General features: G+C 42.8%; 4 protein-coding genes across 8 annotated transcripts; 3 read left to right on the top strand and 1 right to left on the bottom strand.

Annotated features, from left to right (window-relative positions):
• The first annotated feature begins 16,908 nt into the window (after positions 1 to 16,908).
• DCAF4 (DDB1 and CUL4 associated factor 4) lies at positions 16,909 to 30,499 on the top strand. The gene is given in 13 exon segments (XM_054161552.1): positions 16,909 to 17,045; positions 18,617 to 18,714; positions 20,459 to 20,616; positions 22,073 to 22,155; positions 22,798 to 22,900; positions 23,785 to 23,928; positions 24,572 to 24,621; positions 25,850 to 25,929; positions 27,498 to 27,593; positions 27,698 to 27,795; positions 28,476 to 28,652; positions 28,809 to 28,923; positions 29,904 to 30,499. Coding segments are annotated over 13 exon segments (1,533 nt in total). The 3' UTR covers positions 30,098 to 30,499.
• An 8,166-nt stretch (positions 30,500 to 38,665) lies between these two features.
• On the bottom strand, positions 38,666 to 70,663 carry ZFYVE1 (zinc finger FYVE-type containing 1). 2 transcript variants are annotated; one of them, XM_054161551.1, is made up of 12 exons: positions 70,570 to 70,663; positions 68,497 to 69,033; positions 52,513 to 53,017; positions 49,360 to 49,574; positions 46,154 to 46,260; positions 45,122 to 45,230; positions 44,493 to 44,590; positions 44,277 to 44,394; positions 43,728 to 43,898; positions 42,831 to 43,011; positions 42,218 to 42,331; positions 38,666 to 40,355 (listed from the first exon to the last, which is right to left on the bottom strand). In XM_054161551.1, exons 2-12 carry the CDS (start codon positions 68,992 to 68,994, stop codon positions 40,123 to 40,125), a joined length of 2,349 nt encoding a protein of 782 aa, XP_054017526.1. In that variant the 5' UTR covers positions 68,995 to 69,033; positions 70,570 to 70,663; the 3' UTR covers positions 38,666 to 40,122. The 2 variants fall into 2 exon arrangements, with proteins under 2 accessions (XP_054017526.1, XP_054017524.1); XM_054161549.1 differs by lacking the exon at positions 70,570 to 70,663 and adding an exon at positions 70,116 to 70,551.
• A 5,419-nt stretch (positions 70,664 to 76,082) lies between these two features.
• RBM25 (RNA binding motif protein 25) lies at positions 76,083 to 112,608 on the top strand. The gene is made up of 19 exons (XM_054161548.1): positions 76,083 to 76,264; positions 88,602 to 88,722; positions 91,352 to 91,401; positions 93,427 to 93,597; positions 93,846 to 93,903; positions 95,026 to 95,186; positions 97,822 to 98,004; positions 100,210 to 100,263; positions 100,521 to 100,604; positions 104,214 to 104,494; positions 105,366 to 105,588; positions 105,906 to 105,995; positions 106,774 to 106,847; positions 107,495 to 107,645; positions 108,083 to 108,407; positions 109,185 to 109,459; positions 109,983 to 110,081; positions 111,154 to 111,201; positions 112,110 to 112,608. Exons 2-19 carry the CDS (start codon positions 88,617 to 88,619, stop codon positions 112,200 to 112,202), a joined length of 2,526 nt encoding a protein of 841 aa, XP_054017523.1. The 5' UTR covers positions 76,083 to 76,264; positions 88,602 to 88,616; the 3' UTR covers positions 112,203 to 112,608.
• A 6,384-nt stretch (positions 112,609 to 118,992) lies between these two features.
• Positions 118,993 to 142,877, top strand: PSEN1 (presenilin 1). 4 transcript variants are annotated; one of them, XM_009900595.2, is made up of 12 exons: positions 118,993 to 119,045; positions 120,239 to 120,382; positions 122,114 to 122,152; positions 124,971 to 125,224; positions 126,401 to 126,542; positions 130,725 to 130,792; positions 131,360 to 131,580; positions 133,435 to 133,533; positions 134,767 to 134,853; positions 136,036 to 136,209; positions 139,132 to 139,250; positions 139,551 to 142,877. In XM_009900595.2, exons 2-12 carry the CDS (start codon positions 120,299 to 120,301, stop codon positions 139,704 to 139,706), a joined length of 1,443 nt encoding a protein of 480 aa, XP_009898897.1. In that variant the 5' UTR covers positions 118,993 to 119,045; positions 120,239 to 120,298; the 3' UTR covers positions 139,707 to 142,877. The 4 variants fall into 4 exon arrangements, with proteins under 4 accessions (XP_009898897.1, XP_009898898.1, XP_054017520.1 ...); XM_009900596.2 differs by lacking the exon at positions 122,114 to 122,152 and having other exon boundaries at positions 118,995 to 119,045; XM_054161545.1 differs by lacking the exons at positions 118,993 to 119,045; positions 122,114 to 122,152 and adding an exon at positions 119,342 to 119,383.
• Positions 142,878 to 143,130: the final 253 nt, after the last annotated feature.

Below are 143,130 nucleotides of genomic sequence, written 5' to 3'. Positions count from 1 at the left end.
GGTGTAAACTAAAACAGAACATCACCTCTGTTTACGCACAAGTTTTAAAACATATGCATGCTGAAACCTTGTGTGCAAATGTTCATAGAGTGCTTTCATAAAGTATATCCAGTACAGAAACTGGTACTACCCAATGTCAGGGTTGAGAGTTAAAAGTCCAGAAAAGAATTAGCACTGATTTATATCCATAGGGTAATTTTTGTTTGTTTGAACAATAAGGTAGTAGTTAAGAGTTTCAGCATCTGAACAATTTAATAATTTCTAACAGTGAGAGCAAATATGGTGCATTAAATTTAACAATAAGGGTGAGTGGCTGTGTGTTTTCACAGCTTTGAAATTCAGATGAGACTGAATTTGGTGTTAAGTGTATGACTTCACTTATTTTCTGTGGAAAAACAAACAGACAAAAACCCCAAAACAACCCCCACCACAATAGTCTAAGCCATGAGAAATGCCATTATAAATCTGTTGGGATCTGGTAACTAAATTCAGTCACAGAACCACAGAGGTTGGAGGGGAACTCTGAAGATCATCTAGTCCAACCCCCACCTGCTAGAGTAGGATCACCCAGCATTCTATCTGTATTGCTGTAGTATTTGTTCTTCAACCAGAGGTTGCTGTCACAGCAGAAGAGAAGAGCAGTGCTCTTCTGGGCTCTGTATTTCCCTGCCAATGCACAAGGCTGGTGGGGCAGAGGACAGCAGAAAGGATTCAGCACTGCAACCAAGAACCATATTATAATGCAGTCTACACAGAGAAGCTTCATTAAAACCCTGAAGAAAACCTTTGTCCTGGCATCTCCCTAAAGCTTTGGAGGGAAACCTTGATACTACTATTATTTAATACAACATATATGGAATGGTATCTGTATACCTATTTCCCCAGCACATTGAACACAGACCAGGCACTAGGACAGAGATCACACCTCAAAAGTTTTATTCTGACCATTCTTTGTGCATACACGCAGACAGATGCTCTCCAGCATTTGGGCATGCACACACACATGAACAGAGATCTATCAGTGAACATTTGAAGCCAGGCTGGAAGCTTGGGGACAACCTCCAAACTACATCTGGTAACTTTTAAAACCATAAAATTCATGCCACATACACATCATTATTAGTTTTCCCTCTTCACTTTACTAGTATAGAGATGTTCCTTGAAAGCAAGTTTAAGTGTTTTATCTGCTTTTGCTCTGTTCACTTGAAATCATAGTTCTGGTTGTACCACTTTAATTATTCATACAGCAGCCAGCTCTGATTTTACAGAGGTGATGGATGATGCCGCTGCTTCAAGAAGAGCCCACGAAGATCAGAGGAACAACTACACAGAAAGTAGCATTTTCGTGCCAAACTTTTTATAGTCAGGAAAAAAAACAGGTAAGAGAAAGCATACAAGACATCTCTGTGAAGTTGTGTGGTTTGGTTTTGTTGTTGTGGTTTTTGCTTGTTTGTTTTCCACCATACAGTGATCTTTCTATAAAGATTAACAACCAGTAGTCAGGGTCACTCAGGCTTTACTATGTATGTCTATCAAATAACATAGAACTCGTTAGTCACAGCCTATAGAGCCAAAGAAGCATCCAAGACATTTATTTATTTGAAGCTTTATATCACAAATAAGCCAGTTGCATACTTAACTGATTTCTTCCACAAAATTACTCACCTTATGACTGCAAAAAAATGCCCAAACCAACAATATCAGCCAGTGGAAACCCCTGACAAATGCAGACTTATGATTTCAAGATCACATTTCTTATTTTAGGAGTCTATACATTATGACACTGTTTCCAGTCCTTAAAGTAGTTCCAAGCTTATTATTGACAGATCACAGTATCACCAAGGTTGGAAGAAACCTCAAAGATAATCGAGTCCAACCTGTCACCACAGACCTCATGACTAGACCATGGCACCAAGTGCCACATCCAATCCCCTCTTGAACACCTCCAGGGACGGTGACTCCACCACCTCCCTGGGCAGCACATTCCAGTGACAAATGACTCTCTCAGTGAAGAACTTTCTCCTCACCTCAAGCCTAAACTTTCCCTGGTGCAGCTTGAGACTGTGTCCTCTTTCCTTAAAGCAGAAAAAAAAAAGAATACCACCAATACTTTTTTTTTTCCCTCCCCACTCCAGACTAGAAAATTTCTTCTTCCAAGAACAAAAGGTAAACCAAACATTCAGCACAATCAATTTTCTCCAGGGGAAAAGAAAAAACAATTCTTTAGCAGTCTAAACACCTCCAGTCTTTCTACTGAGCCCAACTTCAACTGAAATGAATGCAGCTTGAAGACTACTATCCATGAAAAGGGATGTGCATGCACAAGGTCTCCTATGGACAAGCAGGTGGTGCAGTAGGATTAAACAAAATACAGTGGAAATGCCAAATAGATGAAGTCCTGTAATTTGTCCATTACCATCAGGAATATTAAAACCATAGTCAAGTTACTACACCCAAAACCAAGGAGACAGGGACTGATTCATCCCTAAGATTAATTTAGGTAGTCACATCATGAGTCTGACCCAGAATACTTATACAGTACCAAAACCTGTAACGTGCACATTACTCTGATACTTTAAGTCTCATTACTTTAAGGTTTGTTTCATATCAGCAAAATGAACTGAAGAGACTCACTTTGTGTTGCTTGAGAGATCCAAATGTTCTTAGATAAGAAACCTTTAAATGTCATTCCAGGATTTAGCACCCAGTCCACATTCCATAAAAATAATTCTAGAGAATTAAATAGGCTTTGCATCAGCTCTATCAGGGTGTGTCCTCCTACTCCGTGGCCAGTCTTGCCTACTCGCTAGTTATGCCATGACGCACAGCAAATCTGAAGCTGTCAACAGCTAGTCTGGTTGGCCGGCTGAGCAAGCTGGGCCAAGTTACCACAACAAACTATAGTAGCCAAGTGTCATGCTTACTGAAAGCTTTACAGGTGAAAAAAGCTGCATGTAACAGCACCAAAAGGAGCTGCTGGGCTACCAAACAGGATTTATTGTTTCAAGCACCATTTCATGCAGGTATAGCCGTGCTCGCTATGGAGTCAGAGGTTGATGCTAACTTAGCTACCCTTCCAACTGATGCCATCACCCCAAAACCACCATGCAAAAAACATAAGTGCTGGTCACATCCCTGACCTTAAAAAATGGAAAACAGTTGTTTTTACAAAGCATGTTTTAGGAAATACTACAGAGGTGACTTTAAATTGGACTATTTATGAGTTCACTCCTGATGGGTAGGATACTTCTAACATGCTAGGACTCATACAGTTTAGATAAAATATCATTTCGGCACTACTTACATCCTTAGATTAAATCTACTACAAGACAACTAATAGAATGCATTCATGGCACATATTCAGCAAGCAATTGGAAAGCTATCTAGTAGTTCTACTCCACACCTTGCATACTGCAGCTTACCACAGGCCAGCAGCATGACAGACCCCCACATTCTGCAGCATTCACTAAGCCTGAATAAATTATTATTAACTGCAAGCACTAAGCTCCTATCCTCTTCAGGGACTGCCACATTCTTTGTGGCTGTGCTGCATACAAAACTTTCAATAACACCTTTTCCAGTTCCTGGAGTATTGCTTGTCCCTACCATCAATAGTCAGAAAGAAACCAGAGTCACTTAGTAAACTCTGTCCAGTGAAACTTTGTCTTTCCATCAAACCAATTTGCACGAATTCAGAAAGTCCGTAACCATTTAAAATCAGCCATGTTACATCTCTAGAGCACTCTGAGTTATTTCATCAGCACTAGAACTGGGAACCTGAAAGCAACAGATTTTTTTTCTTCCTCAGCTCCCCCCTGAAGCAAGCTTGTCTCAGTCCACCTACTAAGTGTGCATTGCAAAGTGGTAGAAGCTCTCAGTGACAATTTTCAATTGACTTGTAGAGAAAACAATCTTGGGAACTGAACATTATTCTTCACACAAACCTGAAATCAGTAGGAGCCATCTTTCCCATTTTTTTGTTCTGGAAGTTGTCAGAGGATGAGGGCAGGGGTTGGGGAGAGAAATTGGCATGCAAGATATTAAATAGCAAGTAAAATGTGTGACAAAGTCACATGTTAAAATCCTAACTTTGCACATACAAATTCAGTCCCTGAGCTCCATATTGGTCATGAACAAGATCTTGAGGTATAACCAAGAATTATTTGGCAATAGCTCACTGTTGAGCCACAAGTCAAAGACAGCACACACTGAGCATTTTGACACAACCTAAGAATCTATAGTGTGCCTAGTTCCTCGGTACACTGTACAGTTTGTTAGAGCTACAATAGGCATAAAGAAGGGTGACAAGGATGGTCAAAGGCATAGAAAATTTTCTGCACAACACATTTATACAAATAAAAGGTTATGTTTCTGCCTGGTTTTGTTTGTTTGTTTTTAAAAAATGACTCTTTAGGCTGGAAGAAGTGTCTGAGGTAGGTTATGTTAGAAGTCAATGATGTCATGACTGCCAGAAGGGACATAGCATTTGCAACCTGTCCCAAACCAAGGATTCTCTCTGTCAAAGTGTCTAAAAGGTGAGTAAGAAAACAACACTGGAGGTGTTCCTTCACAGAAGTTAACAAGTTGTGGAACTCCTTCTCAGGTGCTGTGCCTGCAAAAACTGTGCATGCACTAAAAAAAAAAAAAAAGTGTCACACAGTAAAAACCACCCCAATGACTTTAAGTCATCCTGGATTAAAAATGTTTACATCTTTCCAGATGAGACCTTGAACCATTAGATGCATAAAACAGAAGATACCAGTTTAAATTCAGAACATCACTGTCTTCTCTTTTACTGGTGGCCTGTAGAAGCAACACACTGGCCTAGATGCAACTGTACATCCAAGTACAATTATGTTCTAGACTGTAAAGGCACAGAACATAACTTTGATACATTTTAAAACTAAATTTCATGTCTGAACCCTAAGTGGTTTTTGGAGACAAATGTATGCTTCGCAACCCACCACCCACTGATTAAATCAATCTCTGCAGTTTCAAATTGGAAGATTCCAAAACACACAGATTTGAGAGGTCATGGGTAATTGTTAGTGGAGGTTTTGGGGTGGGTGGGGAATGGGTGGATGTTGGTCTTGGGGTGGGTTTTTTGTTGCTGTTGGTAGTTAGGATTTTTCCTGGCTAGGTCATTGTGGTTTTGATTACTTTGAAAAGTTTCTAAGGTCCTCTGATGTAATGATGTAATGTAATGTTTATCTCTAATCTCTTGCTTTCAGTTATTTACTCAACATAAGTTTTAGCCTCCCCTGACAGTATACTCCTGCACAGTAAGCATTCCCCATATGCAACTAACAATGAACAGATTTTTCAGTACCTTGGTGTGTCTGCCCCACAGCATAATCTCAATGGATTGAGTTTTACACAGGTCAGAAAGATGACCCTCAACATGTTTCCCTAGTTTCTTTCATCTCCATTTAACCATTACAAAAAAAAAACCCAAAAACTAACACCACAACCAAACAAAACCAACAACAACCTGGGTCTTAGAATTTCTACCAGAAAGAATCCTTCCTCATTTCACAGGGCTCAGACTGATGACTTGCAGGAAGGGATGCAACTGCCTCTCAGAAAGGTTACTAAATGCTTGTCTTTCATTTAGAAGACATTTTTAGAGTACAATCTCCTCAAGTCAGAAGTACTTCCCTGTTGGAGACAGTACACATGCAGAGCTACATTGTATAAAGACATCCATCTGCTATTTTAATTTTGTCCAGAACCTGTGGAAGCAGTTTCACTTCACTGACTTAGCACCACACAAAGCTCACCCATTATGTTACTTCTCTCATTGAAGCTTTCCTAGACCTTGACCTTACACATACTTGGTGATCATCTGTATCTTCTTCCCCACTTAGCATTCTGAGCAGAGGTGATAAAATATGTTCAGTATTCAGAGTGAGGATGCTCTACCAGCTGACATAATTGCACTGTCTGTTGGCTTTAGGAAAGCAGGCATGTTTTATAAAGAAAACAAGTAAATGCTATTAGCCAACTTACACTGTTGTTACCCAGGTAAGGAAAACAGGAGGGGGAAAAAAAACACACCAAACCACACACCTAAAAATTCTACACACCACGCAGAATTACATCTTGCTGCCTAATTAATACAGCTCAAACCCTGTGGTCTGGTAGCCTCCTAAAGCTTCTAGAAGCTCTTAAACATTTCATAGAGAGTTCTGTCAATCTTTCCAATTTCACACAAGGTTCTAGTGCAGAATTTGTATTATGCTACAGCCAGTTACTTCAGCTGTTCTTCTTTCCCTGGGACCCACAGAGCTTTCCAGCTTCCAGTTAGAAAGCACTTTGCTCAGCAAAATGATAGCTCACCCAAGCCCATAAACCATAGCCTATATCCTCTCTCTTTCATTTTCCATACAATTAAGTTGAGAGCTAAAGGTTTGTTAGTTGGGCTTGGAGTTTTTTGGCTGGGTTTTGTTGTTGGGTTTTGTTTGGTTTTGGAAGTGCAAACTGATACATTAAATCTTGTATGTGAAACAATTACTGCTCAGTTCCACAAAGGACACAAGCAGCTTCATTTGTCTATAGACTTCTGAAGACCTGCTTAAAAAATACAGCTAAAAATAAGACCACCCTATTACCAGTTTTAATTCAGTGATTTTTCTAATATTTCTCTCCACAAGTAGTTCATTGCTTCCATGTAAGTATTGTGTGTCTTTGTCTAAAATACTTTTTCTTCTTTTTTTATCCCCACAGCTACACAAAAATGACAGATCATAAACTGTATGGGTTGTGGAAACAGGACAGATCCTGCAGTGCTATTCCCACAGGCAGACTTCTGCACTGAGCACCTGTACTGAACAACTGATATCTATACTGGTAATAACTGACCACAGATCACCTTTCCTGGCTTCTGTTTGGTGTCCAAAAGATAAACAGCCTAAAGACCAGGTCCTAGAAGGGCTCCATGCAGCAGAGCTTCTATGGAGCCATTCACGAGATGCGAAACTGGCATTCAACTGGACTGAACACAATGTCAAAGTTAATAATAAATATCAGTCTATACACACAATTAGAATGACCAAAGACAGTAGTCCAAAGATAAAATTTTAGACTGAAGCCACAAGGACACATCTGGAAGTATCCAGAGTATGTAACAGCATATAAATAGTAACCAAGATGATACACCATATCATTATGACCTAGGTATCTGTAGATTGGCATGTTCAGCTTCCCTTCAAACTCTTCCCCCACCACCTAATCACAGAACCCACACATACCCTCTGCAGAATGTACTGATATACAGAGACTGCTTCCCCATGGAAACCTTCCCTCCTCCCACCCTCAGTCCTTCAGGACGTGCTCCTGTAAGACCTCAAAACAACAACTTATTCTCCATACTTTACACCTCAATAGCAGGAAACCTCCCACGCTAGGCTGCATACAGTGGGCTGAGCTTCCTCCCCCTCCTGCTGTGCTCTCCCTGAGAGAGAATTCAGAAAGAAGAATTCTTGTCTCATAAAACTTTCATTTTCTTCTTTAAAAAAAAAGACAACAAACACCAACCCAAACTACAACACAGCAACACACCACCCCAAAACAAAACCCACTTGAAGCAAGAAATTCCACCACATCTTCAAAGACAGAGGGGGGAGACTAAGCAAGTCACTCCTGCATCAAACAGCCCCTTCACAGCACACAATACATAGAAGATGACTGAGGAAGCTCATGCTCCAAGACAGCACTGTGTTCATTTACTGTGCATTTCTGCACTGCTCACAGGATTAGAATGTTTCCTGCACACAAGTCTCACCAATTATTTTCCTTTGGAGGTGAGCAGGGTATAGACTTTGAGAAATGAGGTGTTAGTAGCCCTCTGACACCATGTCTCTAGTTAAGTTGCTATAAACTTCTAAGATAAAGTGTTGCTTTCTGAAAGTGAACACTGATTTCCAGACTGGCATTTCAGGAGAAGGGCTTTCTCCTGCATTATCATTGTCCTTTACATCTGCTCAAAGCCTTGTGTATTTAATATTAAAGTCTACTAAAAAGGTGATTTTTATGGTCAATGTCATCAATTTTTCTTCCAGTGGGAAACCACCTGTCAGAACACTGATGTCTGCTATTGATGTGTGAAAGCAAAACAGTTCATCTCTCCCTGTATAACAGTCCAACCTTACATTCAAAGCAGACAAGGGAGAATATGAAGCAGCACACAAGACTTTGACCCCAAAAGAAAATACTACTTCACAGAAGCTGACCATAGTATAGTAGAGTATCAGTCAGGGTTGGAAGGGACCACAAGGATCATCTAGTTCCAACCCCCCTACCATGGGCAGGGACACCCCACGCTAGATCAGGCTGGCCAGAGCCTCATCCAGCCTGGGCTTAAACACCTCCAGGGATGGGACCTCAACCACCTCCCTGGACAACCCATTCCAAGGCTTCACCACTCTCATGGTGAACAACTTCCTCCTCACATCCAGTCTGAATCTCCCCACCTCCAGCTTCATTCCATTCCCCCTACTCCTATCACTACCTGATACCCTGAGAAGTCCCTCCCCAACCTTCTTGTAGGCCCCCTTCAGATACTGGAAAGCCACAATTTGGTCACCTCAGAGCCTTCTCTTCCCCAGACTGAACAGCCCCAACTGTTTCAGTCTATCCTCATTGGAGAGGTGCTCCAGCCCTCTGATCATCTTTATGGTCCTTTTCACTGTGGCAATTAAATACAAGGCTGGAAACCAATCTTGTGACTGCAAGCACTTCATGTATTACAGACCCATAAGCTGAACAAATGAGTCTGGAGGAAAAATGAAAAAGCTGCCAATTCTCTAAAGACAGCATTATTTATACCATCAACTTAACCTTCCAATGCAGGTATCACATTTTACCCCGTGGAAGAAGCAGGACAGCATTATTCCACACAAGTTTCCTCAAAGACCACACCATCAGCATATTCTACTCTACTATGGCTCCATGAGAAATACTTGGTCCAGGTCCAGTTCTGTGTTCTGGCAGTATCAAGCCTCATTATCATCCTGTCCTCCTCGATAGATCATTTCCCCACCCACAGACATGCTTTTTTACCCTTAAATTTTTCACAAAAGCACTAAAATTATTACCAAAGGGCACAGGTTTTCAGTTGTGTTGTTTTGGGGTGGGGGGTGTTGTTTGGGATTTGCTTGGTTGGTTGGGGGGGGGTGTGATTTCTTTTGGGTTTTGAGTTTGTTTTGCTTTTGTTTTCCTGAAGTGACAGATGTCATACCTACAGCACCACAGGAAACATGGCAGAGCACAGACACCTGTGTGGCAAAATCATTTGCAAATCTCCTGCCTTCAAATTAGCATTCTCTCCCCCCATACACAGAAAAATGTGGTATGACATCCTGGGTTTGCAGACAGATATGTTCTATGTGTAAACACAGACACAAATTACATAGACCTACATTGCCAGCAGGGGAGGTGAATATTGCTATATTATTTAATTCTCAGATTGGGGCCACAAGCAATAATCACAGAAGTTAAAGGAAAACCAAACACACAACAAACCCAAACCACAACAACCACACCCACAAACAAAAATACCCCACAACAACAAAAAAAACATTTATGTCTTGGGTAACTGTTCATACTGCACAATCAATCACATTTAAGATATTTAGCTAACATTTCAAAAGTGTTCAGTACTTGACAGGTATCTAGCACTTTGCCACATAGATACCAACATGCTATTTTGAAAGACAAATGTATTTAAGTGCAGCTACTTCTGAAACAGACTTATAAAAACTAGCTGGAGCACAGAAGCCAGTGCTACATCACAGCAGCAGCAAGTCTGAACCAAAATGGCAAAGTAAACCCTTCCTTTGACAGCAAGAAACTAAAGGAGTTTTAATATCCCTTCAGAGTCAGTCAGCAGGGGCCATCTGAAGATATACAGAGTAATCTACATAACATTTACCACCACTTTGGATTTTGTCCTGTCTTTCTAGGGAGAGAAATTTCGAACACAAATTCACACATGTGCACTGGAAGTGAATTAGTGTCAGAGTAGAGAGACTTATCTTCTGAATTCCCAGTCTTAGGGTGTTTTTTTCAGTCAAGAATGCAGCTCAGTAGACTTAGAACTTCAGTCATTTGACTCCAACTATACACAACAGAGCAAATTTGCTGATATAAGCAAATACTTCTTTTCCATATATCTAAAACCATACCTGTCCTGTAGTAACAGGTCTTCTACACAGGTATAGCAGCCCAGTAGTAATATATATTGGAGTCTTGGGTTCTAATAGCCACAGATGCTACTCACACAATAAACACTTGCATTTCTCTAACAAATTGGCACCAGCAGCCACCAGACCTGCCACTCTCCACTAACTAGGGTGCTGCAAAATGGATTAGGAGTCTCCCTGCAAGTATTCCCTCAATGTCCAATAGAATTCAGGTTTGGAGTTTTATTGTTGTTTTGGGGATTTTTTTATTTGCTTCCTCCAGTCAGCTCCAAGTGGCAGCAGCAGTCACGGGAAGTGACATACAGTCACTGAGGTAGCAAACACAGCCTAGTCATGTGTGTCTTCCATAGCAGAGAGGGCTCTGCAGAGGAACCTTGACAGGCTGGACAGATAGGCAGAGTCCAACAGCATGAGGTTTAACACATCTAAGTGCTGGGTTCTGCACATAGGCCGCAACAACCCCATGCAGTGCTACAGGCTGGGGCCAGAGTGGCCCAGCAGAAAGGGACCTGGGGGTATTGGTTGACAGCAGGCTGAACAAGAGCCAGCAGTGTGCCCAGGTGGCCAAGAAGGCCAATGGCATGCTGGCCAGGATCAGGAATAGCATGGCCAGCAGGACAAGGGAAGTCATTCTGCCCCTGTGCTCAGCACTGGTTAGGCCACACCTTGAGTACTGTGTCCAGTTCTGGGCCCCTCAGTTTAAGAAAGATGTTGAGCTAATAGAACGTTTCCAGAGAAGGGCAACAAAACTGGTGAGGGGTTCCGAGCACAAACCCTGTGAGGAGAGGCTGAGGGACCTGTGGTTGCTTTGTCTGGAAAAGATGAGGCTCAGGGAAGACCTTACTGCTCTCTACAACTACCTGAAGAGAGGTTGTAGCCAGGTGGGGTTCGCTCTCTTCTCCCAGGCAACCAGCACTAGAACAAGAGGACACAGTCTCAAGCTGTAACAGGGAGGTTTAGGCTGGATGTTAGAAGAAGTTCTTCACAGAGTGATTGGCCATTGGAATGGACTGTCCAGGAAGGTGGTGGAGTCACCATCACTGGAAGCATTTAAAATAAGACAGGATGAGGCACTTGGTGCCATGGTTTAGTTGATTAGATAGTGTTGGGTGATAGGTTGGACTCTATGGTTTCGAAGATCTTCTCCAACCTGGTTAATTCTGTATGACGACAAGTAGAAGGTCTCAGACATGAGTTTTCACCCAGGCCTATCTTCTGTAACATGCCAGCCTGCCTAACAAGGGTTACACCACCAAAGCTCCATTTGTACCAGTATACAAACCACACAAATATTTGGTACCCACCTATGCCTATATAGTCTGCAGTCAGTCTTCTGATTATGATCAGAAGCTATGAAGTCCCTCCACAAGCACCAATAAAATTACAATCTAAGTGTCTTCATTACTATCTCTCAGCAAAACCTAAGCATCTAAACAATGTTAACATAAGACTTAATTCTAGTTTTATATACAAATTGTTGGGAGTTATAATTCCTTTTGACCCCACAGGAAAACACAGAATATTCAGAAAATTACACTTGAACACTTCCATTAAGAACAACAGTGCTAAAGAGCAGGCAAGGCTTGACCAGGATATTCCTCACTGCTAAGAATAGTCAAAAGGATAAGATTGGAGTCTCAGAGCACAATTCAAATTTATATCAACTGATTTAAGTTTTAAGTAATACCCCCAAACACAGAAATATATATAGAAAATATCACACAGAGAACCTAGGATTTCCAGGAGTCATTTGGTAGCATATAAGTACTCTGTGCTGTATTAACAGCCAGAAGCACTGGATTTAATAAAACCTAAGCTCTTCGCTGATGCAATAATATAAACTGTGAAAGCTCAGGGCTTTTTTGCCAGCTTTTCAGGGTTTTTTCCTGACCTGTGACCTGCAGGAGGAAAAACTGATACATCAGGAGAAAGAATCTTCACCTTCTTACTTGAAGTGAAGTCTGGTTAAAATATGTAACATCAGTGACCCTGGACCTCGGAGCAATAAATACAAATAAATACCACTTTAAGCAGTGTTGCAAAGGGACTCGTTGGTGTAGTTCTGCTTTTTTAATTGATTTTTATAGGAATTCGATACTCAGTGCAAAAGAGATCCAGAAGAAATACCCTACAGAGCCAAGAGACAGTGGGTTTGTGCAAGTGCACCACTGCCCTCTCCTGGGGTGGACCAGATCTGCTCCCGTATTTACACCATCTGGCAGACCTCGATGGGAGCTGCACCTCCAGGACCATCAGGACTGCTTTGGGAGCTCGAGATTTAAAAACAAAAAAAGCAAACCACACACATATATAGAATAAATGCATACATTCTTGATAATTATATTAACTGGGATAATTGATCACCTTTTATCTTCTAAAGGTTACAGAAGTGTGCTTCTTCCTCCATGACGCAGTACAGAAGAGGCCAAAAATGATATTCAGCACCAACTGCAGAGCCAGCCTGTGGGACAGCAGGATAGTCTGAGACTCAAGATTAAAAGTCCAACAGGAACTTCCACATTCAGAACCACCTAAGAGCTTTGACATTATTACCAAATGACTACTGCAATTCAGAATGCAAAGAGCAAGCATACAAAGTTATGTAGACTCTTCATGCAGTTGTTCCCCATTCAACCCTTAATAAGTCACCTTCCTTAAGCCAAGCTTGAACTGGCAGGATGCAGAGTTTTAGACCCCAACAAGCATGAGATAAAGTATATAGGTTAAACCTCAGCACACAGAGTTTAAGCAAACTAATTTTAGTTTTCAAATGTGACTTCTGTAGATTATAGCAAGGTGGAGGTCAGTCCCTTCTTCCAAGTAAGAAGGAACAGAACAACAGGAAACAGCCTCAAGCTGCGCCAGGGGACATTTACTTTGGATATTAGGAAGAACGTATTCACCAAGAGGCTTGTTGGACATTGCAACAGGCTGTCCAGCAAAGTGGTAAAATCAGCATCCCTGGGGATATTTAAAAGACATGTTGATATGGTGCTGAGGGGCTCTGGATTAACTGTTGGACTTGATGATCTTAAAGATCTTTTCCAACCAACACAATTCCATGATTCTGTGCTAATGAACACAGGTTCAGGTACTGCAGTACACCTGAAAGTCAGCTCAGTAAACTGCAATAATGCTAAGCCTCTGTTGAAACAAAATTCTAATACTAGCAACATTTGGTCTTTACAGAAAGTTTTCACTTGATTTTCAAATAAATTTTAAACTTAACTGATTAACTAAATAAATATAGCCTGGACACATCTACATAATGGACCATACAGGTCCATTATACAGGTCCCTCAAGTCAAATAAGTAGGAAAACAGACAAGAGTAAAAGTAGGACAGACCTTGAGAGCAGAGTGCATTCTACAGGCCAGAGTGGCCTTCATCAGTCCAAGAACCACCCTGAGAAGAGCAGTAGTCAGTTACAACCAGCCAAAGCACAGCCAGTTCCACAAACCAAGAGTGAAAAGAGCTGCTCACATAGGAGTTCTCAGACTGAACCTCCCATATCCCTTTTGATCACAACCTTCCAGCTAATAATGTTGGTGCAGCTGCAAAACACCACACAGCTCTCAAGGCGAGTACAGCCTGCAAAACACTCAGCACTAGGAAGGCCTCAGCCAAGGAGTGGTATATCCACCTTTTGGGAAGCACTTCAAGGATACGTCCTCCTCATGGAAAGGGTCCAAAAATGAAGCACAAATAATCAAAGCTTAAAGATGTCATCTGTAAAATCCAAGTGAACTGGCATTCTTTAGCCAGTCTTTAATCTGCAGAAAAAAGACTCAAGTGGGACAGCATTGCCAATTTTCAAATATGGAATATGGCTGCAGAGAGCAAGATAATAAATTGGTTTGGATATCCATAGAAGGCAGAAGGAAGAGCATCAATGGGTTTAAATTGCAGCTATAAGCATTTGGGTAACACATCAGAAAACATTCCAGTGAGACACAATAAAATAATCAGAAAAAAGCAAACCAAAAGGATTTAAGAGGTTAGGCAAACAATTGCTGAGGAACAGTGTAGGGGCAGCATGTGTATTTCATTTAAATATATACACAGAAAACCAGTTATCTCCAAAGTATCTTCCACTCTATTATTGACCATGAGTTTGCATAAGTAGTATATGCAATACAAGTGAGAAAAATCATTTAACACACTACTTTCACAGTGGTAATTCTATTTCAGTGGAGTCAGACCCACAGCTTACAAGCAGCAGCATAGTGGTCACAGAACCTGAAACATCACTCACTGGCATCAGAAATTAAAAAGGATGAAACAAACCCAGTGAAAGAAACAGATTATATAACACGGCTTGTAAAGCATCAGACATTCTGAATTACATGCCATAAGCCAGCAAACAGGAAAAACACATTCCCCAGAACCCTGTCCACACACGTATCAGCACCAAATCTACACACAGGTCATAATAAATCATCACTTTGAATCTAGTCTTCACCAGCGATGGCTATCAACAACTTCACAAACAAAAAGTTAACAGAAAGGGCTGCTGATGCAGCTTCCTAGGGGAACTTTTGCTCTTCTCCTGTTACTGTATTAAAAATCAAAATTATCTAGTGGAGGTTAAAGATCAGTATCACTAAAGCACTATGAAAAACAGGCCTAACCAACAAAAAAATGCCTTAGAGTTAAAACCATTTTGAGGTTTGCCTTGTAAAGACAACGATAAAGCTCACCCCCTATACAAGCTGCAGGTGAACTCTCCACCTGTTTGCATCTTTCAAGCATACTTTTCCAGCCTATTTTTAACTCTGCATTTTGAACTTAAACCACAGTCTGAGTGAAAGACAACAGAATCCTATTGACCCCACCCCACCCCTCCCCAAAACACTCTCCTGGCAAGTAACCATAGCAAACTTTTGCAAGGCCTAAACATTCAAAGGAACAACTATCAAGCCATTGCCAGCTTCCCCAGTACTGGTGTTTTCTTATCTAAAATTATTAAAATAACAAACCCCTGAACTTCTGGGAGGAAACTTTGGTTTCCCACAATTTTTCAGTGGGCTATGGCTCATGTTTTGCTGCAATCTTAACCATTCATTAGATGAAAAAAGGGCATTTTTACCGTATTGGTTTAAACTTTTAACTCCCAAGATGCTTTATAAGCAGGAAGGGGAAGGCCACTGCATAAAACCAGCTTAAGGACACCTTTCGTAAGAGGTTGAGAAGGACCTTCTTCCATCTGTAAGAAAAGGGTGGTTATCAGCAGACCCTTTCATTGTAGTTTTAGCTTTTGCTGACCGACTGAGGAGTTACTACTGACTGCCACAGCCCCGATTTTGTTTTCTCCCACCTTGTTTGCTTGCCGTGTCCCAAAGCTGCCCTAGTACTACTGCCTCCAGATCTGCCTGTTTGTTGCCCAGAAAGCTCAAAAACTGTTTTAGCATCAAGAACCCTCTGATAAGAGGTTCACCTTAAAGGCACCACTTTCTTTCCTAAATTCTTGATGAATTTACAGCGGTTGTAACAACTCGTAGCTCCTCAGAGCTAGAGGATGGCCTCTAATCAGCAAGGCTCAGAGAATGGAAGAGTGGCACCCTTTCACTCTCCCCGTCTCTCAGAAACGCATACCTCCATCTCCTTCCCCACCATGCCCTGCAAATCCGCAACCCCACCCGCGAGAGGAAACGGCTACTTCCCCTCACAGAGCCCAAATTCTGACTCCAACCCGCCCGCCCTCCCAGAGCCCAAATCCTGACTGACTGACTCCCGCCCGCCCTCACAGAGCTTCCCCAACTCAGGTTCTACTTGTACGACCCGCCCGAGGCGCACGCGCCAGCTTGGCCTTCTGCGGTTTGCTGAGCGAGCTGTCCGTCAGGCGGCGGGCGCGGGAGGAGGGCCAGTCAGGTGCTCCCAAGGGGCAGGGGCGGGGCTTCGGCGGCAGGGTGGAAGTGGTGAGGTCCGCCGGCGGAGACGGTGTGCGTGAGGGATGAGTGGTGTGGGGGAGGTGGTGGGGAATGTTTGGCTGAGGCTCTGCGTCCGTATGCGGGACTTCTACTTTCGGTGCGACGAGGCGAGCCGTGGAGTTGGTCCCGGCCTGGCTAGGAGGTCAGCAGGCTTTTAGTGTAGCTGGTCCCTGGGCCTGGTCGTTCATAAAGCCGTGTCTGGGGGTTCCGGCCCGTCCTGGCTGCCGTGCTGAGGAAAGGACTCTCGGGCAGGCCGCCCGCTCGTCCCACCGTGTTCTTACGGGAGCGGCGAAGGGCCTGGGCCCGTGGCCAAGGTGGGCAGGCCGGCGGGCCCGCAGTGGAAGCGGGCAGGCCGCCGCTGGCTGCTTCAGCTGGTCTCCATGATGAGGGAACCCCTCGGCTTGGAAGGGAGGTGGCTGTTGCTGACACCCGGGTTCGGCCTGGCTGTAGGATTTCTCCGCCCAGAGGAGGGGTGAACTTGGGCAAAGTTCACGTGTGTAGTAGTGCTGCAGGCAGCAGGGCTCCGCACTGTGCCGTTGCTCATGTCGGCCTCCTCTCAAACGGCCGGTGGTGGTGGTCTGCCTTTGTTTTCTCCACGATTTGATGTCTTTTGGACCTCAAGGTGTTTCTGTTTAAAAGTAAATAATTGCCTTCAGTGTGCTTTCTAGGTTTTGACCTCTAGGCCACCTGCGAAGCTATTTGAAACTGGTTGAAAACAGGCTGTATTAAGAGCCTGTCTTGTATATTAGGCAAGTTACATTGAAGTATGTGTGTATATGTTTGTTTCATAGGTAGAGATGAAGAGAAATTACTGGAGAGGCAAAGAAAAGCATGGATGGAATAATCACAAGCACAGCTACCGTCCCCGTCGGTACAGAAGACCAAATCGCAGTAACTGTACTGAAAGGCAAGTGTATGTAGCTTGTGCTTTGCATGGGTTAAGCCTTCAGATGTTGTGCCTACATTTGCAGAACAGTAGCTATCAAGAAGTGGACAGGTTGCTATCTAAAAATCTAGTGGACAGTAATTCTGGTAGCTCTCTGATTCCTAGTGGGAGTGGAATTGCATTGATTTCTGGAAATGTTTATGTTCATGACTGTATGTTGATTTTAAACTGATGTGTTCCATGAGATAGTTATTTTCTTTTGTGCCTGGTCCATAAACTCTTCATCAATATGTGAAGATAGTTCAGGGAAGGAAAATGTTTATAAGTACTTCATTTCACCTGCCTATTTACTTCATGTAAAAGTTGTCATTATAGGACCTTCCTGGAAGTTTGAAGGCATGTTAAGTAATGTGGTAATAATACTACGTGTAGCTGCTCAGGAAACTGAAACAAGATCTCAGGAATAATCCACTGCCTTGAAGACTGATTCTTTCACAAAAGTGTAGTTTGAGGTTTAGAACTTAAACTTGCCTGCTTTTGAGCTACTTCTATAGCTTTTTTTTCCCCGTTCTTCAGTATGTCTTGCAGTGTTAAAAGAGGCCAGTCCTTTGCTGCAATGCTTTAAGCAGTTGGGAAGGGTTTAAATATGTTTTGAGAGAAAGACACACACATGTATGAATTGCCCCATTAGTTGTATTTATGTAAGAAAAGTTAGAAATGCAAATGGGCCCTAATGGAGTGAATATAGAATTTAAAGGATTTTATTAGAAAGCTTTACACTTGAGTGCTTTGTTTTGGCATGGGGTGTTTTTCTCTCTGTAGATCACTTATGTCCTTTATTTTCAAGGTTGTATAATGAAAAGGCAGCAGAGCTGGTACGGTTTGCACTAAATCATGACTCTTCCAAAACATCTTGACCTAATGCTTTTAAAATGAGGGTGTGCAGTAAGACTTGTCTTAAAAAGTGGGAATTGTAAGAGTGATTCAGAAAACATCCCAGTGGAGTTTTGCTCATCAGAATTGAATGTGCCCATTTAAATTACTTCAAAAAGGAGAAAGCTGCAGTTACACTGTTAAACCATGATCTTTATTCCAAAAGAAGAGACTTTTCTCTCCTGGCATTTTCATTAAACCTTTTTTATTATTTATTTTGCATGTTTCTGAGCCTCATCAATGAAATTCTTATTACAAAGAGAACAGCAAAATATTTTTTACCTGGCACTGATGTTTAACTTGTACTGTCTCTGTGCTGTGGAGACTTGAATGTTTTCAAGGGTGGGCTTTTCTTTTAATCAGGGCATATGGTAAAATGCCCAGAATTAATGTTTTGCTGAAGGAGTTGAAGGCACTTGCAGGTCAGCCACCTCTGATGTTTTAGCAGGTAATTAAGGCATTGGTATCTCTGTTGGTTTTGAAATGTTTTTAAGCTGAATCTTTTCACTGCTTCATGGGTTAATGTATGATGGTATGCAGTGTGCTTATCACAGCTTCACAAAATTGTGCTTCATAATGTCAGTAACAAGCTGCTTTCTAGAACCTTTGTAGAGGGATGTGTAGAACATTTGTGAGCCTGTCTTGAAGCAGTCCTATTTTGTTAGGCTGGAACAGGAGGAACCACAGACCCCAGTGAATGCAGGCCCCAGCAGCAGTGAAGATCCTTCTTCATCCAGTTTAACACAGAACTCTGTGGTACCAGGTAAGAAACCATATTTATGGGTCAGAAATTGGTGTCTCTCTCCTGATAGCATGAAAAAAGTAGTAGTAGCTGTGTTAATAGTATGGTATGACAGGAGAAGTAGAGAAAACTAACATAACAAGGTGTAGAAAGGGAGGATCTAGAGGGCAGGGCTAAATGCACTTTGAGGCCCACAGACATGTCTCATGTTTGAAAACTTGCATGCTTAGCCAGGCTGATAGAAACTGAAAAGAGTAAAATTCAGCATCTCCCTCCAGAGATGTTGCTTTGGGAAGAAAACGGCCTCTGTTTCTTTTCTCATATGGACTGAAGATGTATTAAAATACATCTTTCAAGAGAAGCATTACACAAGCAAAGAAAATTAGCTTGTAAAAAAAATTGTAACAGTCTTCTAAAACACATGTAAGAGTCTTTTAAAATACACTGTTTTGAGGGGTGGAGGAAATATCTGTCTTTATGCCTTCAGTGCTTTTTGTGGTCTGCAAGAAATGCAGCCTGGGTAAATGTTTGCTCATTATCAGGGAGTTTACTGGTGAAACCAGATGATGCAGTGCTCTTGAGGAGAATGTCACATCTGCATTCTGGCTTCCTGACTTTTTAAACAACCCTAGCAAAAGCTGAGGCTGTGGGAACGTGGAGACAGGAGAAGTCCTGAAACAGGACAACACAACAGGAGAGTCCTGAAACATTGTGGACTCTAGCCTTTTAGCAAGAGACAAAGCCAGAGTTTAAAGAGACCTTTTTTGCACATCACCCTTTTGTGCTTAAGAGGTTGTGAGTATGTTAGGAGATGCATCTTGCCTAACAGTTGTTGATGTCCAATCAGGTTCTGTACACTAAATGCAGCGTGCTTTTTATGGACCTTATTGATTCATTTACTAACTTTATTTTTCTGATGACCTGAATACCTTTTGGTCACTTGCTGCTAAGCTGAAATCTAAAAGATGCTGACAAGGAGCTGAATTGTGAACAGCAGCAAGAAGAGATTACTTGAAATTCAATCTCTGGTAGTAGATAAAGGTTTAAACAAAAACTGCGTAAACAAAACGTTAACACTCGCCTCTTCTGAAAACAATCCTTTGTCTTGAGACAATGTACCATTATGAACCTGTCCAAGTATTTTACCTGTCTGCCTCCATCAATTTACCTGGGCAGTGAAGCACTAAACCAGAATGTCTCTCTCTTCCCAGTTTACCTTTGGAAGGAGCCTCTCTATATTGTCCAAATGTACTCTTGATTGTATCTCAATCTCTCCCATGTATTGAAGAAAAGTGGCTTGTTCTTGGAAGTGAATCACTTAATTCTAGTTAGGGCAATGCCTCATTGTCAGTTATTTGTCTGTTGTTTGGAGCTGCCCTACCTAGTCTTTTACCAAGAGTATTCCCTTGTGTCTGATTTATGAAGAAAGATCTTTTGTTTTTTCTGCAGCAAAACCTTTCCTCCCTGCTTCTCTGATCTGCCTGAATTTCATCTTGGTCAGTGGTGACATCCCTTCTGTACCTGTGTAAGGGCACTGCATTTGAAAGCTATAAATAATCTTTTGTTTCCTTAAGCGCCTGCCATGAGTTCGTACTCTCTGTACCATGCTTGCAACCTGGGAACAAGACCTTTGACTGTTGTGTCTGACATTCCCATGAAGATGCAAGGTGTCAAAGAGCAATAGACTAACTTGGTTATGCATCTGATTTTGTCTGGGTTTCCCCACCTTCCCACTTTTTTTTCCTCTTTTTTTTCCCCCCCTAAGAACTGCCAGGATTTTACTATGACTCAGAAAAGAACCGCTATTTTCGCCTGCTGCCTGGACATAATAACTACAACCCACTCACCAAGGAGAGCATTGAGTACAAGGCAATGGAATGCAAAAGACTGAGGCTCTTAGAAGAGGAAGAAAAACAAAAGAAGGTACATTCTGAAAAAGAATGCAATTAGGCTTTATTGTGTTCTAGCCCAGGACAAATTATAAACTAAAGCCTTTCAATTCTAACTGTGTACAGTTCCCTAAGCTGTCTGAAGTAATGAAAATTTCCTTTTGCTGAGAATTTATAGTCCTTGAAGCCTTTTATTTGGCTGTTCCACACAGGAATGAAAGCAAGTCATTACCTAAATAAATAAATAAATCTGTAAAGAGAGAGAAACTGCTTAGAAATGCAGATTGTCCAACAGTTGCAGTTGAGTTAGGACACTGGACTCCAGGTTACAAATCCCTGCCTTGACTTATCAAAGTAGGGTCATAATTTTAAGGTTTCCACATGTTTAATAATTGTGTTGCTTGTATTCCTGGACCCTGAAGATAAAATACTAGTGATATTTTGTGGAAATGGCTTTTTCACAAAGAGCTTTTTGGCCAGGTAAAACCAAAGCGAATCTTATCTTTGGCTGGAAAACCTCTATGCTTCTCATCACACAGTGCTACAGCAGGGTCAGTGCTGGTCATGCATATCTGTAATCTGGGCAAATTACCCAACAAAGATGTATTTTAATTACCTGAAGGCTGTCATGACTTTACATCTCAGAGCTCAGATTAAATACACTGTCATTTGGAACAAGTGAGCAGTATTTTTCTCCTCGGGTAACACAATTGTCAATCCCAGCTATTTAGCACTTCAGTCTTCACTGTGAAAGTGCTGCTGTTGGTTCTGTTGGTTTGGGTCTTTTTAGTGGTGGTGTTTTAGCTGTTTCCATGAGCAGTGTAGGTTTCATTAGATACCAAAAAGCTGCAGCCACATTGCTGTTAATGGGAACTAGCTATGCATCTCTTCTCAAAATCTGACTGTTGAATTGGACATCTGATTTAGGCTCCCAGGTATGAACATTTTGACTCTCAAATACTTGCTTTGTCTGAGCATCATCAAAAGGATTTCTTGTTCTGCAGCTCTGCAAAATACTCTCTCCTTTGATCTCCCCAGAAGGCAATGGTGTGAAAATTTTTTTGAAAGAATGGAAAAGTGGTTTGGTGCAGCAGTAGGACTGCATGGTTAATAGAAGTCTTGCTGTGATGAAAAGAGTTGCTGTATATTAAGAATGTGAGGTGTTCTAGTGCAACCAGAAGGTGACCTTACACCCCAAGGTGGTACTGCTGATTATGTCAAATGAAAACAATGGCTGCTCTTTTGGGGGACCTTTTTTTTCCTCCACCTTTTGTGTTCATAGAAGTACTTTGTTTCTCAGAGGAATATGTTCTTATTTGCTTCCTATAGTAGTCTGAGGAGATGGTGTTTTACAGGTGTTCTGGAAATTTTAATGTATGTAGGCCGGAGGAAAAAGTTGCCTAAATAGCCCAAACATCAAAGGCCCACAGCCATGTTTGAGTTGTGGACAAGCAAATAACTGAGTACGCTTTAATGTTGTTCTCCTCCAGAAAACAGCAAGGGCTGGACTGAACTCATCTGTGCTGCTACAGAAAAGGCAGCTGGGTTTGCTCAGCTCCAGAAGTTATTGCAGGTACAATGATTTGATTTTCTTCTGCTGTTAGTGCAACTGTTCCTGTCAGTTTTTTTGTATTTCTCGTTGTCCCACTTAGGACAAAGAGGGCCATATTACTTAGAATAAAAAAAAAAATTAGTTATATTCTTTCATAATCAGGTTACTAAAAAGATGAGGATTCAAACAAAGAATAGGTCTCCCCAATTCAGATAAATGGAGTTTAAAACTTCACTCTTTCTTCCGTGTCTGTGGTGTTTTGCCACATGATGCTTTATGCATACAGTGCAGCTTTTCTTTGGATGGCTGTTCATCAGTTGACATGACCATTCCTCCTGCCTCCCCCATTACAGCAGGCAGGAGAGCTCAGATGCAGTTACAGTGCAGGCAGCAAGTTAGTGACTTGCGGTGTTGTTTCTGCTACCGGAGGTGTGCTGGGGTTCAAAATAACCGGATGCAATTCCAGGCATGTGGAAGAGGCACATGCTCATGGGTAACACACAGGAAATTGCAGCACGCTAGTTTTTCAGGCATTTTCTCTTCTGTGATCGAGAAGCAGTTCTGGATAACCTATCCAGAATTCTTTTCCTTGGCATTAAACCTAGGCTTACCTGAACTCTTCTCTCTTACCCTCCCACCCCTCTCCCTGACCTGCTTTCACAGGATGGTACATGAGCTAAAAGTGAACTGCATGCAGAGGAAGAAGATTGAAATTCACAGTCCAGATTCCTCAGCTGCTGGAACCAACAATTTTAAAACAATTGTGGTATGTTATGAGAAGTGTTCAAACTTTGTGATAAAGAGAGCCCCCATCTTCAGTGATCTTGTCATCAGATCCCATAGATCTCTGTTGTGTTGATTCTGAAAATCTGTGCTTGGTAAATTTAAACAGATAGTAAGAGGCTGTTCCTTTCCTAGAAAGGAAAATGATAAAAAGGTTGGATATGAAAGTGATTTATTGTTGTTTGGTTTGGGTATTTTTTATAAGTTGATCAACATGTTCCCTTGGAAATAAACAGGAGTTGAGTGGATTGGGAGGGAGAGTGAAGAGGTTTAAGAGAAAGAAGAGGGAAATGGAAGAGGATTTTTAAGAGTAGTGAAGTCTGTGCTCCAGAGAATCTGTGTAAACATCTGTAAACCTTTTACATCTCATGAACCAGTTTCTACTGGTTTCAATGGTACTGCACATGGAAGAGAGGTCTCTGGAGTCAGTACCTTTCATAGTCTATGTAGGACACTTGTTGGGACCAGGTCCTGGTCTTGTAACGAGAGCATTGCAGAGGCGTGTGAAGCCAGAAGGAAGTCAGAAAGTTAGTGTCCTAAAAATTGAAAGGTGGCAACAGCCTTTTTTTCTCTGCTCCTTGCTGTGATCCAACAGCAGGAGAATTCCATGTTTAAGGTTTAGATTTTTGGTTTGAGTCCTCCACCGTAAACTGGTACGGCTGTGCAAATCCTTTTCTTACTCGTGTTTTTTCCTGTCTATACATAAAAAAGGAGTTGGCCAGTGTTTCTAGAGATGAATGGAAAGTGAATGGTGTTAAAGGGATCAGAATTAATGTGCTGTTTCATTTTAGACCTAATGCAGCTCCCTCCGGCTGCTTTTTCCTGTAAGCTTCCATTGAGTGTGACCAGTAAGCTTTTCTTTTGCAGGCAGATGTTGCTTGTGAACGGATATTCACTGTGAGTGATGTAGAGCATGGAGGATGCAAATACGGGATCATCAACCTCCGTGGTCTGGGGAAGGAGTCCCTCACTGTGGAGATGTATGACAACCTCTACTTCACAAACCGCAAAGTACTGTGTTCTGTTCCTGCTTCCTACAGCTGCTGCACTCACAATGCTGTGCTTGGGAGGTGCATTAGAGTTGGTGGAAGGGAGTAAGAAGAACCTAGGAATGTGAAGCTTGGATAAATACAAAATCAGAGTAAACTTGTCTCTGAAAGTCCTCAGTATCACTGTTAGTTGTTGGGAATGTTATGCTACAATGGGAACAGAAGATTATGTTCCAGCTTCCAAGGACAGTGCTTCCTTTAGAATTGCACTTGGCTGTAGCTGACAAATTTGATGCTGAGGGCCAGGAACTACTAAGATTTAAATGCTCCTTTCTTAAAAGTGACTGTGGGAAAATGTGGGTATTCTAGAGCATGAAGCATATTTAAAACAGGCTTTCATAATCTCTTCAAGCTCAGACTCTGTTAAGGATAATCTCTTAAATAATATGTGCTTGGTGCCTCAGTCCATTTGGACAGACCTCAGTGTGTCTCTGTCTCATGCATTTAAGAGAAATATGAGGCTGAAAGACTCCTGCCCTATTACTGGGCTACCTAGTGGGCTAAGGAAGTGTGCCCAGAGAGTTTTATGCCATTTTTGCATAGAAATACCCTTTCACAACTCGAGTAAGCGATAACAAAACTAGTATGTCTTCTTGTGTCTGAAGGTGAATTCTGTGTGCTGGGCGTCACTGACTCATCCAGATTCTCATGTTTTATATCCTTTTTATAAAAAGCAACATTTCAGTTTGGCTTTTACAAGTCTGCATCACACTGCACAGAACAACTAACTTCCAGGAAGCGCTCTCATGTAGTTGCTCTAGAAATGAAGTTTTCTGTGGAATGGAGAAAGTGATTAACTATTGAAAGATGTTTGAGCTAGTGAAACAGATGTATGGCTTCTGATGCAGATCTAAGCAGAATTGTTCCAGTGTAACAGTAACTGAAAGACTATGTTCCCTGCCCTGGAGACTTCTTAACAGTGTAGATGCCATTTCCAAAATGATCTGATGTTTAGGAACTGGCTGACGCAAAAGGACAAGAGAGAAAGTGGATCCGCTGGTTTCTGTTGCAAACCATCCCCATACTAATTGAGGCAAGAGGAGAATGGGAGCAATTCACTGGCAGCGCGCCCTGCAACTTTCAAAGCACGTTCTGCAGATCTGTCTCAGAAGAGAAGGAACGCTGATTCTCTAGTAGAGGAAGCAGTAATAGACAGTACAGAGCCCAGAAGAGAGGAAGAAAAGGGGATTTTAACGTTGGAGATGGCAGGCAGCAGATGTGATCTGAATTACATAGAAATGCGCATCATGTCTCCTGGGCAAAGCCAAGCAATTCAGGACGAATCCAGAAGGTGGCAGGAGCTCATCAGGCTTGCTCACAGCTGGTTAGGAATTGGGGATTGTTTCTATTTCACTGTTTCATGTTTTCCTCTAGTCATGGCACAAGATTTACCCCACTGAAATTGAAATGCATCTTTCAAATGCTATTTATACCTGGTATAATCTTTATAAAGCATTTTAATCTAAAATGAGTCTTCCTTGCTTCCCCAATGTGTGCTCCCCTTTTTCCAACTTGCTTCCATGAAAGACAGTTCTATATTAATGGAGTGTCATCTGTATGTACCAAAGGGGAGAAAGACGATCCATGTAAGCCATGGATTTTTTTTCTGTCACTAGAAAGATGTCTTGGCATTCCTCTTATCCTGTATTTCCAATGGTGAAAATGCAGAAGCAAGAATTTGAGTTCTTTCTGGCTCCTTCCTATGAAAGCTAAGGAAAGTCCAAAGACTTAATTGTAAATCATAAGGCACAGCAAAGGGCTCAAAGGGCAAGTATTGTGAGCTGTGGCTGTGTCAGAGCATCTTGCTTTTCCCAGCCAGAAATGTTAGGCAGCCTCTATCCATTCTAGGAAGAAATCTTGTTTTCCTTAACTCCCTTCAGCAAGCTGTGTCTCATGGGAATTGCAGAAACACCAGGCTGTGCCAGTCTGCTTCCAGCATCATTGTTCAGCAGCACTAACCCAGGTAGGGTGGCTTTGTTGTTGGGGGTTTTATCCCTCTATTTTTTGACAGCAGTTACAATGTGCTAACAGCACAAAAGGAAGATTATTTCCACACTTTTCTTCTGGAAAACAGCAGCTGGCAAGACTGTTGTATTCTTGTAAAATTCAGAAAGTCTGAAACAGTTGAAGTGAACAGATGAAAACGTGCCTTAAGAATTAATTAACCAAAAGTATCCAAAGCAGTAGTTTACTTGCAGCTGCTGATGGTTTAGTAGTTTGTCAGGAGAATTCCCTCACTCGTTAACCTTTGAAGTTGTTCATGAGTAGCCTGGCCTGTAACTAATACTAAGAAGTTGCACACAAATACTCAGTTTTCCATATAGGCTACCTAGAATCATTGCTAAGTCCCTTTTCTTGCAGCTACTCAAGTATGCTCAGTGGATTAATCAAAAGTGAAAAGCTGGTAAATGTCTTGGGCCATAGCTCTTTGTACAAGCTTCTGTGTCTTAAGTCTGATGGTTGTAGCTGTAACTTTATATTCTAGTTTGTTCAGTGGTTTTGGGGGGACAACTTTATTAATTGGACTTTCTTGATGTCAGAACATGCTTCTTCAAGTAACACAGTCCTCTAACCTGTTTTTCATTCAGACAGGGTCATTCTGAATATACAGAGGAAGGCTGTAATGGATAACAGTTACAGACCCATTTTGAATTTTGTATATCATACTATTCATGCAGCCACAAAAAAAACCCAAACAAGATGCATAGAGTTAGCATGAAGAGTCACTGAAGATGGATGGCTACTAGCCTATAAAACATTTTAAGCCTTTCACCATAATTAGGTGCTCAGAGTTCCGCTAGAGACCTCTTGTCAGGTATTTCTTATTGACCATCTCAGGTATTTCCAAGTTTCTTACTGACTTCATTTGCCTGAATTGGTTGTTTGAGGGAACCTTGCTAAATAGATGCTGATAGCAAAGTAGAATTTAACCTGTCTAAACACGTGTTTTAGACTTGTCACCCGTGCTGCCTGACTAATGTATGATCCTGGTGGATGTGCCATGAAGGAAGGGAAAACTGAGAACTTAAAATTTATGCCCACTGGTAGTCTTTGCACAGGAGCTACATAAGGGTCAAACCTAGAGTATTGCTACTCACTCAGACCTTTGGGTTGTTGGTTTTGGTGTTTCGGTTTTTTTCAAACAGGCAGGCCAAGAACATAGAGGTTAGGCTTTAGTTACTATATAGAGTAGATTTTCGTGCTTCTAGCCCACCTGTATTTAAAAAATAGCTTACTTAGTGTTGCAAGCAAGATTTTTCTCTTCCCTACCATGCTCAGCCCTCTGACTACTGAATAAATGTCACAATCTCTCACAACCATCTGTCTGTATAGACTAGAAGTCTTCATCTTACAGTCATGAAGTCCCACTTTTGCTTACTGTCTCTTGTGTAGTACAGGTACACTAACTGGGCAACATTTTCTCTGCTTCATATTGAAATTTTGAAAGAAGCATGGAAATACAGAGAAGCCTTCTAAGTTGTTATCCTGTTCTAACATTTTATGGACACTTACGCTTTGCTCCTCTCCTAGGAGATCGACCTGGAATGCTGTGCAGCTTCAAGATATCCACTGCCTGGTCCTGTGCCTGGTGCCTGAATCCCCAGGCAGACAACTGCTTCAGCACAGGTGACCTGCAAGGCTAGCAATTCCTTCTTTCTCAGTGGAAAAGACTTCTTGCATTAGTCTCCCACCTGCTACCCAAATAAACAAACATAATCTGTTGTCTTTAGGCCTGACACGACGAGTTCTTGTGACCAACGTAGTGACAGGCCATCGACAGACGTTTAACATCGTCAGTGATGTATTGGCACAACAGTTTGCCACCCAGGTAAGAACAAGCCAACACCCTTCCCTTGTTCAGAGCCCAGCCTCATGGGTGGGCTCTTTGTTCTCTTTGTGATGAGACACATCGTGCTGTACATAAATAAGGCTGTGATTACAGTTCCTGCTGAAGCTAATGTGGTCTGAGGCTTGCACACAACTGAAGAGCAACACAAAAGATTAATTGATTTCAGACTCTGTGGCAAGGGGTAATTTTCCTTAATTGTACAGAGATAGAAAGGAAATGAAGGAAGAACAAAGAGCATAGTAATAATGCCTTGTAAGCCTGTTTTGATTATGGCAAATGACCTCATTTTGTTAACACTCAGTGTATTGTCTCCATCAAGAGGGAGAAAACCCCTCTAAAATACTAATGGGCTTATTCACAAAGATTTAGTGAGAAGGGTGAAATCAGAATATGAGAATTTCAGTTCCTGTTTTGCCATCACATCAGACCCCTTCCTGTGTACCTGAACATGCACAGCTCAAGAGGGTTGAGTGGAACTAATGAGTTGGCTGAGAAATGTTGCAGTCTGTGATAAAAACTCTGGTTCTTAATACCTGTGTTAATGAGATCATTTGACAGCTGCAGAAGAGAGCTCCAAAGGCTGGCATAGATTCTGTCTGTAAGTCACAAGGTCCTTCCAGATGTCACATTACATGCTTCTTCCTCTTGGATCCTTCTAGACCCCGATGCTATACAACGGCTGCCGTTCAGGTGAGATTTTTGGCCTTGACGTGCGCCAGCGTAACCATAAGGGCCAGAGCTGGAAAGCAATTCGTCTGTTCCACGACTCAGCAGTTACATCTCTTCGCCTTCTTGAGGCCGAACGCTACCTGATGGCAGCAGATATGGCTGGACAGGTACTTATCCCTGTCCTGAGGGCAATTTGCTGTACTCTGAGGGGTGGTTTGGAATTCAGTAGCAGTTTCATATGTGGGTCCTCTTCCAAAACCACCTATTCATCAACCATTGCTCTCTGCTTACTTAACTCGTAGTCTGCTTGCTTCAACTTGCAGATAAAACTGTGGGACCTGAGAACAGCCAAGTGTGTGAAACAGTACAGAGGTCATCACAATGAGAGCACTGTTCTCCCGGTGCATGTAAATGAGGAGGAAGGACTTCTTACAGCAGGTTGGTGGTTGACTTTTCTCCCCTCTATTTGGAGAGTGTGTAAGAAAATCCACAGCAGTTTTCTTATGCCTGAGGAGCATTCATTAGCTACAGTTGTTAGAAACTGCAAAGGTGTTCATTCTTTAAAATTCAGAAATTTAGTCTTAGACTTACTGTAATAAACTATAATATATAATAAGAAATAGCGTTATGGCTGCACACCTACTGTGACCATTCCCACATAGCACTTAACTGGCCTTACCTGCTCTGTCCTGCAAAAGTCCCCTTGTCCCTGACAGTTTCTGTCTCAAGAGTAGAGCAGATAACTTTTGATTTTGAAATCCAGAGAAACAATTTGTAAGCAGAAGATTTGATGATAACTTTATATAGAGACTGAGAACTGCGTATGTGTGTGTTTGGTGCTTAAGTGGGTGTTGTGGTGATGGATTGAAGCATTGGCTGGTAAGTCTAATTCCTTGTAAGCTGCCTGGACCACTGATACTTGGCTGCAGTCTGAGATGTTGGGGGTTTTGTTGGTTTTGGTTTTATTAGGGGCTTTTTAGGGTTGGGGGAGGAAAGGTAACAGTAAATGAAGCAAACCCCCTCAATCCTCATAGTATAGCCCAGTTTCACAATGTCACTGTAAACATAGTGACCTCCTCTCTTTGGATTGGTTATTGACAGAACAGTAAGAAGAGTTCTTGTTAACTTGGCAGTGAGTTGTTCTCCCCATTTTTGGCTTAGGAGCTTGATAAAGAGGAAAGCACTGTGAATACTGACCAATCATACCTTTTGCAGCCAAACATGAAATGCATGTTTGTCCCACTTTTATGGTACTCAGCACAGAATTGATTTCAGGAAGTACTGATAAGATACCACTTTGCCTCTACTGCCTGTAGAAATGCTCAGACTTTTCCCCCACAGACCTGCTTCTGTGATGATAATCTTGCAAAGCCTTGTAAAGTGTGTGGAGCTGAATTTGTGTGTCCTTTCCTTTCCAGTTGGTCAGGATTGCTACACCAGAATTTGGAGTCTCCAAGATGCCCAGCTACTTAGAACCATCCCTTCTCCCCACCCAACCTCCAAAGATGCCATTCCCAGTGTGGTGTTTTCTTCAAGACTTGGAGGTAGCCGAGGGGTTCCTGGCTTACTCATGGCTGTCAAACAGGATCTCTACCACTTCTCCTATAACTGACCCAATGTTCTCCTTAGACCTGGTCTACAAAGCTGCCAACCTGTACATGACTCCAGAGTTTTTGCACCAGTCAGCCTGCTGTTGAGTCACTGTGTGCTGCTGTTGCATCTGCTTGACCCATGAAATTCTGAACTTGAGCAGATTTAGCAAATCTTGCTGCACACAGACATCTTCTAAATAAAAGCTGAATGCTGATTAACTTGTTAGGCAGTATTCAGCCTCTTTGAAATCTACCTGCAAGCTTTGGAAAGCTGGTAACTTTGAGTAAGGGCCTGCTCAGTTTAGCTGAATTTGTCTGAAGTCTGCTCTAACTTGATCCTAGTTTGGTGATACAACCATTTAGCTGTGGTTCCATCTGTATACATAAGCAAGCAGACTGGTGCAACAGGGGATTAGCAGAGATAGGAGGCAAGACATTGACACTAGAAGTTATAGGTGTTGTGAGGCTTTGGTGTAGCTTTGATCTGGTCTGTGCTCTGTAGCAGAGTCTGAAACCCCTGAACTGGGACTTGACAAAAAGATTCTGTTCATAGTTTATACCCTGCTTCAACTCTCTCTACTATGTCTGTGGTTGGAAGCAGTCCAAAGAACAGCTGTTTCCCCACTGACTGTCAGCCCTTGGAGCTGGGCCATGCTGAACATTGTCCTTTTCAGATGATGGTAGCCATCCCCACCACCATTCCCTTTAAAAGGCAGTATGTGTAGAACAAAGCTCCTTTCCTGGTCCAAGGAAAGGACCAGGCTGAATGTTCCTGTTAATTTACCATCGTGTTTCCTAACCAAGTCCACACCTCTGGCCTTAAGTCTGGTCAGCAATTTGGAATGGGAGGCTTGCTCCTGCAGCTGGAGCAGGAGACAAGCCCAGTGTGGACAAACCAGATCCTCTGGGATGTGCAGAGTCAGGGCTTTTGCATACAGAGGTCTGAGCTGTGGACTTGTAGCAGCAGGGCTCAGCAATTGGCTGACCCTGTCTTGTGTTTGAGAGCAATTGTCGTTGCATGGAGCCCTGTTACCTCCAGCTCCTTCCTGGTAACCAGCTGGGGATGGGCAAGACCATCCTGCAGCTAGTATGGGCAGGAACCGCTGACAAGATGAGAAGCCTGCCAGGGGGTAAAAGGTGCTCATGAATGAGATGGGCCTACTGTGGGGCTGCACTCCCATTCTCCCAAAATCTTAGAGAAGGAACACAGAAACTGCTTTTTCATCCTGGGATCAACTTGAAGCATTCTGTTGGACAACTGTGTCACCAGACGTGCTGCTTCCCAGGGGGTCCTGGCAGGCCAGCAGCTGAGCACACAAACAGGTTCTAATCACACCCTTGCTGCACAGCATGTCAGGATGGAAGCTGTGTGCAGCTGGCCCAGTGAGATGGAGCTGGGCTGGGTGTCTGCATTCCAAGTGCCTCCTGAAATCAGGAATAGGCTGCACATGTGCACAAAGAAGTGTGGCTGGTGACTCTATCCAGCCTAGCACTCACACCTGGGCTACCATCTGTGCCTTCATTGCAGAGGGGTGCAACAGTGCCAAGCACCCTAGGGAGGGGCTTGCAAGTCCTCATCAAAGCTTCTCCACTAAATTGCATTCTAGGAATAAAAAGAAACAGGGCTAACAGCTGCCTCTTGGCTGCCTACTCCATTCACTTCACCAGATCTTTAGAGTAGGCATAATTGATTCATTTTCCAAGGCCCTTCCTGCCTTTCTTACGTATTGGCCTGTGCCTGTAGTGCTTGAAACCCCCCTGGCCTGTTCAAAAGGGCAGAGAAGGCATTTGAGTAGCAGAAACATTTTCCAGCAGAGTTACCTGCTCTCAGTGTAGAGGGAGGGGAAACAGTGGGTATGGTGAGGAGCTGCTGCAGTAGTACTGCTGCAGACTATAGGGGATGTACATGCAAAGAAAGCTCTTGGGCTGTAAGTGGACAGGAATAGTTGCAGTGAAACCAGGGGGTTGGCACAACTGTTCCATCAGTCATACAATGTTTTTCCTATGGAGGGGAAGTACGAGTTACAGCATGAGTACAGCACTGTTAGCAGGGATGAGGCCATGGTGTGAGCTTTCCAAGAGCCGAGAAGTTACGGGTGCAGCAAATTCATCCCTTGGCATCCCTCCTAGGACCTGATACCATCAAGCACACTTCATGCATGTGTCTCTGAACAAGTGCCCTGCATAGCAAGTCCAAGAGAGGCAGATTCCCTTCACAAGCCCAGTGCAAACCTAAGCATATCCTGTGCTCCTTTGCATCCTTCCAATGCACTCCTCTTCCATTTTTCAAGTGACTTTGGATAAGTGAATTACTCAAATAGAAGGATGAGGAAGGACAGGTGCTACGAAAAATCCTCAGTCCGGCAGGGCTCCACTCTTTATCCTGCCCTCTCACTGTCTTCAGTATCACCAAGGTTGGAAGAGACCTCATAGATCATCAAGTCCAACCAGTCACCAAAGACCCCAAATGCCACATCCAGTCCCCTCTTGAGCACCTCCAGGGATGGTGACTCTACCACCTCCCTGGGCAGCACATTCCAATGGCTAACAACTCTCTCAGTGAAGAACTTTCTCCTCACCTCCAGCCTAAACTTCCCCTGGTGCAGCTTGAGACTCTGTCCTCTTGTTCTGGTGCTGGTTGCTTGAGCGAGGAGACCAACTCCCTCCTGGCTACAACCACCCTTCAGGTAGTTGTAGACAGCAGTAAGGTCTCCCCTGAGGCTCCCTGCTCAGCAGCTCTTGCTGCTCACTGCTTTCTAGTGTTAAGTGTGGTGATCTTCTCTTTGTATTTCTTTTATCCATTAATCCATATAGGAGACAATAGTGCAGGAAAACTCCCCTCTTGGGAGCAGTGTACTAACTTTGCAATGCAACTATGTTCTGTATAAAAGAGCTATTGCAAGGGTAATCAGGATGAAAGATGAATCCCAGCAAATACCCAAACCAGTTTCTTTGCTGTCTGAGTATACATCCAAACCCTTCAAATATGTGTCCCATTAACAGCTAACTCTCATTTCCCCATAGGCAGGTTGAGCTGTTAATTCCTTACAACTGTGGATCCTCAGCTACCTTTGACTTTAACATTCTGTGCAGAGCCTCCCTTCTTGCACAAAGCAGAGCAGATGCTGCTCACAATAAATTCTGTGTCCCCCCTTCTTTCTACAGATAATGTTTATAAGACCAGGTGTCCCTTGTTCTCAAACAGTAAATCTTCCAGGCTCTTCCCATTGTCAACTACCCTTGGATAAGCAAGAGACCTGATTCTTGGCTTGCTTACCTTTTCAGTTTAGAAAATACTCTGCAATTTGTCTGGCTTATTTGTTAATCTGGGACGTCTTCCGTTGCACACAGTGATTAATGCTTGCGGCTCAACTGTCAAAAGCATTTGCATTGACTCAGTCATGCATGCTGCAGCTATGCATCTGCTCACAAAACAAATGTAGCTGACCCCATCCCACTGCAGACTCCTCATACTGCATCTGATGGGCAGTTGAGTTGGAAGATACTTTGTCTTGGTATTAGTTCTAGTAAACATGTGCGGTTCAAACACTTAAGAGGTAGCAAACCACAGAGACCGTCTTAAATTGCTTTCAAAATTTAAATTAGCTTTTAAATGCTGTCCAGTGCTCTCACCTCCAGCAATGCCTCTTCTGGAACAAAAGACTGCAACAGTTGGACCCAGTTACCATGGGAAGCACAAGTAGGAATTGTGGCAGGAAGGCATCTTGCATAACTGAAGATAGTTTCTTTTCTCTGTTCCCCTTTAGGCAAAACTCATAAAAGCTACCCGCTTGCTTGCTGTTGTTTCCAGGAGCCCCATGCACACACTATCTTGTGCTTTTGCAGCCAGCTCTTCTAACTGAGCCTGCAAGAGCAGTACAAAAAGGAGAAGCTGGGCAAGAGAGGCAGTTTGGCTCAAGTGATAAACAGCAAGCAGCCTGCAGGCCCTGGCTAAAGTTTATTAAATCAACTATTTCATTACGCATCAAGAGCTAGGGCCACAGGGCAGATAGATAAGGAACTGTGCAGCAGTCTTCACCTTTGCTACAGTATCAAAATACCACCTGTCTTTGCCTCAGCTTCTCAGCAGGTACTCAAGGAAACTTCAGAAAGTCCATACCTGCACTCCAAGATATGTTGCAGCATCCCTCATCCAGCAGACACGATTTGTTTGGTCCCTTTTGCTCGCTGGAGCATGACTTGGAGCAGACCACTAGGTTCTCCTCACTGACCCAACTGCTAGTCCCTCCCACCAACATCACTGTCCCAGAGCTGTAGTCCCACCCTTGTTCTGTTCTATAGAGCCTGCTTCTATCAGTCATCTCTCACCCCTGATAGAAAACCAAAACCTTTAGTTCAAAAACTTATTAGACATAACAGGTAGAAAATTGAAATTCTAGAGTTTTAACTTGCAGTGTCTAAAGCAGAGAGGGGATTTGCTTTTGTGTCTTCTGGGGGGGGGGGGGGGGTTATGTGGTTCTAGTGGCCCCTGTTTATTGTAGTCCATGCCCCTCTACCCTGATGAATACTGAAACTGTTGATTTGTTTTAACCTCATAAACAAGGCGAGATTATGGAACAGGACATCCTGAGTGCAATCACACAGCACTTAGAGGATGGCCAAGGGATCAGGCCCAGCCAACATGGATTTAGGAAGGGCAGGTCCTGCCTGACCAACCTGATCTCCTCCTATGATCAGGTGACTGCCTGGTGGATGTGGGGAGGCCTGTGGATGTGGTCTACCTGGACCTCAGCAAGGCCTTTGACACTGTCCCCCACAGCTAACTCCTGGTGAAGCTGTCAGCCCATGGCTTGGACAGGAGCACACTGCATTGGGTTAGGAACTGGCTGGAGGGCTGAGCCCAGAGAGTGGTGGTGAATGGTGCCACATCCAGCTGGCAGCCAGTCACCAGTGGTGTGCCCCAAGGATCAGTGCTGGGCCCTGTGCTCTTTAACATCTTTATTGATGATCTGGATGAGGGCATTGAATCCATCATCAGTAAATTTGCTGACAACACCAAGCTGGGGGCAGGAGTTGATCTGCTGGAGGGTAGAGAGGCTCTGCAGAGGGACCTCGACAGGCTGGACAGATGGGCAGAGTCCAAGGGCATGAGATTGAACACATCCAAGTGCCGGGTTCTGCACATTGGCCACAGCAACCCCATGCAGAGCTACAGGCTGGGGTCAGAGTGGCTGGAGAGCGGCCAGGCAGAGAGGGACCTGGGGGTACTGGTTGATGGTAGGCTGAACATGAGCCTGCCGTGTGCCCAGGCAGCCAAGAGGGCCAATGGCATCCTGGCCTGCATCAGGAACAGTGTGGCCAGCAGGAGCAGGGAGGTCATTCCGCCCCTGTACATTGCACTGGTTAGGGCACACCTTGAGTCCTGTGTCCAGTTCTGGGCCCCTCAGTTTAGGAAGGATGTTGGCTTGCTGGAGCGTGTCCAGAGAAGGGCAACGAAGTTGGTGAGGGGCTTGGAAAACAAGCCCTATGAGGAGAGACTGAGGGAGCTGGGGTTGCTTAGCCTGGAGAAGAGGAGACTCAGGGGTGACCTTATCACTCTCTACAACTACCTGAAGGGAGGTTGTAGACAGGCGGATGTTGGTCCCTTCTCCCAGGCAGCCAGTACCAGAACAAGAAGACACAGTCTCAGGCTGCGCCAGGGGAGGTTTAAGTTGGATGTTAGGAAGAAGTTCTACACAGAGAGAGTGATTGCCCATTGGAATGGGCTGCATGGGAAGGTAGTGGAGTTGCCATCATTGGAGGTGTTCAGGAGGAGACTTGATGGGGTGCTTGGTGCCATGGGTTAGTTGTTTAGGTGGTGTTGGATTGGTTGATGGGGTGGACGCGATGATCTTGAAGGTCTCTTCCAAGCTGGTTTATTCTATTCCAAGTTAGTTTACTAGTCACTGTTTTGCTCTGGCATTTTTACATGTTTGACCTTAGAGAGACCTGTTCTAACAGTACTGGAAAACTAAGCACTCATTGCAAGTGAGAATTCAAACTCAAATGTGTACAGTAGTCTCAAGAAGTCCCCTTACTGTAGCTGTTTTCAGAAAAGCTGTGAGCTAGCACTGGACAGTTCAGCTTTGGTCCCCAAACCTTCAGTTGCTGGGAACTGCTTGCATCTGCTACACATCATATGGACACTGTAACCAACCCAAAGTCCTTTCTAGATGGGGGTTCTGGGAGAGGGGCTAGGGGTTAAAAGATACTTGACCCAAATGTTTAAAGCACTGCATGAATTAGTTTCATGTTTCAAAGTGGAAGCCAAGGCACAAAAAGTTGATACACCATTTTTGGGAGCATCTGAAAATACGAATCAAGATCACCTGCCTTTTCTTGTGCAGACAACCTCTTTCCTATCTGCAGTTCTATTAATATCATGGTAGCTGTGAAGCACTCTGATGCCTTCCTGACAAGTCGTCATCTCTACACTGTCATCCCTACATTACTGCTGCTGTAAAACTACCTTTTAAAGTGGAAAGTTTTAGCCAGCTTTTCAAAATGTCAGCAATGGGAGGGTTTCAAAATCTCCAGCTATTCCTGACATTAGAATTTCTGCAATGCTGCAATTGAGACATTTCCTACATAAAGACTTTTATATAAAACTGGTATCTGGATTGCTTTATTTTTTACTTGAGTTGTATCCAATAAAAATGAAATGTAAAAGCTGAATGCATTTTAATTTTGGCTTAAGACAACTGACTAGCTGCCTTTCTACTTTAGCTTTACTGTTAGTGTTGATTTTGAAAGCTCTCATAGTACATCTTTATGTAGTTTGGCATTGTCATGATTTGATTGTTGATGTGCCTGCAGTATGAACAAAAACATGTTATACCACGCTGCGTGCTGTGACTGTCAACATACATGTCAACACTGCTTTACCAAGAAAGGGCTCAGCCAGAGCAGGGGGTGGGGAGAAGACATGGAAAACAACAAAACCCAGACAGTCCTATCACTTGTCCAAATCACACTCTGTTCTCAAATTACTGGCAGGCAAAGCTGTGGCTGTTGGTGCCAAATTATACTACAGCCATCAGCAATAAATCAAATGCAAGGACAATGCCACGATACGTGAAGTTACAGTGACTGACAACATCAGTTGACAATGAAACATGAAAAAGAAAGGCTGCAAAATACTGTGTGATAGCTGTACTTAAACTCACTGGAGTGGGCATACTGAAAGCAAAAAGATGAAGAGCAGCAGTCTGTGTGACCTCATCACACGAGACAACGTGCTGATTTTAACTGATGAAATGTGAACATTGCAGAGAACTTCAGCTGACCTCAAGGACAAACTTCCATCTTGACCAGCTGCAATTTCGTAGTTAGCAATTGATTTGTCTTTGGTGAAACACAGTGTTCTTCTGGAAGTTTCCTACAAAACAGCTATAAACAAGACTTTTTTTACACTGGAGTTGCATTAGTGTCAGAACTGTCTGATACTGCTTCTGTCAAACACTCATAGCCTGGGCTTTTGCAGAGCTCTGCTGAGGTTGCTGATAGCTGCTGACAGCTCTCTTGCAAAGACTCACTCAGGGTAGGTGCTACCAACACCTGTACATGAAGCTTCTCTTAGAGTTTAGGAATAAAACTCACGGGTTTCTACTGCTAGGAACAAACATTGTCTCCATCCAGGCTGACAGTCCCACCCCAGCTGGAAGATGGTTCCATGTTATTTGCTTCAGTGATGTTTTGTCAGGATTTCTCTTTCCTTCATTTAAGTTTCCTGTAGAACTTTTCTGTCCACAGACATCATTTAGAGCCCTTCCATGTACTGAAGCTTAACATGTTAATAGCAGACAGCACTGGGCTATCAGTGAACTGAAACTTTACAGATATTTCTTGCCTTGTGGAAAAGAACCACCCAACCAATCCCCTCACCATTGTCCAGAAAGAGCAACACGAAGCCTGCTGCAGTTTAAACACTATGTAAGATTTTGTTTTGCTGGGTAACAGCACGAAAGGTTCCGCTCCAGGATGATCAATCAAGAGCAGATTCTGCATATTGACAGGTTGCTGAGTTACCAAGGTCACATATGTACTGGAAAGGTTCAGACAGTGTTTTCCCTGTGATTGAACAGTAATTCTGGCTGTGACAAGGGAAAAAAACTCAAATGAAATCAAGACAAGTTGTTGAAACAGATGCCAAAGATTTTATACGAGGAATGTCATGGCTGCTTTCTCTTTGTGCATTAACATGGTAGTAAAGCTACATGCATAAACAGCACACAGGGCACAGCCTACAAACCAAGACCACGTTACTCACTCATTAAAAAAATAAAAATACTTTGAAGCACAGAATTATGCTGGATGTGCAGAATGCCTTTTTAAGAGAGGACTCCTACCTGCTCGTGCCCTCCTTTGGGAAACTGAGAGGTTATGGCAGACTTTGCTTACAAAGGCATTAGACAGTCCCCAGTGAACTCAGCCAGTACCAAAGGTGTCCTGGAACATCTTCCAAGTCTACTTCCACGTGGAGGCTGGATGTAGTTGCACAGGGGCAATCACTTTGTGAGAATGTTCTTTCAGGGACAAAGCGAGAACCACTTGTTACAAGGAAAAAGTCAGTAGCCTTGCTCAGCAGATAAAGTCTTTTATAGCAGTTAATTTAATAATACAGTCCTAAAACAGGGTGTTGGGCACTCATCTACACAAGAGCACATTTAATAAGCTGGGGGAAAAACACCACAGTTCCAGGACATTGCATCAAACTCCAGCCACTCCAAGGGGAGGGGACTCTTGTGGTAGAAGAATTCTTGTCTATGTAAGCCAAAAAGGGAGAATTTTAGGCAGTTTAATCCACAATGGTCGCTTACTTCTTATCACTGGAACCACAAATCCACAGTACAAGACAGTATTAGTTAGGTTAAGTGGTGCTTTTGATAATAAAAATCAGTGAATTCATTGCAGTCCTTTTATTAAAGGATGAAGTCCAGTGAGTGCCAGCTGCTAGGAGCAAAGAAGAAAGGTTCCCATTTTCCAGGTGGATTCGTAAGTTTGTATTGTTAGAAAAAAGAGAAGTCAAACCTGTGCAATTTCTGTGCATCCACATCTGAGAACACAGAGGCTCCAGAGACTCTGTGATCCCTTAAAAAGTAGGAGAAAAGTCATCACAACTCAAACAACTCAAACTTCATACTGCAGAATTGCCTACGTAACTTGTTCTCTTGTTCTGCTCTGGACGAAGCTTTTAACTCCAACAAGCTGGCAGAGAAACTTGAAGAAAACCTGAGTACATGAGAACATTGTCAGGGAGAGCAAGACCCAGCTACCTTTTGATCCGGTATTGAAGTTGAAATGGCAAAATCAGAATGCTTTGCCTTCTAATCCATGATTTGCTTTACTTTTCAGAGCTCTACTGGTCTCTCTCAACTCCATCTATTTCAACTTGATAATTCTTGCACTGCAAGATCGCTGCTCATATCACAGTTCAAACAAACTCAATAATGAACCTGGGTTTAATCTTCCACGGCCAGAAGTACAGCACCTCCAGATGCAGGGTTGGTTGCATTACCAGGTGTAACTCACACATCAACATTGGAGATTCCCTGGCAGCACAGAGTCGAAACCTTCCTCACAGGACATTGTGATCAGCAAGATGTTCCAAACAAAAGACTCAGCAGGCCGTGAATCTGATCAGTATAGTAAGGAACAACACCATCCATCATTTGAACTAGGAATACTCAAAGCTTCATTAGCCAACCGTATTCTTAATATACTAAATTATACATAGAGATAGATATATATATATATATGAGAGAGATATACAATTTCTTTCAACTGGAATAAAATACACTGGATTTTGGGTTGCTCATTTACAAGGGAGCTCCCTCTATTCCCAGTTAATTTGAAATTAAAACCTAGAGGCTGAACATAAGCTCATTCCCAGCGTTCCAAGATGGATGTTAACACAAGAGGAGGCCAGAAACTGGAAACATGCACTCTGGCTGTAACAGGTGAGGAGGTGAAAGGGAGACCAGATATTTTCATTTGTAACCCTGAGAACATAAGGAATTGCAAAGATCTGGAGGAAGGCCTGGGGTTAAAGGTCACCAGGCTTTTTATTGCAGTTAAAGCAAACTCGGACTGGGTGATCCCATCCACGAGAGGGAACTGCTCTGCGGTCGTGGGAGCACTCGTCACAGAATCCCTGGCCACAGGCCCGACAGTGGTGCTTGGAGAGCTTGACACTGAACTCCTTCCGGCAGTTGTGGCAGTGCAGGATTTCATGGTCCGGTACCCAGTATGCAGGTCGAGCAGCATCTTTCACCAGACCTGTGGAGGAAGGGAGGTGGGGGCCATGAGAGAGAGGAGGAGAAAATAATCTGTGAATATGAACATGTCAAGAATGCACTCCAGTGGAAGTACTCACACACTGCAAGTCATACTACTGCCTTTGAGGGGAAGAAGACCTACTGACAGAATACTTCAGTGCAGCAGGTAGCCACTTAGGTCATTCTGCCATTCTCCCACATTCTGCCTCTCTTCAAGGGGACAGATTGTTTCTCCTTAAATGGTGGCATCTTCCTTTATTGAGACTCTTCCAGAGGTTCATAGAATCAATAAGGTTGGAAAAGACCCCGAAGATCCTCAAGTCCAACCTGGCACCCAACACCTCATGACTAACTAAACCATAGCACCAAGTGCGACGTCCAATCCCTTTTCCACCACCTCCCTGAGCAGCACATTCCAATGTCTAACAACTCTCTCAGTGAAGAACTTTCTCCTCACCTCAAGCCTAAACTTCCCCTGGTGCAGCTTGAGACTGTGTGCTCTTGTTCTGTCACAGGTTGCCTGGAAGAAGAGACCAGGCCCGACCTGGCTACAACCACCCTTCAGGTAGTTGTAGACAGCAAGGAGGTCTCCCCTGAGCCTCCTCTTCTCCAAGCCAAACAACCCCAGCTCCCTCAGCCTCTCCTCATAGGGCTTGTGCTCAAGGCTTCTCCCCAGCCTCATTGCCCTTCTCTGGACACGTTCAAGTGTCTCAATATCCTTCTTAAATTGAGGGGCCCAGAACTGGACACAGGACTCAAGGTGCAGCCTAACCAGTGCTGAGTACAGGGACAGAATGACTTCCCTGCTCCTGCTGGCCACACTATTTCTGATGCAGGCCAGGATGCCATTGGCCTTCTTGGTCACTTGGGCACACTGCTGGCTCATGTTCAGCCAGCTGTCAACCAGTACTCCTAGATCTCTTTCTGCCTGGCTGCTCTCCAACCACTCTGTCCCCAGCCTGTAGCACTGCATGGGGTTGTTGGGACCAAAGTGCAGCACCCAGCACTTGGATTTAATAAATGCCATCATGTTGGACTCTGCCCACCTGTCCAGGTCAAGGTCCCTCTGGAGAGCCCTTCTACCCTCTAACAGAAACACTTGCTTTTCCCTACCGTAAGTTTCAGCTGTGGCCAAAACCTCAGTGTCACCAAATCAAACATTCAGACATGTACTGTCTGAACTGAGAAGGATTTGTTCTGCTTTTCATTGAGTTGGATAACATACATCCACACCAGTGATGGCAGGACGTGCTGTAGGCAAAGCAGTGCACTTGGAAATCAGGTCCAACAACAGAAGATTCAAATGCAAAGTGTTTGCTGACACACCTGAGCTGCTACACACACAGGAAAGAGCAGCAAATGTTCACTGTCCTAAGCTCACCATTAAAGGCCACATCGCAGATTGCTTCCCCAGCATTATCAACCTGGACATTTTCAGATCCTCAGCCCTCCCTTGCAGGAGTACCAAGTGCCAACAGTATCCATGAACACACTTAAAATGCACTCAGCATCTCTGGAAGAAAACCAAACCTGATAAAATGCTTCCTAACTGACGAGTCTTTAGGGAATTCCAGCTGACAGCTGCATCAAGGGAGCACGAGTTACTCACAGCTTGGAACACACATGTTTGCACAACAGGGAAAAAAGAGAAGGTGTATGAACTGCAGAAACAATGTGCTGAAAACCAAGAGGAAACATCAAGGGAGAAAGGTGCAAGGGAGTGTAAACTCTCGACCAACAGTGGTATCATAGTGAAGAAGTCAGCCTGTCACACAAGCTCTCAACTTTTAATCAGTTCTGCTCTGCAAACCCCAAAATGACTCTGGGCTAAAAGGAAAATCAATCCCTCAGAAGAGAGCTCACCTAAGGGAATGTCCATGGCTGTCACCACTGCTCCAAGAGTGTTCTGCACAGCTTCCCCCACCTTCCTAGCAATAAGTGTACCTCCTTCTTCATCTGAAGGCAGCTCAGCCACATCTGCACAAGAGCAAAAAGGGCTTAACACCAAAGTCCAGCACAATTTCCACCAAGTTTCAGTTCATTTACATTAGAAAAAAACCATCAGCAAACTCTAAAAGGCAACTTGGAGCCTCTCCTTTCTCTCCCACATCCCCAGATTGCAACATTTTCACTTTTACTTCAGCAATAATGGACAAAATACAGATGCAGAACCAGCCCCATCTCTGCTTTGATGCTATCCCACACCATTAGCAGGTGCTGGAAAAACAAAGTAAAGATCCAGTTAGAAAGTTATTTTGTCAGAGGGTCAGATACCTTGCAGCTCATTGCTGGGGTCATCTTCCCGACAGAAGACACTGACCTCTTTAGCTTCCCTACTTCATCACCCTGTGCCAAAGCCCGGTTTGAACAACACGGTCCGCATCCAATGGGAACTGGCTGTGAACCGGCCGCTTCACACTAACTTCAGACTAACTACTGCCCAGGGATAATTTTGTCACAGTTAACTCAAAATTACCTAACTGGATGCCCCTGTTTTCATAGCAGTTGTCACACACGCGTACTGGTGCTGGTCCCCAGCCTCTCTCAGGCACTGGACGGGTCTTGGAGGAACAGCCATCACAGAAGCCCTCTCCACAGGCCCGGCAGTGATGTTTAGTGTCATTATCTTTGAAAGGCGTGTTGCACTTATTACAACTCTAATCAGGACAACACAGAAATAAAAACTGTTAGTTTGAACTTCCTTGAAGAGCAGAATCCCAGGATGGCAAGACTCAGACTGAAATTGTGAAACACCCAAAACTTGGGTGCTACCAGCCCCTTAACTTCACCCTAGGGAAGCATTTCTGACAGTGGTACAGCAGTGAAGCAATGACCCTTCATTCCAATCACCAATAATTGCAGCCAACTCATGCAGGGCTGAACAGTAGGTATCTGATCTTTGTGTGTGGGGCAAGAATTCAGAAGGCAGATTTTGTTGAAGCAGCATCTGTTTGCAGCAAGACACACAGAATCTTTTCCCAGCTGAAGCATTTGGGCTTGCTTTTTGCTGTGGTATGGAACCAGAGTTAAATCTGTGCGCCTATCAACTACAGTAGCCAGATTTAAAATGTTGATTCTCCATCCACTCTAAAAAGCAAGTCCATGCAAGCCATGATACTGCTGGGAGAAGAGCTCACAAAAAGCAGGGGGAAATAGTCTCATTAGCAGGACTGGGCAGAGTCTCCGTTTGTACTTCCTTTGGCTAAGGCAAGAATGAGAAGAGCTGACAGCTTTCCAGCTCTCCTAACTGCAGGAGAAGGGCTTGCTGAAACAAACCAAGAAGCAATTGCAATCTGCAAAACGGTGTACTACTTAAAGGGTGAGGAAAAGTTCTAGTTATACAAAGCTTTCCTCCACAGCAGCTGCTATTTACCAGGATCTGAGAGTTGGGTCTCCAATAAGCTGGGGCAATCTGGTCTGTCAACCAAGAGGTCACAGCTTTTGTAGGTCCCAGGCTAAGTTCAGATACTGACTGTGCCATGAAGTTCATCCCATCCAACAAGCGCTGGGCTGCATTGTTGTTGTCCTTCAGAAACCCATCAGTCTGGAATGAAATAGAAACTAATCTGAGAATAAAAACCAGGGAAAGCTCACTTCTTTAGATGCAGATGGCTCTGCAATCCACCTCTCCTGATATACCGGAGGGCAAGCAGCACAAAAAACGTCTCAGCCCTGCTTTGCAACACAGGGGTAGGTTTTAATGGTGTGTCATTCATATGAAGTGTGCATAAACTGGCAACTTAACCAGTTCGAGGTGGCCAAACATGACCAAAGGCCCTCACAAAGGTTCTTCCAAACAGTAGAAACAAGGACCAGCTGTAATGAAAGCCAATCCATTTTCTCCACCAACATCCAGAAGAACCTGCATTAACATGTGTGTGGCTGCACACACACACAAAGGCTATCCAGCAACCAGACTTACCCCTGGCCAGACATGCTCAATTTCTGTCCTCACTACAGTGTTCACAGGATCTTGGTTGCCAAACCAGTACTGCCGGCTGCGGTACACCACCCCACAGTTGGGGCACTCAATCACATACCTGCAAAAGAGGAGGACCTCAGGGAGCTGCTGCAAGTCCAGTGCACCAGGCAGGGCAGAAACAACAGAGAGCAGCAAGGTCATAGCTGCTGTACTCACCCAGACCAAGCATACTTGGCAAGGCCTAGCCAAGGGGAGTCAGTGGAAGCAGAGGTTTTTGGCACCACGCTGACCTCCATCCCTCGTTCATAACAGGCCTACAACACAAAGGCTCAGTTAAAACTGCATTCTTGGGAATCTCAAACTCCAGTCCCTGCAGCTGTTGGGCCATGTAAAGCATGTAATTGGCATACAGAAGTCTCCATAGCAAAGGAGGACACTCATCAGAACTAACTGAAAACCAAAACCATACTCACTATCAGTAACAACAACAGGGTAAATAAAACCCACAATGGCAGCTCAAAGTTTTCCTGCCTCCTGCACAGCTCCTTTGGAAAAAGTATTGCTAATACCAAGTAATGGGCATAAACAAGTAAGAAGAGTAACCACCACATCAGGTATGTAGAAGGTCAACATTGCCCAGGCTGAGAGCAGCTGGATTCACAATTTAGCTAGCAAATGACATGCAGAGGTGATGACCTCTCCAAGCAAATATACAGGTTCAACAGGGATCAATTTTTCTTGTCAACACTGTAACAAGGCCTCTCCCATCTGAAAGAAAATGGGCACATGCCTGTGATACTCCTCATTCTTCCTTCTTCAGACCTTGTTCTTGTCTCTCTACTCACCTTGCAGGTGTAGACTCTATTATCATACTGGTGAGAATATCTGCATCGACTCTTGGATTCATGAGGGACTCCTTCCTTTGCATGGTTCATGCTCTTCTTACAGCCACACCTGAGCATCCAAAAGCAAACCATGAGCAAAATGCTGTTAGATACAGGACAGGAGTTCATTTATGTCACTATCCTGCATTTGTATAGACATTGCAACTCCAAACATCTTCACAACTTTACATACAGCAATGACAATTTATCACTGAATGGCAGGCTCTTTGGAAGGAAGCACAGCAACCATTTCACAGTACAGAGCTGCACCACACAACAGTTCAGCTCAGGAAGTGATCACTGCAACAAATTTAAATTTCACCAAAAATTTTACAAAGGACTAACCAAGTTTGGAGTTAACCAGGACTGAGTGAACACTGCATAAAAGAGCAGGAACGTAGCTCTCTATCATGTTGCAGAGAAAACGTTTCCAGGAGGATAAGGACCCATAAGATCACACTTCTATAGCCCCTCACAGGCTCAGAGCACTGACTGCCATCTACTGACCCTTCCAGGCTCAATCTTTGGGCTCTTTCCAGAGAGCTACAAGCCAAGCTCCGGTCAAAGCTGGAGCTCCACTTACATCTAGTCACTAAACACAGCCCAGGCCCATGATAGGTGCTTTAGGACTGTTTATACTGTTAAGATAATAAAAATTGGCAGGAAAAATCATCACAGGCAATTTCAGAAGACTTCTTTAGACATTCCTTTTTTCCTGCCCTGTGTGTACTGGGGAGAAGATATGGGCAGAGCAGCTTTGTAGCCATACATATAAACAGGGTAGGCAAAGACCATGCATCCAGCTGGAATGCAGCAGTTACAGCCATCCCATTCACAGAAGAGTTGAATTTCAAGCAAATTCTGCCTGGAAGCAGTAGCTGTTAATAGGTGATGTCAAGTGTTGAGCTGTCACAGAAACTTTGCATTCTCTGGCTGCAAAGCAGAGCAGCACTGACTTCTTGAGGGATAAGGGTGCACTTCTCATCTGCTTACCCACAGCTGAGGCACACGGAGGAGCACGTGAAATATTCATCTGGAAAGAAAGAGCTGTGAGCCATCTGGTCATCAGGGATCTCCCCACTGAATCGGTCACTTAGAGCCTGTCAAACAGAAGAGAATGAGCTGGTAAGGGCCTGACAGCAGTGCAGACATTTCATGAAAGCTTTTGTAAGCAAAAGCGTGGGCTCCCCTACTAGAAGGAGAGCACACTGCTAAACCAAGGGAAGTATTACAAACCAAGCAAGAAGACAATCTCACACTTGTATGGAAGTGATCTGCATGCTTGTAAGATATTCTCTTCTCTCCTCTTGCCCCTGCTTTGAATTTCATAGTACAAATGGATAGCAAAAAATTGTGTCCACCTCTGTGAATACAACCCAAAATAGTGGGTGCTTGTCAAAAGGCCTTTGCATTCTGGAGACTTCCAGAAGGAAGCACAGAGCATCATTTCTCACAGTACATGAGGACATATTCTTTGTCCCTCACCTCAGAGAGTACTGCCCTGAGCTTCCCTCCGGCCCCTTGAACAATTGCTCTTTTCTGTTGAAACTGCAAGACTGAGACAAAGAGATTTGTTCCCTTTCCTGGGAGCATATGTTCTCAGATTAAGTCAGTCCTTAGCCTTGGCACACTTAACTTTTTCAGTTCTTCTGGGTGTTACATTAGAAAAGCAAGCAGTGGAACAAAGCAGATGGTTAGAGCTTTTCTCGATAGAGATCTCTGAAGGCTTAGGGTCTAACAAACTCTTCCCACATCTGAGTTACTACAGTGGCTGCCTTCCTTTCTCTTCATCTCTCTCCCATCCCAGGGTTGAGGTGGGGAACATCACTGCTATCTAACAAGGGCTGACTGCACATACACACAGACATGCATATATCTCTCACCACAGTTTCTCTCAGGTAAGATCTCTGCACAGACATCTGATCTCAAAGACTTTCAAGGAAATTAGTGTTTTGATCTCTTTCAAGCTTGACTGATACCAACCAATGGATTCAAAAGTTAGAGGAGGTGGACATAGATCTCTAGCAAGCCCTGTGTCCTCAGGAAGTGAAGCAAACAAAAGTTGCTTTGTAGTCAGTAGTGATCTGAACACAGCAACCAAATTACTGGATGTGAATTTAAGTATAATAGCACTTACACCCAAAACTGGATTACTTCATTATTGCAATGAAGTCCTAGGAATTAAGCTGGAATTAACCACTTCAGCTGTTTTCCCTTTGCTGTCTGCTCCCTAATGCAAGCAACTGTGTACATGTCACCCTGATACTTTTCTCTGTGCTTCAGCTACCCCAAATGCGGAGCAGCTGGAATTATCTGTTCCAACAGCTGTGACTAACACCAGAAGAGACTGCTAACACTACCTTCTTCTGCAGATATGCCCCAGCTCTGCCTGCCCCTCCCCAGTGACAGCTGTGCTCTTTGGGCCAAAGAAAATATGATGCTAATCAGGTAGTGGTAGCAATGTGTAGAAACTTGTAAGATAGACTGTAAATTTGAAGACTCAAAACCCCCTCTGACATCCTAGCATGGTGAAACTTCTGAGGAAATCACCAGCTGCTCTCTCTAGTTCTTCATCTGACCTGATGCTGCACCTCAGAAATGACATAACCAGGAACTGGCTGGAGGGCCGAGCCCAGAGAGTGGTGGTGAATGGTGCCACATCCAGCTGGCAGCCAGTCACCAGTGGTGTGCCCCAAGGATCAGTGCTGGGCCCCATCCTCTTTAACATCTTCACTGATGATCTGGATGAGGGAATTGAGTCCATCATCAGTAAATTTGCAGATGACACCAAGCTGGGGGCAGGAGTTGATCTGCTGGAGGGTAGAGAGGCTCTGCAGAGGGACCTCGACAGGCTGGACAGATGGGCAGAGTCCAAGGGCATGAGATTGAACACATCCAAGTGCCAGGTTCTGCACATTGGCCACAGCAACCCCTTGCAGAGCTACAGGCTGGGGTCAGAGTGGCTGGAGAGTGGCCAGGCAGAGAGGGACCTGGGGGTGCTGGTCAATGGTAGGCTGAACATGAGCCTGCAGTGTGCCCAGGCAGCCAAGAGGGCCAATGGCATCCTGGCCTGCATCAGGAACAGTGTGGCCAGCAGGAGCAGGGAGGTCATTCCGCCCCTGTACACTGCACTGGTCAGGCCACACCTCGAGTACTGTGTCCAGTTCTGGGCCCCTCAGTTTAGGAAGGAGGTTGACTTGCTGGAACGAGTCCAGAGAAGGGCAACGAAGTTGGTGAAGGGTGTGGAACACAAGCCCTATGAGGACAGGCTGAGGGAGCTGGGGTTGCTTAGCCTGGAGAGGAGACTCAGGGGTGACCTTATTAATCTCTACAACTACCTGAAGGGAGGTTGTAGGCAGGTGGATGTTGGTCTCTTCTCCCAGGCAACCAGTACCAGAACAAGAGGACACAGTCTCAGGCTGCGCCAGGGGAGGTTTAGGTTGGATGTTAGGAAGAAGTTCTACACCGAGAGAGTGATTGCCCATTGGAATGGGCTGCCCGGGGAGGTGGTGGAGTCGCCATCATTGGAGGTGTTCAGGAGGAGACTTGATGGGGTGCTTGGTGCTATGGGTTAGTTGATTAGGTGGGTTGGATTGGTTGATGGGGTGGATGCGATGATCTTGAAGGTCTCCTCCAACCTGGTTTATTCTATGTATTCGATGTATTCTTTGGCTTGATCCCATTCTTCTCCCTATCCACTAACACATCTTCTTCCTGCTTTTTGCATCCTAGCCCTTGGGTTACACTACACCCAGTGCTAGGTTTTGCCAACCATTAACTCCCTTCAAGTCTCTTGCATTCCCTCCCCTTGTGCTGAGGCCACCCTTAGGAATTTCACCAATAATTCCTTCTGGGCGTCCTCTTTGCAAGTCATTGGTATTAACTGGTGGTGTAAGTTTCAAACACTTTTTCTTTTCCCTCCTCAGTGCATCTTTTTGATTCTGCTCTGTTTTTGTTCAACTTCCCTTGGCCTTTCAGGGTCTTTGCTAAGGTGGTTGTTTATTGTAGCATTTAAAAAAACATCATAAACCAACCAAAAAAACCCCAGCCTACATGGCTGTTACACAAAAATCATCAGCCCCATGAAGGCTTAGTTTATCTGCAGACATCAGCAAGCCTGCATCACTGGTTCACAGTTACTGACAGTTACTAGCAGCAGTGATACAAACAACAATTGTGACAACCTCTTCTCCACTTACTTTGAGTGCTTTGTAGATAACCCCAGGCTGTCTAGGTGACCGAGTGGTATTGTTCTCCAGCTGCTGTTCCACAGCTCGCCTAAGTCCAGAGAAATCTGTTGGAGGATTGTATGTCCTTGTTCCCTTGTAGTGGATTGAGCTGAAAGCCTCAGGAAAACAGCTTAGCTTCCGAAACCGATCCTGAATGAGCTTCTCAGGAACCTCAGAAGGATGATCTATAGGTAAGAGCATCAGCCAGTCTATAAACAACTGATTGTTTAAGATACCATTAACATTGAACAGTGCTGTCATATGCCACACAGGGCTAGTTTTCCTAATTAAACCTTCTATTAACCTTCTGCAGTTATTATATATTACAAAAAGGAAAAGAAATTAACTGTTTTCAAAAGCAGTCTCGGGCTTTGGAAACACAGCTTTGGATTCTAAGACCAAGTGCACAAGCAAACCCAGAAACACTGAGGTTTGGAAGCACAGAGATCCAGAATAAGCAGCAGTTTATGACATAAACTCCATGTCAGCACATTTGTTGGCTCTTCTCACCAGATCATAATTTGATATAGCTACTCCTAGCACCTGGTAAGTGAAGGCCATGAACTTTACACGGGCTGCTAATTCTCCAAGCCAGCCCTATAGTAAGGAGGACTGAGCCTCTACCAACCCTTTGTACACGGTGAAGCACTTCAGAATGGGCCATCTCAGGTCATACTTCATAATGCTATCCACATTCTTCTGCCTGCTTCCAAGTACCTGCTGTACATTTCAGAATAAGGCAGGCCCCTTTTTCCCCTGCCCTGAAACTACATAAACACATTTATCTTCATTATCTATCAATAAATGGTTACAGCTTACTGCCAACAGACATTAAATGGTTTCATTCCTGCTCCTCCCATGATCAGAAGTAATCATAAAAATGTGAATTTTTTACTACCCTGACTTGGCAAACAGGTGTAACTATCATTATGGGTCACTAAATCCAACCTGTTGAAACAGCACACCCCAACACCTACATGAAACTCTACATTGCCAATTAGCAAACTGGCACATAAGAAAAGGAACTGCTGTAGCAGGTAAGCTAAAAATAATTAGGAAGTCACTTTAACAATAACCAGAAACAATGTCAAGTTCTTCTATAAGTGGATGGCCAGGCCCAAAGAGTGGTGGGGAATGGAATTAAATCCAGCTGGCAGACAATCACAAGTCGTGTTCCCCTCGGCTCAGTACTGGGCTAGTCCTGGTTAACATCTTTATCAATAATCTGGATTAGGGGATCAAGTGTACTCGTAGGAAACTGGCAGATGACACCAAGCTGTGTGGAAGTGTTGATTTGCTTGAGGGTATGGAGGCTCTCCAGAGGTGTCTAGACAGACTAGGCTGATGGGCCAAGACCAATTGTGTGAGTTTCAATAAAGCCAAATGTTGGGCTCTGCGCTTGGGCCACAACCACCCCGGACGGAACTACAGGCTTGGGGTGGGGTGTCTGGAAAGCTGCTCAGCAGAGAGGGACCTGCAGATGTTGATTGACAGCCAGCTCAACATGAGCCAGCAGTGTGTCAAGAGGGCCATTGGCATTCTGCCCTCTATCAGGAATGGTGCGGCCTGTAGGAGCAGGGAAGTGATTGTGCCCCTGTACTCAGCTCTGATGAGACCTCATCTTGACTACTGTGTTCAGCTTTGGGCCCCTCACTACCAGAAGGTCACTGAGGTGCTGGAACACTCCAAAGATGGGTAATGAAGCTAGTCAAGAGTCTAGAGAACAAGTCTTATGAGGAGCAGCTGAGAGAATTTGGATTGCTTAGTCTGAAGAATTGGAGGCTCAGGAGAGACCTTCTCACTCTCTGGAAGTAGCTGAAAGGAGGTTGTAGAGAGGTGGGAGTTGGTCTGTTCAACCAAGTAACAAGGGAAAATGGCCTCAAGTTGTACCAAGGCAAGTTTAGACTAGATATTAATTTCTTTACTGCAAGGGTTATCAGGCTGTGGAATGGCTTGCCCAAGAAAGTAGTGGAGTCCCCAGCCCTGGAGGTATTTAAGAGTCATGTAGATTTAGTGCTTAGGGATATGGTTTAGTCAAGGTGTTGTCCATGTTAGGCTAGTGATTGGACTTGATGATCTTATAGGTATTTTTCCAACCTGGGCAATTCTCTAATTCTGTGAAGATCTCACTGGTCTCAAGTCACAATGAGAACGTGGGCCAGGAGGGAGCAGCTGTGGTATTACACAGCAGGAAACGCCTAAATGTTCAAAGACAGCAGGATTAAGCTCCAGCTACTGCAGGCCAATTCACCAGGGCTCTTGCACATCAAAGCATTAGAAATGGTTGGAATGAAGAAAGGTTTCATCATGCCTTTTGATGTATGGGGAAAAAAAAAATGAGGCCAGGAGAAGAAATTTTCATCCCTACATAGTCAAAAACGAACCTGTGCAGTGACTTCCACAGGACAGTGCACTTCACTCGGGCATACCAAAACAATATGTAATTTAAATATGCAAAATCCAAGATGACATGACCCAAGTTAAAAAGACCTGGCAAAACCCACTGAATCTTATGGGAATAAAAGTGTGCCAGGCCTGTTGCTTTGGCTGTATCAGATACTTGCACAAAGAAAAGTTGAGACAAACCATCAGCTCTGCAGCACTACACCGCCTCGGTCTCAACCTCACACCAACCTCAGAATGATGTTGGTGCATAGAATTAAAACAAGCAGAGTGAGAGTACTCTAAGTATTAAAGTTCATTAATTTCACTATTCTTGCTCATGCTAGTTTCTACATAGAATTTTATGTTAGGTTGCTTGCAACAAGATACTCTATACCCCTGCCAGAATCCCAGAGTGTCTCATTTCCCCTTCCTCTGCTGTACCACCCATGATCTCGCACAATGACCCCTCCTGTGGCTGGCAGAACTCTCATCATGACTAGAGAGTGCCAATGTCCATCTGGCTAAGAGGATTATTCTAGCTGATCTGGGGTAGCCAGACCGCCCTCAGAGAATGCTCTGCCATTTCCATAGCCTGGCCTCCAGGCAGGAACAAGTGAGAGCAAAACCCAAACCACATCTTTCACACAGTAGAAGAGAACACTGAATATTCAATGCAGTCTGATGATTTCCAGGCAGTGTTTGGCACACTGTAATGAAGGTGTTTTACGGTCTACTCACCAGAGCCCAGGAGCTTGGTGTAGACAGTCTCATGAAAGATGATGACACCTGGACCCAGCGTTGAGAGAGGAACATCTAGGCCGCAGCGCGCTGTGGTAGCTTTTAGCTCCTTGGTGAAATGTTTTAAATACGCCTCCGAGGCATCGCCAAGGAACTTGAAGAGATCGTTGTGGAGCCTGTCAGCACGAGTACGGTAGATGACAAGGTCAGAGATGGCCAGGACCTTCAGCAGCAGCCGTGTTCTCTGGCTCAGGTTCACAGTGGCGCCCAGCAGGCCCTCTGTGTCAATTACCACCACTTTGCGGACCGGATCATAGGCTGCCCACACGCCAACTGTGCAAGACTCTTGGGCTGGAGACGTCTTGAAGACTTCCCGGCCATAGAAGAAAGTGTGGTTAAGGGTGTGAGATTTGCCATCCCCAGTGTTCCCAAAGATGGACACTACCTTTAGATGCTGTTCAGGACTGCAGTCCAGTTTCTTAATAAATTCTTCTTCATTCTTTACCTAAAACCAGCAAGAAAAATAAAAATAAGCATGCAATTGGAGTAGACAACACTGGAAACAAAGCTGGTTCACAAGATTAATGAGTGCTTATTCCTGTTCCAATTTTGTCATCAGTTTCTGAAGCATCAAAGAGTCCAAAGCAAAATATTAGAAAACAGTTTTGTAAGACACACACATCAGTGGGATTGAGGCTGTTTCACCAGGTAGCTGTTTTGAAAGTGATGCTTCATTGCAATTACCTGTCTAGTGAAACCTCTGGTGCCTCACTGCATTCCCTGAGGCACACACTTCAGAGAAAGGAGCACAACCCTACTTCCAAATCTGTCAGAATGCTACTTGGAGCATGGCAGACACCCTCAGGAGCACTGGTCTCCTGGAAAGCATCCAAATGCAGATGCAAAACAGGGAAGTGCTTTTGTCACCTTAATTTGCCTCATCCACACAGGCTGGGCAACTGCTTAGGGAGAAAGCGTTCTTTCCTGCAGCTGTGCTGCATCTATCCACAGCCTGGGGTTCTCAGACACAGCCTGTCCTCTACTCTCCACTGACAGACCCTTCAGCTAGAATGAGGGGCAAAGAAGGAAGTAGCACAAGTCCTCCTACAAGGAGAGGCTGAGGGAGCTGGAATTGTTTAACCTGGAGAAGAGGAGGCTCAGGGGAGACCTTATTGCTCTCTACAACTACCTGAAGGGTTGGCTGTAGCCAGGAAGGGGTTGGTCTCTTCTCCCAGGCAATCAGCACCAGAACATGAGGACACAGTGTCAAGCTGTGCCAGGGAAGGTTTAGGCTCAAGGTGAGGAGAAAATTCTTCACAGAGAGAGTTGTTAGCCATTGGGAATGGGCTGCCCAGGGAAGTGGTGGAGTCACCATCCCTGGAGGTGTTCAAGAGGGGACTGGACGTGGCACTTGGTGCCATGGTTTAGGAGTCATGAGGTCTTGGGTGACAGGTTGGACTTGATGATCCTTGAAGTCTCTTCCAACCTTATTGATTCTATGATTCTAAGTAAAGTTGTACACTGGAGTCAGGTTGTTGAGGTCAAACTAGCTTTTACAAAACTACCTCAATGATCCAGTTTATAATTGACTGTACTGTTCTTTCACTTAAAAAACAAAGGAACAAATAAAACCAACAAAACCCAAGACAAGAAGACAGTAGCCTTCAGAAGTTACCTTCTTTTTGGCTCTACAAAGATTAAGTGACAAACATCATGCTGTTTAGGTTGAAGAACAGGGCAACAGGGAACAGTTAAGCAAGCAATGAAACAAGTTAGGGCTCTACAAGAGCCTGCCTTATTTTTGTTACAGAATATGGCCTTGGCTTTGAAAGGTTTCATGCTTCTGGCCATGGTTGTGTATCACTTGCTTTTTCTTCTCCTAACAGGTTTTATCAATGTATTATGTAACAGGGAAGGATATGACAGAATCACTTTGAGAAGGATTAAATTCACCTCTTCCATCACAATTCCCCCCCTCAAGGAATTCCTGTCAGCTGAAGAGAGCAGGACTTCCATCCCCCCTCACCTGCCTCTCAACTTCTGGAAGCTCCTTGGCTACTTCTCCCTCCTCAAGTACAGTTAGAAGGTCTCACGATACACGATCCACAGAGGCCATGAGGTAATAAATGGTTTCTTTGAACAAGTTTATTCTTAGATCAGCAAATTAGTTTAAGGCCCAGCCAGCCCCATTTGCTCTAGTCAAATCTATCAGCAGCATCTAGGCTTTGAAGGAAAATAAAAAACAGCCAGTCTGCCAAAAATTAAAAAAGAACCAGTGTGCCAGATTGTGGCTGGGAACAGCATTTGGAAAAAACAACTGTGGACTGTGGAGCTGCAGTAGCTTCTCATGGACTCAGAGCATTCAAGGCAGCCTCAGTGTGGGGGAAAAAAAACAGGAAATGGAGAAACCAAAAGGCTCTCAACATAATCTTTTCCGCTTTCTGTGGGAGACCAACACACACTCAAGTTACAGGTGCACAAGAGAAGGTCTGCTTTTTTTGTAGCTGTTAATTATTAGCTTGTCATCAGGAAGGCAGTTTATATCACAGATGCAGTTTCCCTTAGTGTCTCTGGAGATGTCTCTGTGGGGGAAAGGAAGTTCCTGGTCCATGGGATAGCTCCTGAAAACATTCAGAGATTTGATAATAGCCTGCAGTGTGCCCAGGCAGCCAAGAGGGCCAATGGCATCCTGGCCTGCATCAGGAACAGCATGGCCAGCAGGAGCAGGGAGGCCATTCTGCCCCTGTACACTGCACTGGTTAGGCCGCACCTCGAGTCCTGTGTCCAGTTCTGGGCCCCTCAGTTTAGGAAGGAGGTTGACTTGCTGGAACGAGTCCAGAGAAGGGCAACAAAGTTGGTGAGGGGTTTGGAACACAGCCCTATGAGGAGAGACTGAGGGAGCTGGGGTTGCTTAGCCTGGAGAGGAGGAGACTCAGGGGAGACCTTATTGCTGTCTACAACTACCTGAAGGGAGGTTGTAGACAGGCAGAGGTTGGTCTCTTCTCCCAGGCAGCCAGTACCAGAACAAGAGGACACAGTCTCAGGCTGCGCCAGGGGAGGTTTAGGCTGGATGGTAGGAAGAAGTTCTACACAGAGTGATTGCCCATTGGAATGGGCTGCCCGGGGAGATGGTGGAGTCACCATCATTGGAGGTGTTCAGGAGGAGACTTGATGGGGTGCTTGGTGCCATGGTTTAGTTGTTTAGGTGGTGTTGGATTGGTTGATGGGTTGGATGCGATGATCTTGAAGGTCTCTTCCAACCTGGTTTATTCTATTCTATTCTTGGTCTTAACTACATTTCTGTTTGCAATCCAGCCCCCCATGCAGTCACTCCACCCAAGTCAAGCTGAACTGAAGGTGAAGCTCTTCAGCAGGAAAAACAGAAATTTACAGCTGAAGTCCTCTGCAAGAAGGACAAAAATGCATGCCCTGCTGCATGGAATATTTAGATTTGAAGCCTCTTTGTCATCCATACTTGGAAACATTAGACAACACAGCTTTCCTAGATCGAACCCATAATAAAAGTAGAACTGTTTAGGAAGAGACAAGGAACAAAAACTGCTAAAATGACATTCCTGCCCATGAATTTCCTGGAAACAATGTTATTAAAACAACAACATGTTAAAAGCTTAGGAACAAAATCCATAAAATAGAAGGGAGTTTCCAATGACCTCTACTCAGACAGCTTTAAATCAGTCTCCAGGCAAAACAAACAGCAAGAGAATTAGACATTTTTGCCAGCTTTCTCCTTCTAAAACTCTTTATGAACCCTTTAAACCTTGCTAATATTCATGGAAGTGGTGCACAAAGCCACTGCTGTGCCACACCACCACAATACCCAAAACAACACCCAAGAGTGCTTGGTGTAGTATTCATCAGAGTGCCCTCATCTGCCAGACTTACACTGTCATTTCAACTTACATTAGCACCTTTGCTGAGTTTCGAAACCTCACTCTTAGCTTGACTTGATTTTAAGAGTATTTTTAGCACTAAAATGCCTTTCCTGCAGTCAAGAAAGATATCATATAAATAATTAAATTGGAGTCCTCAGAACTGCCTGATAGCCAGTGCAGAACAATGTCTTCCAATACACAGCCACTAAAACAACAAACAGGATATAAATTTAACACACTTTTCAATGAATGGAAAAATAAACTACAAGATTTGTAAGAGCATGTCCAAATATATAACAGCACCAGACTTCAAACATCTGAAGCAAATTAATCTTCAAGCACAAGTGGTCAAAACAATCAAGTGGGAAAAAAAAAAATAGTTTATTCCCCTTAAAGCATTTCTTAATACTGGCAACAGAAGCAATTCTGTTGACAGTTCAGAGAACATTTTAAAGAGGTATTGCTTACAGGAATTCAACCTAACAGCTGAAATCAGGAGGAGAAATGGCAAAGCAAGGTAAAAAAAGATTTGCACCGTTTTAAGCAGCCCTGAACAGTATCACAGTATCACTAAGGTTGGAAGAGACCTCGAGGATCATGGAGTACAACCTGTCACCACAGACCTCATGACTAGACCATGGCACCAAGTGCCACGTCCAATCTCCTCTTGAACACCTCCAGGGATGGTGACTCCACCACCTCCCTGGGCAGCACATTCCAATGACGAATGACTCTCTTGGTGAAGAACTTTCTCCTCATCTCGAGCCTAAACTTCCCCTGGCGCAGCTTGAGACTGTGTCCCCTTGTTCTGGTGCTGGTTGCCTGGAAGAAGAGACCAACCCCTTCCTGGCTACAACCACATTTCAGGTAGTTGTAGAGGGCAGTGAGGTCACCCCTGAGCCTCCTCTTCTCCAGGCTAAACAATCCCAGCTCCCTCAGCCTCTCCTCATAGGGCTTGGGCTCAAGGCCTCTCCCCAGCCTTGTTGCCCTTCTCAGGACACATTCAAGTGTCTCGATGTCCTTCTTAAACTGAGGGGGCCCAGAACTGGACACAGGACTCAAGGTGCAGCCTAACCAGTGCTGAGTACAGGGGCACAATGACTTCCCTGCTCCTGCTGGCCACACTATTCCTAATGCAGGCCAGGATGCCCTTGGCCTTCTTGGCCACCTGGGCACACTGCTGGCTCATGTTTAGGTGGCTGTCAATCAGCACCCCCAGGTCCCTCTCTGCCTGGCTGCTCTCCAGCCACTCTGACCCCAGCCTGTAGCTCTGCATGGGGTTGCTGTGGCCAAAGTGCAGCACCTGGCACTTGGACTTGTTAAATGCCATTCCAACATCTAAACCACAAACCTGAGACCATTCTTGGCAGTTAATGGTAAGGACAGAGTTTCATACCAATCATTAAGCCTGGAAATGGAACAGATCTGTAGGATCTGCCCATCCCATCACACACCAGTTCTACACAACACAAGTCCTAAATTTTGGCAGTTATTTTTTAACTCAAAAAAAAAACAAAACTGAGCTCCTATCCAGACCTGCACAAAAGTCTTATGGGTGCCTACCTAAAGTTCCAGGTCCTACCATTACATCAGAACTTTAGTGTGCACTGAAAACATGACAGAAATCTATAAAGCAAATTTCTTCCTTTAACTACAGCCCATAAGAAAAGCCTGAGAGGAATAACCTGTGCTACAGTGCAGTGCTGTTCCCAAAACTCACATCTCCAGTGTTCCTCACAATCACTCCCAAAAAGAAAGTGCATGAGTGCAATGAAGTGCAGGTGGCCTACCCCAGCAACTCAAGTATGAAATGCTGTTAAAAAAGCAGCTGAAAATTCTCTGCTTTGGCTCAAGGAGAAACTGTTATTGGTATTCCCAAATATGCCTTGCTAACAAGTGAGAAAAAGGACTGTGTAGCTCCCTGTGAGAAACTGTTTGCTATGAAGCCCATGACATCAGTAGAGCCACAAGAGGGGCCCTAGACTATCATAATTCAAACCATCTTTCTGCTAAGATCATAGACTGTTAGGCTGAAAGGGATCTCAGGAGGTCCTTAGTCCCTCCCAGCTTTTAGAGGCCTCCAAATAAAGGAGAAGATTTTCATCATAAGCAGGTGCTCAAGAAGAATAAAGGCTGATATTTAAGTCCATAATGTTAAAGTCCATAAAGTCCAACAAAGCTGTAGTTCCTTACCTTTCTCTGTCTCCTATAGCTTTTTGTCATTTATGCCTCAGGGCAACTAGGAGAACATACCCCAAGCTTGCAACCCTGGACTTTAGGCTTACAGACTTTGATCACTTCAGGGATCTGCTGGCCAAAAGATCATGGAACAAAGCCCTAGAGGGAAGAGGGGCCCAGGACAGCTGGTCACTGTTCAAGGATCACCTTCTCTGTGCCCAGGAGCAAAGTATATCCACAAAGAGGAAAGCGAGAAAGAATGTTAGGAGACCTGCCTGGATGAGCAAGGAGCTCCTGGACATGCTGTCAAACGAAAAGAAACTCTGCAAGGAGTGGAAAAAAGGACAACTGGAATGGGGGGCATATATGGAAGCTGCCTGAGCAGCAAGAGACCTGGTTGGAAAAAGCTAAAGCTCCGTTACAATTAAATCTAGCCAAGGAGATCAAGTGGAACAGTAAAAATTTCTGTAGGTATATTAATGGTAAAAAGAAGACTAGGGAAGGTATGGGCCCCCTCAGAAAGGAAACAGATGAGCTGGTGACAAGTGACATGGAGAAGGCTGAGGTTCTCAGCAAGTTCTTTACCTCAGTCTTCACTGGCAAGGACTCTAGCCACACTCCCAGAATAATGGAAGATAATGGCAGGAGCTAAAAGAAGGAACTGCCCATGGTGAGTGAAGATCAGGTTTGTGACCATCTGAAGAACCTGAAAGTGTTCAGGTCCATGGGACCCAATGGGATACACCCATGGGTGCTGAGGGAACTGGCAGATGAGGTTGCTAGGCCGCTCTCCATCATATTCCAAAAGTCATGGCAGTCTGAGGAGGTCCCCACTGACCAGGAAAGAGGGATGACCCAGGAAACTATAGGCCACTCAGTCTCACCTCTGTGCCTGGTAAGATCATGGAGCAGATCCTCCTGGAGGCACTACTGATGAAGGCCGAGCAACTGACATCATTTACCTGGATCTGAGCAAAGCCTTTGACACTGTCCCACATGACATCCTGGCCTCCAGGCTAGTGCAGTATGGGTTTGATGGATGGACCATTCAGTGGATAAAGAACTGGCTCGAGGGCTGCACCCAAAGGGTGGCTGTCAATGGGTCCACACCCAAGTGGAGGCCAGTGACAAGTGTAGTCCCTCAGGGACTGGCACCAGTCTTGTTTAACATCTTTGCTGGTGACATGGGACAGAGGCATTGAGGCACTCTCAGCAAGTTTTCTGACAACACCAAGCTGTGTGGTGCAGCAGACACGCTGGAGGGAAGGGAGACCATCCAGAGGGACATTACCAGGCTGGAGAGGTGGGCCCATGACAACCTCACAAGGTTCAACAAGACCAAGTGCAAGGTCCTGCATCTGGGTCAGGGCAATCCCAAGCACCGATACAGGCTGGGCAGCAACTGGCTTGAGAGCAGCCCTGAAGAAAAGGACCTGGGGGTGCTGGGGGATGAGAAGCTCAACATGAGCCACCAGTGTGCCCTTGCATCCCAGAAAGCCAATCACATCCTGGGCTGCAACAAGAAAAGTATAGCCAGCAGGTCGAGGGAGGTGCTTCTCCCCCTCTACTCCACTCTGATGAGACCACACCTGGAGTACTGCATCCAGTTCTGGAGCTCCTATTACAAGAGGGATATGGACATGCTGGAGTGTGTCCAGAGAAGGGCCAGGAGGATGATCAGAGGGCTGGAGCACCTCTCCTATGAAGACAGACTGAGAGAGTTGGGGCTGTTCAGTCTGGATAAGAGAAGACTCCAAGATGACCTTATTGTGGCCTTTCAGTATCTTAAGGGGGCCTACAAGGAAGCTGGGGAGGGACTTTTTAGGGTGTCAGATAGTGATAGGACTAGGGGGAATGGATTCAGATTCAATGTTAGGAAGAAGTTCTTTACCATGAGGGTGGTGGGTTGCCCAGGGAGGTGGTAGAAGCCCCATCCCTGGATGTTTTTAAGGCCAGGCTGGATGTAGCTCTGAGCAACCTGATCTAGTGTGAGGTGTCCCTGCCCATGGCAGGGAGGTTGGATCTAGATGATCCTTGAGGTTCCTTCCAACCCTAACAATTATATAATTCTAAGATTCTCTGCCATTACTCAGGTCTTCTACACATAACCCCATAATCCAATCACATAGATGTGCTTGATAAAGAAGTGCCTTTAAAACATAAATTTCCTAAAAGCTTGATGAAAATGAACAGCAGGATAGAAAAGATAGACTCTAACAACCTTTCTGGAAAAAAAACCCTGTCTCTTGGCCATTCCACACAGCCACCAAGACACTGTTGTAAGCAGTCATGCTCATACTCACTAGCCGGTGATTGTGCTGGCTGGTGCATGACAGCACACATACTGCTGCTTACCCAAAAGACAGATGTGGATAAGCACTGGATAATGGGAGACAGACATCTGAGAAATTCTACTTCTCAAAGAGTTACTTGTTACTATATAAACATTTTGTGGTAGCTTGGGAGAGGTTTCCCAAATGGATGAGTTTATAAAACTGCACATCGTACTAGCAGTAGCAATCTGGCATTCAGGGGTAGGTTATTAATCACTGACCCAGCAAACACATAAAATAGCATGATTGTCCTCAGTAATCTCCTAGATTTCAGCCAAGCTGATAATGGACATCAGCATTTCCAATACCTGAGTCCTACAGAGCTTCCAGCCCTAACTGGATGACCTGACACCAGATGCATGGAGAGCAAAATAAAGATGGAGACACACACTCTGAGGATTTAAGGTCAGATTCCCACACTCCTCCTCACCTTCAACTGGGTTTGTTCTTATTCCCTATGCTGGGTGCAGGTCTGGCTCATCCAAAGGAAAGCATTCTTATTAGAGGTGCTTTCTACCTTGAAGGTCTTGTACCTGCTTACTTGCCTTTGCTGCAGTACCACCAACAGGTTCTGTTGAGATTTGTTCCATTAGGCTTCATTCAAATCCATGATAAGTGTCTATGAACAGAGTATCTTTTTCAGACCAAAGTTATCCTCTTCCTTCCCACAGCTCTGGCTAAGGAATTCAGGGACAGTACTTTCATGGGTTTGCACAGAGCACAACAGAGTGAGTCTCAACAGGACCTACAGGTCTCTGCATTGAAGGGTGGAGGCTGCCCATGTCCAAGGCCCATCTCTGTTACAGGACTCTTTCCAAAAAGAGGCAAGAGTTAAATCCTGCTTAACAACCCTACCCAAACCTATTTTGCAGGTTTTAAGGCAGTAGAGTTACCAAAGAGAAAAAAAAAGGGGGGGAGGGGGGAAATGGGATATCAAATATGATGGGACTTCTCTGTAATCCAAGAGGAAACATTGACTGAAATACTGCAATTACCAGGTAAGCTACCCTTGGGGATGACAGCTAAGTTATATGGAACTGCTGAGAGCAGAAATAAGACCAGACAGTCCACTAACCTATGTGCTAGCTGAAAAACTGTTTGCAAGAACTCAAAACCAAACTCCAGACTCCAGGGTAAATGCAACTGCTGTAAAAACAACACTTATTTAAGAATGTCATCTAACTCTTAAAAAGAACAGTAAACAATGAAGCAGGATGCATTATTCTGTATCCCAGGTACCTTTTGACTTCCCCATGGATGTTAATTTGGCCACACAGCTACCCATTGCCACTCCAATGTCACAGCTGTAGCAACAGACAACCATATCCAGGTGTAGAGATCTGCCCAGAAGACAGCAAGTCAGTCAGTGAGTTCATGCTCTATTAGTCATCCTCAATACCAAAGGTAACTAGATTACCTGTGTGGACACTACTTTCTGCCACTGCCCTTAAGAGTGGCATTTACTAACTTGTGTTATGGTTCCATTCTTCCTAGAAAAGAGTTAGTGTTGTTATTTCCCCAGCTGCAGGGTGTTTTGATAAGCAGGCCAACAGACTGAAACTTCTACCTTTATGAAGTTGTACACTGATCCAAGTTAAAAAGCAAAAGGTACATGGCAGCAACACCTAACTCCTGGTGACCCCTGCAGAAGTGAGAAAATGGAGGAGATAGAAACAACAGAAGGGCTGGAGGACAGCGAGCTGCCAGTCTCCTTTTCTTTCTTGAATGCACCCCAAAGGACTCACATCCTGCTCCTGCACATGGCACCCAGGAGCTGAAAAGGATTCCCTGGATAACTGCAAAGAGGGGTACAGCAGAGGAAACACTAGAACACCCCTTTTCCCCCACCACCCGTGTTTAGTTCAGGAAATGACCTAAGCTCAAGAACTCCTTGAATGAAATGGTTGGGAATTCCAGAGTGGATTGCTAGCAGCTTCTCTCACTTGTGTTCTCCTTTGCTTCCACACCTGCACTCCTTTCAGCATATGGACATGAAATACAGGAAGCAAGTGAGAGATTTGACTTCAATTCTGGCCCAGGAGAACTGCATCATGAAGAAGGTGCAAAAGCAGTTCCAGTGGCTGTGTGCAAATTAGCTAGGAGTCAGCCTGAGACTGTTAAAGGAGCTGTGCACTTATTGTATGCACCTCTCCCACCTTCTTAAAATACTCTTCAAAATACTGATACAGGTCCAGTGGAGGAAAGAGCACTCCTAACCAGCAATTCCAGTCAGAAAAACAGGGCACTTCAGTATAGCAGAGGGAACTGCAAAACTCATAACAGACCGGGATGGGAGGAATATTGAACAATAATAAAGTAGTAAAGAGAAAAATTTCTAGACTGCAGGACAGCAAACTCCCCAAAATACTCTGGCAAGAAAATTTCTCTGAAGCACAAGAAGGAGGAAAATACATCAACAGTACAGCAACAGTGACGAGGAACAGAAATTACATATCCTGACCCAACGGATCACACTGACCTAAAACACTTGGATCTTCTACACATTTTTTTTTTCCTCCTTTACATCCATAGCAAATATACCAGCTGTGACTCTTCAGCTTACAGGATATGAACTAAAAGTCCCAGAAACTTACAGCTGACTGTGCTATCCTTAAGCACAGCAAAAGAAAAAAAAATGGGGGAAAAAAAAGAAGGAAAAAAACACCAAAACCAAACCAAACCTCCCTCAACAGCAAATCAAGTGTGAAAGTCACAGGAACTAGTACTGTTTGCTAGATAAATGCTTTTGTAGTACAGAGGCAAGAAATAAGACTTAAAAGAGACTATGATTTCATAGAAGCCATGTTAGCAAAAGAACAAAAACACTTTACCAAGGAAAGGATTCCTAGTGGCTCTCCCTTCCCTCATCCCTAGACTTTGGTCAGGCTCAAACCAGTAGGCAGCAAGGAAAAAAAAAATAATCACACTACTTCCATCAAGTTTACAGTGGGGGTGAGAAAAGCAAAGGACCTAGCATGCCTGAAGAGCTATCACTGGTTAACTTTTTAACAGGAGAGAACAAAGGAGGACACCTGGACCATTATGCTGTTAGAGGCTGGTTACTTAATGACTGTATGAAGTGGTCTGCATTTAAATAAGGGCCACAAGTCATTCTGCCTCATCTAAACTGACTGCAGATAGATCCTGCTCAGTATGTGCTGAGGGAAAGAGCTTAATCCTTTAGGTGTCTAACCCTTCTAGCAGGAATAAAAAGAACTCAAGGAATGGGGCTGCATTTAAGAAACTGTGGTATCTATTGGCCAAACAATAAGACTGAAGACTGAAGGAAGGGGAGTCACAGTGGGTATCTCTGGGGGACCCAGTAATAAATATATGCTCCTTTCTCCCATATAAAATTACACTGACAGTAATATTTTTGTGACTAGCTAGCAAGTTCCTGTATTCTCAGTAAGTCATCACCTTTTCTCTTTTTCTGTGCAACCCAGAGACTGGGTAATTTCTTGTGACAGACTAGTTTCTGGTCAAAGAGCAGTGGACTCTTTAAGGCTGACTACTAACAATGAAGCATGTCCTCCATCTTCTGGGTCAGTGAAAGACTTTCCCTACTTCTATGAAGTGCATGTGTCGAGTCCTTAATTAGAGCTTTGGACAAAGTTATCACAGAGGCCAACAGTGGCACTACAACCAAGTTCTAATCCTGTGGTAAGAACTCTCAATGCCTGCTCCTCAAGATAAAACTAAGAAATTGTTGTTATGCATTGTTAAGCATTTCTTTCCCCTTCCCTCAGGGGCCGTAGTAAACAGAGCTCCCTGTACAACTGAGACATAACTCTGCTTTATGCTAGAGGGCTCTACTGCAAAGGTGCTGTACAAAGAGCAAAAAAATGGATACTGTTCTAGAAACTGCATAAACTTAAGTACAAGGGACAAAAACAGAGGCAGAGGAGTGGAAAAAGTTGGAGACAATAAGACAGTATCAAAACCTGAAACAACTGTTGTATTTTGCTGTGTTTTTCTTAATCCATGGTATTCCAAGGGGATTTTACAGAATCAATTCATTGATCTCTTTAAGTTCTTAAGGGAAGTGCCTCTTGTGTGCAAAGGGCAGCACTAGTGACAGCACAGTGACACTTGCTTCAAAACTCAGCAAGTTACAGATGAAAAAGGAAATTTGACATCTTGACAGAGCAGATCAGGGGATTCAGCTGGGGGACTTACACATAAAGAAAGAAAGCACACAATTTGACTCTAACATGGCAAAGAGATGTGAAAGATGTAACGAGAGCAGTGACAAGAGTGAATCAATCAACTGAGGAAGCAATCCCCATAATATAATTCTGAGTAGAGATGAGCAAGGAATACAGACTATGTCAGAGCCAATTAACAAACAGATGCTGCAGTTATCTAGAACAATTTGATTGACGTCTCAGCTTTAGGCATGTAATAGATATGGCCAAGAGTTTAGTACTGTGTAAAGCGAATTTGCATAATACAGCCTGAGAAAAAGGACCTAGAATGGGATGTAAACTGCAGGTGATGCCCATCTGTGAAACATGGAGAAGATTCGTTTCCTGAGAGAAGCAATCAATAAGGCCTTATGAGGGGCAACAGGTCCTTCAAGAAGGAAAGGAAAATTTGTCTACAGGTCAAGATGGCTGGGGACTAACTCACAAGAGTCACAAAGCATCACACTATGTGCTGTATGAGACAGCTGGGATAGGACTTCACAAGAGACAGCCTCTCCAGTTCTTCCACAGACTTGCGGCGTAAACTTGGATTTAAGCTTTAACGGCACTTTCATAACATGAGAGAACCCACCTCTTCTTAAGGTGCTCAGATATAGAGCTGTTACACTGAACATCTCAGAGAAGCTTGCACTGCACAGATAGGAGCTTGAGCTGCCATGGGTTCTCCACAAATGACTGCTTCGCGAGCAGTGGTTTCAAATGGGACCTTTCCTGACTAAATGGATTTGAAACAAACACAAGACATCCTCAACTTTCAGAGCTTGTGGTTATGTCTGCAAAGCGCTAACACCTCCAAACTAGCTTTGAGCATCTGTGCAACATGGAATAAAGACAGTTATGCAGATCCCCAAATTATCACAGCTGTATCAGTGCAATGCTGAGTATCTCCTCTCAGCTAAACTAACTTTCTCAGGCACAGCGCCTTACTGATTAATCTACATTGCTTCTGGATATGAAACCAGTTCGGTCATTGCTTACACACTAAAAATGTCCTTCAGTTTCAGAGCTACCACCTCCAAGAAGCCAACAGGAACAATGAAACATAACCAGCTGAGCTTAACAACTCCAAGTGCCAAAGGAAACTAAAAAAGAAATCTCACTGCCTTGTGCTCCCACTTCATTGAACCACTTTCAAATAGGAACTTTGTGTACATCAACAAGTACCTCATTCCATCCTGTTTGCCCAGCAGCATAACTAGTTCTGCCCAATTTTACAGGACTAGCATCTAATGGTGCTATGCCAGAGTCTACCACTGATAGCAAATTAGCAGTTTTCTCTCTTATTTTCTAAGGCAACAACATTTAAGTTCCAAAGGTCAGAAAACAAAGATAGACAGACTCCATAATTCTGATAAATCCTTCTCCTGTCTGCTCATACATAAACAGCCACACATCCTCAAACCCTGAATCTCCACATTTCAAGCTATTAAAATTTCGTCATTGCTGGACAAAAAGTTGGTTTAAATAAAGAATATTCTGAGGATTTCTTCCCAGATGATCAGCAGTAATATTGCTAGTAACAAACACAGCTACAGTAAAATTGGCTGTTCAGTGTTATCAAGAGCAGAAGACATTACAGAAGACATCTTCAGAGGTTAGCTAGTCATCTGATGGCCCTCTCTAAATAAAGGTCCTCAGGCTCACTAACAGAAACCTCTCTATAATAGTAAGCACTCTATGTTCCAGCTGCCAGGAAATATTTTAAATGAAAACTCCAACTGCTTTGACAGTGGCTGTGAGATGTCTCATAAGTGTTCAGCTATGTGGAATAAAAGATCACTCCAGATGGAAGAGCTCTAATTCAGCATCTTGATAGGGAAGCAAGATCATCGTTAAGCTTTTTCCACCCTGTTCTGCTCAAAATTGCTATGATCTGACAAAAGGCCATCGCTGTCCCAGTCAGGAACTTGGCTTTATTGCCTGCGACATTTAAATAGCAACACACTTGCTTGCAAGGGGCAGCCAAGTCTACCTCAGTAACGCTTACAGATTCAGAAGTATAAAGAGAACTTAAACTGATACAGCCGCAGCTTGTGAGCAGCTTTCCAGGACAGCCCTGTTCTAAGGCATTTCAGAGCTTGTCAGATGAAGGTCATTGACAAGTCTGCATCTTAAAGCAATCGTTGCACCTGCCATGCATTCATTACAAGGAAACGTGTATGTGCTCAGGGAAGGCATACGAACTAAGGACTGATACTACACCTGAAACTCAGTCACCAGCATCCTACACAGTGTCTGTGTTGGTGCATCATAAGCACTTGTCATCCTTCCTGCCTTTCCACACCAAAAGCCATGAGAATTTGTCAGTCAGTACACCTGAACTGACCATTATGTGATCCAAATATCTGGCATCTATTCTATATTACAGTGTAACTAGCATGTACACGTATATGCACTCTTCTATAGTATAGAATAGATGGAAGATACTTCAGTCCCATTTCTTTGCCATGTCTAGCAGACACATTGACTGTTACTATGACAGATACAAATAGCTAATTAGAATATCATCATGCTACTGCTGGTTCTGGGTACCATAAAAGGAAACTGAATTTTTAGTTGTGTAACTACTCTGTTACTTCCACACATCACAGTTTTCACATTTGTAAAGTATTTTTACATTGTAAAATGCTTACACTCACCAAATGTTAAGGGTCAACAAGAGTTCATTAACTGCCTATACTGAATGCTAGGCTCTCTAGCACTTTGATCATTATTACTAGCAGGCCTACCTCAAATTGACAGCCAGCTTCCCCTCTTCCTGCAAAAGGCTAACATGGAACACTATTTGTGTCAAGTGATACAGCTGAACCATGACATCTGTAGGACTTTGGCCCCTTCTTTCTACTTTATCCTATTCCTAAAAATCAGATGGGTTTACTGATGCCAAAGGAGGACTGCAGGGGGCTGTAGTCTTGCATTAACACTGCTTGGTACAGTGCCCACTCCTAGTCATACGGTAGGACACTGGCTGCCAGCACTCCCATTTGCAAGATATCTACTGTAATAGTTGCTGTTCAGTTTTGCTCCGGAATGATCAGCATCCTGCACAGAGAGCTCTTATCTTACTTGTATGTGTCTCAGTAGAGTCGATTCTTTTCACCAGCTTCACTTACCAAGCCTGTAAGAGGAGGCTCTTGCCACACACAAGGTTTTAATGAACTTGACCTTTTGAGGAACTCATGAGGAAGGCCACTCCAAGGTACTGTGTCATTTTTGGCCCAAGATGCTTAGTGCCACTTGACAAGCTGTCCTCACATTTTGCTACCATTGCTGTCTGCAACACTTTTAAGTACTAACCATGCATCACAGCAGGCTGTTAGACTAAGAAACTAAAAGATCTCATCCATTCAAACAAATCACAGCAGTTCTTACCTGAATCTCCTCAGTTTCATCCACTAAGAGGAAACTCACAACTTTCTCTGTCATTTTCCTTCTTCTGGTCTCCTCATCCATCCCTTCCTCCTCTTCCTGCTCTTGGGCTTTGCCAGCATGGTACACGGTGACAGGGTGCTTCCTTCTGTTCCCCCCAGAGTGTGTTCTCTTCTGACACTCCACACAGAGGTTGATTTTGCACACCTGGCACCTCACTGCTGCTATCTGCCTGGAGCCTGTCATGCTGGCATGCATTATGTTCCCATTGGCACCTTTGCAGGAGTCACAGTACGGGACATGGCCGGGTCGTATACGGGTCCGTTCGTGGTTCCGTAACCTTTCTGGCTGGTGCAACTCCTCTTCACAACGCTGGCACTGTAGGCTCCTGCACTCATCGCACTCAAAGATTGCTTCATCTGTCCCACTGCAAACATAGCTTTCCTGGCACAGGAGTGTTGTGTTCTGTCCTTTCTCTGCAGTTTGTGTGTGGGCGCTCATCTTCAGATTTCCTTAAAGCAATGGTCTTCCCTCCTGTTTCTGTTTTGAAGAATGATGTGTGTTAAAAATCAGCTACAAATTTAGTATCTTCACAGGGGAAACAAACATAGCAGGAATGCTGTCTGTGCTTACTTTTAAATAGTTAACATTTCTGCAAGATTCATACACTGACCTGCCTCCCAGGAAACGACTTGTTAAGTGCAGGTAAAGTTTTCTTTCCCCAAAATAAACTTAAGCAACGTGTCTGGTTTCGTGTAAGGTTATACCCAAACACTAGTATGCATTCTGCCTCTGCTTAACCATGTAATGTGTTTCCAGTGGTGAGAAAACCCCTAGTTTAGTGTATTTCAGCAGACCTGGCAAGTCTTTCCCTGAAGCTGGGATTGGAGGGAGGCAGCTAGTGACACAGAGGCAAAAAAAAAAAGGCATTAGACATGGACAAGTGCATATACATGTACACACACAGACACAGAGGACTCTGTCAATACTAGAAAATTCCCTGCTTTCGCTCTCCAGCTAAGCTCCTCCTTCAAAGTTCACAGTATTTATTTGCTGGCAATTTCCTGATGTGCTTCATCAGATAAACAAAAATCCGCTCTTTGTGCGCTCCTTCCAGTAACGCCGCGGCCGGGTTGATAGACGCCGGGTTTTCGCCTCTCCAACCCAAGTTGCCAGAGCAGGCCCCCGCTGCCAGCGCCCGCTAAGGGCAGGCTGCACACCGAGCCGCCTTTGTCTCGACCCGCTGTTGCCTCCCGGCTGCGCGGGGCCCCGGCCCAGCCTCCCCACACCAGCCCTCGGCTGCCTCCCGGCCCACACAGAGCCACTCTTTACTTCAGGCTCACCCTGGGCAACCCGCATTCTGCGGCTGCTTTCGCAGACCTGGCGATTCAAGAGGGAGAAAGGGAGACAGGGAGAGAGGGAAAGAGGGAGAGAGGGAAAGAGAAGAGGAAGCAGCAAACAGAGGGCAGCCCCCCGGGAGCTCTGCCGCGCGGCTGCCAGCACTTGTGGCTCGATCGCCCTGGGCCGGGCGGGGGCGGCGGACGGGCGGCCCCCCGCGGGCCGGCCCTCATTACGTAACGCCGATGCCAGCCGCCGCCTCGCTCCCGCAGCCCGCACCTTACCTGGGGGCTGCGTCCAGGCGGTGCCGTCTAGCTCTAAAGAGAGGCCGGGAAGGAAGGGGGAACCCCGCCACCTCCTGCTGCCGAACGGCGACGGCGGACGGAGAGCCGCGGCGAGGCCGGGAACAAAGGCAGCGCGGCACGGGGCGCAACCAGATGGGCTATTGTTTACAAGCCGGCAGCCACCTTTCTTCCCCTTCCTCCCGCCGGCACCCGGTGACTAAGGAGTCGGGTGCCGGCCGCCGCTTCCTCCTCCTCCCCCCGGCCCGCTCCGCGCCCGGGGGGGGGAGGGGGGTGTCCCGGTTCTCCTCCCCCAGGGGCCGGGGCGGCGACCCGACCATGCAGCCGAGGCGCCCGGGAGGGCTGGGCAGGGCAAGACCCGCGCCTCCTGCGCCCGCTCCCCTCGTTGTCAGCTGGGATCAGCTGATAGCGAGGAACTTCGGGGTTATTTTCTCACCGCGGAGACGGGAAGACGGCAGGCGGGGCGGCGCCGGCACGCCGGGAGCTGTAGTTCAGGGGCTCGCCGCCGCCTCACGGAGAGTCGTCAGTGCTGCGGGACATGCTGGGAGGTGTAGTTCCCATGCTGGAAGCGGTGATGAGGCCCGGCATGTAGTTCCCGGGGCTAATGAGGAAGGTTAGCGGGACAGAGGTGACTGCGGTTGTCGGTGGAGGTGCGTTACCAGGGCAGCCGTACACAGGCTTTGTAGTCCTGACCCTCGTCGCTGGTCCCTGAGGTTTTCGCTTCTATGTTTGTCCCCCGCCCCGTGGCTGACCAGCTCCCAGTGACACCAGCAGGCCCTCCCCAGGATGGGCGGAGCTGCGGCCACCCAGCCCCGGAGGGGTGTAAATAGCAGGTGCCTGAGGGATGAAATCCACATCCTTCCACCGCTTGGAGAGCGACCAAGCAGCCACTCCCAGGCTGCTAGGCCTAGAAAGTAAGTGGGTCATGGCATCTGCCCAGCTCACTTGTGCCATGCGTGCATTTAAATGAAGTCTTGACATGGAGTGCCAGTAGTCAACATAATTCTCACCCTTCTTCTTCCTCCTGACGATAGCTACCATCAGTGGGTGAACGGCTGCCATTTATGTAGACTGCAGATCTGAAATAGGGGCACATGCTTGCTGAAAAAATAGCAGATTTGTGGCCAGAAATTGGAGCTGCTGGCATGGGTGGTGGATGCAGGCAGAGACAGTCAAAGAAGCCCTCTTGGCCACCAATGGCTGCAGTGAGCTCTGGTTCATGATGCTGGCTGGCAAGGACAGGGTGCTACAGGAAAAGTACAGGTTTTTTTTATAGTGGCTGCAGGTGTACATGGAAGTATGTGATTTAGATACTATGCAAAGTACTCTGCATTGCCACCACACAATTTCCTCAAGTAACCAAGAATTTTTGGCTGGATGCTAATGGTTATCTCAGTAGAGGAAGAAGTGCTGTTTCACTTCAGTGGACTTTGCATGTTGATAACAATGGACAGGCAGCTATAAAGTCCTTGTTATTTGGTTCCCTGGTTTGGGTAAATAATTTCAAGAGAAAGCCAAATTATATAACCGGATATCCATGTAGACAGCAGTGACTTTACTTTTTGTAAGGTGATTGTCTCATCATTGCACAAAAACAAGTCAGCAGGTCAAATTACTGTGACAATAAGGCACCAGTGAAGTTCCTAACACTATACACATTTGTTCTACTATATTCTACTACGTGTATTTGTGTAACTAGGCATATACATGGTTTATCAGTTTCTCTTCTATGCAGTATAGTGATGCATGACTGAAGATTGGCACAGTAACTGCCTTCCCCGTTTCTCTTTCATACCATTAGAATAATGCACGATTAACTAAATACACCAACATTATAGAAACAAAGTCCTGATTAATCAAATGGCTTCAGAGTGGAAAAAAAAAACCCTGGTTAGTGTATTTACTTAATACCTACAAGGCAGAAATCTGACAGCACTATGAATGGGGAGCCAGGAAGTTAGATCCTTTGGATGCCAGAATCTTACTGATTTTTCTCCAAGTGGCTGTATTTTGAATGGCAATGTGATAAAAGGAGTGATTAAAGGGTATGAGGATGAGAAGACAAAATTTAACTATTCATTCTGTGATGCTAAAAAAACACCCTTGAAGGCTACTTTTATTTAAAATATTACAAAATGTATAAAGTTCCACTAGTTGTTACTCTCTGTACAAAGCCCAAACTTTCACCCCCCTTAGTTTCTTACTTCTCTTTAGAAAAAGCGCAGCACTGCTCCTCTTAGAGAAGGGAGTGTAGATTTCTCTTTTTAATGCTCTTACAACCATAAATTTGGTCTTGTTGTATGTCAATCATCAATTCCAGCTGCCCCTTAAAAATAAATTTTACCAATTTCCACACAAGTAACAGCATATACTGAAAAGAGAAGAAATCTGCACTGGATAGAGTGGGTAGGAAGTAAAGATCCAGGATCCCAGTGGCCAGTTGGTATATTATAAATGTTGTACAACTTCACACCTATAGTAGGTCCTTTTCCCCCAGTGATTCTGGAGCTGTGGCCTAGAATTCTGTTCCATGCATAAAACATTTTAAATGCTGCAAAGTCTAGAAACACTCTGACCCCTGTACCCTGAGATGTTGACTAGCAGGTTTAGAATGATAAATGAAAATCTGCAGCCATTAAAAGCACCTCTTTTAATTTTGTCCTTAATACTAAAAGCCACCTCCTGTGCTCTTCTTCATTGGCTTGACACTGAAACTCTGGAGCCTGCAGTGAGGAACTGAATTAAGTGAGCTGTATCTAGAGATTTGGGTCTCAGTGTCAGACCTGAGGGGTAACATCAGTGACATGAATAGGTTTAGAGGTAAGGAACGCTGAAGTGCAATGGCAGAAAAACCAGGTGAAAGCAGCTACTTTGACTGGATGCTTCTGCTGCTACTCATCCTTGATTAGGACATGCACTGAAGGCTAAAATTCATGACTTGTACAAGGAGAGTAATTATAAAATTATCTGTTTCTTTGGGTAAACAAAACAGATGAACATCTGAATTAGGCCAGCCTTTGTAACATTTCCTGTAAGTAAAGGTTTATTACAGGAGTACAAGTGAGTCTGGATTTCACATTTCTTTTTCAAGCAGGTAACAGCTTCAATCTGAGACAACAGTAAAGAAACAGGAAATACAGATGATTCTTACGCCCTTTCTCTTTCCCTTCATTGTTAGGCAAGCTGCAAAATGAGTAATATTTTTATCTGACTAGGTATGCTTAGAAACTATTCAAAATATTGACAGTAGTCAGTGTTGCAGTAACTAAACTTGTTTTAGTTGAAGGGAGATAGGCAGGCTGCATGAAATAGGTTGTAATTAATAGAAAGTAGAAATGCTGTTTCTGCTGGAGGAAGGAATTTCATTCCATCTTTAAGTATCTCCTAAATCTGCTCCTGCTGAGAAATATGGAGAAAAGGTGGCTTAGAGACCTTATTGCTCTCTACAACTACCTGAAAGAAGGGTGCAGAGAGCTGGGGATCAGACTGTTCAACCAATTAGTAAGTGATAGAACAAGAGGAAATGGCCTTCGAGTTGCACCAAGGCAAATTTAGGTTGGGTATTGTGGTGGGTTGAAAATTCCCCCCAACATTAAACTGCCAGACCAGCCTGGTTGGAAGCAAATGAAGCTGTGTTTACAAGCAAAACTACAATCTACAATTAAATGCAAAGAGTATGTACAAAATATACAGTACTTACAGTATTTACCATTTATAAACAGCACAAGAACCCCCCTGGTCAAAAACATGGGGAGCTAATAGCTTCCCCTTCCCTGCCCTCCTCGTTAGCCCCCTGAACACAGACAAGAGAAAGAGCAGAGAATAGTTTTATTAGGATACTTAGCCTAAACAAAGAAGATAGCCCAGGTCAGCAAAGCCAAGCAGAAGTATCTCTGAGTGAGGAAGACAAAAAGAGAGAAAGTTAACAAACGTAAGATGGTTGTGTAGGCTATCTATCCAATGGGATTGTTTGGAACTTATTTTCCTTTTTACATCCAATAGTGATTTGTTTACATTCTACCACTTTCTGCTCAAGATCTGTGGAAAAATTTCTAGGCATAGCCTGAAACTACAGGTGTTATCCCCATCCCTGGAGTTACTTAAGAGTCTGGTAGACATAGCGCTTAGGGATATGGTTTAATCAAGGACTTGTCTATGTTAGGATAATGATTGGAGTTGATTATCTTAAAGGTCTTTTACAATCTGGGCAATTCTGTGATATATCTTATAAAACAAAGTGATGAACAGGACCTTAGTTCCTACTCAGTTGTTCACTCTTCAGTCACATATATAACATCAGTCAGATTTAATCTGCTTTATACTGAAGAAATTAATAGTTTCTGCTTTGAATCTTTCTCTTGCCACTGAAGCTGGAGGGAATTCTTTATCTAAAGAATCTTTAGATATTCAGCACTTTTCCTTAATGTATGTAAGCAGTAGTAAACAATATAGAGATACTAAGATCTTCACTAGGTGATCTGAAATGTTTTAAAAAACTTTGTGAACATAGGCTCATGTGGTCTACCTCATACTCATCTGTAAGACCACCTTCCTTCCATTCACAGTCACTTTCTCTTTCCACTGCTTATCATCATTCTGGTAGCCAAAGCAATTGCTGTCTCTCACATATGATGTTGGGGGGAACTGCACATTTTAAATTGTCTTTTAATGTAGACTAAAGGCTGGAAGTAGGTCAGTGAAACTACCAGTTGTAGCCCGCAGCTAGGCTCATTTATAGCAGTTGCTATATAGCTATAGCTTTTTGCTGAGCATATGGCTATCTAAGGTATCAGTGTTTGCTCTTTTTCCTCTGTAAATCCTTAGTTTTTTCAGCTGAGACACAGCCTTCCATGAATGCCAACCAGACAGCAGGTCTGCTCTGATGAGACCCCACCTAGGCTCTGGAGTCCTCAGCACAGGAAAGACATAGACCTGTTGGAACAGATCCAGAGACCACAAAAAATGATTAAACGACTGGAACACTTCTGCTACAAGGAAAGGCTGAGATATCTGGAGTTGCTCAGCCTGGAAAAGAGTAGTCTCCATGGAGATGTTATAGCACTTTCAATGGGGACTTGTAAGAAAGGCAGGGAGAGTCTTTTTACCACAGCTTCTTGTGATGGGACAAGCGGTGACAGTTTTAAACTAAGAGAAGGGAGATTTAGAGTAGACACAAGAAAAACAATTTTTACAAGGAGGATGTTGAAACACTGTCACAGGTTGCCCAGAGGGATGGTAGATGCCCCATTCCTAGAAACATTCAAGGTCAGGTTGAAGAGAGCTCTCAGCAACTTTATCTAGTTGAAGATGTCCCTGATCACTGCGGGGCAGTTGGCCTAGATGACCTTTAAAGGGTCCTTTTCAACCCAAACCATTCTGTGATTCCCTACATCTACTGCCTGTAAGACTGCCCTTTTGTTTAGCTTTTCATCCCTTAAAACTTGCTAAACACAGCTGAAACATGTCTTCCCTTCTTATTCACAGCCTGTTAAAAGCAATAGCCGTATTTCGCATTCGGCTGTGCCTGTGGGTATGGCCTGCACCTTCCGCTGTGGCAACTGGAGCACAGCTAAGCCTAGCGCGGCAGCGGGAAATGGCACCCGGGACTAGCAGAGGGGTACCTGCCAGGAGAGGAGCCAGAGCTAGCTCACGGCGGGAGGCTTTCCAGGGCCTTCAAGCACGCACGCCGCAGCAGCCAAGAGCTCTGTGCGACGGTATTCGACCTTAAGATGGCGAAGCCCCGGGCCAGCTCAAGGCACGGCGCCGCCTGACCCCAGCAAAGATGGCGGCAGCCCGGACACCTTTTCCCTCTACCCTTCTAGCTGCTGCCGCTCTATGGTTAGGCACGCTATTGTGTGGGCGCGCAGCGAGAGGGCGCTCTGGCACGGCCGCCTCTATGGTCATGCAGCGCGGTGCAGGTCGGGCCGCTGACGGAGGGGGCGGGTCACATGACCCCGCGCAGCGCGGCCGTGGAGGCTCGGCGCGGTGTGTTCGCGGCCTAGCAGTGTCCCGGGGCTTCCCAGCCGGGCCTTAGGCAGCCAAGCGGCGTTCTTCCGCACCATCCCCAACCCGCGCAGTTCGGAGGGGCCGCGGCGGCGCTCCGGACGCGGCTTCTGCTCCGCAGCGAAGGGGTGAGGAGCGAGGGGCTGCGGGAGGATGAGAGGGGGAGGGAGGACGGCGGCGGCGCGACGGCCGCCTCCTGCCTGCTGAGAGGAGGCGCGGCCGGGGCCGGGCTGAGGCCGCACTGCTGCGCCCTCGCACCCCGGGCCGTGGCAGGCGCCGGCGCCTTCTCGCTGGCCGCGGCCCGCAGGGAGGCGGTGTTGGCCAGGTGGTGGGGGGAAGGGGAGCGCGGCCTCGGGGAGGTGCTCATTGCAGAGGGGCAGCGTGTGGCGGGGCCTTTCGCTTCCTCTTCTGCTCAGAAGACATGGGAGTCCCTTCCGCCTCCCGGCCGCGCGGCGGGTTGCGGGCCCCGGCGGGCGGGGCGGCGGGTGGCTCCGTGGAAGGCGGGAGGAGCCCATCTCACTCTCGGGACGAAGCCGGGCGCCTTTAGGGCGGGAGCGGACGAGGCCACGGCGAAACTTTGCCGTGGCCCGAAACTGATCCTTAGCTGGGACCGGACCGCCGCTGGCTGTGGGTGGGATTTTACCATTAGGGTCGAGTAATGGTAAGTTGAGTAAATGGGTCGTGCAAGGAAACGTTTTTTTTTTTTCGACAGCGTCGCGGCAGGGAAGTTAATGTCCTTTAGACATTAGACTCGAGGGGGTCATCCTGACACACGTGTTAACAGCTTGTGCGTAAAAGAACCTCCTCTTCATCTCTGCCAGTAGAAGTTGTGGTGTGTACATCGGCGTCTTTTTCTCATGATGTCTTTTTCCGTGATAGAAAAAAACCAACACTTTGTCTACCTGAAAAAAAAAGGGATGATTTTGTTTCTATACAGAGAATGTCTCTTAAATGGGCTTCCAAGAAGTGAACTCTTAAAGCTGTGTAACTCTGTCTTTTGAGATGAAAATGCACATGGAATTTTAGACATTTTTACGTGGGGCAGGTATTGCATCAGCATTGGGGGAAGATGGTCCAGAATAAATTAGAAGAACAGGACAATTTCTTTTCTCCTCTGTAAAGGAGTGGCACAGTGCTTCACTTTTCTCTGCTTCTGCTTTTCAAGCTCTAGTTCACATAAATGCTGTAATGCCACAGCCGTGGTTGTGTTTGCAATGTTAGAATGGATAGTCGCTTATTTGACTGACTAGAGCTTCATATAGGTGCAGAGGGAAAGAATTAGGAAATAAATCAAAGTTCTGGTGATGTGTTTAACAAAGCCCTAGTTGAAAGAATTAGGAAATAATCAAAGTTCTGGTGATGTGTTTAACAAAGCCCTAGTTGAAGGGCTTTTGGAATTAGGTACTGGTTTGGGTAAGCATGTTGCTTTTTGGGCTGCTTCACAATAATAGTTTGGGAAGAAGGTTTTTGTGTGGCAGTTAGTGAATGCTTTCTAGATCACCTTTGAAAAACAGGCTTGAGCAGAATAAATACACAAAACAGGCTTGAGTCAAATAAATACACTAAGAAAATCTGTAATCTGTTTTATCTCTTTATGTCCCTGCTGTGTTTGCCATTGATGTTTATCTGGCAGGCAGTTTTGGAGAAGACTAGGGCTCTATGAAAAAGCGCAAACCATTTTCACTGAGACAACCAATTTGGAGGGTGGTTTTTTTTGTTTGCTTTTAATGAGAGGCAACAATACAAAGACCATCTGAGAGATTAATCCTTTTAATAATGAAACTTCTTAAAAATTCATCCATCATGTAGAGCCTGATGTAAAACCCTGTGTGATAGTACTGACTTCAGTTGGTTGGTTTATTATATGTATTTTCTCTGGTTGTTTCTGAAAATGCTTTTGTTGCTCATCTGTTAAGGCAGGTGGGTTAAACCATCACACCATTGTAGGACACAATATATAAAATACTTTGTCATAAGTTGGAGGAAATTCTTATACACTCTCAGTTGCTGACATTAGAATCAATGCTAAAACATTGTACCATTCTTCATAGAAATTACTCTAATGTGTGAAATTTGTCCTACAAGGTCATTTCACTGAAACATGGTAACATACAAATCATGTGTCATGTGTCTGGACTTCAGCAACACCTTTGAGGACGTTCCCCACAGCAAACTCCTGGACAAGCTGACAGCCTGTGGCTTGGACAGCAGCGCTTTGTGCTGGGTTAGGAACTGGCTGGAGGGCTGAGCCCAGAGAGTGGTGGTAAATGGTGCCACATCCAGCTGGCAGCCAGTCACTAGTGGTGTCCCCCAGGGATCAGTACTGGGACCCATCCTGTTCAATATCTTTATTGATGATCTGGATGAGGGGATTGAGTCCATCATCAGTAAGTTTGTAGACAATACCAAGTTGGGAGCAGGTGTTGATCTGCTAGAGGGTAGAAGGGCTCTCCAGTGGGACCTTAACAGGCTGGACAGATGGGGAGAGTCCAAAATTATGGCATTTAACAAGTCCAAGCGCTGGGTGCTGCACTTTGGTCACAACAACCCCATGCAGCGCTACAGGCTGGGGTCAGAGTGGCTGGAGAGCAGCCAGACAGAAATAGTGTGGCCAGCAGGAGCAGGAAGTCATTGCGCCCCTGTACTCAGCACTGGTTAGGCCACACCTTGAGTGCTGTGTCCAGTTCTGGGCCCCTCAATTTAAGAAGGCAATTGAGACGCTTGAAAGTGTCCAGAGAAAGGCAGTGAGGCTGGTGAGATGCCTTGAGCACAAGCCCTATGAGGAGAGGCTGAACGAGCTGGGCTTGTTTAGCCTGGAGAAGAGGAGGCTTAGGGGAGACCTTATTGGTCCTCTACAACTACCTGAAGGGTGGTTGTAGCCAGGAGGGGGTTGGTCTCTTCTCTCAAGCAACCAGCACCAGAACAAGAGGACACAGTCTCAAGCTGCACCAGGGGAAGTTTAGGCTCGAGGTGAGGAGAAAGTTCTTCACAGAGAGTTGTTTGTCATTGGAATGTGCTGCCCAGGGAGGTGGTGGAGTCACCGTCCCTGGAGGTGTTCTAAAAGGGATTGGACGTGGCACTTGGTTTCGTAGTCAGGAGGTGTTGGGTGATCGGTTGGACTTGATGATCTTGGAGGTGTTTTCCAACCTTATTGATTCTATGATTTACCCAGCTTTTGCACTTGATGGTCCCTTGTTTGAGGTACTAGCTTGCACAGATAATTTGTGCAACTTAATCTAGACTAAGGGTTCAAATTCTGTGTGGTCTATTGAGAAAATGCTGAAGAGAAGTTAAAATCAAACAACATGAAATCAAGATACATCAGCCATCCTGCCACTGCTGTTCTGTACTCTTAAAACCCAGTAAGTTTGTTTAGGTGTTAAGACTTAATTATTTTTACAGTTCATTTTAACTTTTAGTGTAAAAAAAAGATCAACAGCAAGTTCTGTCTTTGTTTCATGGGGAACCTAACTGTTTCAAAACCCAGTTTGAATACTTAGCAGGTTATGAAATAAAAGCTTTGCTGTGTAAACACAAAGGTACTAAGGAGACTAATCCCAGGGCACTGATAGAATTATGCTGCCCTGAGTGGGTGATGCAACTGTCAATTTAAAATGTATTAGTTACCAGTGATTTTTATTAAACTTGCCTTCTCTTTATAACATATCTCTTCACCTTTTAAAAAAATTATTTATTTTATTTTTTAAAGGGGTAAATAAAGATTTAAATAATACTATGTGGGGGTTTTGGTGGTGTTTGTGGGGTTTTGTTTGGTCCCCCCCCCCCACAAAAAGCCTACAAAACATGAACAGTGCAGCCAGGCCAGCATAATCTTCTAATATAGTCATTCCCCGCTTGTGGGGAGATAATAAATAAGCATTATGCAGCAGTGTCTGAGTGACAGTGCCCCTTGTGTCATGACAATTCTCAGTTCTGTGCGGTCCAGTGTGCCCTCAGGCCAGCCCTGTGCAGACCTTCAGTTGTGTGTCAGAGCCAGCATGCTTCTAATGTATAGAGCTCTGTCCCAGCAGGTAGCACAGGATCAGAAGTAAAAGTCTCAGGGGTTTTTAGGAAGCCTTAGAGTCATGTGGGCAACCCTTTAGTCTCTCCAAGTTTCATAGGACTGGTGCAGCTGGGTCTGCATGGTTTTGCACTACAGGACTTCCTTGGGAGAGCAGCTCAGGAAAGCAACTGAACTCCTTGTAGGCCAAAGTTGAACCTGGGATATTATAGCTGTGTTTGTGTAGTGCTTACTTTAGGTAATAGCTTGGGCTGCATTTAAGCTGGGTCTGCTTAGAGTAAGCTTAGATGTTTTGCCATCTATGACATCATTAATCTGCAAAAACTGTCTCAAATCTGATAAAGTGTGCACCTGCAGTACTGTGGTTAACTTGTACCAGGAGGGTGGAGAAAGTGGCAGTCATTCTTACGTGGGAAACTTATTTTTTCACATTGATTTGCACTATTGCAGTGGATTTTGGATGAAAATGCATTGAAAAATGAACTCTTGCCTGCAAACAGGCATTTTTTTCTAGTGGAGTGGTCCTCCCCAAAACATAAAGTGTGGACATCAGAGTCTCAAGTCCATCTGTTTTGTTTAGCAGACCCAGTCCTGTTGTATGATTCTGCTTGCTGACACAGACGTAGCCTAAATAGGCTTCACTTAGAGTCAGGGGCCTGACAGAAATCCCTCATTTTAGGGCCTGAAGATGTCATCATTTGGGTGTTTTGCATGGTGTCAAGCCAGATGCTCACTTTGTCTTAGCCCTGTATCTGTATGCCCACAGTAGCTTTCACATAAATCAGTCTCTTGGAGCTAGTTAAAATGCAGCTATCAAGACGGCTGATTAGATCTCTTTTACTTGCAATAATGCTTTCGTAAGTCACCTGAGGTTTTAAAAATACCTCAGGACGCTTACAGGTTTGAATATATTGGGGAGATTTGAAAATTACTGTATACAGCACTGAGACCACAGTATATAGATCAGACATTTATCACTGAACTGTACTGGCAGAGCAATAGGAGAGTGCAGAGAAGTGCCTGATACTGTTCCAGAAATTTCTGAAAGTGTGGTCTACGTAGACACAACTTAGCATTTCTTCCCATACCCAACCCCTAGTTTGTAGTTGCTTGTAAGTTTGATGGCAGAGGCCCCACTGACTTGGGAAAGTGTGTGTGTTTCTTGTGTGTTCCTCAGCTGCTGACAGAAAAAAAATGTGCTATGCAGTTGCTTTCATTGTAGCTTCTTGTCTGGATCTCTCACTTCCCCAGTGACCAGTCTCTATCTTCATATCTGTTGGTCCTTATAGTTTTCATAAGGGGAACAATCAATTGTTTTTTTCTGCCAGCTTCACATTGGTTATTACATACAGCAGTGAAAGAGAGCAAGGCTTTTTTAATTCCAGTGTTGCTCTTCAGTGTCACAGACAGCAAGAGTGCTAGGATTGGTCTGAGCAAGGATTAAGTCCTTAACTGGGCAGTTTTCTAGCTGCTGGGAAAATAACTGTAGATACAACAATAAAGTAAGAATGGAGTGCTGTGAGTTAAATGGTTTGTTGGAGCTCTACATGCAAGTGTTTTGTTGCAGCTGGCTAGAAGATTGAAAGACTTAAATTTGATCTGCTCTTACTAACTGCCGTGTCCCTTTGATGCAGTAAGTTACTTTGTTGACTGCTGCATCCTTGGGGTTTTGTTTAAATTTAAACAATAAAATAGAAAACCATTAATTTGCTGATGCACATGTGTGACATTCATCAAGAATGGTATGTTTCAGCATCTTGTAATTCAAAGAACTGTTTCACCTCTGAGTCCCTAGGCTTTTTTTCTTTTTTTTTTTTAGCTTCTCCAAAGTAGTGTCTCAGCTAAGTGCTTATCAGAGAGAAGGGACTGTACCTAGGCAGGCTGGAAAATTGCTTCCTCAGTTGGTGTGTGTGGTTTGGTTTTGGTTGGTTGGTTGGTTTTGGGGGTTTTCCTTAGTGTCTGGTGGATCTCAGCTGGTGTAACACTGTTATAGCCTGTTCAGAAAAACATCTCAGACCCAGTAGCTTGTTGCTCTACCATCCTGCCCCAAAACAGCTTTGAATTGTCACAGTATCACCGTATCACCAAGGTTGGAAGAGACCTCAAGGATCATGGAGTCCAACCTGTCACCACAGACCTCATGACTAGACCATGGCACCAAGTGCCACATCCAATCTCCTCTTGAACATCTCCAGGGACGGTGACTCCACCACCTCCCTGGGCAGCACATTCCAATGACGAACGACTCACTCGGTGAAGAACTTTCTCCTCACCTCGAGCCTAAACTTCCCCTGGTGCAGCTTGAGACTGTGTCCTCTTGTTCTGGTGCTGGTTGCCTGGGAGAAGAGACCAACCCCTTCTTGGCCACAACCACCTTTCAGGTAGTTGTAGAGGGCAATGAGGTCACCCCTGAGCCTCCTCTTCTCCAGGCTAAACAATCCCAGCTCCTCAGCCTCTCCTCATAGGGCTTGTGCTCAAGGCCTCTCCCCAGCCTTGTTGCCCTTCTCTGGACACGTTCAAGTGTCTCGATGTCCTTCTTAAACTGAGGGGCCCAGAACTGGACACAGTACTCAAGGTCCAGCTGTCTCTTGGTTTGCAATACCAATAAGGTTTGAGAGACCTTTGTAATTTTCTGCCTTTCCTGGGATTGCTGGAAGGTGGGGGTTTTGGTGAAGAAGTTTGAAATAATGATACCAAAGTGGATAAGGGAGTTCTGTTCCTTTCTGTACCATCCAAGTTTCAGTTGCTACAGGAATGTTGGCTGATGTGCACAAAGTCTGAAGAGACAATAACCAATGTTCTTTAAAATGTTTTGGTGGTACTTTTGCTGCTTTTCTTTGCCCATTCAGTTTTGAAAAGTCAGCAATGGCAGAAAGCAAGGGCGGTGTTAGCGATATGGATTCCAAAAGGGGGAAGGAAAAAAAAGGTTTGTTTATTGCATAAAATAATCTTTATTGAACTGCTGCAGGAATGCTTGCGTTGGCTGTCTTGTTTCTTCTGCTGTCTTAGACCTTGTGTCACAGGAGTGTTATCTTTTCTCCCGGTGAGATGTAGATAAATGCCCTGTGGGGTCAATTAATGAATGCAGTCATCACAGACTTCCTTGGCTGACGTTGCTGTAAATATGTCTTTGAGGGTCATATGTGTGGTTTTATACTGGACTAAATTCTGGTGTTCAAAGGTATTACCCAATACATTTTGGGTTTCCTTTCCATCCTCTCCAGGCCACTATAAACATTTCTCTCCTGTTGAATCATAGAATGGTTTGGCCTGGAAGGGACCTCCAAAGGTCATCCAGTCCAATGCCCTGTGCAGCAAGCAGGGACATCCTCTACTGGATCAGGTAGTTCAAAGTCTTGCTGAGCCCGACCTTGAATATCTCAAGGGATGGAGCCTTAACTACCCTCCTGGACAACCTGTTCCAGTGTTTACCACCCTCGTGGTAAAGAACTTTTCTGACATCCCATCTAAATCTGCTCTTCTCTAACTTAAAACTATTGTCCCTTGTCCTGTTACTACAGGCCTTTGTGAACAGTCCCTCTCCAGCCTTCTTGCAGGCCCCCCTTCAGGTACTGGAAGTCCGCTATTAGGTCTCCCTGGAGTCTTCTCCAGGCTGAACAGTTTTTCTTGTGTGTTCAGTGCCAGGATGGGAAAAGCATCTATTAATTACAAAATCATATGTTTGGAAGGGACCTCTGGAGATCATCTAGCCCAACCTCTGTGCTAAAGCAGGTTCTCCTGAACAGGTTTCACAGGAACACATTCAGGTGAGTTTTGAATCTCTCCTGAGAAGGAGACTCTGCAGCCTGTTCCAGTGCTCTGTCACCTGCAAAGTGAAATTTTTCCTTCAGATGGAAGTTCTCTGTGTTCCAGCTTGTGCCCATTGCCTCTTATCCTGTCACTGAGCACCACTGAAAAGAGTTGTCCCCATCCTCTTTGATATCCACCCTTTAGATATTGATACGGAATGATAATGTCTTCTCCGTCTTCTCAAGGCTAAACAGCCCCAGGTCCCTCAGCCTCTCCTTGTAAGAGGGATGGTCCAGTCATCATCTTTGTGGCTGCCACTGAGCTCTCTGTAGTAGTTTCTTGTCTCTCTTGAATGAGGGAGCCCAGAACTGGACACAGTGCTCCAGAGGTGGCCCTACTGGAGCAGGAGGAGAGTCTCCTTTGACTTGCTAGCCCCACTTTTCTTAATGCGCCCCAGGTTACCACTGGCTTCTTGGCCATGAGGGCACATTGCTGGCTGATGGTTAAATGGTCCACCAGGACCTTCTTCATGGAGCTGCTTTCCAGCAGGTCAGCCCCCTAAGCTGCACTAGTACATGGGGTGAAGGACCTTACACTTGCCCTTGTTGAGCTTCATTAGGTTCTCCTCTGCCTAGCTCTCAAGCTTGTCCAGGTTTCACTGCATGGCAACACAGCTGTGGTGTGTTACCAAGCTCTGTCCCTTCGTCCAGGGAATCAGTGAGTATGTTGAAGAACACTGGGCCCAGTCCCAACCCCTAGAGAACATTGCTACAGGCCTCTGGCTAGGCTGCACTGCTCATTACAACCCTCTGAGCAATTTGTTCAGGCAGTTCTCAGTCCACCTTTCTGTCTACTCATCTGACCCACGCTTCTAAGCTTACTAGTGGGGAGACAGTGTCAGAAGTCTTGATGAAGTCAAGGTACACAACATCCACTGCTCTCCCCTCATTTACCTAGCTAGTTCACTGTCATAGAAGGCAATCAGATTGGTCAAGTATGATTTCCCCTTGGTGAATCTATGTGGATTGCTCCCAATAACCTTCTTTTCCTCCACATGCTTGGAGATGACATCCACAATGAGCTGTGCCATCACCTTTCCAGAGATGGAGATGAGACTGACTGGCTTGTAATTTCCTAGGTCCTCTTTCTTGCTCTTTTTGAAGTCTGTAGTGAAGTTGGCTTTCCTCTAGTCCTTGGGCATCTCTCCTGTTCTCCGTGACCTTTCAAAGATGATGGAGTATGTCTTGCAATAACATCGGTCTTCTCCCTTTACACTCAAGGGTGCATCCCATCGGGACCCATGGATTTATGGATGGCCCAGCTTGCCTAAATTACCTCTAGGGTCTGGGGCTCCTAAGGGCTGGCCTTAGCAGTAGAGATGGAAGCAAAGGCGGCATACAGTAACTGCCTTCTCTGTACCCTTTCCTGTTAGGCCATCAATCTCATTCAGCAGTGGCATTTTCCATAGCCTTCCTTTAGCTAAGAATGTGCTTCAAGAAGCACATCTTGTTCTTGACATCCCTTGCCGGATATAATTCCAAGTGGGCCTTCCTTTTTACATCCCTGCATATTCCAGCATGTTCCTATATTTTAAAAAGTCAGACCCCTTTTCCACATTCTGTGAACTTACTTCTTTAAGTTTTCCCAGAATCTCCTTGCTCATCCATTTTGGCTTCCTGCCTCCTCTGCTGGACTTCTTAGTCCTGGAGATGTACCAGCTTTGATTCTGGAGAAGGTTCTGCTTGAACATTAACCAGCTCTTTGGCCTCCCTAGCTTCCTTCCTGTCTATAGCCTAGCCCCTGGGATTTGTAGGTCTTTGAATCAGTGCAAAATAGCTTTCCAGAAAATGCCAGGCTGGTTGAAGTCCCCCTTGAGAGTCAGGGCCTGTGATTGTAAGGCTACTTTCAGCTGTTTGTAGAAGGCCTGACTGACTTCCTTTTCCTGATCAGGTGGCCTATATTAAACACCCAAAACAGCATCACCCATAATTATGCTGGCACTTAATTCTTACTCATAACCTCTTGACTTGTTCTTTATCCCCGCCTAGGCAGAGCTTGGTACATTCCAGTTGCTCTCTCTCATAGAGAGCAATTCCACTACCACCTTGCTTTGCTGACTTTCCTTTCTTAAAAGTTGTATAAGCATCCATAACAGCATTCCAGTCACATGAGCCATCTCACCCCATCTCTGTAATTGCAATGAAATGGTGTCCCTGTGACTCCACAGGCATCTGAACTGCTTCCTGTTTATTCTTCCTCCTGCTGTGTTGGTGAACAGGCATTTCAGAGAGGTGATTGAGCATGCAGGTCTCACTGGAAGGAGTGCAAGAGAATCCATTATTGCTCTTGAGGTAGTTGGCCTTCTGGCTTTCATCTTGGAAGGCCAGCTAGGGAAGATTTATTACTGCTCTGGTTGTCCTGGTTTATTTCACAGTTGGATGGGGTGGCATGAGTGGCATTTTGGAGATAGACCCCCAAATCCTTCACGTTAGCCTGCTTCACAAAGTTGGACAGTCTGTTGCCAAGACTGCCTTGCCTCTTTTAGATAGGTGGATTCCATTCCTCCCTAACAGGTTATGATCATCCAAGAATGTCCCATTGTCATAAAATCCACGTTCCTTGGGATGGTATCAGTCACAAAGCTATAAACTGGTAGGGATTATTTGTCTCCTTCTGGCTGCCTCCTTTCTGGTAAAATGGAGGAAAACCAACCTGGGCACCAGTCCTTTTCACTTGCACCCCCAGGGCATTGTAGTTGTCCTTGATTCTGCTCACCTTCTGGCTTGAGTATTGTTCATATCCACATGGAAGAGTAATAGCAGGCAGTAGCAGGTGCTCTTGACAAGTTGTGGCACCCTTTTTGCAGTGTCTCGGACCTTGGCTCCCAGGAGGCAGCAAACCTGTTGTGGCTCCCTGTCAGGTCAGGAGATGGATGCCTTAATGCCCTTTAGCAGTCACCCAGTGTGAGCAGTTGACATTTCTTTTTGCTGTATCCACTGCAGGCTGCTGGTGCAGTTTCTTCAGAGTTTGCTTGTGGTTGTCTGTAGTTGTTAAAGCTTTGTATCTGTTTTTCATGGTGATTTTAGGGGGTGGAGATCAACAGAGTTCTGCTTTTGTGGGTCATCAGGGTCCAAGGTGCCTCATTCTCAGTGATGTCCACTACAGGAACATATTTATGAAACCACCACCCTGTCTCTGTCTCGGCTCCTCTAATCCTGCAGAGCCTTTTAACTGCAACTTGGCCACCTGAGAGAACAGATCCTCAACCTCTGCACACCTTTTGTAGATTATTACCTTTTTCTCCAGGAGAAAGCTCTGGGTGGTTGCTGCAACCTACCGCCTGTACTGGGGCCTCATTTACCCGGTCTGTCTGGGTGGACGCATCAGACTTTTCAGGGCCGTTCTTCATAGCAGTGCTGGCTTTAGCCCTGAGGCGAGTGCAGAGACCTAGAGCACTTTCCTTTGCTGTGGACCCACAAGCAGAGTACAGGGCCCTCCTACATACCACACCCTGCTCACTCATGCTCCCCAGGGCCTTTAAAATCCCCTGTGGTTGCCTTGACAATGCTGACTGAGTCAGCCTCCTCACCAGAGCTGCAGGCTCTGCATCCCTGGCTCTGGGAATGCTCCCTGTCAATTTTGGAAACCAGTGGTGGTGAAGATGCGGTGCTGTAGGCTGTAAAGCAGCCTCTACAATCCATTGAGAAATGCAGATGTTTGCCCAGGCAGCCAACTGAAGTCTTTCTGGTTGTGATGTGGTGTCTTTGTGAAGCACATCCACAGGATCCCATGTGTTGGAAGTGCCTCGAGTGCTCTCCCAGTGCAGTGTGAATGTACCTGTACACTCAGCAGTGATATTAGTGACCAGTCTGGGTTTGGGTATTTTATTTATTTTTTTTTTTAGAATTGAGGACAAACTGTTCTTCATGAAAGGTTGCTGAAATAATATTGGAAGCAAGAATACATGTCTCATTATTTGTGTCCAGTGATCTTTTTCATTTTTGGGTGGTGTCTGTTACAGGGTCCCATAGGATAACAACCATCTGAATAGCAGATGATGTTAAAATAATCTTTATGTTCTATGGCAGCATATTGACTCTCAGCTCATGGGTTATCCAAGTTGAGTTCTATAAGATGTGTGAAGTGTGAAGTTAAAAATAAATCTGCGATCTATTTTTCCAAGCTTTTAACTGTCTCTGTGCTGGAACATGGCAGTGCCCACAGTGTCATCTAAATTACAGTTCCTGTTTCTGCTGAGCATGGGGATGTCCAACTTCTTCCTCTCATCTTGTCCCACAGTTGTATCATGTGTGATGCTTTCTCTTACAAGAGAACAACTTGCCATATTGAAAACTAATTACATGATTACTTCTGTTTTTAGAAACCACAAATAGAGCTTTATTTTAAAGAAACTGTGCAGACTTCAGATGCTGTTTAGTTCACACTCCCTGTAAACCAGTGGAATGTGGAGCCAGATGCTTCCCCCCGCTTCATTCTGACACACTTTCTTAGGAGTGCTGGTTTTCATTGTGAAAGAAGACTTCTCCTACATTCATAACTTAATAGCTGGAGAGAAAGAAGCTTAGTAGGTATAAAGATTTAAAGTCCTCATGGGCACTTACTGCTTGCACTGGTTTTATAATTCATGTTTGGGAGCTGCCTGGTACAAGTTGGCTTTTCTCTCTTTTTGACAGATTGTGGCGGGGAGAATGTCTTTTCCACCTCATTTGAATCGCCCTCCTATGGGAATCCCAACGCTTCCCCCCGGGATCCCACCTCCGCAGTTCCCTGGCTTTCCTCCACCCGTACCTCCTGGTAAGTTATGGTACTATATGGAAGTGTTGTAGAAATAAATTTCCTCCTGTTGTTCTGAATTGTATTAACAATGCATGTTACTGGCTCTTCATGCATTTTGGTAGCTCTGATATGTGCACATTGCAATGGACTTTCTAGTTTACCCATGGATCTTGTTATGTGAGGAAGCTCTTTTTGGGCTACCCAAAGCTGCTTACTTTTGACCAGAAATCAGATCATTAGGGACGATACTGGAATTTTTCTTGTACCTTTTTTCAAGCTAAAGCTAAGTGGTGATTTTTGCTAACATTAGGTATTGTAAGAGTCATTGTTTGTAAGTACAAATCTATTTTTTCCTGCTTCTTACATGCTTTCCTTCACTTAACTTGCAAAGTCACTGCTACATTCTTCATTCCTTCTAATCTTTCCAAAATTAATCCCACCTTTTTATTTCATTCATCTGTAAAATCAACTTCTGGTCTTTGCATTGGTCTGGACCACAGGAAAGTGGGAGAGAGGAGTACATCTAAGAATTGCCTTGTTAAAATTTATCACAGGGGCTGCAGAAAATGACTCCTCTCTGTTTAATCTTAAGCAGTGTTGGGCACAAGAGTTTTCTAGACAATAACGGCATTCAGAAACCAGATGGCTGAACTCAGGAATGGTTTGTGCACATCCATTCATCAGGATAATCCTCCCTTGCATTGCTTTTTCTTTGTTATTTTTTTTCCCCTGAGATCCATGAAATGTTATCTGTTTTCTGCTAAAGGCAGTGCTCCTAATTAGGTAGCATCCTGCCATCAAAAAACACAGATTAAATTCCATCCTCATCTCTCTTCTCTTTGGTAGCTGCAGTTTATATATACTAGTGTGCAAACCATAAGGTACTATTCAAAATAACTTTCTGAAGAGTATTTTTAAATGCCTGATAGAAGTTTCTGCTCTGAACACGTCTTAATACGTGTGGCAAAGATTCAGGTTTTCTTTGTCTATTTCTGGACCTGTTATTCATGAACATTTTGATATTTGTTGAACTTGCTGTCCATCTCTGCTTTCACCTCTTGCACCCAATTTGAGAAGTTCATTAACCAAGGTCGAACGTTACTTTATGTCTGCCTTTACACTCATCGGCTGATTAGTGTCTCTCTCCTGCCCCGGTTCTGATGTGGGAGTTGGGTCAGTTGTGTTTATTGGTTTGCACACCTCAGTCATGTTCCATGCTTTGCAAGCCTCCACACTTGAAGAGTCTTGGAGTGTAGAGTCTTTCATAGTAAAGCAGCTGCTTCAATGCTTAAGCCATGTAATTGCTTTTCTCCAAGGCTGCATGTTGTTCTTGGGTTGCAGAGCCCAGCTCTGTAGGCAGTAGTCAATTGCTAGGTGCACCAGGTTTTTTTATAGCAGCTAAACAATGCCCATGGTCTTGGTCATCAGTATGTTTGCTGATGCTTTCCTACATTTTAGTGGAATTTATTTGCTTCTGCTGAACATTGGGCTGGAGGTTTCAGAGAACTGTCAGTGATAACACAAGTGTTTTTGTTGAGTTGTGACTTTAAAACCCAGGTTGAGCACCATGGTTAATGACAGTTATAATAGCTGTAGGGCTGCACAGCCAGAGACTTGTCTTGCAGTTGTTTCTCCAGCTTGTGAGGTGCTGTGGTGCATTAAAATTTGAGATCATGGGAGAGCAGTACAGTCATCGATTCTCTGAACAGTTTGGAGGGATAGGAGATGTTTTGACTTTAATATGAAGAGACTGAAGAAGAGGATTTATTGCTGGAGGAAATAAATGATGGATTCAAATTAAAAAGAGAGGGGATGAGGAGAAAGATGGAGAAGGGTATTGGAGGAGAAATGTTTTTTTCAGAAATAAGCTCTGGATATAGTAGGAGAACAACTCCAGAGAAGTTTGGTAGGATTTTGTAACACAGAAGGGAGATGGAGAACCTGTGTGTAGAATGGAAAAGAAAGAGATCTAGAATCTCTGATGGGTATTTCTTTGAAGAGCATGAAATTTACTGCATTTTTCTTGAGTCTCGGTGTCTTTACTGGCCAGCAAGTGGTTTTGAAATCCATTTGCTTAGTATCTTGAACCTCTAGTAGCTGGCATGGCCTTTGTTGTAAGAGATATTGCCTTACTTAAAGCTGCCGGTGAATTTGGTAGAGGGAAAGAGAATATTACACTCTGATTAAATACTGTTTTAAATCGTTCTGGAGACTGCCAAGTCAAGTATTCAGCAGGTAGGGAGCTTCTGGATTGAGGTTTTCTATGCTGCCTTTATTAAGCTGTTCCATAAATAGTAACCTGAAGCTTGGTGGCGTTCTCTGTAGGACTTTGTTCCTAGGCTGTGTGCAGAACTGATTGTGCTATGAGAACTGAGCAAGGTAAGAATGAGATTATGATCCGTAGGACAGTCCCCTGTTTTGAATATGTTTTGAAAACAGATTTGTCAAAATGGTAGTAAATCTGTCCAGAATGCACATGGTATGTTAGTGTGCTCAGGCTGTGTTTGAATACTTAAGAAATCACTGGGAATCAGTACTATGAAATTCTTGTTTGAGCAGAACTGCTGCCTGGTTTGGAAATCACATCTGTCTTCAGTTCATCAGTATCTCAACAAAGCCATTAATATTACTGTCTTGTTTTTCACAGGGACCCCTATGATTCCTGTACCAATGGGCATTATGGCGCCTGCTCCAACTGTAAGTGTTCTGTAGTGGGGGTGAAGTGATGGCAAAATAAAATGGAGAGTAAAACTTGGTAGATGTGTACAGGGTTTTTGGTCTATTACATCATAATTCTTACTATGAAAGGAAACATTTCACTTTAGATGCAACTGTTACACAAATATTATGCTTATTTTTTACCTAGACAAAGCTTACATTCTGGAGCTTCTGGCTGCAAAGGTGAAGGAATGGCCATTCTTGGAAGTAGATGTACTTTTCTCAAATGCAGTGATTTAGGCTTTGCCTTCAGGTCGTGCACAGTACTGTTAGATTCCAGGTATCTTGCTTTTGAGGTTGCTGGCCTAACAGAGTACTCTGGAGGCATCACCTCATTTGGGTTTCTCAGGCCATCATGCAGCACTGCTGAGTTGGCTAGGAAGATGTGCATTGACAAGCTTGCAAATGAGCTGTCTTGCCTCAAATGACAGGGGAAGAAATAGATGCAAGTAATATGCATCTATGGAAGAGCATATGAGAGAAAGCTCTTTTTTAATTTCTTGCTAATTTCAAGTTGCAAGAATGTTTGATTTATGGGGCAGAAAAAACTGCTCTTTCAAATCTTATGGTTGTTTCTTGGCTTCAAGGTGAATTACCATTTCTATGATTTTGCTTAATTGGAACATTCCCAAAATACTGACTATTTTGAGAGCTTGTATCCTCTGTTACAGGAGGGTCTATTCATGGTAACAGATATATATGAGACAAAGATACTGGCACAAATGTATTGCTTGGTTTTCTGATTAAAGTAATTGGGCTTTAAAGTGACACTTCTAGAAGGATATTTTGAGCAGGGGGACTCAGTGCATATGTACTGTTAAATCTGAGGTGGAAGGAGAGAGGTACAGCAAAAAGGAACAAATGATCATGCCTGTCTCTGTATGGTCTATTTTACTGATGTTTGCTCCTTAACCCAGAGAGGCTTTGGGTTGTGTATTGATTAAATAAAGCAGTAATGTTTATTCACTTTGTGAAAGCTTTAAGACCTATCATATGTCTATTGAAGCTTTTCAAGTCAGAGTTATTTTTCTATTTTCTGCTTGCTTTGTACACAACTTAGGTAAGGTGCTTCAACTTCCAGTGGCCCAAATGCTGCAAATTAGTTTCTTGTAGAACAGATAATACCTGATGTTACTGTATGTTGGGTCCAGAGAAGGACGAGAAAACTGGTGAAGGGCACGAAGTACAAGCGTTATGAAGAGCAGCTGGGGGAACTGGGATTGTTTAGCCCGCTGAAGAGCAAACTGAGGGGAGACCTTAACTACCATCTACAGCTACCTAATAGGAGGTTGTAGTGAGGTTGGGAGTTTGTCTCTTCTCCCTAGTATCGAGTGACAGGACAAGAGGAAATTGCCAGAAGTTGTGCCAGGAGAGGTTTAGAGTGAATATTAATAAAAATTTCTTTCCTGAAAGAGTAGATAGGCATTTGACCAGGATGCCCAGGCAGGTGGTGGAGTCACCATCCCTGGAGGTATTTAAAAGAGGTGTAGACATTTTACTTTGGGATGTGGTTTAATGGCCATGGCTGTGTTAGGTTGATGGTTGGACTTAATGGTCTTAGAGCTTTTTTCCAACTGGAACAATGGGAATGGGCTGCCCAGGAAGGTGATGGTGTCACCATCACTGGCAGTGTTTAAAAAAGAGACTGGATGAGGCACTTAGTGCCATGGTTTAGTTCATTAGATGGTGTTGGGTGATAGGTTGGACTTGATCTCAAAGGTCTTTTCCAATCCGGTTAATTCTGTATTCTAATTATATTATTTGGTATGTTTACCTCGAGAGCAGGTACAGTTTTTTCTGTCTTTGCCAGAATATGTCAGTCTCTGTGCTGTGAAGTCTTAAAGCCTGAACCCACTTACTGGTATCTTGCTCCATAGGCTTAACTAAGGTTTGTATGGAAATGTAATTTTGAAATACATGTACATCCCTGACTCTTGTCTTACGGGTTTAAACAAAAAGCAACCTCCCACCACTTCATTTTATAACCTCTCCTCTTCTTTCTAGGTGTTAGTTCCTACCACGGTGTCTATGGTTGGAAAACATTTGGGAGTTAGGAAAGATCATCCTGGCTTAAAGAACAAAGAAAATGATGAAAACAGCGGTCCCACTACCACAGTTTTCGTAGGCAACATTTCTGAGAAGGCTTCAGACATGCTCATACGGCAGCTTCTAGCAGTAAGTACGGTGGAGTGCTTGCTAAATTTCATCCTTGGCTGATGGCTTAAGTAACAACTGATTCAAAGTGAGTTCCACTCACTGGACTATCAGCCCATTACCCTTGAGTGCAGGGTCAGTAAATGAAGAGTATACCTTTTTTAAGCTGTAGGTGTCAGTGAACATAGACGTGTTTTATTGTTCGTACCGCAAAAAGCGGTTATGTTTATGTAGTGTTTTGAACATTATATTTAATATCTTTAATGCAGAAATGTGGCTTGGTTTTGAGTTGGAAGAGAGTACAAGGAGCATCTGGAAAACTTCAAGGTAACTGTTCATATTTTTCAAAATCTCTAATTAGACTCTTGGCTTTATTACCTCGCAGCTTTTTGAATGTCTGACACATTGTTATTCTTACTACTACATTGTATGATACTGTATGTGATTCTTAACTGCTAAGTACTTCCTAGCAAAGGACTGGCATCAAGACAGAATGAAAAAAAAAAAAAAGAAAAAAGGAAAAAAAAAAGGTGAAAACTGAGAAAGGTTAAATGAGAAAATGTCTTGGGGGCCTGATTTTTCTCACCTTTCTGTTCTGAGTCTGAACCAGGAAACCATCCCTGAGAAAAATTTACCAGTTTGGACTTAGTCTCCAAAGGAGTGTATTTGCAACACTGCCATTACTCTGTATTATCCTTCTCTGTTAAGGAGGTTTTCCTGATGTAAAGTTTATCTTCCTTCCCTATCATCAAGTTGATCTGATGTATTTTAACTTGTGACCTTTCTGCCATGGGTGCAGGAAACAATTTTGGTTATTCTTTCTTGTTGTTACTGTTTTCATATCTTTCCTAGGTTGCCTTCACCCCTGGCCCCACCCTTAAGATCTAGTTCAATTTCTTCAGCTTTCTAGTAGAACTAAATCCTTTGTTTATTTTGTTCTCATAAAGTGTTTCTCTCACTTACAACTTTGTGTTGTAAAGAACCCTCTAGATGAGCAGTGAAATGTTGATTGATGTCCTTGACCTTCAGGCAGTTGCAAATCCACCTGAGACATGTCTTCATGCAGACTGTGTTCCTTAGTTAAGACAGACACATCAAAAGGTTTGCTAACAGAATCATACAATGCTCTGTCTTGGAAGGGACCTTTAAAGGTCATGTTGTCCAAGCTCCTTGCAGTGAGCAGAGATGTCAGGAGGTTGCTCAGGACCCCATTCAACAGGACCTCAACTGTCTCCAGGGATGGGCCATCTACTGTGTATATATTTCTTGCACCATACTGCTGTTGTATCAAAGCCTAGTGAAATGAAGGATCTTTCTGACTTCTTATGATGTAGAAATCTAGTTTTTAAAAATGCCTCTGTTCTATGTTTTTTGATTCAAATCTTTTTTGTTTTCCTACATAAAACCTGAAGAGCTTTTAACACTTTTAATTTCAATCATCCCTTTCAGCCTTTGGATTTTGTGAGTACAAAGAACCAGAATCCACCCTACGAGCGCTGAGACTACTCCATGACCTCCAGATTGGAGAGAAGAAGCTGCTAGTCAAAGTTGATGCAAAGACAAAGGCTCAGCTAGATGAGTGGAAAGCCAAAAAAAAGGCTTCTAATGGGGTAAGTATATAATCTGTGATTTATTTTGGCAGCAGGGCAATGTAATGTGTTGACTAGATCAGATTGTGAGCTCTCTTAGTTTCTGTTCTTGTCTCTATGCTTAATTCATTTTAGGATTTTACCAGAACCATATAAATGAGTCTAAAGATATGTTGAGAGGTGGTTAAGTGTAAGCTCTTATTTCACCAGCATTCAAAGTTAGATGCAAGCTGCAACTGAATCTCCAGAACTTACTCCGTAATTCACTCTAAGGTGTAGTATGTGCTATACCTTACAATTCTGTTGCTTCATTTTTGTTTAGAAACTCTTGGAAGTACGTAGGCTTGAGAAGTAAATGTTACTCTGTCAGAATCTGTAAATCATCTGAGGAAAATTTCTGCTCATGATTTGTAGAACAAATTAATGAAAAGGAAAGTAGTAGACTGTTCTGTAGATGATGCAGTTAGCAGGCAGCAGACAGCTTACAGACGTTTAGGAGATGGGGAAATTGGTTCTTTTTTTTACCATTCCTTTATAGAGCTAAAGATGTATCCAGGAATAATGCAGCTGTTGCATTCTTGTGAGATACAAAAATGCTTAACTGACAGATTTGTGTTTATTTTAGCCAAGAAATAGATAAAATTCATTTAATGTATTTCACATCAGAATCAAGTTATTAGTCTTGGTCTCTACCTGTTTTAAAGTTCTGCACATGCCTTTAAAGTAGTGTTTAAAACATTGAATTTCTGGAAAAGGGAAGTGAGAACTGACTCTTGTTTAGAAAACTAAAAATACTAGTCCCACTGCAGCAGGTAAATCTTTCACATTTCAATTTGGAATTTTTCCTAAAGGTACGTAAAATACAGTGGGGAAAACAAGTCCTTTTTGTTTCCTTTTATTTAACCAGAACCAGCAGCGTAATGCTGACTCAGGTACTTGACACATTTGACAGCGTACCCAGTGTATGGGACTAAATGCAATGGCTCAGTAGAGCAGAGTGCTAACTTCATAGGTTTTGAATGGAGTAGTACACTAGCTGTTAACATTGGCAAGGGTGTGATTTGATCGCCCTTCCCATTCCACCCATCCTTATTTCCTGCTGGCATCACCTCTTAATACTGTGCTTCACAGCTGATAATATAAACAAGCTTAACGTATCAGTGGAGTTCTTTTACATTTCTTTCATGAATTTTGTGTTTTATGAGCTTCTGTGGGTTACAATTCAATCCAGAGGGATTGATTGTAATGAAGCAGAGGGTGCTTTTTGTGGCTGTGATGAAGACAGCAGTATGTGCCAATTTTGTTGAACTGTAGAGTGAGACTAGCTCCAAGTGGTTGTGGGTTTTTTGGTTGGTGTTTTTTTTTAGTTTGTTTTGTGGTGGTGCAACAAAATGGTGTGAATTGCAGAGGAATACTGATGAAACATATTGCAATCATACTGCTTATGATTCCTTTCATACCATCATTGGTGTGCTGGTGCCACTCAGATCAAAAGTTGCAGGGTTTTTTTATAAGTGGTTTTTTTTTTATGTTAAGAAATCAAACATGTACACTGCAACACAATTTCTTGTAGAGGAACAGCAAGGCAACCTTTATCTAATTAGCTCCTCTCCCTGATCACTTCTCCCTGGACCTTTCAATTCCACTCCCTGTCACTGCCTTCTAGCTCTTTTCAGCTTGCTCCTCCTTGGCCTGGCAGCTTCTTCAGCTCCAACTGAATGCTCCCTTCCCCCTCATTCTTAGCTGCTGCTCCATCAGACCCTTCCCTCCCCCTCACTTCACCCACCACCTATCGCTTGACGGGATACTCAGCTGGATTCTCAGGTGAGATTCCATTTTTCTAAAAGATTCAGGGGATCAAGAGGTGGGCTGCCTTGCTCAGTATGCAGATCACTGTTCTACCCTTTCATGGAACATTTTGTAAAATGCACTTCTTTTGTGTGTGTTCCCTTTCATCCCTACAAGGTGGAAAGGGGCAAAAAGATGAGGAGCTACCAAGTAGTTGATCAACAATAATAAGGAAAGGTTTGCTGCGCAAGGAATGTTTGCCCTATCAATGTTTCTTTAATAATGGTTCTCCCATTGTAAGTTGCAGCTTATAAATTATAGGTAGACACTTGTATTGCATGACACTTAAGTAGAAGGCTTAAGAGGAGCTGCCGTTGAAAAGACTTGAAGTTCTGGAGGATGCAAGGCAGAAACTTTACACCAAGAGCTGGACTATAGTGATTGCCTTCCTGTGAGCGTGTGTGCGCTTTCTCTCTTCCGCCTTAATCACCATTTATCTGTTCTGTTTTGTTACGCAATCTTACACTTGCTCTCTGCAGCCATTCCACACGTTAAACTGCGTGGTCCCTATGGTATCACCAGCATGAAAACATCTGACTAAAATAATGCAATCAATAATTACTTGTAGGTGGCTTGGATTTTCTTTGTTTCTGAGGGGTTTATTTGGGGGGTTTGTTTTATTGGTTTTGTTTTGGGTTTATTTTTTGTTGGTTTGGGATGGTGTTGTGTGTTTTGGGGTTTGGTTGTGGCTTTTTTTTTCTTGTAATGCTGTAGGGGCATGAATGTGATGATGGAAGAAAAACTTCTGAAATAAAGCTAGTATTATTCTCAATTTACTGATCCCCATCACCTTGCCGTTTTTCCTTAGAACGCCAGACCAGAGACGACAACTGATGATGACGAAGCACTGGATGAGGAAACGAAAAGAAGAGATCAGATAATTAAGGGGGCCATTGAAGTCTTAATACGAGAATATTCCAGCGAGCTCAATGCCCCCTCCCAGGAATCTGACTCTCACCCCAGGAAGAAGAAAAAGGAAAAGAAGGAGGACGTATGTGTTTTGATTTTGGACAAAACAGATTTTTCTTCAACTCACCTTTATATAATGGCCAAACCTTGTGCAAATACTTTAAACCTAAACTTCTGATGAGAAAACAAATCAACAAGCTTTGATGTCAGCAGCACTTTTCTTTTTCCTTTTTTCTTTTTTTTTTTTTTTTTTTAAGCTGACAGCTAGTCAGTTATAGATACCATCCCTTCAGGATGGTTTAGGCATCTAAGCATCTAAACTTCTTGGAACAACAGATTTGAATCTGGGCAGAAATGAACCAACCTTTTATGCCTCTGAAGGTGGAAATACTGAATTTGGTGCAGTTTAATTTGTATGTGCTTTTAGGGTTTTTCAGATGAGAACTTAGAAAACAACTGTAACAAGTTCCTGCATACTGTCCATTTCCATTGAATATGGTGCCAGGGCTCTTTTGTAGTGGCAAAAATTTGCTCTGGTAGTTTTGGACAAAATTCTTGTGCATCTTAATCCAATTGGTTGCAGCTATCTCCCCAGAGGTGGAAGCACTTCATTAGGTCTATATATGTATACCCTGCATACCTTGGAGGGATACTTCAGGGATGAAAGGCATATTGTAATCTTCCTGCCTTACAAAATCACGTTTTACATGTCTCAGTTTGGCTGGATTTGATCAGCTGGTTTTCATACATTGTGTAATGCAGAAAAGCCCTGTTAAGCAGGAATGAGTGTTTTGGTTTAGACCTGCTTCTGTGGATGACCTTTTTGTGGATTAATGCAAACTGGAGAAGGGGGAATAACAATGAGCAAACTCAGAATTAGCTTTTCCAGCCAAGTTTCTAACCGTGGGAAAAATGGGCTTTCAGACTTCCCATTCTGCACCTAAGATGAAAGAGATTGCAAAATTGTTTGACCAAGAGTTCTATTCACTTAAGTCTTCTGCAAAGTACCTATTCCAAGGCAATAATGCAGTTTCAAATGCTTATGGAGTTAAAGTGTGGTGCAAGAAGCAACATCTCCCTCAGGGAGAGAGAGTACATCTTTCCCCCAGCATTGTTAGCCATGGCTGACCTGAGGTATAAGAGTGCTGAGCTGAGCCACTTGTTTTTCTTTCCTCTCCCTCCCTTCGGGAGAAGATGCTACCCTGGATGAGAATTTGCAAATGAGTCACTGTCTAATGCTGTCAGCTGTATTTTTTGGTTACAAGCATTGTTACAATGTGTGTTTTCCTGTGGGTACAGATATATATATATATATATATATGGCCATGAATAATGCCAGGTAGTTAAATGTTGTAAGAGACCATTGCAGACCATTGCAAAGCTGGGTGCAGACTATGTCCCTGGGAGAGAGGGATATTCTGCTAGCTCTGTATTATGTAGAATTTGGCCAATATGAGCTAGTCAAGTAGACAAATAAGCTCTTTTTAAAACATACCACTTGTGGGTTGAAATTACACCCCATCATCCCTCCCGTACTGGGAAGGAGGAAAAGAAACTTGAAAGTTGCCATCTTTGGCTTGTGTGGATAGAGGTGGGAGTGGAGAGATGGTCCTAGCTCTCTTGTCCTTAAAGGAGAGAGAAGAGAAGGACTGTGAAGGGTGGGAGGGGAAAGGGAAGATGGATGCAGATACATGTTTGGGTTGGGGGTGTGGGGAATCTCACCCACTTTGGGGCTGTTGTCCCCTGAAGAGCATGGTGTGAAGAAAGCTACCGCTGGTGGTAGCAGCAGAGTTTGTTAGTTCTTCTGGATGACTGATGTGGGGGAGTTGTAAATGTGTGCGAGGAACTGAGAGTGAGTGAATCTGGTTTTCAATTTGAAGCACGGGGGAACCTCGCTAATTCGCACTGTTAGTTAGTAGGTGCAATCTACCAAATTCTGCGAATTAGCGAGTAAACAAAGACAAGAAAGTCAAGACATACCCAGCACAAAGACCGAACGTTTGTATTGGCAAGCGTAGCTTAGTCGTGTGATGCTACCATAGCATACTAATATCCTGCAGTACACTTGTGATTCAGTGAAGTCTTACTAACATGAGACCTCACCGTGTATTTTAAGCAGTCCAGAGAAGGGAGAATTAGCGAGGTTCTTCTGTAATTTTGTTGAGTCAAAGAAATGAGATCACAGCAATACAGTATTGCTTTGTAGTGCAAACATACAAAACATTGTTTTTCAGAGTAGTGTGCAATCTATTTTTAAAAAAAAAAATCTCCGTGGATTTTTCCGCAGATTTTCCGCAGATTTCCAGTGGCCCCACTGATACCTTATCCACTCATCACCAAGGTTCGTTTACATTGTAGGCTTTGACAATGACTATGTTTACTGCTAGTTGCCAGATTTGTGACTCTTGTCCATCTGATTTTTTTATTTTATTTTTTTCACTCATTAACATCAGACTGTCAGGTTTGGTACTGCAGAAGGACTTTATTTATCTCTTGCAAGACTGGTTGAAAACTTCTAACCTTCGGCTTTTCTCTTGTTCTCCTATCTCTGTACAGATGGCTGTTAATGCTTTTCCTCCTGTCCCCCTTGTTTTTTAGGAGGATATAAATGCTATAGAAATGGAGGAAGACAAAAGAGACCTGATATCAAGAGAGATCAGTAAATTCAGAGACACACACAAGGTAGTATTCTTGTTTTTGCACTTGATACAAATTAGGCTTTTTCAAAATCCAAAAAAACCACTATTATAAAATTTAGCAGTTCGTTGCAATATCACTTTAAATTATGTTTATATTAGGCTTAATATACATAGAGTTCTTTACAAGTCGAAAAAAGACAACTACCACGTTAAAGTGGCCCTTGACATCTTTGTGCTAAGACTTTTGATTGCTACTGAGTATTTTGCAGTCTTCTCACTTTAACGTGAATAAAGGCAACTTAAGTTTCTACACATACATTAAGTCAAGATATTGATAACTAAAGGCTAAACGGGGCTGCAGTATAAGACATACACTTGAGTGTGTTTCTGTAGGTAGATTTGTAACATTATCCAAGATTTTATGAAGAGTTGAAACTTGAATTAAATTTTAGTCTTTTATTTTAATAGTTCTAAGTTAAGATTGGGGGAAGATTAAAACTAGGTCAGTGGTTACCAGACTTACCAAACTTTAGATGCATGGAAGAACTGTAAATTCCCATAAAGCTAATCTATTCATTGACCCCCACCATTATGATAGAGATCATATGGTGACTAATGCAAGATGAAACTCACAGCTTGGAAAGTAACATGGAATAGGATGTAAGTATGAGCTTCTGTTTTTTTTATACTTATGGATGCCCCCTCAGAAAAATATGCAAAGGGGTAACTGGCTTGGAAATGTTTGTGCACATCAAGTCCCACCTCAGGGTTACCACTTACAGAAGTTTCCACTAATGCTAGTGCATCTGTGAATGTTTCTGCTTTGGAAAATGATACTTGTGGATAGTGAAACACAACTATGCATGTCATGTTGTCATTTTAATGTTTAGCTTAAAGTTGGTGTTATTCTTTCCCCAACACGACTGGAGTGGTCCTTGGCTTAGGGAAGTACCAGCAAGCTCTTCTTTTGAGCGCACGCACTTTTATTTCAAAATACCCCCAAGTCCACGTTAAGGAAAATGTTGAAGGTGCATCAAGGTGAAGTATGCCCACGTTACTCAGCCTTACTACATGCAGTCACTGGGGGTGGTACCATGTATTCACACAACTGTATCAATGTAAACGCGAGTGACTACACGCTGTTGTATGTACACATTCTGTTTTTCTCAACTGAAGTTGTTAAGAGATAAAAACCTGGGGAAAAACTATTAACAAATATTCTGGAGAAGCTCAGCAATTGAATGTGAAACTGGTCAGCAGTGAAACTTCAGTAGAGTTATGCTCAGTTCCAAGCCCCAAGTTGCCACTGGTGCTAAGATGCAAACAAGTTTTTAAAAATTTAAACTACCAAACAAAAAACACGCTTCATTATTTCAGAAGCTGTTGGGCATTTCGCTGCCTTTAAATCTGTATTATTGGGGAGGCTATTTTGGATTTCTCAACATTAAAAATCAACTGAAAGTAGTCATTGTGTATATTGGATCTATTTAAAGGGGGCTGTTGAATCTTTAGCAGCTGGCTAGTGAGCACAGTGAACCTTTGCATGTTTTTGGTATGAGTTTATAAAACAATAACCACAGACTGTCAGGGTATCAGCAATTGCAGGGGGCGTCCATTTACAGCACGGACGAGTCTGAAGAGAGCTCAAGGTAAGATTTATAATTCTTCTACCTGTTCATTTCTGTTCATTACTTCAATTTATCCAATACCGTTCCCATCCCATTACCCTTTCAGATCCTCTTATGTAGGCTGATAGATATTAATGAGGTCAGATTTTTACTACAAAGTAGAGCAATTTATTTTTTTTTAATTGGATTTTAAGAAAGTAGACCTACAAAATGTGTTTTAACACACCAAGGCTTGTGTGTATATTTACACTTGCGTGAATATATTGGACAAAAAACAGGAGGAGAAAAAAAAAAAGGGAAAACCCCCCACGCTCTCGATCTCAATACAAACAGTTCTTGAGAGTGACAAAAAAACAGGAATTCAACCAAAGAAATTCCTATTGGAACACCTAAGATAACCTGTAAGTATCAACCACTTCAGTATGTAAACTTTTCTTTAAAAGTATATGAAATTTGAGGTAAGTTGGAATTTTAGAAGTTGACAACCAAGTTTAACATCTGACCGTACTGAGGTTTAACACCATAAAGTCCTGTAAAATACAGTCCTTTAGAAATTGGTTTTCAGTTCAGTGTATAGTGTAGAATTTAAGTTTCAGGGCTTTTTCATATCAGTTCTCTGCCAATTCCTACCATTTTTAGTCCCTTTTTCCTTTTGTGATTTCAATGTATCCAACATTGGTTTGCCTGTATTGTGCTATCAATGCAGTGTGGTTTCACTGGATACATTAATCACTAGTGAATTAGCTTTATTTCTGTAATCCTTTGTCGGTTCTTTGGTCCCTGTGCCTATGGCAGAAGAATACTCATCAGGTAAGATTGCTTTTTAAAGTTGTCTTAAATGCTTTGTTTAAGAAAAGAAAAAAAAAAACAAACCACAACAACCCAACCAAACCAGAGAAAATGCTGTTTTATTGTTGCAGTTTTTAATTTCATTTCAGTGGTGGTAAACGTGGAGCCAAAGGGGATAAACCAGTTTATTCTGCTCAATATTTGTTCAGTGGTATTCTGGCATCCATCAGGTTGAAATTTGGTATATTTGGTTGTTATTTGGTATATTTGTGAACCGTGTACTTGCTCTTCCTCCCAGAAACATAGCTTATAGGCAAGGTTAATCCAGTGTTGGCGGTCCATGTCCTAGCACAGCATCTGTAAGTGAACACATAACAATTGCTTCCAAGGATGGATTTATCTATCATTCTGTTGATGTATTTTCTATTGTCTTATAGGAATTCTGGTCATAGGAATTGTTTCTAATTGGGGGAAAAAAAAAAAAAAAAAGTGGCAATTTTGTACAAATTTTAGTAAAACTGTAGCAGGTAACCCTTTAGTTTCTGTGTTTCCAAAGAGCTATTTCCAACCTTTTTTAAACTCTTTCCATCTTACAGTGGTGGAAGTTAAGGATTCCATTCTGCAGAGTCCAGTTCTTACCAATGAACCATTAGAACTTTTTTAGGGAGGGAAAATGGGAAAGGTTGCAGCTCTCTTCACTGTTTAACCACATGCACCACGTGTAAGTGGATCAATTTCTTTACCCAAGTATTCATATAGGACAGTTTTGGTCTGCCAAGACTTTTTGGAAAACAGCTCACTGCCCCAGTAAGCATTCCACTGAAATACGCTTTCCTAGTTGAACAGAATTAATTTTATCAGCAAGGAGTCCATGTTGCTTGTGCCCAAGTGGCTTAGAGGGCCAATGGAATTTGTGGCCTGCCTGAATCACGACTGGCAGTGCACTGTGTATGTGCAGTTTAGTCAGCTTATAATATGAGGCCAGCCCTACTCTGCTAAGGTTGGAGATTGCTGGTCTGTGTAGATCTATGCTTTTGCACGAAACTTAGTCTTGTGATTGCTGCATTTTGATTTCATATTTATGAGTTCCAAAAACTACCCACCAAACCCTATTTAATACCTTTAAATCAGTGGCGGTTTTGGTATTTCCATTACCAGCCTTGTGTGTTGCGCCGGGAATATCCAGGTCCTATATCTACAGAATTAACTATGAAAGTTCTCTTGTTGGTTTTTAGAAACTGGAGGAGGAAAAAGGCAAAAAGGAGAAAGAAAGACAGGAAATTGAAAAAGAACGCAGAGAAAGAGAAAGGGAACGGGAGCGTGAACGAGAAAGGAGGGAGCGTGAAAGAGAGAGGGAGCGTGAACGAGAGAAGGAGAAGGAACGGGAGCGTGAACGGGAGCGAGATAGGGATCGTGACCGGACTAAGGACCGAGACAGAGACCGTGAACGAGACCGAGATCGTGACAGAGATCGTGAAAGGAGCTCGGATCGCAACAAGGATAGGAGCAGATCAAGGTAAAAGCATTTGAGTTGCTAATTATTTCTGGGTTTCCGGGTGCTGTGTACTGAGCATGCATCATTCAGCAGATCAGCTGCTGTTGAAAAGAGAACAGTCCTGGGAAATCAGAATTCTAGAAAATGCTTTGTTTACACAAATGGGAAGAATACTTGATTCACTTGGCTGCATGGGAATATAGGGACAGCAATACGCCATGCTCAACCATGACTTAACCGCACCGGTTTTATCTTAACTCTCTCCTCTTTTCTCATGGGTAGCTTTATTCCTACTTGATGTTTTCTTATGTCTATGGTATCTTTTAGCTTAAGTAGGTCTTACCTTTTACTCTTGATACATGAGGGTTTTGGTTGATTCATTGAAGGTTTTTTAACAAAAGCAAGGAGATTCCTCTTTCAGTCTTAAACTGTGGCTAATCATGTCACGCTCTAGATGCTGTTTTGCCTCTTCGTCTCGGAAAAAATAGCAGTTTCAGTTCAAATGATCTTGTCTGTAGTGTTCAAGCTCTCTGTAAAGCCATGTAAGTATGAAGGATTTATGAAGCATACCCTTTATTTGTGAGGTTTTGTGTCATTTATGAAGAACTACTAACACAATCTGATAGGAATTGCCATGTGCTCATGCTTCATTTCTGTAGATACCATTATTTAATGTTCAGTGCTCAGACAACTACTTCCAGGCAAATGTGGTTTTGCATGTATCAGTAATGTCAATTTATGTTCACTGCTGTATCAGCTAATCATCCTGTACAGCTGCAGAAGGGGAGTAACTTGCAAGATGCTATACATAGTGTGTTTTGCATTTGAAGTTAAATTCTTTGAGTGGAGAGGAAGGCTCTCTACTTCATTTTGGACTTTTTCCTTCCTGCAGAGAAAAAAGCAGAGACAGGGAGAGAGAACGAGAGCGAGAAAGGGAAAGAGAACGAGAACGAGAAAGGGAGAGAGAACGCGAGCGGGAACGGGAAAGAGAGCGTGAGCGGGAACGAGAACGGGAGAAGGATAAGAAGAGGGACCGAGAGGAAGATGAGGAAGATGCCTACGAGCGCCGAAAACTAGAGAGAAAACTGCGGGAAAAAGAAGCTGCGTATCAAGAGGTAGGTTGGGATTTTTAGGGTTCCTTAAGGCAAAAATAGTTTCTGAGGTGTGATAAGTCTTCTACTATAAAATACATCATTCCCTCTTCCTCTCCTTTTCCTAAATTCATTTTCAGTCTTTTGGCTACATGAATGGGGCTAGAATATACATCACTGTCGGAACAACTCTGAACTCCTTCTGACATGTTAAATTGTCGATAGTTTGCTTCATTTTAACGTGGCTGGTTTAAAATACTAATGCAAACTAGCTATAAAGTAGTCCCACTATTCTTGATGTTCTTGAGACTGAAGTGTGTGTGTGTGTTCTTCTGTTGTAGCGTCTTAAAAACTGGGAAATCAGAGAACGGAAGAAAAGTCGAGAATATGAAAAAGAGGCTGAAAGGGAAGAAGAAAGAAGAAGGGAAATGGTAAGGCTTGTAGTTCTGCTTGTAATTTGGGCCTTGTTCTTTGGGTCTCTTCTGGAGTGGAACATTTTACTGCTCTCGCTTTGTATAAGCACCATGTATGTTTTATGCAAAGATGAAGAGTTAATGGACTTGAAACAGAAGATGTCTAGTAAGTGGGAGTACTATTGAGAGTCTGGAAAACAAAGCCTAGTGACTTGGTATTTTGAAGGTAAAAGAGTGAAGTAGGCAGCTGTAAAATACTGTGGTTTGGTAGTCATGCACTGTTACCTCTGTATTTGTCAGGTTTGTAGCAAAACCTACCATATGTTCTATGTCATGCAGGTGGAACTAGACCAGTCTTTTTATTTCCAACCTGTCTGTGCGCCTGAACCTTCTAGATAATGTATGATAAAATACTCTGTATTGTATCTAAGCACTTAGTAAATGTCTGTCTTTAGTTCATCAGTTGGGAAATTATCACAGTTAGGTAACACTGAAAAGTTTTGTCCAAGGCTACACGGTTTGGGATGGTACAACAGGAGAGTGCTTATCCTAGAAGTATCCATTAGATTTGTTTCTGTGCTGAAGTAGGGTGTTTGTTTGTTTGTTTGTTTAATCACACTTCATAAATTACACTTAAGCTGCCACGTTAAAATATCCAATACTAGACTTAAGGATTTTGAGCACAGGAACTTGGATCCTCTTTTTTGTGATACAAAAAAAATGCTAAATGTTAAGCTCTTGGAAAGAAGAACAGAAATTATTTTATAACATTACTTTCTGGTTCAATTTCTTGCAGGCAAAAGAAGCCAAACGGTTAAAAGAATTCTTGGAAGATTATGATGATGACAGAGATGACCCAAAATATTACAGGTATGTAGTATTTTATAGTGTTGATTCCTAACAGTAAAATCATTGTTCATTTTCACACAGCTATGGGGTTTGCTGGCAATGGCTTATGGAGTTTAGACTTGACTGATTTTGTGGTGATGTAAAAGTTAAAAAGTAACCTAAGTTACTTCAGTGTGCCTTTGAGAAGTGTCAGAGGAAGAAGGGAAAATCCTTATTGCTACTTGTTAATGCAGGGGAGTAGCTGCTCCTTCCTGTCACTTAACTTAGGGGTGAGATGGAGCAGAGGTCAGTGTAATGCCAACATAAGGTGGCAGGGGCAGGGAGAAGCATGTTTCTTAAAAATTCTCTACAAGGAAATTTGTAAATTATACAAAGAACAAGCCTGTAAAGGATGGGAAAGATCTTTCAGCATGAGACTAAATAAAATTTGCAGAACTGGTTCTTGTCAAGTAAAATCCTATGAAATAATTATTTTTCTAAGATCTGCAGTCACAGTCTATATGTGTTTAATGGGATGGTATAGATCCTGTTTAGTGAGGTTAGGAATTGATATCTTAGTCACTTCTGTTACAAAAAATAGAAGACACCTGTATCAGGTATTTCTTGTATTGTGGTTCAAGGTTCACATTGGAATGTTCTTTGAATTACAACACCTGTATCTTTTATAGGGGTAGTGCTCTTCAGAAGAGGCTACGAGACAGGGAGAAGGAGATGGAAGCAGATGAACGAGATAGGAAAAGGGAAAAGGAAGAGTTAGAAGAAATTAGGCAGCGCCTTCTGGCCGAAGGACACCCAGATCCCGATGCAGAACTCCAGAGGGTAAGTAGCTGTTGGTCTGATAGGAAAAAAGAGCCCTTGGTATTCTGGTGGTACTGAGCAAAATTGTGTAAGAGATCTGATAGTTAATATTAGCTCTGTTCACTTTTTCTTAAAAAGATGTTTGTATGAGTAATGACAACGCTGGAAACAAACAACAGAAAAAAACCAAAACAACCAAACCCATCCTCTACGGGGAAAACCACCACCACCAAAGACCACAAACCTACCTCTCCCCTCCCCCCCCCCCCCCCCCCCCCCCCCCAAACTTTTCTGATCTATGTTTGGATGCAACTCCAAGTCAAAAGCGTTTCTGATTATAACGGCAGTAGTTGCATACATTTGTTCCTGAGTATCAGGAACTTTAGGAAACAGATTGCTTTCAGGCAGTGTTGTTTTTCAGAAGGGTTCTTTCTAGCTAATTTTCTGTTTCATTGTAGATGGAGCAGGAAGCTGAGCGGCGTAGGCAGCCACAAATAAAACAAGAGCCAGAATCTGAGGAGGAAGAGGAAGAGAAGACAGAAAAAGAGGAAAAAAGAGAAGAGCCAGAGGAAGAGGAGGAGGAGCCTGAGCAAAAGCCCTGCCTTAAGCCTACTTTGCGACCCATCAGCTCTGCTCCATCTGTTTCTTCTGCTAGTGGAAATGCAACCCCTAACACACCTGGAGATGAATCTCCCTGTGGCATTATTATCCCTCATGAAAATTCACCTGATCAACAGCAGCCAGAGGAGCACAGGCCCAAAATAGGACTTAGCCTCAAACTGGGCAAGTTTACATTTTATGTTCCATGTGTAAAAGAGTGAAAAACATGCCAAGCTGAGTAGCCACACAGTTTTCCGAATAGATTGTATGTTTTGATGTACTTCTATGAAGCTGTTGTTACCTATATGCTGTGCTTGTTTTCAAGAAGATACATTTTATAGATCTCCTTCTAAAATCTGGAGGGGGACAGGGAAAGGAAGGTTGCGGCCTCAAGGCTTTATGCTTTTAGGAATGCCCTGAGCTTGGGTTAGTTATTTCCACATTATTTTTCACCTTACTTAAAAAAAACATTGCTGCTTTTCATGGATGTAAGTATGTGTTAGATGTAAGCCCTAGAGAGGTCTTCTGTTCATTCACAAAAACCTTTTTAAAAGAAATTAGGTTGTTTATATTAAACAATATTTGGGCTGCCGTTTAAGCTCACACTGTGTTAGACCTTATGAAGAGAAGACCATACGATATGAGGCTAGTTAAAGTTTTTCCTACAGCTAGATTTATTGTGACTTTTTGTGCTCTGCCTCTGATAGGCTTGAACTCATGCTGTGGCCATCCCTCAGTGAGGGTGTGAATTGTTTTCAGGGCAGAGGAGGAAATCTGTTTTTCAAAAATCTTGAACAGACTCCTTTGTCATTTTTGTAACAGAGTGAGAGATTAAAATGCTGATGCTAGAAATTCACAGACCTTTATATAACATGCAAGATTATATTCATCAAGAAATGTGTGAAGAGCAAACTAGTTCAGCTGCAGCTTATGAATATGTTATTCTGTCTTGGATTGTAGGTGCCTGCAATAGCCCTAATCAGCCCAATGCTGTAAAGAGGAAGAAGCTTGCAGTGGATAGTGTTTTTAATAAATTTGATGATGAAGACAGTGATGATGTGCCACGGAAAAGGAAACTTGTACCCCTGGATTATGGAGAAGAAGATAAAAGCAATATCAAAGGCAGTGTCAATACAGAAGAGAAACGCAAACATATCAAGAGTCTGATTGAGAAGATTCCCACGGCGAAACCAGAGCTCTTTGCTTATCCTCTTGACTGGTCAATTGTGGATTCAGTAAGTTAACTTCTTTTAATCATTCACTAAAAAAAGCCTATTTTTTCTAAACAAACCTTGGGACTGAAAAACAGTGTTCCTAGAATCCCAGTGGACTGCAGCAGCATCATCAAATGGAATCAAACTTGAGTACTGTATTTCTTGTCCATACATAACGCTTACTCTGAAGCATGCCTGCTTATTTTTATTTAGTCTCCAAATTTGTTCCAAATTATCTAGCAATTTTATGGAAGATGGAATAAAGACCCTGTAAAACATTTTTGAATGGCTGCCAGGAATAGAATAGAATAGAATAGACCAGACCAGACTGGGTTGGAAGAGACCTTCAAGATCATCGCATCCCACCCATCACCTGCACCTGACAATTTGCTACAGGTTATCTCATTGATAGCAAAATATATCTTCGGCTATATAGTTGCTTGGGTCTCCTAGCTGCCTATTTGTCAGTATGATTTTTGAGACACTGATACTTACTTACAGAAGTAATGGATTTGGGGCTTGATTTTGGTGTTCTTTTTTCCAGACGCTAATGGAACGTCGAATTAGACCGTGGATCAACAAGAAAATAATAGAATATATTGGTGAAGAAGAAGCCACACTAGTTGACTTCGTTTGTTCAAAGGTTAATATCTTCCACTTCCTTTGTGAAGTCTGAGATTTGCTCCCAATTTAAGCACAATTTAAGCTGCAGCAATGACTGAAGTACCTGTATTTGAAAGCAGTCTGTGCTTATCTTCTCTGTAATTTATGGTACTGGTCAGGAGAGACAGTTAGTGTACTTGAGATCGGTATGTACCCTAATGTTCTACATGTGCTTGTGCACAACTTGTACATGCTAGATTGCTCTCTGCCATCAGATAAGCATGGAACTGGATAAAGAAAGGAACAGGTGACGAGAGTTAGTATTAGAAGTCCCTCTGCTGTCACTTTTAGTTGTTGCACAACTTGTTTAATCTAAACTCTGCATAGCTTCTTCCACCAAACTATAAACTAAATTTGAGTAGCTTGCTTTCTGTAATCTGTCACCAAAATTCTGTGGCTTTTTATCAGTAGGGAATTTCAACAAATTGGACAGCTTAGATGGTACTCTTGTTTGTAATGGGCTTATCTTGGTTTATCTTCTAGAGCTTCTCTATGAGGCAAAACAAGTGATAGTTTTGTGGAATGGGCAGTTAGCAGAAGCTGGAAAGCAGTTGAATATTTGCCAGGCTTAAATATTTGCCAAGCTTAAGTGCCATATTCTAGTATTGAAAGACAGCTTACTTGTTTCTGGAAAAAAAAAGTAGTTAACAGGCAGATGTAAAATTGAGTTGTGAAGAGTGATACAGAGAGAATTTTGCCTTTGTCTTCCATTAGGATGCTATTGTTGAAGGAAGAGAAGCTTATTCCTTAGAGCAGGAGAGCTTAATTGGACATGCAAAAATAGCCAGCAAATACAGGACCTCTTGAATCTCTGTAGCTTCCTGGAGCTTGTTCTTCAGTAGCTAGTCAGAAACTAGCACTCGTTCACTGTGATAGCATCTGTTGTGGTTTAATACTAATTTTTGTCATGACTAAAACTAAGAACTAATGAACTGCAAATACTATGCATGTGTAAAGTGTTTAAAATCCTTGAGAAGTACCTGTCTTTTATCCAAAGATATTTATATAGCTTGCTCCAAATTTCCAGTCTAAAAGCCATCTCTTTCATTCAGGTTATGGCTCACAGCTCACCACAGAGTATCCTGGATGATGTTGCCATGGTAAGCAGAAGTTGTGTAACTGATAAATGTGTTAGATGTGAAAGGTGTTGTGATTAAACAGATCATGCAAGCACAGGCATGATTTTTGCAATTACAGCATCTAGGTAGAAACTGCTGATCCCAACAATAATCAACAATAACAGAACTCTATCAGAAATATAAACTTTTTATTCCTTTTCATTCTTGTAACTGGATTTTTATAATTAGTGGGTCTGTTCCTAGTTAATAAGCAAAAGGTGATTTTTCTCTATAATATTAAAAGCTCCTTTTGGCCCAGTGTTGGAAGGGTGACACTTAAGGTGAATAAAAACTAATTGTTCACTCTCTTTCAGTAAGGAAATCTGGAGACAAAATAGATGGGAGCCAGACACATAGCAGAAGTTAATAGCTTGTTGTTGGCAGGACCAGTAGGTGACCTGGGGAACTTCCTGAGAGGAGAACTAAACTAAAAGTTTGCATGAGTTCTAAAAAAGCCTGAATAATATGTTCAGGGGAGAGAAATATATTGAGAATTTTTTTTAATATCTAAGAAAGTTTCAAGCAGAAAATGAGCAGAGACTGGGTGAGAATTAAGGGAAAATATCACAAGTATATCTTCTGTTCTAGACATTTTTCCCAGGCCTGCCATTTCTCTGCCTCTTCCCAAGCCACTTTTGGAGACTAGGATACCAATAGTTTAATCTCTTATTGCTCAACAGCTGCATTTTAGAAGTATATAATTTAATTAGAGTTAAGTCAGGTGATAGATGCAGGACAAACAAATTCACTGAAGTTTTATCCAATGCCTCTCTCAAAGGCTTAACATAGATTGCACTACCTCCACTTTGTAGTTTTGGTGTATCTAGAATTACTCTATTACTGGAATGCCTAACCTAAACATTAATCTATAAAATTTGTATTTCCTACAGGTACTAGATGAAGAAGCTGAAGTTTTCATAGTCAAAATGTGGAGGTTGTTGATATACGAGACAGAAGCAAAGAAGATTGGTCTAGTGAAATAAAGCACTCTCCTTGCTTCTAGGGTTCCATTTCAATTTTGGGCTTTTTCCCCCTCCCCATCATTCAAAGACTTCAAATTTTCTCTGTTCTCAGAGACTTGAGACCTGTATTTTTTTATGTAGAAAATGTGAATTTTTCCCCCCTCACCTCTGTTCTGGGGCCCCCTTTTCCCTTCTCAGCTATCTGAGTCCTGCATTGGTTGTTTTTTAAATTCACAAGGTACAATGACTGGTATGGTTTATAAGCTGCAGCTACTGTACATGCTCTCTGGTAATTTTGTTAAGTTACTCTCATTGTTGTAAATATCAAGGGTAAAAAAAAACAGCCTCTGTTTTGCAAAACTTCTGCACTTGATGTGGAACTACTTCAGTTACCGATGAAGGCAAACTATTTCACTGCAAATTTGTCATTGCTTAATTCTTTCATTTTTTAAATTTTTCTTTTCATATTCTCCCTCTTTATTTAAGGAATGATCAGAGCACAATTTCAAAATAAGTGGCTTGAGCTGCTTTCACCGAACAGCTCGGTGTCATTTGGTCCCCTCAGGCTTCCCATTCTGACGGGAAGCAGATGAACTTTAGAAAGGTTTGGGTGAAAAGGAACTTCTGTGATTCAGTCTTAATGTTTCATTGCCCATTTAGAATTACTAATGAAGCTGGGAGTTCATCTCTTGCAGATGCTCTGCTTCTCTCCTAGGCATTGCAAGTTGCAGGCAGGTTTTTGTTCTTTGCTCAGTTAAAACAATAGCAGGACCTCAATGCAGTAAGTGCTACTTAAGGATTTTTTTTTATTATTTTTTTTTAACCTAAAGTATCTTCTTCTCTGTTTCATTTTAGCCCTTCCCTACTATCCTGTCTGTCTTCAAATGACCAGATGGGTTTTGTTTGGGTGTTTTGTTTTTTTTAAAGAAATTATTTTTTAATACTTTAAGTATTTAGAAACAAAAAAACCCAACCCACACCTGTTTGGACCATAGCTGACAAAAACTAAACCCTACGTTTTCAAACATAGCTGAAGTCTTGTTTTTATCCATACTGTTAAACTAGCCTGACTTTTGTTTTCTACTGTAAGCAGCCTGTTGTCCACAAAGAGAGGGTGACACTTTCCTGCGATGTTTGCATGGGTTTTTCTAAGCAGGCTGCCCCGGTCTAAAGGACGAGCTGTACTGTAAACTGCATTTTTTAATCTCATACCTGGGTAAGAAGACAACTCAGTAATGTGCTGTGAGCTGTTTTGATTGCAGGAGGACTTGTGGTCCAAGGAGCAAACTGTCTCAGAAACATTTTTTTAATTTTTAAACACAATTCTTAATAGCAAACAAATTAAGTAAAGGTGTTCCAGTATCTCTATATTGTATTTAACTGAAGGATTACAGGTTGACCTGTTCAGAAAATGTAACTGTGACCTTGAGTTACTAGTTCTTTGTATCTGGAGAGGACACTTGAAAACACTGTTCTTAACAAATGGGATCGTGTAAAGGTTCCACCATGTAAATATTTCAGATATTAAAAATGTATATATTTGATTTAAGGGCTGATATTCTTTTGGAGTCTTGTGCAGCAGGCAGTCATATTTTACACTGCTTTCTGAATCAACAACTGTTCCCAACTTAGGGGTGGAGGGGTTTAAATCTACCTCCTGCTTTGTCAGGTGACTCAAAGCCTGCAAACGCAGATGTGATCCCAGTATGTGCTTTCTCATCCCTGTAATAGTCACACATCAGAAAAATGTTCTTTAGTTTTTTTAATCTTGTAGTGTAGTGCTCAGATGTTACTGTTGTGTTGCTCTTGAGTGTGTGAGAATGTTTTGGTTTACATACTGACATGCCGCAATCTTCCTCTTTTTATTTTCCCTGCAACTTGATGTTACCCCAAGAAATCACTTCCCCATTCTTCCCATACATTTTTGCATCAGCATTTACCAAAAATTCTCCAAATTCTGAATAAATTCTACTCTTGCTCTGTTTGTAGTGAATACAGAGAATGAGGAGAGTCAATTTCCTTTTGTCCTGCTACTATGGCATTCTCTGTCATTACTAGTAGTTAAACAATCCAGATGTGTTGTAATGCCATTGTATGACAGATTGCCCAATGTCCTTGTTGAGGTTCTTCAGCAAAAGGTCAAGTTGTGAAACATCAGCTTATTTTCTTCTGCCCTATGCTGAAGCTGTACACTCATCTGTTATTTTATTTATGCATTAGGCATAAGCTCCTAGCCTTCCTTTCGTAAGGAGATCAAAGGTTTCAGGGTGAGGAAAACATTGAAAACTGAATTGGTAATTATCCTGGTTAACAAGTACTTAGGAGCAATTGTGACATTAAAAAGATTAACTTGTGGAAGTTGAGGTTTTTGTCAGTAGGGGAAGGAATGTTTACTGTAGCACTTCTGACTTGGCTTATGCAAGAACTTCAAATCTTCCTCATTCAGAATGAAAAATGCTGCTTTACTGATTTATAAAGTCACTTCTAGTGTTTACTTCTTACTGAATGTTACAGCTTCTCAGGGATGACAATATACTTTGTGATGCTGGGGGCAGAGCACAAATTTTGTACTGCTGAGAAGTTAATACAGGCAGTAATTTCTGTTACCTGGTTTTTCTTTCAACATGTAATAACAGAATTACTTCAAGATAAACTTGGAAAATTTGAGGTAGAATAAGCCTTTCTTGACAACATAACAACACTTAACTGCTTCAATATGTGATTTAATACACACTGTGTGTGTTATGATCATGATTGCACTGATTATTCCATTAAGAGCATACTGAGAATGAGATCCATCAGCCAAGTAGCATATGTTGCCACTGGGCAGTCAATGCAGCATGCCATAATGTGATTTGTTCTGTGATAGAAAGGTACTTCAGAAGTGAAAAATAGCAATGCTTACACCAGAACTGGATATTATACTGGTAGTTGATCTGGACTGAGGTATGAGGTTTTACAACTTAACCTAACACATGCCCCTAGTCTCCTGACAAGCATTCCATGTAACTGCCATTTGGAATATGTGAGTACAAAAGATAAAGTATTGTTGTTTCATTAATATGTGCTGAAAAAGAATGGGAAACCATGAACAAGTGAGATCCATTACCAAGAATTAGGTATTTTTATATTGCTGTTAATTGGATGAGAGGTTTCTTTGTTCTTAGATATTCAACCTTCTCACATACTGCTTCAGTCTTTCTAATTTTGGGTATTTCCTTCCCTTCTTTTAAAGCAGAATCCTGCACTAAAAATAATAACCTAGCTAGATGATTGTGGCTTTAAAGGGGGGGTAGAGGGAAGGCCTCAAGCAGGAAGTGTAGTTTCTTACTGAATTCTTATTTCTCACTCCTAATGCATTGCTGTTACTGAGAGGGGAAGCATTCTTGCTTCATGCTTTTACTAAATGGAGTTGCTACATGCTTGCAGGAATACCATTTCAGAAACTGGATATGCTGAAAACTGGAAGTTGTTGGCTTTTATATTACAGTAGGGTCACATGTTTTCATTGTCTGTTTTCCACTATAGGCATACTGGATGTCATACATGCAGACATACATTAGTACACAGACATGCAGCATGATCTGTGTTAAGGTGTTAGTGGGCAGTTCACTAGCAATCAATCCACTATCAATACAAATAGAGAATAGTCTGGTATAGCTGTGTGTCCATGTCTGGATTTTGCTTTTTTCCTCTTAAAGTAAGTTTTATTTGGCTAATGGTTGTTAGGCATCACTTTTGGTCTAAAAATGGCTTCTTTTTGATGCACTTCATATGCATATGACCTACTTCAGTAGGTCTCAGCACAGTTTCAGTGCAGCATCTATGTCAAAATGCTTATGTCAAAATCACATTTATGTGCAGTACTTTGGTGGCGCTTCATTTTCCCATAGATCTTCCTATAGTCAAATAGAGCAATGAAAGCCAGCAGGATGCTGAGTGGCATTAATAAGGATATGACAAGCAGGGAGATGGCACTCTCCCACTCAGCACTGTGTACAGTTTTGGTCCCTGCTGTGCAAGAAGGATGCGAACAGGCTGGAAAGGATCTAGAGAAGGGCACCAGAAGGATCAGAGGACCGGAAGACCTGTCCTGCAAAGGAAAGCTGAGAACTGGGTTTGTTCAGTCTTGAGAAGGCTTAGGGGAGACCTCATAACCATGTACAAGTACCTAAGGGGTGGCTGTCACAAGGAGTGAGACTCCCTTTTTACAAAGACAAGGGGTAATGGGTATAAGTTGCTCCTGGGGAGACTGACTGACACTGGAAAGGAGGTGGTGGATTCCCCTACATTAAAACAGTTTCAAGGCCCAGCTTGGTAGGGTGCTGGGCCATCTCACTTAAACTGTATTTGTACCCTGAGAGATTGGACTGCATGATCCTTGAGATCACTTCCAGCCTTGTATTGTATGAATCTGTTTTAAAGATGTGGAATTTACATAGTCCCTCAGATTTTAGAATGATGATGTGTGTCAGGGCCTTTCCTCCTGTAAGTCAGTCAGCACTTTTTAAAAGGAATTGTGGATTACTCTTCAAATACTAAGGAGACCAAGGTAAGTTTCAAGTTTGGAAGTGCTTTTCTTTTTTTCTTTCACAAATGAGTCACAGCTCTACTACATGGCACCACTTTCCACGTTTTTGGAAAGATGCCACAGTGCCATGAGCTTAAGTTCCAGTATTTTATTTTGAAATGGAAAGATCCCTTTCATAATGCGTTTCTGGACACCATTTCAAACATGGTTAACCAACTTGCATTTGATGAATTCAGGACAACCACAAGGTGTATTTTCTCCTAATACCCCCTCTCCCTTCGGTAACCTCTCTTCACCGGTTCAGTAGCACACGCTACCTTTCCCTTGCAAGGCTGCTCTCGGCTGAAGTTTCAAAGCGTGCTCCCCCTCTAACATTCACCCAGCCTGCTCCCCAGTTGTGCCCTTGCTATCCCTTGTCTGGATTTCAAGCCTTTGGTCAACGGCCCGCTCGCAGCCAGCAGAGGTCCTGCCCGCTTGCGGCCGCTTGCGCTGCCCGAATGTGCCTCCCTGAACTGAAGGACTTCTCACCCGCCGTGGCGGACGTTCGGTCCGGCGCATCAGGCCCCAGCGGCTCCCCCTACCCGGCGCTGGCCTCTCCTCGGCCGCCGCTGTCGGAAGTGAGGTCGCGGCGGCGGGCGGAGCGCGGGCCGGAAGCGAGCGGGGCCGGGCTGGGCTGCTGCGGGTGGCGAGGAGCCGGCGGTGGAGCCCGCGGGCGGTGTGCAGGGCAGGTTGGTCTGTCAGCGGCGCACGGGTCAGAGGGGGCCACGCGCGCTGGGCAGCGCAGCGTCGCGTGTGGAACATGAGGCGGGAGCGCTGCGCCGGCTGGAGCCGGGCCGGGGGCGGCGGAGCAGCGAAGAGCCGGCGGGGGCGGCTGGCTTCGGTGTTTGTGTGAGCCCTGCGCCACACGGGCGGGCCGGGCGGGGTCCCTGGTCGCTCCCCAGGCCGGGCGGGGTGGGGCTGAGGTAGGCGGGGTGGACACGAACCGGGTCGCGGTCTGTCAGGTACTGCGGGCCCGAGCGGGGCTGCTGGTCAGGCCGAGCGGGGTCGAGTGAGGGCCCGACCCTCGCCTTCGCGGCCTCAGGCAGCTGGTGGCGGGGGCGTTCGTCCTGTGCTGGCTGGTCAGCGGACGGGGGAGAAAGGGGCACAGGCTGTGGCGAGGCTGCGCTGGCCCGCGGCAGGGCTGAGCGGGTCCCACAGGAAAGCTGCGGCTGCTGCTTGTGGCTTGTTTGGGAGATAAAGCACGGGTTAAGCGGGCCGCGCCGCCTTGGCTGGCTTTTCTTTTCGGAGCAGGGAAAACATCATAGAGTTTATTCGTCTGTTACCTCTACTTACTAGGCTAAATATAAATGCACCAAAACTACAATTGTGATGCCAGCTCTTCTTACTAAAGAGAGCCAAAGGAGGCAAGGAAAAGGGTTTTTTTAGACAAGTTGCTTCAACATCAACAGTTTCATTAGAAACTCTCAATTTTCTGGCAAAACATGTAAAAATGTGGTTTGTATCTGTTCACACACGGTTTATTGCTAGATACTGCTCATTCTTAGTTAAATTTCGAGCTTGGGAGTTTTAATTTATTTAAAAATAGAAAGTAAAGTTGTTTGGGAAGATGCCCTGAATCCTTTCTCTGAGCTTCTGAGCCCTCAGGAGGGGTTGCTTCAACAAATCCTAATTGCTGGGGCCTGTTGGACACTCATTCAGGCTTTGGTGAAACTCTTGTCAGTTTCTCCTCCCTGTCCTCAGTTTCCCTCCGCTCCTCAGCAGCTGGGGTTTTGTTTAGTTGGTTTGGGGTTTTTTGGTTTTGTTTTTCTTGGGTTTGGGGTTTTTTAATTGTTTGGTGAGATTTGGTGGTTTTCTTTACTTGCCTTTAAACAAGATTTTGTAGGTTGGTGTTTTAGTTCTAGCGTGGTTGTTGTTTTTCTCTGCTCTAATTTAATTGGACTCTTTACATGCTGCTGTGTCAAAAATCTCATTCTGATACTCCACATTCATATACAAATACTCAACTTTTCCTCTTTGGTGGTCCTGTTACTGGCAGTTTTTACCAATAGCAGCCTTGAAGCTACACTTCATGCTCAGCAGCTCAACCAGACAATTAGAGCAAAATCTTTGAAAGTAAAAGCAACATAACACCTATTCATTTTCATCTAATTTTACATTTCATTATATTTTAAATTAGATGTGCTTCATTTTTAATTATAAACATGGAAGAGAGCCGTTTTAAGGAGTACTGCATTGCCTTTCTTTTTCAATTCAGCTTACAATGCTCCCATGAGGTGTGTTAAATTGGTGTTGCTTTCTAAAGGCTCTTCAGTGTAAGCTGCATCCCTGCTGAGGTTAGTAAGCATTGTGCCCTAGTCTTGTAAGATATGTATTTATTTTTAAGTAGAGGAACAGCTTCTGCATCTTAGCATGTATGAAAATAGGCTTAACTCCCTCTTTAAATAAGGTGCTGTCTTGCAGTACTTGTGGCTTGCTGCTGCCAAGAGTGGGAGGCCTTGCTTTGTGATTTCCTCCCTTGTATGATTTTTTCAAGATCCCTCAGTACATTAGTTGAGTAGACTAAAGCAGCAGAAAAAAGACTTATGGTTTTTTTCTCCTGCATTTGTTTTCTTTCATTTTAGTTCATAAAAGCTGCTGGAAAGAGGACTGATGAGTGCTGGAGTTGCACAGGGTGAGAGCAGGAGCCACTTGGACTGGAAGCAGGAACTGGCGCTCCACTCCTGTTGCAGTGGTTTATGCCATTCCCTGTGTGTGGTGTAACCAAGCCAGTGATTTATCTAGGCCTGCTCATTGTTTCTGAAAATTTGGGGTTTTTTTTCTGAAACTTATGTAGATATATCACCCTTCTTCCTCATTCCACTATATGCTTTATCCATCTTTGCTGTGGAGTGCATGGTTTAGTCATGTTTGTAGGGGAAAATGGTACTATGTAACTTTCATATGAAAGAACGTATGCAGCTGTTAGAAGCATGTGGCATGTTCATATACATTTAGGTGGCACATGAAACCTACTACTAGGGGAAGTGAATGCACGTTAGTTCTTGAGGCTTAGCTGGAATACTGGCTTGTGTAGCTCTAGCTGAGTATTAAAGATGTGCTTGATTATTTAAAATCTAGATACAACTCAGTTATCCTTACTCAAAGATTCTCCTTGAGCTTATCAGCAATCCAAAACCAAATGACTTGGAGCAATTGTGCTTTGCTGAGATAAAAATGTACAAGTTGTGCCCTGGGCAGACATGCAGTGCTTGTATTGTACAAGAAGGATTGGAGAACTGCTTTGAGTTATTAGTTTGCTGCTGGTTGACTTCTGTGGCTGATGAACTAATTTGATAATGCCTAGATGCTTTTATTTTTATGCTGGAAAATCCCTATTATGATCTCTTAGTAGATGTGATACAGTTTGATGTCATGGTGTAGATAGAAAATGGTTGTCTTTGGTCTGTGTGAACTCTAAAATCTGGGGTAGGGAGGGGATGGAGAATGTGGACGTGTAAAGGCTTTTTACACATCTTTTTCCTTTCAGCATCTCAAGAGGAAAGACCTGTTCTGTGTAGAAATAAGTGGTTTCCAGAGGACAGCCCCAATGACAGAACTGTCTGCACATTTACCCCAGTTTCAGCACGGGCAGCTGACAGAAAACTTTCCTGATAACCACCTCAGCAATACCGTATGTAACAAACAATTTTATTACCTGGTAGCAGTTAAATCAGGGTGAATAATGAGAGTGGATAAAAATGCAGGTCAGAACTCTAGCACTAGTCTGTGTCTTGGGAGTAATTTTCTCTGTCTGGACTGTTGTAGTGATAAGTAATGCCAAAAGAAGTACTCTGTAAAATACCTGATCTTCTAAACTCACTTTTGTGTACAGATAAGACCTCGTCCAGTTTAAAGTAGTATTGGGATGGGACACTCCTGTGTCAAATGCTGACTTTCACAGAATTTAGTGAGCTCTCCTAGAGCCTGGCTGTGGTCTGCTTGATTCACAGGATTCTCAGTCACAGAGTTAATTTTAACCTAGGTAGAGCTTGAGGCCTGGGGTTTGTTGCTGTGGTTGCTGGAGGGCTGCTTCACTGCAGGAAGTGCAGCACTGTCTTTTACTCATGAATAGTTGTCAAGGTGCTCATAGAATTCTTGAGGTTTTAGGAGGAAAGGGGAAGTGAAACCATATTTATACAATTGCTTTGAAAGACCTAAGTGCGCAATTTGTACTAAAACTGTACTTATTGTGCCATACATGTTTTGATAAAGCCAAGTTTAAATGATCTACTTGGGTGTGGTGCTCATGCTCTCTGATTTGTCGTTCTCAGTTCTTTGTTCTTGCTATGGCTCTTGAATATCAGGTTTCCTTGTGACACAGAAAGACTCTTGTGAGGCTGGGCCACTTTTTATGGCAGTAATTCAAGATCCTATTTTGGTGCCTGCTTTAACTGTTCTGCAGAATCCAGCAGTTCAGAATTTTGAAAGATCTCAGATCAGTATCCTGCTAATTTAAAACCATAAAACATTAGAAATTTTATTTTCAAGAAGTCAGTCTGATGTAAGACCTTACTGATTATAGAAACTGCTAATAAAAATAGAAAAGCAGAAACTTTCCTACTGCATTCTTTGTGCTTTTATTTCGGAGAGAACATAAAAGGATTATTTTAGTCTTGGACAGGTGAGAGATTGAGTTACATTGAATGCTTCTGCCAGATTAAGGCAGAGCTCAGTGGTAAACTGTGGGCTCACTGTCCTTATAGATAACCTGGTGATGCTCCTTCCCAGCAGTGCAGGATGGGTGGTTCTGTTTCTTTCTCACTAGCAAACTCTGTGATGAATAACTGCTACTTGTGCTTTTTCTTTCTGTGTTTAAGTGTACCTTTAGATGTAGTTTCAATACTTAGTTCTTATGGGTTTTTTCTCCTGCATACAAAAATCCTTTCCTGCTCAAGCCTAACCAGCATCTGTGGCTAACAGAATGTGAAATCACTAAGCACTGTAACTTACTACCTCCTCTCCCAGTCACACACCAAGAGTTCAGCCCAGTCTTCTTCAGTATCTGTCACTGTATAACAAGCTTTGAACATAAATGGTGTATGTTGGAACTAATGCAGTCTGTGCGCACTGTCAGGCAAGGAGTCTGCTCCTGATAGATAAATCTGGATTTGGTGAATAAAAGCTTTTTATCAGATATGCTAGGTAGGCATTGCTCTGGGTTTGCTATTAACTATTTTCCTGATAGGAAAAGAAAACACTACTGTTTGCTTTTGATACTGTTATTCACCTGAAAGCGTGTAGTTCGTAACTTACCTTTGCTTACGGTGTTACAACAGGTGTTACTGACTTTTTAGCTTCAGAATTTTCACTTTTAACTATGTCTGAGGAAAGTGAAGAGTCTGTTCCTTTGCTTCCACTTCAGCAAGAGTCCATGGCCTCTGCTCTGTTTAATACTGATCAGGTATGATACAAGTGCACTTTGTTCTTTTAAACAGTGGGGCACGCACGTCACCCTGAGCTGCAGCTACACTGTTGTAGCCTGGAAGGACAACTTTTTTTTCTAGTTATAACAGCAAGTGAGAGAATAACTCTTCTAACTTTTGCTGCTGTCCTGGTTTTCGTGCGCTGTGGTTTAAGTATGTGAAGGCATTTTGTGATACTTCTATTCCTGACATGTTCATCTCAGTTCTTCAGTTTTTCTCTTTTATCTTTGATTTTGTGGCCTTTTGTAGTGGTGTGCTAGTTAATCAGGCTTTTCCTTTGGCTGTTTTTGTATTTGCTTTGCAAAGCTGTAGATCTGTATTTTACTTTTTGTGTTTCTGTGCTTAAGACAGGCGTTAAGTCACTCATTCAGGGCTGCTGTGACAGCAGAGAAAGAGCAGTGTGTTCTGCAAGTGTGCAGAAACCCAGTACTGTGTCTTCTTTACTTGTGAAGTGTTTCAATGCTCTCATCTCCAACGTAATGTTACTTAGGATCATCTTGGGCCGTTTATTCAGACAGCTAAGCTTGTTGTCATCTTGTAGACTGAGATAGATGGAGTATTTTCACTATCAAAGTGAAAAATGCTGCATTTGAGCTGTAATGTGTATAGAAAGAGGTTTAATTGTAGGCAGCATTTCAGAACAATTAAACATGATCTCTTTATTTGCATTCTCCCATACTCCTGTTTCTGGCTGGCTTTCAATAACTGCATGTAAGGTCTTTACACAAAATGTGAAGTGATTTCTAATTAATCTTTCAGTGAGAAATAACACTGAACTCAAGATATTTTCCAGGACATACTTCAAGCTAATGATACTAAATTAAAAATAAGGTTAAAATCTTAATTCAAAAACCTGATTGCCTGTTAGTTCTAATTAACTAAAGACAATTTTAGTGTGGGGTTTTTTTTCCTCTCCTCTTAATTGTTTCCTGTTTGAAAAGTAAAGCAAATTTTCTTAGAGGATAGGTCTTGAAATCTTGCTGAGCTTGATCCTAAGAATACCACCCAAGCAAACAAAAAATCCGTACCAAAGCAGAAGTAAATAGGAAAAGCCTGTAGTGTGTGTTGTTACTTTGTAGTGTTATGTAAAAGGAAATTTTTCATGAGTTGGGGGAGTCAGAAAACTTCAACCAAAGTTTTAGCAGTGCAGTGCTTGCAGTTCAAAGTCCAGGGGCTTGTACTGCTTAATCACTTAAGTGCTTTTGAAAACCCAACTATGAGTTCCTGAGTGTGTACTTAACATTTTATCTTTTCTGAGGGTGGGGCTGGGAAAATTCTCTGTAAAGAATTTCCAAGATGATTGTTGATTTATTGAAAACTCCAGTGAGTTAATGAGGTATAAGTCAGCAGTGATGTTTGGAAATGCTATTAAGAACAGATAATGATTAATGAAAAAAAAAATTACCTGCCTAAGAGACTTAAGCAGAAATACTTTTATTTTCACTGCCTATTTTATGTCTAGAGCAATTTTATTACAGCTGAATGATATTTTAAAGGTATTGCAAAAGGCATTTTCTGTCAGTTTACTATATATTTTAAGATAAAGCTGCTTTAGTGCACTTACTTGAACTGAACTCTTTGTAAATGAAGTAATACAGAAGAAATGACATTCATCTTGTAAAGAATTAAAAATCTTTGTTATGTCCCTTATGTTAAATATCTTCAGTGGAGGGAACGGTGACAGCACAGCATTGACTTTGGACATGGTAATACAGTAAAAAAAGCCTGTCTAAACTGTTGCATTTTAGAGCTTGCTAAGAGTGACTGGCAAACATAAAATACTTTCGTTTCTTTGTTGTGAAACATGGCTCACTCTCCTGTTGTTCTCTGTATGTGCACAAAACTTCTGAAGGGCTGAATGCCCCCTGCTGACAGGGCCTTATGGAGAGGAAGAGAAAAATTTTTTGGCACCAGGAGTGCAAGCCTGATCATTTACTTGTAGGTGGTGTTCCTGGTTTGTGTTTTCCCTTGTGGTTAATCTTAATTCCCCTGGAAGTTTAACTCTGTATTTGAATTTTACGTCCTCAGTTTTTCATGTAGCAGTGTCAGAAAGGCTAGGACGGTCTTCCATATTTGTTGACAAGAGGGGTGTAATTTCTTCAGTGTTAGTGAAAGGATGTGGCAGTAGTATCCTTGCAAGGGGAGAGAAAGAGTCTGCACACTTAGTTCATTATGCTAAAACTTGGGGATTAAATCTCAGTATAAAGACTGAAAATCACCAGAGTTTGGTCATCATTTCTGTGTCGTTCCTCTTACTAGAAATGTGGGAACACAATACCTCAATAAACCACTTTATAGTATTCTGATTACTGTAGGGCAGTGAGGAAAGTAGTTTTCTTGTTATTTGTCATGGAGTTAAGGTCATATAATGTCTTTTTGGTATTATTTCTAGGAACAGGTGAAATTATTTTTTGTCAAGATAGAAGTCATCTGCTGTCATGCACCCTTGTATCAGCTGTGGTTTGGACCAAGTGAAAAAGCTTTCTTTATTCAACTTTTTACATTCTGTTTCAAGGAAGGGCAACAAAAACTGTTAGATGAAACCAACCTACTTCCACCTGCTGCTGGTTTTGATAGAAGTGCTTCTAAACTAACCCTGTGTTTCTCTTCTTCTGATAAATATGTGATGCTTTTAATGACTGCTGTTGATGACTACTGTTTAAGTACTTGCTGTGGCAAGTGTTGTTAACAGTAAATGTTACCTTACACATTTCCCCCTCAAGATCATCTTTATCTTAGTATGCAAGAATATGGTTGTGGATAGCTGCTGAGGACACTGGCATTTATGTATTGCAGAATGACAACAGCGAAAGACGTCGCCATGATAATAGTGAGCGCAGAAGAAATGACAATCCGGACTCTGAGGCCAATGGGCAGCCACAAAACACTCAGCAAGTGGTGGAACAAGACGAAGAAGAAGATGAGGAGCTAACACTGAAATACGGGGCAAAACATGTGATTATGTTGTTTGTACCTGTCACGCTTTGCATGGTGGTCGTTGTCGCAACCATCAAGTCTGTCAGCTTTTACACACGCAAGGATGGACAGCTGTATGTATGATATTTTTTTCCCCCCCACCTTACCTTTTCACTGGACTCACTTAGATAATTATCTTAATCTTCAGGAGTCTTAATTCATACAGTGAACTCCTTCTTGCCTCTAAGATAGCTTTGGTTTATTCCTTCCAGAAAACAGATTCTATATTTGTGGTACTATTGGCAGTTGTTGTCTGGTGACCAGTTGGGATGATACCTTGGTTGTTACTGCTTGTTTCAAATCCTTGTCCTCATTTTAATACCTTCTCATGCCCTGTGGAATTTATAAAATAAACTCAATTCCCAGCCAAAACTGTTTCAGTTGTATTCTGCTAGAATACAAAGATTTTGGAAAAGGAACAAACTTGCTTGTTTAAATGAAGTTTATGTGACAAGTTCTGGTTTGCCTATTATGACTGATGAAGGAATTCAAATGCAAGAGGAGGGTAGCATTAGGAGGTTCACTTCTATTGCAGTTAGAGAAACTTCCTTGGCAGGTTTCCTATATAAAAAAATATTTATATGTGGGCAAAACCCTGCAATTTTGATGAAAGCTGACTTGAGAGAAAGGAGATAAAGGAAGAACACTGAGCCTGTCAGACCCTGCAGTAAATCAGTCTAAATGTTCCATTATGAAAATGTTCAGACAAAATGATTCAGAGTCTGTTTGTCTTTGAAATGTTCTTACAATAATGTCATAAAAATAGTTCAATAAAACACAAAGGGTTTTATTAACATTCTTGATCAAAGAATTCTTTTTCTGGAGATTTTATTTATGGCAAGTGTTCCTCCCCCATCCTTCCCCATAATGAAGAGAGGGTTGGGCCCACACCTTTAGTTGAAATCACTGGAATCCTAGATTTGCTGCATCAACAGCCTATTCATTTGTAGTATCTCAGTAAGTGTGTCAAACAGCCTGGAGTTCTGGGGGGGTTTATTTGTTTTACAAATGAGAAAATAGTAGTGGTCCAAGAAGGAAAGGCAAAAGTTGTAAGGAATTTGTTTGTTTTTAAATTGAAGTTTGCCAAATAGGATATTATGTTACCTTTCAGATTTTGCCTAAGCAGAAAAGAGCTGTTGCTTTTACTGCTCTGAACTGAAAGGTTACTGCAATTCCATTTGATGTTGGCTGTGCATATCAGAAACATCTGTACATTCAGTGGCATTTCAGGTGACTTTTTGTTGTTGTAGCATCTACACTCCTTTCACAGAAGAGACAGAGACAGTAGGACAGAGAGCCTTGAATTCGATTCTCAATGCTGCTATCATGATCAGCGTCATCATTGTCATGACCATACTCCTGGTTGTGCTTTACAAATACAGGTGCTACAAGGTGAGTATATGTGATTGACCTGAGTAATTGTGCTAGTTTATTAGTAGATTACTGAGAATGGAACAAAATGAGCAAAAGTGGCAGAATTGGTGCTTCAGTTTACTGTTTCTTTTGTGGCTTCTGTTCCTTAGACACAACAGGGAGATGAAAGCTGAGTGCTAACACTGCTCTCTCTCTTGTTGGAATTAGGGTGGGATTCCTTCCTATTCCTATGAAATCTACCATGTACTGAAATCTGTGAAACTGGAAATCTATTCAGGACTTCACAGGCTGCTCAAGGGCACCCCTCTGCTCACCCTGCCTCCAGTACAGAAGTCTCCCAACAGTGTGATGAGTGCATGGCTTACATACCGGGCAGTATCTTTACGGCAAACACCAACTTTAGGGCTCTTTTGTGAAAGACTTCAATCATATAATGTAATCTAGGCAAGTCCAGGCTTAGCATAAATAATTTGCAATGTCACCTGCTTGGGAGGAGTTACTCATGAAAATTCCTGGTTTTATTTGAATGATCCATTTGACAAGCCTTGTCCTAATAAAACTTCTCAGTGTGCAGCCAGAACTATGAATCTGTTTCACATAGTTGTAAAACTGGCAGTGGGAGCTATACACTGGCACAAAGCTTTGCTCCACTTTATTTTTTCTTCAAGAGAGAAGCATGGGTTTTGTCTTCATGGCTGTGAGTGAAATCTCTTTACAAAGTATCATGGAACAGTTAGGAAAATAATTTGTTGCCTGAGTCTGTACACAACTTGGAGTAGTGTTTTTGAAAGTACAGACCTTTTAACACAGTGCGGTGTTAAATCTGAACTGACAAAGTTTTCTTTTTAAACTGCCAATTCTGTTCATTGTAATGAAGTAAAGTAACTGATACTTCACCTGGATTCATTTGCAGCCAGTCAGTTCTCCTTAGATGCTGAAGGCATTGACTAATTTTTACTAAGCTTTTTGACATTTCTGACTTTCCTCTTGACCTTACAGAGCACTGCACGTTCTCCTTACAAAAACATGAGAATGATTAGACAACAGATGTTCCCTGTAGTTATATCTTATGCTAATTAAATAATTAACTTGTTTTTTAAATTGCCAGCAGAGTATGTCAGTGGTGCTATACCAGAATGCTGTAAAATGTAGTTACCTGTCCACTGGATTCTATATTATGTGCCGTTTGATATGCAGAATGTAGTTAGATTACGGGGAATGGAACTTACAGTGAAAGAATTTTGGGCCTTCAGCAGCTAGTGATCATTTGCTTATCTTCACAAGATTTTTGTCTGAAAACTCTTTTGAAGAAAGGAAATGCAATTTCAGTTGTACTGCTTCCTATGTTTCTCCTATACATAAGTAAGCATGGTCCTGATTCGAGCTCTAAATCTAACCAGAAACCGTGTCTTTGAAGTATTGGACTAGCTTTTCTTTTTAGCATATTTTATTATTCTCTGCATTCTTCATTGGTTTAGTCTGCCTACCCAAAATCTGGCTGCTGTAGCTCATTTTAATGCTCTACATTCCGCAGCCCATAGTTTTTTATTCACGTAGTATCAGGCAAGGCTAGCTCTTTACCAGCAGTCAATTAGTGTTGCAGCTGTTGTTAAATGAAGAGTGAAAACTCCTTAATTATAAGGCAGCAAAGCTGTCAGGGTATCCTGCTAGGAAAATTCTGGCCAAGCTTACAAGAAATACTCTGGAAAAATCACTTGTGTGAGAAGAGGTTGATGGTCTGAAAAAATGCTGCAGGAGATGAGATACATACCGAGAATAAAACAAACATCTGTGTGTCAAGTGCCAGCTTTTGTCATCTCGAATAGAATAGACCAGGTTGGAAGAGACCTTCAAGATCATCGTGTCCAACCTATCATCCAACACCACCTAATCAACTAAACCATGCAACCAAGCACCCTATCAAGTCTCCTCCTGAACACCTCCAGTGATGTTGACTCCACCACCTCCCTGGGCAGCCCATTCCAATAGGCAATCACTCTCTCTGTGTAAAACTTCCTCCTAACCTCCAGCCTATACCTCCCCTGGCACAGCCTGAGACTGTGTCCTCTTGTTCTGATGCTGGCTGCCTGGGAGAAGAGACCAACCTCTGCCTGCCTACAACCTCCCTTAAGGTAGTTGTAGACAGCAATAAAGTCACCCCTGAGTCTCCTCTTCTCCAGGCTAAGCAACCCCAGCTCCCTCAGTCTCTCCTCATAAGTGTCTTGTGTTCCAAGCCCCTCACCAACTTCATTGCCCTTCTCTGGACACACTCCAGCAAGTCAACATCCTTCCTAAACTGAGGGGCCCAGAACTGGACACAGTACTCGAGGTGTGGCTGTTTAGTACCGTTGACTTGTTATGCAGAGTGTCTCTGAACCTTTGCTGGACTATGGCCTTGGTGTTTGACATTCTTAGCATTTTCACTCTTTACTAGAATGAAACATTAGTATTCATGTTATTTTCTTAAGTGGGGGTAACAAAAGTTTGAGTTTATGCTACAAATAGAAAAACTACAAACAGAAATCATGTTATTAAAAGAAATGACCCAGCTTGCTTTGCCATTTTCTTAACATGGCTTCAATTAGTTTTACAGAGAAATAAAAATTACTCTTGTTAGGTCACTGCTTAAATGTATCATAGCTTTGCAAGTTGTTTCAAAGTTGGACTCCCTTTCAGATGCCTGTCAGTCTTCAGCTTTAGTAGATTTCCTCTCCCCCCCACTTGCTGAGAGTAGTGACTGGTGGACTGGCACAGATAACTTAGAAATTATCTTGCACTGTTTTTACAGGCACAATGCTTATTACACGTGGGCACTTCTTAACTCTTTCAGAATACACTGGCAAAAGTTATGAAAGCCAGGATGTTAGATTAGCAAGTTGAAGGTTGAAGGTTACGGTATGGAAGAGAATTAATGTTTAAAAAATTGCTGAGAATTTTTTTAATGCTTAAGAAGGATTCAGTATTGGACTAAATGTTGTAAATTACACACTAATAGCTAGACTCTTACTTTGCTGTAAAGTCCTGGTTGACTTATGTGAATGTGATTCCTTTTGTCTGTGTTTGTATGTGCTTTACTTTCAACCTAACTTCTGCAGAATACTTTTAAGAACTACAACATAATGTGCATTCTACTACACATCTCTCGGAGGAATACAAATAGATTACACAGTTTCTAAGAACTTTGTTCTAGTGAACACATTTAGCTAATTTAACCAGTTAATTGTCCACTGAGCATGTCATATTCAAAGCAGGATCTCTTATGCAGCTTGGATTTTGGGATTTTTGCTTCTGACTGGTTATCTACATGCAATGTTTGGTCTGGGTTTTATATATGAGATTCTGTATGGGGAATTTGTCAAATACACGTTTCTTTCTCAGTTCAGAGATTACCTGCACTGGATTGTATGATTATATGGTTATATGGTCCTGCTCTGGCAGGGAAGTTGGACTTGATGATATCTGGAGGTCCCTTCCAACCCCTAGCATCCTATGATCCTGCGAGCCTGTGATTACCTGAGTTACAGGGCTCTTCAGCCTTAATTTTTCACTCTTCACAGTAACATACCAGATTGGTATGCACTTTCATCACGCTGAGCAGCAGCCATTTCCAAGTTTGTGTGTGTCCTCACTGAGCACAGCCCTGAACTGTTTGTTGTTAAGATGTTGGTCATGTTTATCTGCTCTCATATCAAAACTGTAGATGATGGATAGAGAATATAAAAATCTTTATAGAGTCATTCGTTGATGACATGCTAGTTCTGAATTCTAGCAGATAAGCACTGAAGGTTTTTCTGTGCCCTAGCATTTAATTCTATAACTACTCTGAAAATTGTTTGAAATCAGAGCAGGCTTCTTAATTACACAAAATGAATCATGCTTTCCATCTGTGTTAATGCTTACTGCTGGATACTTCTGCCATGCTATGACACTCTTATCAGAAAGGCCTAGAAGTATAGAAACAGTAGTTTTCATTGCACAGAACCTTTACTGAACCACCACAAAGCACTCAAAATTCCTGTGTAAACTGAAACACGATAATGTGTATAGTCTAAATATGAATTTAGCAACAGCCAAAGAGAGAGACCTCTACATAGAGTTTTCTTGCTTTATTCTAAAGGGAAAATAAAAGCATTTATGATTGGTTATTAACTTTAAAATAACCAATTAAAAAAAAAATATGTATTGATATATTTTTTGCAGGTGATCCATGGCTGGCTTATAATTTCTTCTCTTCTGCTGCTTTTCTTTTTCTCATTCATCTACCTGGGGTAAGTGAACTGAAACATTTGAATGCTGGTTTTCATTTATCACTGTGTATGTATTTATTTTAAAATTAGCCCTTGAGTCTTAAGAAGAATGGTTGTCACTAAGCTATTGTAATAATATTTTTACCTTTATATATAAAGTTCATAGAGTACACCAGAAAGAGATACTTGTGAGTTTATAGTGCATCTGATGTACAGAATCTGTCCATCACATGCATCACCAGAATAAGCTGTCTCACATAGGGTGCTTATTTTGCTAGCATATCTTCTGATAACTTCATTTTTCATATTCATGTGACTCAAGGGCAGTTGTTTACATTATGACTTTGGTGGGCTGTATATGCAAAGGCTGTATGCATGGGAGTGGCAGAAAAGACTCAGCTGGGAAGAAGCCACTCTTTCACCAAAATACTTTTCAGTGGCTTTCTTTCAAATTTGGCAGCTTGCCTTTATCCAGGCATGAAGGAAAGTTGGACACAATACTTGATAATATCTAAAGGGAGCAATTTGATCAGGGTTTGTAACTAGAGTCCATATTCTTCTCTATGTTTTGTTGGGTATTTTTTTCAGTGAGGTTTTTAAGACCTACAACGTTGCTATGGACTACATTACAGTGGCACTTATGATCTGGAACTTCGGTGTTGTGGGAATGATCTGTATTCATTGGAAGGGGCCACTTCGGCTCCAGCAGGCCTATCTCATTATGATAAGTGCTCTCATGGCCTTGGTGTTCATCAAGTACCTGCCAGAATGGACTGCATGGCTTATCCTGGCTGTCATTTCAGTGTATGGTAAGGTCTGGGACAAGGCATAGTAACAGATATGGTGAGAATCTCTTCTGTTCCCTTGTATCTCTGTCCATCTTGACCTTAAAAAAACCCAAAAAGGTGGAAACTTGGTGGGGAGTGGTGGTTGGTGTATCATCCAAAGCAGTGGATAAGGTGATCACAGACTTCAGAAATAAGGTAATGATTTAAACTGAGATCAGTCCCTTGTAGCTAAGATGTTTGTGTCTGTGTAAGGCCATCTTCCCTCATGTTTTCTGGATTTTCTAGATTATTTGGGGAGGAGAATGGAATTAATTCAAGAGAGGTGGAGATAAGACACTTATATTTCTATTTTTTTCTCTTCTGTGGAGATGGAGAGCTTTTGACTTCTCATTTCCCCCAAGAATTGCTGGAAACTATTGTATATTCAGAATTTAGGAGCTGCTTGTTTGGGTACAATCCCATACAGGTATAGGCCCAGCCTATGAATTACTCAAATTTGTAGACAGAGGAAAAACATCCTGATCCTTGCTTAGTAAAATCAAGAGAAGGGCACAAGGAAGAACTGAAGACAGTTTTTATTGCTCAAATTAATTTTACATTTAGGAGGATGTAATTGTGGCATGTTTCCTTGATGTATTTTTTTTTTAATAATAAAAAGAATAATAATTTAAGTTATCACTTGTAACATACACGCTTTCAGAATGGTGACTGATACCTAGCTGTAGTTCTCTCATAAAGCTGTAGAGGGCACTGGACACCTTTGTTAAGATGGTTCTATATCCCAAAGCCAGATTTAGTTCCTGGGCAAGACTAAAATACAATTACTTAAGCATAATTAAACCATGACAGCTTAGTTTATCCCTGAAGATGTGCTCATAACTTGAATTCTTTTTGAAAGCACATGAGTGTGATGACTGTGTACTCTGACAGTCACCAGTAATGATAAAGACTGAGAATCTGTCCAGTTGTAGAACTGTAGGGGTTAATAAGATTTTAATGAGCTCTGCTGGGTCAGTGTGCTCCTTAGGTGTACTCATCCTTCAGAGGGAGGAAGAATATCCCTTGTGTATATGCTCATGGAACATAAGGCACATTAAGAAAACCCTCCCATCCCCCCTACCCACTTCCACTCTGTGTGACTGGAACAAATGAGTATTCCAAGCATTCAGCCTCATTCAGTGACTGCAATAAGAAAATACTCTTCAGATTATATTCCAAGATCATAACATGCTTGTTTTGAGTACAGGGGAGGCAAGTTTCAAAGGCTGAGACCCCACACTAAGAATTCTTTACTTGAATGGGACCAGCAATGGTGCTAGCACAGTCAGCTCAGGTTTAAGAGACCTGCTCTGTGAATCATTCTGCTCCTCACAAGTAAGCTGTTTTTGGTGGTTTTAGGCTATGCCTTTAAAATTTAGTTACAGATTTTGAGCAGAAAAGTGTCAGATTTTGTTTCAAATGAATTTAAAGACACTGAGTGGACAATTGCTAACGGTAGTAGCAAGAGTATATGTAGATGTTTAAGCTTTCTTTCCAAATATGCAAGACAAGGGAAAAGTAAGTGAGGTTGCTTGTGGAATTGCAAATTTAATTAACAAACCATCAGCATTTGGGTGAGAAAGCAAATGGAGCATCTGATAGATCTGCTGTGCTTTGATCTGTGTGAGTAACTTGTATAGTCATCCTGTTTCATAAACAATTGCTTTTCATTCAATTTTCACTTGTTCACCTGGTCTCCTATACTATCCCATGAAAAAGTAGCTGCTGTTCTTTTCTTACACTAAATATGCTTTGAACATCTCCCATATCTGTTACATAAAATTTTCTTGTAAGTTTGTCTGCAGTGAGGTAAAGGCTGTTTGCTCTTCCTTTCAGATTTGGTTGCTGTCCTGTGTCCTAAAGGTCCTCTTCGTATGCTAGTTGAAACAGCTCAAGAGAGAAATGAAACTCTCTTCCCAGCACTTATTTATTCCTGTAAGTACATTTTGCTAAATACAACTTAGTCATCCTCTCAGCTGAAGTGATTTTCTGGTTTTTCCTCTGTTTTAACATGATGCTTGTCAGCTGGATTTTGTAGTTCTCTTGAGCCTCAGTTTTACTTTCACTGTTGACGCCAAAATGTGGAACGTGTCTAATGTCATTCAAGATACAAACCAGCATGTTTTGTTGCAAATGCACGCAGGAAAAATGGTAACATACCTTGTTTTGGCCAAAGAAGTGTGTCATTCAGTTGTGAATTTAGCCCATTTGAAGGCAGCACTGTTTTTCAGAAAGTATTTATCAGCTTTCAGTACTTAGATAACCTGTGTGATGCTGGAAGGAAAGGGAGAAATTGCCAGGAAGAGATTCCATTGCACATCTACTTTCTCTGGGGTTTGTCTTTTTTGATGTGTTTTTTCTCCCTGCAGTTGTGAAAAATAACCCAGCGAATGCAGACTGCATTAGGACCTGTGCATCAGTTGGTACAGGATGCTGCTGTTTCTCAGGCTCCATGTGGCTGGTTGTAATCACATGGATAAGCAGTGAGATAGAGTAGTCATAAAGCATTGTGCTCCTGGTGCTCACAAAAGGCCTGTATGTGGAAGCAGGAAGTGTGCTGTAGGCTGACTGACTACTTCAGGGACAGGTTTACAGTGGAGAAAGGGGAGGATGTTCTTCATCTGTCATTCTCGCTGTGTTTTACTGATACTACTCATAGCTGCTTGTTCTTCTCATTTGTGGGAGGAGAGATTAACTCTGAGAAACTACAAACTTGAATTACAATACATCAATTAAGTGTGACAGCATTTCATTACCTCCAGACTGGGGAATTCTATGTGATGGTGGGGGCAGAGAACAACTAACTTCGATGCAGGTACTGCTTCTAAATTGAGGTACCTCAGTACCTGTCTTAATAGACCTTTTTACTTGCAGATGAAAGAACTGATTAATGGGGGGAAAAAATAAAGAAATCATTGATTCAGATTTTCAGAGTGAGCCTCATATATATAGAAGTAATGTCATAAATGCATGTTGTGGCTGGTACTGGCTGTGTTCCAGCTATTACTATGCTTTAATGGAAGTAAAACTGACTGTTGCAAAAGATAGTTGTATCCAAGGGGGAAAAAAAAAAAGGATTCTTGCCAGCACTATCTCAGAATTGCATACATGTGATGATTAGCTATGCTGATTTTTTTTCTTGTTTTGTTGGTTTGGTTTTTTTTAAAGCAACAATGATCTGGCTAGTGAACATGGCTGAAGAAGATCCGGAAGCCCAACGGAAAGCTTCCAAAAACTCCACTTATGATAAACAAGGTGAGCTTTTCTTTGACATTTGTCATTTTATGGGGATACATGTTTATGGGTACTTGTTCCTCAGCTTTTTAAGTGTTGTGGTTGCTGTAGAAGAGTGAAAGTATGGAGCCTTTATTAGGAATGATGAATCTCTCATAACTTAAAAAAAATGTTCATTTATTGTGCAGTTAATGTTCTTGCATTCATTTTTCTGGGATATAGGATGTTGATGGTCAAATGACTCTTAATAGACAACTATTGACTGAGCTCAATTGATTGCCAAATTTGGATGATAGTATAATACAAGACAGCAATCAGGGGAGACCTTCTTGCTCTCTCCAACTCCCAGAAGGGAGGCTGTAGCCAGATGGGGGCTAGTCTCTTCACCCAGGCAACCAGCACCAGAACAAGAGGACACAGTTTCAAACTGTGCCAGGGGAGGTTTAGGCTGGATGTTAGGAAGAAGTTCTTCATAGAAAGAGTTATTGGCTATTGGAATGGGCTGCCTGGGGAGGTGGTGGAGTCACCATCACTGGAGGTGTTTAGGAAGAGACTCGATGGGGTGCTTGGTGCCATGGTTTAGTTGATTAGTGTTGGGTGATAGGTTGGGCTCGATGATCTCAAAGGTCTCTTCCAACCTGGTTTATTCTATTCTACTAACTCATATTTGTGTTAAGCAAAAATGTGCCTCTCCCTCTTGGCTGTGCAGGTAGTATTTAAATACAGGGAGTTTCTTGGTTTACATGTATCATTGAAGCAGAGCAGAGTTGTTGAATGTAACATGCTTTAAGGGATGTGTGTACGTGTAATTTTTCAGCTATATTTTCTTTTATGGGAAAAGTAAGCTGACAATGTTGACTAAAGAAGCTATTGAAATACTAAGTGAGACCTTATTCCTTGAAACTGTGGTAATTAAGTTAGGTCACCACAGAATTTTCACTGTTATGTCAAAATACTCCTGAGTGCTAGGACTTGAATGCAACAAGTAGATGCTGTGACTGAAGAGACTCCTGATTGTTTAAATAAGTAGTAAAATCCTAAGTGAGAACATCTTGTAATGGTGTGTGCCAATGTTAGATGATGATAAATATTATGGAGCACCTCATTTTTCCTCATTCTTGTATAACCTTTAATGTGGAGAGATTGTCATGCTTTAGAAGGCACATTTTTGAAGGAGATCTTAAATGCCTTTCTTCCTTTGAGCTCCGGCAAACCAGACTCGGAATGAAGATGCTGAAGCAGATGATGGTGGCTTTAGTCAGGAATGGCAGCAGCAAAGGGACAATCGAATAGGACCCATTGAATCAACACCTGAATCTCGTGCTGCTGTTCAGGCTCTACCCAGTAACTCTCAAACAAGTGAAGACCCTGAAGAACGTGAGTATGGAGTACTGTGTCTGAAAGACTTAGTAATTCTGAAGCTAGTTAGGCTTTAGTGATCCTGACTGCACAGGAACAGTATGCTGTTAGCTAATAGTATGCTGAAGAGCTGCTCTTGTTTGTGATCAATGCTGATGTGCCTCCTAGAAATAGATGGAGTTGCTTTTTGGTAGCTTTTGTTTTTCATGCTGAAGTGAATAATATTGGTCAAATTGATCTTCTGTTTGATACACAAAGCTTTAATAGCATAAGCTGCTTTCAGAGCATTACACAGTCAGTTACACCAGCTTCTGTCTTTTTCCCCACAATGTTCTGTTCTGTATCACCTCTTTTGGATTTTTAGGCCCTTTCAGTGTAGTCATGAACCTTTTTTTTGCCTCAAGATTATTAAACTACTCCAATCCACACAACCAATGTTCAAAACCTAATTGGAGATGAAATGAACGGAGAATGGGCATAGACTTGCTTATCTTCCCCAGAACCTTGCTGAGGTGCAGTGTTTTTGGAGACCATATGACAACAATAATCAGATACCTATTTTAACAGACTCATGATTTCTGGTTGGAGTTTAAGCCACTATTAGATTTGCAAAGCTCTAAATAAATAAAGGTCTGCCTGTCTAATAAAATGCTTCCCACATGTGATGCAGACATACTTTGCAGGTGTATCTGCTTCCTCTGATTCTCAGGTGTTGCTCTGCTTAAAAATAGAGACTTCTACTTTAAGAACAATTTTAGAATTTACTTTGTCCCAAAAAATTCAAAACTCAAGAGTGGGGTGCAAATTCATTTTAATTTCTAGGGCTTAGAAAAATTACATTAAGACACAAGAATGCTAGGAATTGGGCTATTTTAGTTAGTTAACTGGTTGGCAAAAATGCTGTCTGGCCAGACTAATAATTTTCCCCTTCCTTTGTTCCTATAGCGAATAGCAATGACAGATGTGCAGTGATCCAGTCAGACTTGTCAGCCAGCATTAGCTTACTAGAAATTTGGAGCAGCTCATTAGAAATTTAGAGCATTTGCTTGTGTGCAAGGAACTACTCAGCAGATGCCTGTACTTATTGTTCTATTACATTGAAAGCAAGCATCCAAGTTTTGTTTCAGCAGTTAAAGAGTGTTTTAGTGCTTAAGAGCCTCTTGTGAATGCACTGTTCTAGAGCATATATTTGAGGCCTGCTGAAAGAGAATAGGGTTGCCTTTTTTCTTCTATTTTTCCTTTTTTTCCCCCCCATTTTTTCCCTGCCATGATCAGCCAGGCATACACTTCTATTTTGGTCCTCTCTGAGAACTCTCAAGTGAGTTGTAGGCCAGGTTCTAATCAGGTGACAAAGTAAATGACAGGCCAAATGAAAACAGCTGGTGGCTTGGTGTTGACCTCTCTGACTTGGTATCTTTGGACTGGCATCACTTGGAAGTGATCTGGCATTCAGGAAATCTTCATTACATTGTTTGCAGAAGTAATTGAGTATTGTGCTCCCAGAGTTGTTGCTAAGGTGGTAATTACTAGTTAAAAGAGTAAGGCATTAAATCAAGAGTTTCTGTAAACCTTGTATCTTGGACTAAATATGCTGGGGTTTCGCCTCAGTGATATGCCCTGTAATTACACACAAGTGCTTTTGAGAACTACCTTAGTAAGAATTCTGTAGGAATAGTTGGAGGGCAGTGGAATGCTTTGCTGGGTATGAGTTTCTAACTGCCAAATATCATCTGCAGGGGACTTGGTTGTGTGTCTGCCCCCTTTCAGCCAGCTTAAAGCAATTGTAGTACAGTATTCAGTTGAATATATTAGAATAGAATAAACCAGGTTGGAAGAGACCTTCAAGATCATCACGTCCAACCTACCAACCAATCCAACACCACCTAATCAACTAAACCAAGCATCCTATCAAGTCTTCTCCTGAACACCTCCAATGATGGTGACTCCACCCCCTCTTCAGGCAGCCCATTCCAATGGGCAATCACTCTCTCTGTGTAAAACTTCCTCCTAACATCCAGCCTAAACCTCCCCTGGCACAGCTTGAGACTGTGTCCTCTTGTTCTGGTGCTGGTTGCCTGGGAGAAGAGACCAACCTCCACCTGTCTACAACCTCCCTTCAGGTAGTTGTAGACAGCAATAAGGTCACCCCTGAGCCTCCTCTTCTCCAGGCTAAGCAACCCCAGCTCCCTCAGTCTCTCCTCATAGGGCTTGTGTTCCAAACCCCTCACCAACTTTGTTGCCCTTCTCTGGACTCCTTCCAGCAAGTCAACCTCCTTCCTAAACTGAGGGGCCCAGAACTGGACACAGTACTCAAGGTGCGGCCTAACCAGTGCAGTGTACAGGGGCAGAATGACCTCCCTGCTCCTGCTGGCCACATTGTTCCTGATGCAGGCCAGGATGCCATTGGCCCTCCTGGCTGCCTGGGCACACTGCAGGCTCATGTTCAGCCTACCATCGACCAGTACCCCCAGGTCCCTCTCTACCTGGCTGCTCTCCAGCCACTCTGACCCCAGCCTGTATCACTGCATGGGGTTGCTGTGGCCAATGCGCAGAACCCGGCACTTGGATGTGTTCAATCTCATACCGTTACTGTGACAAGCAGCAGTGAACACCACTCCAACAAATTTAATTTCAAGTATATGAGTTTGTATATATCACATTTGTGTACAGGAGACTAGGACTATAGAAGAATTCTAATTATAAAATAAATTAAATAATGTGTAATTCATGAATGGGGTAATCTTCCTAAGCCATCTTGTTTCACAAGAGTTTTTCTTTATCACTTGATTCAGCAGCAGTGCTAGTTTAGAAAATAAATTCTTCCTGTTATCAAGTTTTGTTGATACTTAGTGTAAATCTGATTATTCTCTGGCAGTTACTGATATGTAGAGTGATGTAGGCTGCATGATACTTAATGCTGCCATTTATTCACTTTTGCAGGAGGAGTAAAGCTGGGCTTAGGAGACTTCATTTTCTACAGTGTCCTTGTTGGCAAAGCCTCTGCAACAGCAAGTGGGGACTGGAATACAACTTTAGCCTGTTTTGTAGCCATATTAATTGTGAGTATGATGTAGTATTATAATAGACATAGTTTGTTGTTCATCAGGAACAAAGTCATAACTGCCAAAATTTTTAGTTTTGAAATTTGTTTATTTGGCAGCCAGACTGAAAACTGATGAGGGATTTGGCTGTGATCTTTACTGGCTGTATGTCTGTCACTAAGACTTATCTTTAGGAAGGCATGAACTGTATCTTGCATTTCTGTAGGAGGAATGTTTATGTATATAATCTTTTTTTTTGTCAGAGTTCCCTAATTTCTCCCTGTGTGTTTTGTTTTGTTTTGTTTTATTTCCCTTCAGGGTCTGTGCCTTACACTTCTGCTTCTTGCCATCTTTAAGAAGGCCTTACCAGCTCTTCCAATCTCCATAACCTTTGGGCTAGTTTTTTACTTTGCTACAGATAACTTGGTGCAACCCTTTATGGACCAGCTAGCGTTCCACCAGTTTTATATCTAGCACACCTGATGCTGGTATTCTATGGATTATTTGTAGCAAATCTGGGAGGAGAAAAAAAAACCATACCACAATTTTTTTTTGTCCTCAGTTCTCAAGTGAGTCTGAAGTCTAGTACTCAAGATTCCAAGCCTGAATCATTACAGCTTCCTCCGATAATGTTTTGGTTTGGTTTTTTTCCTGAGACAACTGCTGCACTGGGCACCACATGAATTATGCTGTGTTGAAAGTGGCTTCTTCCTGATGGCTGGTCTAAACTGGGTGCTCTTATATCAGAGGTAATCTGATATATATATCTCTGGTAAGGACCACCAGTGTGAAAATTACTAATGCTTCCACCAGCAATGAGATCTCTTGCCACAGGTTGGTTATTTTCACAGCACTACGAGTGCTCAGGACTTCCTTGATGTTAACAGAGGAAGCTGACAAATCACACAGAACTTGTCCCTGTAGCCGCTCGAAGAGAAAGAACTGAATTCAGACTTCTTCAGCAGTCATGTTTTGACAGCTGAGCTCTAACTCTGCTTTGTGTAACAAGAAGGGACTTTGTAGCAATTCAACAAAGGGAGAAAGCACTGTCATTCTAGGAGTGCTCCACCACTTCATAGCCTCTGTGCCTGAGTGTGCTTGGTTTAGTAAGTTTAAAAGCTTTTGTTGTTGTTGTTGGGTTTTTTCCACACTGGAACTAGATCCTCTTCTCAGTTTTAGTACTTGGTATCCTCAAGCATGGAGTGCACCTTCTGTACACATGCTCCAGTTTATGTAGCTACTTAGACCTGGACTGAATTATTTGACGTTATTGGATCGTAAGGTTCTAATTGAATCTTAAATGCTAAAAGGTTATGAATCTAAATTAAAAAGCAATTTCAGGACTTACTCTTTGTGCTTTTGCAAATCATTTTGCTAGAACACCATTCCAAACCTTGTGTTTGAGAATGATCACTAACAGCACGGACTGAATTGTTGGTGTATGTTCCTTCTATTGAAATTCTTATCAAATAAGTAGACATCTGCAGCATTCCCAAATGGAGTTTAGCTTGCCAGTTCTAGAGGCCAGAGTGCTATTAGTAGCACTTCTAATGAATCACTGAAATTTTTCCTCTTCAAAAATGTGGTTTACAGTTCTGTTGACCTGAACTATTGGTCACTCAACCATCTAACGCCTCAGGCTGAGCTGGGGATAATTTTTGTTCATGCAGTATCTTTATTGGTAAGGATACTTCAGTTAGGTGAGACATTGCTTCATGTTACCAAGGAGCAAAATCTGGGGCTCTCTTCACTTTAATTACCTCTGTCATGAGGAACTGAAGACTGGAGAAATGAAAACCAACTCAAAGTCAGTGAAAAGAAGATAGGAGGTTTTGAACTTCTTACAAGAAGAAGAATGGATTCAAACTTTAAAACTCTCTTTTCTTCTTAATTTGAAAGAACTTGTTTATGAACAATAATTTGGAAATGAGACTTTTGAGAGATGAATTTGGTTTTGCTGTAGGCTCTTACTCTGTACAGGTAATGTTTTTTCTGAGGGGAAGCATATGGAGTGCATACTGTTGATGGGCGTTCTGTTTTACTTGCATCTTGATACTGGAGTCCTTGCCAAGCAGAACAACTATCAAAATCCTGACGCAAGCTCCTTTTACCTTCTTTCTGGGGCTTTGTTTCAGTGCCTATAGATTCAGAGGACTGAGACATCTCAGATGCTAAATGAACTGTTGCCCAAATAGGGGGAGAAAGGCTATGATGTATAAATCTGCTTTAACAAGAAGAAAGGCTTGCTTTGATTGCCCTTGGAAACATCTGTCTCTTTTCCACCATGATTTGCTAACTGTAGTGTTAGCATTTACATTTTCATAAAATACATTGTCTTGTCACCTCTAAAGTATTTTTATTCATCTCATTTGTCTGCTGATTCATCATGGATAGCATTAATAAACAAACCATATCAAAATTGCTTACACTGACTTTTCAAGTCAGACTTGCTTGTGTTTTCTAGCTTAAATCTCTGTTCCGTGTTTTGCTGCAGTGAAGCCTGACTTGAAACAGGGTGGTTGTTTTAGGGGAGGTTTGTTTGTTCAGGGTTTTTTTGTTTTGGTTGGTTTTCTACAAGACATTTGATTTGTTTTTATACTATTGTAACTTGTCCCTTTCCTGAACGTTATACCTAAGAAAATTCCCTTGCGTGTTTTATTGAGCACCGTAACTATCATTTCATTGTACAGAACAAGTTTGCTAAGAGTTGGCCTCACTAGCATCTGTCTGCATACCTGAGCCAACTCTCAGTTAAGAGTTGTTACTTAAATGCAGCAGTCATCTTTATTGTTTGGGTTTGGGCTTAAATATGCACCAGGGGAGCACTAGCTCCATGAAGAGTTGCTTTAGCATCTATAGAAATGCACAAAATCCTTTCCACATACTTGAATGATTGTTAGAAGTGCAACCTACAGAAGAGCTCAGAATCTTCAAACACTACATTGCCAGTCTTCCACTCCTCAGAGCTGCTTCTGCTACCCTGAAGTTTTAATTTCTGAGCTAGTGCAGAGTTAACAGTGGTGAAGATTATGACATATATATTCACAGAAAATGTTCAACCTCATGTATTTGAATCTGAAAATAAATTTGGAATGCAAATTGCTTTTGAAGCCCAGGTCAATGTATCTTAGGCTGCTTATTACCAAGTCTTACGTACACCTTCAGAAACCAGATGAAGCTTTCTAGATTTGCCCTCTTATACCAAGTCATGATAGCTTATGCTCCAAATGGCATCTTTCAACTAAAGGTGATCTCAGTTCTTGGGCCCATAAGGTTCAGCTGAGAATAGGTTCTTTTTTGCATTTGGGCTGTTCCTATGTAAGCATGAAGGTTGTGTCACTTTCTTTCCTTTGTCTTAAAACACCAATCTGCTATGAGACCATGAACTGTTTTGTCTCTGCTTGATATAGCTGAAAAACTTCTGATATGTAGTCTGCATTTTTGAGAGAGTTTTCTTTATTATTAAATTAGTATGTGAATTGCAGCACATGAGACCATAGCTATGAAAGAGCTATTATTGTATAACCTTAGTAGCTAGATTCATCTCTTCTGTGCCCAGGCAGACTGACTGATAACTGCTATGTGACTGTTTCACCATTCATACTCTGAAACTGGGATCATGATAGCTTTCCCCTTTCAGCTTACATCAACATCTCCTTCTTTGGCTAAGCTTCAAATTAATAAATGAGAAAACATAAAACCAAGTTACAGATTTACCTAAAAAGCAGCCCCTTGCATTTCTCCTTATTTTTGGATCTGTTGGGGGATTTAATCCAGACCAAGAAAGAGATCTGTGGAAGGTGGTCTTAGAGCAAAGGTGTATAATGCTGTTGTGTCTGTGTATGGTTATTATGATGGCACTCAAATTCAAATATGATGTGTGTGAGCTGAGTCTTGA

Source organism: Dryobates pubescens, chromosome 5, assembly GCF_014839835.1.
Source record: "Dryobates pubescens isolate bDryPub1 chromosome 5, bDryPub1.pri, whole genome shotgun sequence".
Taxonomy (NCBI): Eukaryota; Metazoa; Chordata; class Aves; order Piciformes; family Picidae; genus Dryobates; species Dryobates pubescens.
Note: the sequence above shows the minus strand (reverse complement) of the source record. Positions and strands in the feature narration are given on the sequence as shown.

Bases quoted from the DNA above. Each gene is read 5' to 3' on its own strand.
- ZFYVE1 (XM_054161551.1), bottom strand. From the start codon at position 68,994: ATGAGCGCCCACACACAAACTGCAGAGAAAGGACAGAACACAACACTC. The intron at 46,261-49,359 runs GTAAGTGGAGAA...TCTGTTTGACAG, and splicing joins TTATCTACAAAGCACTCAAA to GCTCTAAGTGACCGATTCAG. The intron at 44,591-45,121 runs GTGAGTAGAGAG...TTTGTGTTGTAG, and splicing joins ATAGAGTCTACACCTGCAAG to GCCTGTTATGAACGAGGGAT.
- RBM25 (XM_054161548.1), top strand. From the start codon at position 88,617: ATGTCTTTTCCACCTCATTTGAATCGCCCTCCTATGGGAATCCCAACG. The intron at 105,996-106,773 runs GTAAGGCTTGTA...AATTTCTTGCAG, and splicing joins AAGAAAGAAGAAGGGAAATG to GCAAAAGAAGCCAAACGGTT. The intron at 110,082-111,153 runs GTTAATATCTTC...TCTTTCATTCAG, and splicing joins TTGACTTCGTTTGTTCAAAG to GTTATGGCTCACAGCTCACC.
- PSEN1 (XM_009900595.2), top strand. From the start codon at position 120,299: ATGACAGAACTGTCTGCACATTTACCCCAGTTTCAGCACGGGCAGCTG. The intron at 130,793-131,359 runs GTAAGTGAACTG...TATTTTTTTCAG, and splicing joins TTCTCATTCATCTACCTGGG to TGAGGTTTTTAAGACCTACA. The intron at 139,251-139,550 runs GTGAGTATGATG...ATTTCCCTTCAG, and splicing joins GTTTTGTAGCCATATTAATT to GGTCTGTGCCTTACACTTCT.